We start from the raw sequence: 144,179 nt of genomic DNA on the forward strand, positions 1-144,179 counted from the left end.
GGAAAGTATAGATAATGTCAAGGCAAAGAAGAGAGGGGTTTTATTTCATTGATCAAATTCTTTAGAGTTTCCGATAGGATTTCAGCTGCAGTTTCCACTGCAGTTTCCATTCCTGATGGAAGAACAAACAAGAAATGGGCATTCCACGTGTGTGTGTGTATGTGTGTGTGTTTGTGTGTGACTGACAGTAGTCAGACATATAGGGAAAATAAGGTCTAATGACCTTAACAACAAATGTTTTATTCTGTTTATCACCTTGGGTCACACAGCTTCTGAGACTTTTTACTCTGGACCATGCAGGCTAAAGCCAGAGTGTCTGATCCCTCATGAGCTCCATTTCGTGTTCAAGCTTGTTCACTCTGAGAAAGAATAAGAGAGAGCCTTGGAACCACAAATTTATATTTATCATATTTAAAATATTAACATGGAAGAGTGTCCTTGTTATACTATAATTTGATTAAATAATTGCCAAGTAGTTGCTTTGACATGCAGATTTCCAAAATGTACTACTTTTGATAACAGAGTAAATTATCTGTAAATTTTCTGAATTAAATTATCTTAAACCCATCCTCTGCTGTCTGAGCTATGAGTAGATATATTTATAAATACTGTATTTAATTTTTGCTTAATAAAAATGTGAAAGTGAGCCACAATATCTCAGAGAGGGTCTCTTTAAATATTTGCAAGGCTGTATTAAGTAACATATTAAAGTACATGTATTACTGTGTATGTATACATTTTTCATTCCCAGACAAAGCCATGATTATTCAAGAGGTTTAAAATAACATGCACTAATTTATTATCACTGGTTATAAAGACTTTAGAAGGGTGCAGTGAACATTATGTTAGCATTGATGTGTCAATCTTTTAGTTGAAGAATGGAACGTCTGAATCCCAGAACAGCCTTAATTAACAGAAAATAATTAGCATCATTTCCCCAGCAGAGAATATGAGGGGTTTTTTTAACAGAATCCATTGATTGATAATTAAGGAGGAGTTAGTTGTAATAAAACTCCCAGTATTGCAATTTCTAATTGGCCTTTCAGGACATTTTACAGTTAAAGTTACTTTGTTCCAGGCATTTTCTGTCTTTTGAAGAGTTTTAATAAGAATCTTTCCTCTCCAAAGCCAAGGCTCTGCAGGTGACGAAGGAAAGGGATGCAGTGACATACAGGCGTGCATTAGTGTCAGGTGGGCAGAGCTGGGGCTGGAGAGCTGCTCATTTCCTTTTAAGCTTTTGTGGACACCATACTTTCCCCCTTCAGGGCTAAACTTGTTCATGGGACGAGTAGGATTTGCCTGTGGGTGTCTCTCTGCAGGAAACATTCTGAAGTCTGGAACCATCTCCTCCCTGCAAATGATGCACAAATCTCTGATCATCTCCTCTTTAAGCACTTAAAGCTTTTCCTGAAAACATAGGCTTGGTAAAACCTCCCACCCTACCACCTCCAATGCCTCTTTTTTGTTAATTTCCTAACTTTCTCTGTGTCTGCTCTTTTGTATGCAGGACACAAAGAGGAACAAATTTGATGTGAATATTGTAGAAAAATTGGAAAATATAGCAGAATAAAGAATAAAATAAAAGTACATTCTACTGAATATACTTTTAGATAACTACTACAATTTTGGAGTATTTCCTTCTGGTCATTTTTTTTTCTGTGCATTTTTCTACATAATTGAGTTCATCTGTTTTTTAATGGAACACGCATTTCTAAAAATTTAGTTTTTTAAATCCCCAAAACCTCCGAAGCTGTGCTAATTTTTTTTTTTTTTTTTTTACTGAACTGAAATAACTATTTGCTGCTCTGATTTGTTATTTGATGAGTCATTTGGTTGGGAGTAAGAATACTGCTTTCCTTTTATACAATATTTTTATATTTGTTTGTCTTCAATTGCAATGTGAGGATGAAATTAGCCCTCACTTTCAAAGTATAGAGTGTAATTCAGAAAAATAAATTAAGCAAATTTGATAAAGTGTAGAAAGAAGCATGATATTAGTTTCATAACAAAAATTAGTAGATGTTTGTTACTTGTTTGAACAAAAAAACAGCCATGTGATGTAACACAAAAAAAGAACAAGCCATGGATCATTTTATTGACTTGTGAAAAGAAAGAATTCTCCCATAGGAAGCAGCGCAAAAGAAAGAAAAAAGAAAAAAAAAGACTTTTGATAGTCTTTTTGAAGATATATCCATTCATAAACCTACCCATAGTTTACAACAAATGTTCAATTTAAAGAAAACAAGAAAAGAATAGGAATTTTAAAAATCAGAAGAAAAATGCACTAAACAAACAAATGTAATAAATATATTCACTTAACATATTTGGTTACATTTGCATTACATTCTCTATATATTAACAAACTTATAGAAAATGTTAAGTGAAAATTAGAAGATTTTTATATAATGGAGTAGATGAGTACAATAGATGCTCAATATTTTTATTTTGATTAGTTTTGAAAAGAAAATACAGTTCAACAGAATATTGATTAGAATAAATTTGAGGCACCAAATATCACTAAAACTTTTAAATATCCACTGAATTAAAGATTCATGCCTATTACTTGGGTCACATCCACTTACTTCTCTCAATCCCATCAGAGTATTGAGGTCTTTTTTCTTCTACATATGAACAAATAGTCGATTACATCTTCCGAAGTACACACAATGGAACAGGGAGACTTAGTTTGCTTTGGGGAAACATTTCTTGGGGGTGGCATTAGTAGTTGCCCTTTCGGGGCTATAGAGATATCTCAGTAATCTCCCTTTTCAGTATTAGCTTTGAGTTACACAACTTCCTGTTGAATCCACAGGATGAATTAATCACAAAAGTATCCCTATGTAATTGAATGAATTTACTGACCATCATTAAATATGAACCAATTGTATTTTAGCAAGGACATCTACCCCCAAATACCAGACCATTGTAGAGTCACTTCTATTGACATGTTATTGGGGTCTCAGCTAACTTGCTATCTTCATTATCTAGAGTTAAGAAAATTAAAGCTTGAGTGATGGCTTTGCCATTTAGATTTGGAGGAAGCAAATAATTTTAAATTAAGAAAAATAATTATACAGTTTCTTTATCTTAACGTTAGTATATATTAATATCTCATTTAAGGTATTCTTTAAAAATTACTTGTACAATGTGTGAGTATACACACACACACACACGCACACACATACATATGCACAGTACATTACAGAACACTATTCAAACAATGTTCTGTGTTGTAAGTACAAGCCAACCCAATGAGATTGGCCAAGTTAGAACATACAACTCACATATTAAGATTGATAAATTAGTATATTGTAACCTCTTTCAAGCCAGTGAGTGCTAGATCCTACTATCTTGAGTTCTGAATGACCTGAAACCGTGTTTTTATTCTCCTGTGGCTTCCTCTCTTTTTACCAGTTGTTTCAATTATGGCAGATATTTTGGACCCATAAGAGCTGACAAAATTTTGCATGTGACGATTCTTGACCTGCTGTACATTTTTAGGGTTAGTTTCCACAGTATTAGAAAACCCCAAATCACAGTGATTTACACAAGGCAGAACCTCATGTGAAATTCTGGAGGTGTGCCATCCAGGGCTGATATCGTGCTCTGTTTCACAGTATCTTCCGGGACCTGGACCCTGTTCATATCACCATCCTGTCATCCCTACGGTATGGTTTTCATCCTCCTGGACCAAGATGCTGGTGTCCCCATTCTAGGTAGCAGGATAGGTAACAGAATGAGGAATAAGAGGCAAACAATGCAGAGTTGACTTCTGAAAAGAAAGTGTACTCCCTGAAGCTACCAAAGACACCTCTGTTTATTTCCCATTAAACGAAACTTAGTCCCACAGCCTCATGAAGTTGCAAGGGAGACTGGGAAATATAACTCTTTATTCTAAGAGGCCCAGATAAAAGTCCAATATGGGGAAAAAGGAGAATGGTAAATGGGGCAACCAAATGTCAAGGAAACAAAGGAAAAACCTTGTCTTAGATCAAGTTCCTTCAGAAAGAGAGCTCAAGACAGGTGTCTGTGAGTATATCATTAGCATAGCGAATGCTCTCAGGAGAAAGAGAGAAGAGACAAGATAGGATGATGGGAAGGGATGGAGCTACAGAAGAATGTGGTCTTATTCCAGTCTGATCATGTAGGGAGTTCTGCAGCAAAAATTGATTAAAGTTCTGTCCCACCTAAGACTAGGAAAGGGGACTTTTGGAATTTTATCACAGTCACTCAATGGTCATGGGCCACTGCTTGTTTTTTCTCTCATTAATAACAAATGGATTAGCTTCCCCACATCTGGTGGTGCTCTAGGGCAGGGGAGGCAGGAAGATTGGGAGGCTGGGGTGCAGGCAGATGGAGATTCTTCTTTGTTCTTTGGAATTATAGTGTCTGATGTCAACAATTTAAGGTCACTTACTCAGTTACTTATTTGATAATATAATTTAGAAAAAAATCTATTTAGCATAGCATCTCCATACACCTACCTTAAGCGTGAACAAATGAACAATCTGCTATAAGAATTCCCCAAACTGCTTCTGGCAAGAAGATTCTGAAACAGTTGATGATCCCTTGGGAAAAATAAATATACTTGGGTATACGAATTGCTTGGTAACTTTTCTTCTTCTTCTTTTTTTTTTTTTGCTCCTTTGCCTTATCTTTGATGCCCACTTAAAAGGAAGAACTCAAACAGGTTATAACTGTTAGAATTTTTCCCCCTCAAAACAAAATGAAAGAATAATCCTCTTGTCCATAGGGCTATCAAAAACCAGTATGAACATTTGGTGCAATCAATCTATTACAAACCAATTTTATAGCTATATAATGAGATCTAATTGCTGCTTTATTAGTCTGGCTAATATTAAAAGTGTCAGTAATTGCTTTTCATTTAAGTTGGTTTTCCAATTTAAATTGCATGTCCAATACATTACCATTAACTTATGTACTTCTTTTATTTAATAGATCTTTTTTTCTCTTTCTAGTCCACACATAGGATTTCCTCTTCCTAACTAGTTGAAATGGAGAAAGGAGGATAAATGAGAATTTTATACAGTAAATGCTTATATTTCTGGGATGCTATAATAGATCTTTCATACTGTAAACCCCAGTGGGGTTTGGGTGGTAAGATGTCTATCTGGACCTTGATCCAACTGTAGGCAAAAGAAAATCTGAGCAAACGAATTGTTTTATCATGGAGTTTACAGAACGCTATTATTAACTGAAATAACTAGATTAGCCATGTCCAATTTCTTTCAATCATATTAATTAATAGATCAAGGTAATATTTAATGAGGTAACTCAGTGAATGACTATATGCCCCTCCCCCACCTTAATGTCTCCACATTCTTAAATTCTCTGCTCACTTCCTCCAAGAAGCTTTTTCAAATTCTTTACTTAAATAAGGGGTAGGTTTCATATAATCAATGCAGCAAAATTATAGATGGGTATGGATGGATGGATGGATGGATATATTTATTTATGTTTATATGTCTCAAGTACTAGGTTTTATACTCCCAAGGGTAAGCAGCAATCTTTCCTGTTTTATTCAACATTTTATCCCCCAATTATTCAGTGAATGAATTAATTGGGAAAAAAAGAATGGCTATGGATGATTTAAGAAGAACTAGAATGTATGAATAGTTAATTTCCCAGTTACAGCTGCTTAATTGTTATGTATCTTTGAGCTAGTCACTTCAGCTCTCTAGGAATCTGTTTGCTCACTTGTAAAATAAGGCAAGTAAACTAGATTATTTCCAAGGCCTGATATAATTTTAACATCTTCCTGAGATGCTGACCGCAAATACATGGTCAGACTCATGTACCTGTGAAAAATAGGTCAGATTCAAAACTAAATTTTACAGTCAATATTGATGTACCATTTACTGTGACTTGAATGTAGTGGACATTGAAAAAATGAGTGTTTGCATGCTATATTCCAGAAGCCTAGCACTGTGCCTGGTAATTTTAGGTACTCAGTAAATTTTCTTGAAGTAATTAATTAAAGCAGGGACTAAATTTATATGTGGAATGAAGACTTTTTACATTGGAAGTCCAGAGTATACTCAAATTGTAGCATAACTGTACCTCGAATAGTGGTGACTGAAACCAGTATGAGTGTTTAGAAGATCAATATTTTTCATTTGTTTCTTATTCTGGTCTTCTAAATGTCTTTATCATTGGGGAGAAAAAAGCCACAGAAAGGAATCAAGGAAAGTTAAAACCTAAAACCAGACATCCAAGATAATTAGATTTATTTTCTCTTAACTCCGTCATCAGCTGGGTGCTTGGAGTCTGTCAATGGGTAGAATGGAGGAAGAAAATGGAGATTTTCAAAAAGTTACTTGGCTTCCTGCAGGATTTTGAAAGCAACCACTTTGGGGCTTTTTCTTCTCTTTTTTCCCTGCCTGGTCTGGTCCTGTAACTCCATCCAACACGCTGTGATGCTAGTAATTTGTTAAATATCGTGCAGATCCCCAGCTCTGAGTGAGGCTTTATGTCTTGCACATGTTGGGTAGTAATTGGGGATTTGTCTTTTCCACGGGGAAATTTATCTGAGTAGTAAGGTTTGTGTCTCTTTTATGAAAGGATTGCTTTTTTTTCCCCTGGATTGGCTGTTGTGATCTTAGGTTGATTTTTCAAGGGATGACCAGTGCCGGCCCAGTGTGGCGATTATGATTTTGAATGCTGATTATTTATTGCCTTGGGCAATGGATGCCAGATACCCACCTCCTAGAAAGGAGCATTTCAGGGACCACTAAGAAAGTGAAGTGTTGACTTTTACATGCTCCCAACTGAAATAAATTAGTATTTTCTGTAATATTTATTAGAAAAAATTAAATATATATATAATTGTTTGTTTAATGGTTGTCTTTCTTGCTAGAATTTAAGTTCCCTGAAAAGGCTAAGGCTTGTTAAGAATGCCATATGTGTCCAGATACTTGGAGAAAGAAAGAATTCACATCCTCTTCTTGGTTCAAATTTAAGCCTTCTTGCCTTGGCTTTGGGAGGTTCTTAAAGAGGGAGGTCCTAACCCACATACCCCCCCAAAAGTAAAGCCAGAGGTAAAGGTTCATGTTAAAACTGATACCAGGGAGGTTTATCTGTAAAACGATACCAGGGAATAGAAGTAAAAGACAGGGCAAGAGTAGACTGGAGGAAGGAAGGAAAGCTAGTATAAGGATGCATCGCTGAATTGACCACTGCTGTGGATATCTGGTGCTCATTGCTGGGACCTTGTGAGGAGTAGGATAGAATGCATGTCACATTTGTCAGTCTAGGATCAAAAGGAAAAAGCATTCGTCACCTGCCATGCTCTGTTGGTAGAGAGTTGTCCCAAGTTTAAGTGCCCTGTAGTTGAGAATTGTGTATGTGCAAATGCCAAGTGAGTTCCAACAGGGGGTGTCCCAGAAGCACTGGCACAGGAGTGAGAGTCACATTGTCTGTATTAGAGATAAGCGCTGTCAGTGTGCATCTAGCAGAAGTTTGCACAGAACCCTTGACTCGTCATGAGTGGATGTAAAGGTGAGGCTGAGAGAATGTGAGGTAGTACAAAAGATCTGGTTTGATGACAATAGTTACTCTTTTCATGTAGATGAGTGTCATGCCCACATAGAGGCTGGACCACATACAGCCTCGAGACAACGAGTTCTTGTGTCTGTGTGGTGCACACTGGGTTAGCCTGCTTCTATTCCACAAGAATAACCAGCAAAGTATTAATTCAGTCCCATATCCCAGCTTGTTACGATGGTCTTGTCCATCAGCATGGGACTGGAATTTCCTAGTTCCATAACTTCTATGGATCCCAAAGAAGAGAGATGGTGTCCAACGATGTGCTGATTAATACTGAACAAACAGCTCTCCGGGGGGAAAAGCAGGCCTTGATTTTCAGTGCTGCCAATTTTCATAGTGTAAAGAATGTCACCATGGCCAGTTTCAAGAAACCAGTGGGAGGTCACTTACTGAAAATTTGGAAGAGACATGCATAGTCTGCTCTTGAGAGTTAATACTAGCCAATGCCTGTGCACCAATGAGGGTGCCAGAGATACGCAGTTAATTAGAGCAGGAGGCTCTATAGCAAAGTGGTTAAGATCATAGGGTTTAATACCTGAACACGGGTTTGAATTCTTACACTAATACTCGGGCAACTTCAACAAATTTCCTATCCTCTCCATGCCTCAACTGGGAATAACATAAAATCAAAAATTACTTCTGTAAAATGATTCTTATATAGAAAAGGGGCAAAGAAAACTTTGACTCAATTTATAGGAATATTAATAGTAAAGAATAATGCAATCAAGCTAAAATATAATTTTTCTATGGGTCACCTACCGAGGACCTGGATATTATTTTGTTCTGAGGAAATTTTGTAAGCATGTATAGATGTATCAGCAATATTTTTATCAAGAAAACAATAGAATAAGGAAAGGAAATAAAAGTTTATTTAATAATGAAACTATTTAGTGGCTACATTTGCATTTAAACAGTAGGAATACTAATTTTAGTATATATATATATTTATTTATCGTACTTTTACAAGAATACAGGTAATACTTTCTTCTACTGAGAGAAGGAAACTATTTTACTATATGAACTTGAATTGATAAAGTTATATTTTCTTTATAATCCCTTTCTCTATTGAGACTTTAATTTAGAATAGCCTCACAACACATAATTTGCCCTTAATTAGAGCAAATTGATGAGGTTTTATTATGTGATATGCCAAAAAAAATAGATGGTACATAGAGTCTATAGCCTTCTAACTGGGCAATCTTTTCCCAAATAATGATTCCAAAAATTATTTCAGCTCTAACAGCCTCATTCTCTCTGCCATACGAGCAGGCACCTTACAACTTGTATACCTGGCTACAATTCCTCTCCTCTCCAGGCTGAGAGTAAAAGATAAGAATTCAGTGTTTCCTACAGTCTAGCCCTAAACTGACATTTTGGCCCATTTCCCATGATGTGACCTGTCAAGTAATTCTCAAGATCATTACTTTCAGCTTTTGTGATTTTTTTTTTCTGTTTTAACATGATACTTTAAAAATAGGCTAGAGGAAATATACAGATTAACCAGAGAGAAAGAAAAATAAAGACTAAAGAAACAATAAAGATCATGACATTTTTTTATCCTCTAAATTTACTAGCTGAAGAGTTGTGAAGTATCTAGGGGGATCTAATATCTATAGGAACCAATTTCTTTTGATTGATCTTTTTTAAGACACAGGGCATGATACTCACTGGGGTACTAGGGTAAGGAAGGTAGGCATGTACAGTGACTGGGGTAAGGCCTGGGAGTCCAATTCCTGGCTTCCCTTGCCTCATTTGCTCCAAATGCAGGGAGAGAGTATGAGAAAATGAGTTTGCCATCAATTAAAAAAAAATCCCATTTTTCATCTGAAAATCAAATGCAAGCTTATTTAGTCCATTTACGTATTCAAAAATGAAGACTTAGCAAAGATCCAAACACACTGCTTAATTGAAAAAATAAAATTGCGTGTTGCTTTGAGTCAATCTTCAACGTGTGGTAGTGCCTTCAGATATTTTGGAAATGATGTGGATTTCAGTATGGTACCATATAAAGAAGTGAGCCAAAATATCCTTTACTGTAATCAGTAAATAAACCATCTGATATTTCAATTTTACCAATTTTTTTTTCAATTTTTAAGAGAAGTTAGGGTGACCTACTCCTCCCAGTATGCATTCAACATGGATGATTACACATCCTGGAAAAGCGATCCTAAACACGCCTAATTTTGAGGAAGTCTGAGAAGTTTAATGGGTGCACTTAAATGCTTAGAAATTCTTAAATAAAGTGAAAATAAGGTTACAAAGGCACTAATGGCCAGCCATTTGCATTTAAAAAATGGTGAAACTAACAGTATTATTTAAATTCATGGGAATGTAGATACTGAAATGGGGTTTTTAGGTTTCTAAGGGGAAAAGAGTTGCTTCTGTTACTGGGTGTGTGTGGGAGTGGACTGTGTCTGTAGCAGACAGTTGACATTCCCTTAGTCCCAGTTTCTGTTCCAGAGTAAAACCATATTGAGTAAGTTGACCCTCTTACCTTAAAGGTTACTATTGCTTAACACACTGCAGATTTTTAACCTGGGGCCACAGCATGAGCTGGAAGAAGGATTTCCAAACCTGTGCCCAACAGCACAATCAGCTCCATTATGTGACTTGTTTCATGTTACATCCGCACTTTATTGGGTCCTGCTTCTGACACATTTGTTTGAAAGGGATTTGTGTGTTTGCTGGCCGTTTCCCCCCTCCGAGGAGATGTATGTTTCTGGGAAATAGTTGTTGTTATTGTTGTCGTTTTCTTACTCTCTGAAACATGGATCAATTTGGGGAAGTTTATTTCCTGAGCACCAACATAGTTTTAAATTTGATTGCTGAAGGCCAATAAGTGTTTAGAATATTTAAAAATTCAGAGCCCTGCAGAGCGATTCCTTCTTTAGGAAAGGATGCGTAGCTTTGGGGGAAAGATTGGACTAGTGTAATCGACAAAGAGTTCTGTTCATAAGTTTATGCAAGTACGTGTAGCATTATATTAAGTTATCTATTTATACGTCCATTTCCTCCATCTGGCTATGAGCTCCTTGACAGCTGAATCCATTGATCATGCATCTTTGTATCCTCTGCACTCATCGGGGACATAGCGGGTGCTCAATAAATGTGACTGGACAAAAGAAATTTAAATTACTTGACCTTCCCTTAGAGCTCTCAGGAGTACAGCAGCACACATCTTCATGGAAGGTGTTTTATAAACTCCACGCCAATGTGCTATAGCAAGAATATTATCACTAAGCAAGGCTCCCTCTCATAAGCATCAGCAAGTGGTTGCCAAACCCTGGAGCGCATAAAGAGATGCAGAAGCTGAAGCCCACAGTGCTAGAAAATCAGGGTGTGTGGCCTTTCAGAGAATGCTACTATTTTCCTGCCAAGAACGTAAGCTAGGAGCAGATTGAGGCATCCCCTTGTCCACATCTAATGTAAGAGATGATCTTGGGTCACTGGGGTGCCTGGAACTTACTTGAGAAGTAACTTCATTTATTTACTCACTGAGTAAACACATATTAGGTACTGGGCATTGTACTGGTGTTGGGCTGTACTTCATAGACCTGCAAGGCCTGTGCTTGACCAGCTTCAAGGCCAAAGAAAGAGCTTGGAGTCAGTGACAGCGACATCAATTGTTTAATAGTTGGAGGAGCTTACACATCCGAAGCAAGATCCTGGAGTGACACCCTGCCCTGTGCGGTGGATGGTGGGGCAGGGCACACGGTGGCAGCCTTCGCTCCCAGCGGCAGGGGGAGGTTACCAGTTACAGGGGGAAATGATGTCGGGTTGGCTCATCGGTTACCAAGGAAGCCAGCAGAGGGATAGACCCCTCACCACCCCTTTGATAAGCGTAATGGAGAGTTCTGATCTAAAGCTAGAACAGTCATTAGCTGGGGCCTGGGGCAAGTGTGTGGGAAGGTCAGTCATGTGCGTAGGTAGGGTGTAGGTGAAGCAGGCCCTGATAGAGCAGGGGATGTACAGAGAGCAAGAGAACAGTCATCCTGAGTGGCCTGACCATACAGCTAGGTACTGGAGAAGACACAAAGAAAAATAAAGATGTGGCCCTTACCCTCAAGAGGTCACAGTTCAGGGCAAAACAGATGAACTCTTTGGTTGCAATGCTATGCAAATAAACATTAATTAATGTTTTCACCAACACAGGTTGGGCATGACGCATGATGTGCCTCAAGTTTGCATCAAGTCATAGACCATATGGCGTTATTTATGCTCTTTTATTCAGTGCCTAAGATGCACTTGGCACCGTAGGTGTAAAAATGAAGGTGTGGTATTTGCATTCAAGGACTCACAGTGCAGTGATATTGTCAGAGTAAAACACCCGAGTAAAGGTCTACAAAATACTGATGTGGAAAGTAGTTGGAGCAAAGACAGGGTCTGAAGAGAAGTGGACATTAGATTGATTTACTATGGGTCCTAAACAAGGGAAAAGTTTAATTTAGTTCCAGTGACGTTTCATGTGGACAGAGAAAAAGGTCTGATTCTTCCAGTCACTGGCTGCATGATTTTAGATAAGCTCCATCTCTCTGACTTTCACTTAAGCTAGAGGAGCTCTAAGGCAATTTGGAATTTGAATGATCGGCCAGAATACAGGTACACATCATAAAATAACTCTGGCAGCATACAGAACTGAATGAAATAAAATCCTAATCTGAGACTCAGGTCTTAGAGTGAAGCCCAGACTCAGAATCTCAGAGGACATTCACGATAATAATGAGCCACATTGAACTTTAAATCTAAAAAGACCTGTTAATTCAAGTGCATTATTGCCTACAATTTCCTGATGAGACTATTCAGGGGAAAACATATGAAATGTTAGGATACCAAGTTTTGCAATTTTCATTAGATGTGAATCAACATTTAGTCATTTCTATTAGAGGTTTTGGAAAGCAAGTGGATACTGATGTCTCTAACTTGTGTGGGAAATCCTATTTTCTAAACATGCGCCCTCGTATTTCCATTATAGGTGCAACCTGGTAAACTGCTAGCATCATGTAAATATTAACATAAAGGTAATGGATCAGATGAGAGAAGAAAGTTAGCAGTGCCAAACTTAGGGTGTTTTTCCTCCCTGAGAATTGTCTGTTCCACTCTTGTGTGCTTCATGTAGTTTTTAGTTTTTGGAATTTTCCCCCTTGCTTAGAGCAATGGATTAGGTGGATTATGTAACAGAAAAGAAGTTTGAGTGTTCTAACTAACCTCCATTTCCTGTGCCCCACACCCCAAATAAAAATGGTCCTGAGCTGCAGTGACTATCTTATATCACTGAAAAAAATATTTAATCTATTCTTCATCTATGTAGTTAAAGTTTATGCCTTTTCTACCCTTTCATCAGAAAATAAAAAAAATTAGTGGCTTTTTATTTTAGCAAGGTCTTTGAAAATGTCTCCCACATTTTCCTGGCCTAGCGATGCTCTCCTAGCCCAGTAACTCTGGGACCAGGACAAACCAGGGACTTGGAGGGTGGCTATGGGGGACCCGCTCTCCGTGAAGCCCAGCTTACTCACTTTCTTTCATTAGTTGCTTCAAAATTGTGCCAAGGATTAGGTAAGGTTAACTAATTTCCATTTCTCTCCTTCGTTAATATTTGGCCATCTCCAATTTATAAATATCATAGTTTATGATAGAATATTGGTAATATTCATCAATGTTTTGGGGCCTTTAAATGAAAATGATGGTGTTTGGTTACCCCTGTCCTATAGGCTGTGAAGTTGAGAGCATGAGTGTGAAAAATACTTAATACTTCACTCACACTGATCTGTGCCCTGATTGTCACCCTCCTCAACCTCCTACGCCCCACGTGCCTGATGAAAACCATTCACCTTGCAAGTTTCCGCTTGAGCATCTTTGCTTAATTTATCCCAACGATAAATTTTCCAATCCCCAACATGTGCACATACTAACAGCATAGAATTTTTAACACCTTTTCAGTCAAATCTGTTTATGCCTAATGCCTCAGCCCAGCGCATCTAATTCTGTGAACGGGACAAGGGTAGTAAACTATGTTTTCCTAAGAAGACAGAAAAAAAAAGACATAGAGAAAAGTCTGTTTTCTTTACTCAGAGCTGCAGTGTCTAACACACAACAGGCTAACTGAATGTAACAAGTGGAATTCAGCCTCAACGCCATGCATCAAAGATCCAGTAAATATTGTAATCTAGATGCTGCTTTTTTCCTTCTTTCTCTTTGCCATAGTAAATACGAGTAACAGAACCTTCTATAGGTGATAGAGAAATGATGCAATTTCTTTTTTTTTACTTAATTTTTTTTTTTTTTTTTTTGGCTGTGTTGGGTCTTCGTTGCTGCGTGCGGGCTTTCTCTAGTTGCGGTGAGCAGGGGCTACTCTTTGTTGCGGTGCGAGGGCTTCTCACTGCGGTGGCTTCTCTTGTTGCGGAGCACGGGCTCTAGGTGCTTGGGCTTCAGTAGTTGTGGCTTGCAGGTTCTAGAGCACAGGCTCAGTAGTTGTGGCGCACGGGCTTAGTTGCTCCGTGGCATGTGGGATCTTCCTGGACTAGGGATCGAACCCGTGTCCCCTGCATTGGCAGGAGGATTCTTAACCACTGCGCTACGAGGAAAGTCCCCTAAATGATGCAATTTCTAAGACCTCACAATAAATTAATGAGGTTGCATTTTAAACCATGGCAGGATACTCACCCAAATGAACATTATCTACTTCCAAGTAGGAACCTTGGAGAGTTAATTTACCTTTACTCAAAGCAGGTTTGGAACTTTGCAAAATTGCTTTTACAGTCCTTTTTGAATACCTCCTCATGACTAGTCTTTATTTTTTGAGGTTGAATTAGATTTTTGGACCTTGTCATAATTTGGGGAGAGCCAAGGTTGACAAAAGAAGTGAAAGCATAATCAGTGTATTGTCATTTTTGGCTATTTGGTGTACTATGCCTCAGGAGAATGGTGCTTTATACAATTGTAAATTACGTCCACTGGGGGAATAAGAAGAAGAATGCAGCAGTTGGCTTGCTTCCTCTCTTCTTGAGAATTCCATTTTGTGTTGTCTGCTATGCATTGACCTATGTCTACAGAGTTAATTAACAATTGTTTTTCAAGTTTTTTAAAAATTGGAACCAACACACACACACATGCACGCACGCACACACGCACACGCACACACATGGATACACACGCGCATACACGCTCATGCACACACATGTGCACACACACGTGCGTGCACACTCACACACATGCACACACACACGAAGACGTGCACACACACCCACAGCCTGCCCAGGTCTTACTCATCTAAGTCTGCTCTTCATAACCCCCAATGTGACATCTTGGAAAGAGCCCTGTTCTTGTAAGACATGGGCTGGACTCTAGAACCAGCCTTGCTATTTACTAGCTGTGAGACTTGAGCAAGTGCCTGAGCCTCCACTTACTTAAATGTGCAGATGTGGTACATATATACAATGGAATATTACTCAGCCATAAAACAGAATGAAATAATGCCATTTACAGCAACATGGATGGACCTAGAGATGATCATACTAAATGAAGAAAGTCAGAGAAAGACAAATACCATATGATATCACTTATAGGTGGAATCTAAAAAAATGTTACAAATGAACTTCTTTACAAAACAGGAATAGACTCACAGACCTAGAAAACAAACTTATGGTTACCAAAGGGGAAAGGGGGCAGGAGGGATAAATTAGGAGTTTGGGATTAACAGATACACACTACTATATATAAAATGCATAAACAACAAGGTCCTACTGTATAACAGGAACTATATTCAATATCTTGTAAAAACCTATAATGGAAAAGAATCTGAAAAAGAATATATATATATATATATATATATATATATATATATATATATATATGTATATGTATATATAAAACGGTCACTTTGCTGTACACCTGAAACTAATACAACATTGTAAATCAACTCTAAAAAAGTGTGCATCACTACACCCGGCCTGCACTCCTCAAAGACTGGCTGGAGGATCACATGAGAAAGTGAATGTGGAGACACCACATACCCTGCAGAGCCCTGTGAAGCCACATGACAACGTAAAAGAGACACTATACTGATACCTCTCCCTGCCACACCTGTCCATGAAGCCCCTCCTGGCCCCTCCCTACAATCACCTGACCCAGAGGGAAGGCAAACATTCCTTTTTGGCACCGACATTTTTACAAACTTTATTCTGACATAGTGTGTATAGCACTAGTTATTTTTGTTTGTTTGTTTATTTTGCTTCTTGGCTTTTGTGACAGAGAGTTTGAGCTCCTTGAGATTAAAGACCATGCTGGAATCATATAAGTATCCCTGCTCATATCTTGGCACAGAGCAAGAGCTCAGTAAATGAATTTTGTAAATACATATAGAAATTAATTACCAATTCCAAGGAAATATACCCATTATCCTTCGCTATCATCCTTGGTGACTTTAACATTTGTGGGAGAGATGCTAATTATCCCCCAGTGACCTTCCTCTCCTTTTTCCCTTTAGTAATAGAAACCTTTGGGGTTTGGCTAGGCAAACAGCCAATCACCTGTAGACTCAATTGAGTGCTAGATGTGACCATATTGTCAAGATATGGTCAGTGATGGGTGAGCAGAAGTGATATACCAACTTCCTTAAGAGGAATCAGCTTGCCCTTAACCTTCTTTCCCCCCTGGATATGATAATAATGAGCCAGCTTTGACCATGAGGTTGAAGGCTATATCCAGGTGCTGGAGCAACATGGCAGACTCCCTGGATCTCCAGATGATCTCATGAAGCATAGAAACCTACCTCCTTAGACTTCCTGCCTACACCTGGGCTGTTACGAGAGAAAAAAGAAACCTTGTATTTTATTGAACCCATGGTGTTTTGTGGTCCCTTTATTAGAGCAGCTTAAATTATACTGTCATAAGTACCCTTAGATCCTATAAGATCCATTTGTAGATGTCACCCAACACATTGGCCATCTGTTCTTTTGCGTCCTTGCTGCCATCAATCTTTTCAGAATTATACCTTAGATGTCTGTTGGCTTAGTCACCACTTATTCTTGTTCACACTGATAATTCAATTGCCTCTAAGATCTTATCTTCAGCATCCTACTATAACTGCAATTCTTTGACTGCATCTAGATATCGAATCCATTGACAAAGCTAAGTTCTCCCTATCAATTTTTTCTGATTCTCACTTCTTTACCTCAATAAGGTCTTGTGGTCATCTTTATTTTTTATTGAAGTACAGTTGATTTATAGTGTTATATTAGTTTCTAGTGTATAACATAGTGATTTGATATTTTTGTAGATTATACTCCATTTAAAGTTACTATAATATATTGGTGATATTCTCTGGGCTGTGCATTACATCCTTGTGTCTTATTTTATACTTAGTAGTTTGTACCTCTCAAACCCCTGCCCCTAACTTGCCCTTCACCACACCCCTCTCCTCACTGGTAACCACTAGTCTGTTCTCTGTATCTGTGAGTCTGTTTTGTTATATTCATTCATTTGTTTTATTTTTTAGATTCCCTGAGTCTGTGATATCCCCCTCCTCTTCTGCATTCTCCACTAGGGATGTGGGTCCTGACAGATCACCTCTCTTCATGAGACTCCGTGTGGACCTTGCTTTATAGATTTAGTTGTAGAAGAGCCATCCTGCTAGTCTTCAGGTTGATTTCAGTGAGAGTTATTCTGCATGTAGATGTAGTTTTGATGCACTCATGAGGGGAGGTGAGCTCAGAGTCCTCCTACTGCCCCATCTTGATCCCACCTTCCCCCACGTGCATCTTATTTTTTTTTTAACATCTTTATTGGAGTATAATTGCTTTACAGTGGTGTGTTAGTTTCTGCTGTATAACAAAGTGAGTCAGCTATACATATACATATATCCCCATATCCCCTCCCTCTTGTGTCTCCCTCCCACCCTCACTATCCCACCCCTCTAGGTGGTCAGAAAGCACCGAGCTGATCTCCCTGTGCTATGCAGCTGCTTCCCGCTAGCTATCTATTTTACATCCGGTAGTGTATATATGTCCATGCCACTCTCTCACTTTGTTCCAGCTTACCCTTTCCCCTCCCCGTGTCCTCAAGTCCATTCTCTACGTCTGCGTCTTTATTCCTGTCCTGCGCCTAGGTTCATCAGAACCATTTTCTTTTTTTTAGATTCCATATATATGTGTTAGCATACGGTATTTCTTTTTCTCTTTGACTCACTTCACTCTGTATGACAGACTCTAGGTCCATCCACCCCACTACAAATAACTCAATTTCGTTTCTTTTTATGGCTAATATTCCATTGTATATGTGTGCCACATCTTCTTTATCCATTCATCTGTCGATGGACACTTAGGTTGCTTCCATGTCCTGGCTATTGTAAATAGAGCTGCAATGAACATTGTGGTACATGACTCTTTTTGAATTATGGTTTTCTCAGGGTATGTGCCCAGTAGTGGGATTGTTGGGTTGTATGGTAGTTCTATTTTTAGTCTTTTAAGGAACCTCCATACTGTTCTCCATAATGGCTGTATCGATTTACATTCCCACCAACAGTGCAAGAGGGTTCCCTTTTCTCCACACCCTCTCCAGCATTTACTGTTTGTAGATTCCCCCACATGCATCTTTAAAATCACTTCCTTACAGGTATTGTCACCTGGCAAAGCTTAAATCCTGAAGAAACCCAGACCCCCATACTTACGCGGCTGGATATGGTTGGAGAACACGCAAGATCACAAGACTGAGCTTATGCTTTTCATCCCACTTTTCTTCTCTTTTCAACCCTCCAAATGCTACACCACAGTTCTTAGATAGAAACATTTCTTCAAAGTTCATTTAAAAAAAAAAAAGAAGAGGCCAAAAAGTCCCATATCTTTCCACCTTTGAAATGATCAAGACTGGCCCATGTCTGTACCGAAATGCAGCCTCTCTATTACTCTAAATAAGACGGGTCTGCATCCATCCAAGGCAGCCCCGCTCCTGTGCTGACAGTCCCACCCCATCGTACATTCTTAGAGCCTTCCCGTTATCAATTCCGCCCTCTCAACTGTATCTTATCCATCAACAAGTAACTTGCTATTTTATCTCCAACTTAAAAAATGTCTTTGTCTACATCTACCTCCAACTACCTCTCGTTTCTTTACTCCTCATTCACTACAAAACTTACTGAAAAAATTGTCTGTCACCACCATACACATTTCCTTACCTCACCTTTTCTTCTCAAGCCACTCAAATTAGGCCCCTTTCTCTACATCTCCACTGAGGCTGAGCTACTCAAGGTCACCAAAGGCATCTATGTTGCCAAACCAAGTAGCCTCTTCTCTCTTAATTTGACTCCCTCTCAGTAGCTTTCTAATCAGTTAACATTCCCTCCTTTTTAATGCCCTTTGGTTTCTTTGATTCTGTGATGCTACACTTTCCTGGTCTGGCTCCTACCTCACCGACTACTCCTTTTCTAGCTCTTTTGCTGCCCCTTCCTCCTATACCCACCCAAATACTAGAGTGTTCAGACTATAACCAGGGCATTCATTTTTCCAAATTCTTCGGTAATTTTGTATTTTCTTTCACTGCCCTATATCAGTGCCTAAAACGGTACTGCACACATAACAGGACCTCTATAAATATTTATAAAGTGAATGTGTACATTATCTGGCTTCTTAGAAAAAGTGACAGTAAGTAATGACCTCTCCTCTGCTCCATACATCTACTTTTGGAATGTCTCTGGACTTTTGTCTACTTATGGCTTTCTCATATGTTGGAGTCTAATAATTGCTCTGTGGATAGGATGATTCAACAACTGTCTTGATGTGAGCTTATATGATTGTACATAGAATAAAATAAACAATGAAACAACTGCCCATATGTGTATAGACAGAAACAATGAAGTGTTACATAGTTACTATCCGAATTTGATTCAACTAGACAACTAATATAGATAACTCAGTTTTTAAACTCATTTCCTCAGGCCCAGCTTTTATTTTATTTTTTTGTAACTTGGATTATGTAAGCAACAATTCCATTTATAAGGTCCTTCTAACAGAACTGTAAACCCTAGCTTCCATTTCACTATATCGTGTTCCACCCTCTCCATCCTTCAACATGGAGAAAGCACTTTGTTTGCAGAGTGCTTTGAGCTCAGGAATGAAAGATCTGGTAAGTCCATGGCATTATAAGTACAATGTGTTTAAAGTGGCCTAAGCTGTTTGCACAGGAAAATAACACATTCTAATCCATTTAAGGGCCTTTGTAAGTAGTCAGGTCTCCATCCCTTAATCTACCTCATTATGCCTAGGTAGTGAAACATATAGGGTTTTAGGTACCTACAATTACTGACTGATAAGGTACATTGACAACCAAAAGACAGGGTAGGCAATGATATTCTGAAGAAAGCATTTCCAGCCTATGATCACATGACACAGAGAGGGTTGGGTTGGGCTGGATGTATGATGAGATGGCACGTCTTCATGTACAATCTGGTCTAAGTTTGCCTAAATTGTACGTAAGACCAAGGCACCAGGGAAGTGTTGGCAATCACCATCCTCATTGAGTGTCAGGCATTAGTGATGTCCCAAGAAACTCAGGCCATAAAATTTGTTTTCCCAGGTGTTGATTACACACCCAGTAAGCTAATTTTTCTCAGGTTTAGAACCCCCAGATAACTGCCCTAAATATGTTATGTCCAAGGCTTCTCTAGGGTTTCTAGTATTCATCCTTATATGTTCTAACTAATTAAAAATTAAAGCACCACTGACACTGTCCTGCCATAAGAATTGTAGCTCACTGTCTGATGACTGGGCTAGGATGCTGGCTCTGCAGTGACAGTCCTACCTGGATGCATCCAGAGTACAGACATGAAATAAAACAAACTCAGCTCTGCACATCCACCAGTCTACTGGACCTTCCATCTACAGATATATGCTCTGATCCTCTTTATAAATTTTAGCCAGGTCAATGTTCTTTAGGAGAAGCAAGAAAACTTTGGATATGACAGCTCTGTTTTGGGTCAATAATATTACTTTCTTGAGAAGAAATCTATCAGGAACAATATGAGATTATTTACTGGTCATCTTGACCTTTTCCTTTATATTTTACTTTTGTACAATAATTTGTTACAATCCATTCATCATGAAGTCAGCATAGACCACTGGTTACTTTTTTAAGGAAATATTTTAAGGTATTCATTAAAACTTTATTTGGTAGTCATCAAGTATGGCCATCCAATATTTGTTAGCTGGTTGTTACCTCTCATACATTTCATGGAATGTAGTCAATATTTAATTGAATCCTAAAGTTAGGTTTAAAATTTCCTATGTCTTGTCATCTGGAGAAATAATGAATCACATTTTATTGCAAATAGACATTTATAAGCCCTTGTGAATTGTTGTTTCATTTATTTGGTATCTCTTATAGTTCAACATTCCTTTGAATTTTCTCCATATTCTCCAACTTTCAAGTGTTTTCGTATCAAATTGAGTACATAAATAAGATTGTAAACATATGAATACAGTTAATTATAGTGTGTTTGTCTATTGATTACCATGGGACTGGGAGTGCCACTTCTTGGGGGGTAAACAACATTTAGTCTGAGTTACTCTTTGTCTTGTGTATTTGAATGAAATACAATGTAACATGATTCAGACTTTATTAAATCAAGCTAACTTCCCTCCTCTGCATACATGCATATATGCACACACCCGTAGTAGTGTGCTAACACTTGAATGAGCAAATAAATGAAAATGTCCAGAACACTCTTAATAGCCAAGTTTTTCTTTTATATCTATAATGTGGAATGGTATTGTTATATTAAGCTATTACAGAGTTCCCTTGCAGCTTGTTTTTGTCTCCAATATTATTGCCACTTCAATTTATAGTGCATTTAGCATAACTGATTATATTATAAAAGAGAGATATACTTTTAAAGCTATTATCCCGTACTTAATTATCCTTTAATTAGGCTGGAAACCACTATAATATTATTAGTACAATTAAAAAGACATTAAATGAAATGTTTCAGATTTCTGCGTTTAAATACATAAAATATTTTGGATGGGGTTTTCCTGTTGTCTTTTTTGCATGCAGTGTGTTTTAGGGCACATATAGATTATGTAGAAGAATATTAGAAGTAGTTCATGTTTATTTTTTTTCCTTTTTTGGCTGTGCTGTGTGTCATGAGGGATCTTAGTGCCCCGACCAGGGATTGGACCCGTGCCCCCTGCAGTGGAAGCACAGCGTCTTAACCACTAGACCACCAGGGAAGTCCCTAGAAGTAGTTCATGTTTATATTTCGTTACTGCTCTAATTTCTTTGTAGCGGTGTCTTTTCCCTTTGTTGTATGCGTTATCTGATTGACATTTTTACAGATGGTGACAAAAGCCTAATGGCACCCATTAGATCAGAATTCTGTATCTAAAAGAAAAGGGAAGGATAGCAGAAGTATGATTGCTCCACCTAGCTTTTAATACCACCCCAAAATAATATTCTTATATTAAGGAAATTTTAAATAAACACAGATGTTTAGTAAGATGGATGTTGAACACAGAGCATGACATTTGTAAGCCACTGAACACTCACCATACAAGTTTTATGAAAATAGAAAAAGTTAAGATTGCATCACTTCTCTTTGAAAGTTTTCACGTTAAAAATTTATGTATCTCCAATGCTTCCTAGTTGTGTGTGTGTGTGTGTGTGTGTGTGTATTTAGAATTAAAACTTGACTTACTGTTAGTTATTGTAAATATTTCAAAAATTATGTAATGACCACTCTGATTAATGACACCTGTCCAAGAGAATTATTTATTGTATTTGAAAATTATTTTGAATCCTCTAAAGCTTTATAATTTTTTCAAAAGCCTTTAAGAACTCATAATTCTCTCTAAATTTAAAAGGGAGAATATATGATATAACTAAGGGGCTTACATGCTTTGATTAAAACATTTTCACCCACTTAAGGGGATGGGAAGAATGTTTTATGGATGATAAGTTAGATACATTTTTGGAAGGTTTTTGAAGTTAAAAAGTACATATTGTGTTTTATTCTTAGTGAATTTGAAAAACATCTGTAAATGCACACATTTCTGATGGTTGATGTGTAAATCGTAAATCTGCTATAAAATATAATTTGACATTATCTAGAACTGTTAAAGATATCTATATTACTATGACCCAGAAGAATTCCACTTCAAGATACACACACACACACACACACACACACAAACACATATATGTAACGTATAGCAATTTTTTCTTAAAAAATTGTATCCAAATCACCTAGGGATCTTGTTAAAATTAAAATTCTAATTCAATAGGTTTGGGGCGGAGTCTGAAATTCTAAGTTATGACTATCTCCTGGGTGATACCTATGAGGCAGGTTCATGGACCAACTTTGAGTAGCCAGGGCCAGAGCAGTGGTGCTCAAAGTGTATTTCTCAGACCAGCAGCATCAGTGTCACCTGAGGACTTATTAGAAATGTGAATACTTGGGCTGTACCCCAGACCTACTGAATCAGAGACTGTAGGTGGACCCAGAGATTTGTGTTTTAACACACTTTCCATGCAGTTCTGATACATGTTAAAGTAAATCAGGGTACATATAAAAGAATACATAACGGCATTGTTCATAAAAGCCCCAAACTGGAAAAAAAGATGATTAGATAAATACATCATGTAATTTATACAATGGAATACAGTCGGCCTTCTGTATCTGCAAGGTTTGCATCTGTGGATTCAACCAACTGCAGATTGGAAGTATTCAGAAAAAAAATCTAGAAAGTTCCTGAAAGTAAAATGAATTTGTTGTGTGCCGGCAACTATTTACAGAGCATTTACATTGTATTAGGCATTATAAGTAATCTAGAGGTGATTTAAAGTATATGAAAGGATGTGTGTAGATTAGATGCAAATACCATGACATTTTATATATGGGACTTGAGCATCTGTGGGTTTTGGTATCAGTGGGAGGTCCTGGAGCCGTACTACACAGCATACAAATAAACATACAACAATATGAGTGAATATTTGTGAACACTATTGAGCATAAGAAGGAAAATATAAAAAGGTACTTGTACTTGGTTCCGCCTACATAAAATTCAAAAGCAGTTACCATATTTTTTAGGGAGGCCTACATCAGTGGTAAAACTATAAAGGCAACAAGAAAGTGGTAACCATAAAAGTCAGGGTAAGGATCACCTCCAGCTAAAGTGAAAGGGTTGTGATGTAATGAGGGGGGATCCTGAAGGGCTGGCAGTGTAATGTCTTTTGACCTGAGTGGTGGTTATATTGGTAATTATATGAATAGTTACTTTGAAATCATTCATTCACTGTTAATTTATGTTTTATGTACTTTTAAAATTTGCAAAAATATAAGAGAACAATAAAGCACATTCCTATCAGATCTATTTTATAATAACGTTTTTCTTTGTTAATGACTGAAGAATTATTCTAGTGGGAATTACTCTGTTGTCCGCAAAAAGTTATTTCTAAAGTAAGTAGAAGTTCAGTCTCGTGTCTCATGGTATAGCATTGAGAAAGTGTATTTATGGATTGGAAAAATGTATATGTAGCATCTTACTACATAATATATATTGTTTGATAGTGATTGATTACAGACTGGGGGCAGTTTCGTTCCCCTGTATGATTATATGCTTGGCAAAATACACAGAGTAGAGGCACAATTTACGTACTCTCACGAGCACAGGCTATTTGCCTGCACTGCTTCTCTTTTGCAGGTGAGCTGCTCTCCCCTCCCGCGTGTGGTTCTGGCAGGACCGCCATTCACAGAGCCATCCTGCCCTTATCAAGGTAGTCATGTGATCCAGACCTGCCTGGCCAATCATGGGGCCCTATTTTTCTGTCCACAATAATAAATTTTAATGCAAGATTAGTTCTTCTGTTGGATGGGCTATAAGGATGCTGCAAGTAAAGAGTTTTTTCAATGTGTCAGGGGTAATGATTTTGGGGACCAATGCAAAATGAACACCTAATAGCCATTTTCTTTCCACTTGGAAGGAAGAGGCTTGATAATGCAGTTCACGGCAAAGGACGCAGAGTTAAATGCTGTTGGGAAAAGAAGTGTGGTTTCTTTTGTTTGTTTGTTTTGAGCCCTTGGATCAAACCATACTTCAATCCTCTGGATGAGCCAATAAATTATTGCTTTTTTTTAGTTTTCTGTTGTTGCTTGAGCTACTTTTGAGTTCAGGTCCTAGTGTTTACCATGTAAAGAATCTTGGTTAATTTATAAGCACAGTTTAAAATATTTTCATCATTCACAGTCTAAAATTGCTCTATTTCTTTGTGTGCTTTGGCCCTTTGATCAATTGTTTGGAATAATAGAATTAACTCATAATTACTTGTGCTAATGAAGGTCCTAAAATGTGAGGTAGTTACTTCATGGATAAATGGCCACCATAAAGCTTTGCCATGTATATTTGGTCACAGGGATTGCTTTGTCCATGCTAATATAGAATTGGAAAGAGATTAAATTTTAAAAAAAAGACTGCAGCAGAATCAAATGAGGTGATGTCCTGACAAAGTCTCTTTATCCTGCATTCCATAAACTTTGGAAGTTTTGACTTCTCAGTTTCACAGCCTCACTGAAAGGCTTATCCATGGCACAAGAAATGTGTGTACTGAGTCCATAAGTGAAACCTAAGTGAGGCTTCTAATGCCTCCATGGTTTCAGGCATGTTGTGAGGAAAGCTTCACCCAAAAGGGCTGTAAAGCAGGAATGGCACCTTGAGCCACCTGGGGAACTTTATAAGGCACAAATGCTTGGGTCTTAGCAAAAGAAATATTGATTTACTGGTCTGGGATAGGGCCAAGGTATCAGGATTTTAAAAATATCCCCAAGTAGTTCTATCATGTAGTCAAATTTGAGAGATGCTGCATAAAGGAAGCTTTGCACCTACTCAATTCCTTAGCAAAGTCCCAACTCATAGGTTTTGAAGGACTGGGATAGTTTATGTCAATAGAGAGAACGGAGGTGGTTTGTAGTGAAGCAGCCAGCCATGTCTTCTGGGAAGATTTGGGGGTTGTGCTCAGATTACACCCCCCCCCCCAACATTGGCCTTGTGCTACTTCTGGTGCCTCCCCTGAAGACTTGATCCTTGCAAGGTCCCCAGAGTACTCTTCAACTAGTCACAGGTAATCACTCCTGGACCTATGTTCATGTACAGCTTGCTTCTGAAATCACTCCCCATAGATTTCAGCTGCCTTCCTTCAGAGCTCCTAATGCCTCTTTACTCATTAAAACAACAACAACAAATAATGGAAACCAAGAGAAAGCTACAATGGGAATCTTAGCCAAAGATTCAGGGACCCCCACTGGGGAGACGTGGTTGGTTTGGAGTAAGCTTATCTGTAAAGATTTTAAAAACACTGTTTTACTGTCTTCCCTTCCCTCCATATGCAATATCTATTGCTTCAAACTCAGGTAAGTTCCACACATAACTCTGGTAAGCATATCTGGTATAACCATCTATTGGTAGGTTGGTGCCTAGGTAGATTTCAAAAGTTCCGTGGACCACCTCCTCCCCAGAAACAATAAGCAACACTTTAAATTGGTGGCTCTTGTTTGGGTAGAGAAGTAGATCTTTAAAAAGTTTAGATTATTAAAAGCACCCATGACTACTCTCCTATTAAAGAATCACTTTAATACACTAATAATATAAATACCACCAGAAGTGGTACTTTTTTACTTTTCTCAATAAAAAAGGTAAAACAGTACTCCTAGCTGTTATCATCAAGGCTTTATAACAAGAATTTCTAGCTAGATAAAACTAGAAATTTACTTTTTTTCCACTTTTTTTGATTGAAGTATAGTTGATTTATAATGTTGTGTTAATTTCTGCTATACAGCAAAGTGATTCAGTTATACATATATATACATTCGTTTTTTAATATGTTTTCCATTATGGTTTATTATAGGGTATTGAATATAGTTCCCTGTGCTATACAGTAGGACCTTGTTGTTTATCCATTCTATATATAACAGTTTGCATCCACTAACCCTGACCTCCCTCTCCAACCATCTCCCAACCCCCTCCCCTTGGCAACCACAAGTTGATTCTCTATGTCTATGAGTCTGTTTCTGTTTCGTAGATAAGTTAATTTGTGTCCTATTTTAGATTCCACATATAAGTGATATCATATGGTATTTGTCTTTCTCTTTCTGACTTAACTTCACTTAATATGATAATCTCTAGTTGCATCCATGTTGCTACAAATGGCATTGTTTCACTCTTTTTTGTGGCTGAGTAGTATTCCATTGTATATAGGTACCACATCTTCTTTATCCACTCATCTGTCGATGGACATTTAGGTTGTTTCTGGAAACAACTTGACTATTGTAATAGTGCTGTTATGAACATAGGGGTGCTTGTATCTTTTTGAATTATAGTTTTGTCCAGATATATGACCAGGAGTGGTATTGCTGGATCATATGTTAATTCTATTTTTAGTTTTCTGAGGAACCTCCATACTGTTTTTCATAGTGGCTGCACCAACTTACATTCCCACCAACAGTGTAGGAGAGTTCCCTTTTCTCCACACCCTCTCCAGCATTTGTTATTTGTAGACTTTTAAACGATGGCCATTCTGACTGGTGTGAGGTGGTACCTCATTGTAGTTTTGATTTGTATTTCTCTAATAATTAGCAATGTTGAGTGTCTTTTCATGTGCTTATTGGCCATCCGTATGTCTTCTTTTGAGAAATGTCTATTTAGGTCCTCTGCCCATTTTTCAGTTGGGTTGTTTTTTTCTTGTTGTTGAGCTGTATGAGCTGTTTATATATTTTGGAAATTAAGCCCTTGTCGGTTGCATAGTTTGCAGATATTTTCTCCCATTCTGTAGGTTGTATTTTCATTTTGTTTATGGTTTCCTTTGCTGTTCAAAAGCTTGTAAGTTTGATTAGGTCCCATTTATTTAGTTTCATTTTTTTAGAAATTTACTTTTAAAAAAAGATTCCTTTGGTTTAATCAATAATCATTAATTGGCACCAACCAATATCAACACACTCTTCTATGCTCCCCAGAAGACAGGGCTGTCTTGGTCTTTAGGAAACATGCAGTATTGTGAGAAAACTGTAAGTTTACTTCAGTTTAGCCATAATTCCTTCATTGTTTTGTTAGAACTCAAGTTTTTTAAGTTATAAAAAAGTATACTTTTAAAATAATCTAAATATAGCTATTATTACCACTTCCTCTACTCCCATTACCTAGAAACGGCCAGTATGAACAATGCTATGTGTGTCAGACAAGTACAAATACATACTGTAATTGTGTATAATTTTTAACTCATGCAACCATATAATTCCATCTGCTTTTCTCACTTAAAAATATATCTTGGATATTTTCCAGGTTAATAAAACTGCTATTAAAAGAGTATACAGTGTTATTTTCTGAAAGCATCAGGATCTCCTATAATGAGCTTCCTTTCTGTAAAATGGACATGGAAATAAGAGTCTTTGAATATCAAAGCGGGCTGCTTGCATTAAAGCAGGCCTTCTCTGTTTCTGTCACCTGCACCCATGGCCTCCCCATCTTTCAATGCACCCCAGAAGAGGACTGAGCCCTGCCCTTGTTCACCCTGTGCAGTCCTTTCAGAAGACATTTGCCAGACTCTGACGTTGCCTCGCATGTATGTTTGCTTCAAATACAGATTTCATTCAGAAACCAGCCTGTCAAGCGAGCTTGCACTGAATGTTTCCCATTGTGAGCAAAGAAAAGTAGATTTAGCACTAAAATATAACATCTGTGTCAATATGTGATGGTGTAGGTTTAAATCTGAGCACATTTGTTAGTTTTAATTCCAAGGCATCGCGCGCTTCAGTTATGGTTTCCTTGAGCCCTCAAAAGAGGGATCTTCCTGGGATCACCAAATCCCTTCTTAGAAGTCAGCTCAAGGCATCTGCTGGAAAAGACGTCTCTTGGGTAGAAGCTACCCAGAGCTTCCTTGCTTGGCTTGCTCAGTGAGTCTTTTCACACCAAAAACAGCACTGGGCTGAAGGCCTTTGAGAAAACAGTTAAAAGTGAGCTCTTACTATCTCCCATACCACAAATCCTTTCTCTGTGGCCCTATGCTTTATATTAAACAAACGTTTAAGGTGAGTTTTGTACCCCCTTGCTGCCCCCAGGTTGAAAAGATTCTTCCTAGTTTGAGCCAGGATACCAGGAATGTGGAAAAGCCAGTGCAGTTTTAATTGGATTAAACTCCCTGTGTCCCTCTACCCGCAGCCTCCTGACTGGCAACTTTCTTGACAGCTTAACTAATAAGATAAGATGCAACAAAGGGGACGTGGCATCCAAAAGGGCCTCCCGCCTTACCTGGGGGGAACACACCTGGGCCAGCTGCGAGTGGCGATGGAATAACAGGGAACTGACAACAGCCCTCACGCGGATACTGTCCCCAGTTCCCAGGCTTTGTGCATTTCTGAGATGAAACTCACACCTGAAATTTTAGCTGCTCAAAGTGATTGGATTCAACAGGCGGCTCCCTAGCTTGCGGTAGAAACGCCAGAGGGGGAGCAAAGCCACTTCCCTGGTCTTTCATTCCCTCGGCCAAGAAAAATCAGAATCTGTCCATCTGGCACATTTGCAAGGGGAAAAAGGGCGATACAAATTTTCCTTAATAAAATAATGCTGGCTGTTAAAGAGCAGCCTTGCCGATGTCTCTTGACGCCCTGCTCCCACGGGGCTGGTGGGCACGGGGCCAGGGTGCGGGCAAGTGCAATTGGAGACATTAGTTCCACCACCTTAGGTACGGTAGCAAAATAATATTTGATAAATGAAAGTAAATCCAAGCAGACACAATTTCCAAATAGTTTTTAGAAGTCCCTGTCACTTCCAGACTCTCTTCTGAAGCGGAACCCGTGGTGAGAGAATCCATTTTACCGCTTCTTCCATACAGAAGATTTCCGTGCGCCCTCAAAGAATTCAGTGTCTCCAGAAGGAGAGTGACAATCGCATTCTCATGAGAATCGGGGACTCTCTGTGAAAGCTCCTTTCAGGAAGTTCTTACCTGAAACCAGAGAGGGTGGATGCTTGCACCCTCATTTAAGAAGCCCTAAGAGAGATGGTGACCCCCGAAGTACTGCCCCACACAAACAGAAGAGGTAAGATCTCAGATACCTTTCACGGGAAGATACCCATGTCATAAGATTATTAGAGCTAAAGTTTAAACCCAAATGCCCCTGAGAGGGGTTGCTGCTCTTCAGAATACCCACCAGGGTGTATGGGGCTTCTATGTGATTCCATTCTAAGGGCAGGCTTTGATATACTGGACAAGATAAAGAGGTAGGAATACAAGGGAAGATGTAGTCTAGTGATCCAAAGATGAACTGGATTTCTATTTTTTTTTTTTAAACGGCTAACTTTTTATGTTATGTATATTTTACCACGATTTTTTTAATTAATTAATTTATTTATTTATGGCTGTGTTGGGTCTTCGTTTCTGTGCGAGAGCTTTTTCTAGTTGTGGCAAGTGGGGGCCACTCTTCATCGCAGCGCGCGGGCCTCTCACTATCGCGGCCTCTCTTGTTGCGGAGCACAGGCTCCAGACGCGCAGGCTCAGTAGTTGTGGCTCACGGGCCCAGTTGCTCCGCGGCATGTGGGATCTTCCCAGACCAGGGCTCGAACCCGTGTCCCCTGCATTGGCAGGCGGATTCTCAACCACTGCGCCACCAGGGAAGCCCCAGAACTGGATTTCTTGACTGTGTTTTTCACTTACATGTAATAGATCTGGTGATTTGGGGAAGTTTGAATCAAGAGTCCCAGTAAACAAAAGGTAGAGAAAGGGGAAGAAAACAAAGATATGCAAATAAAATTAAAACGCCCTGGGGGGGGGTCTAATTTGACATAATTAAGAGTAGCATAATATTCTGACTTTTCCATGGTTCAGGTTTACTGTACCCAATAATACTGAAGCCAATGACTGTTGTAGATGTGCTGGGAAACTTGATTGCGTTAGAGTCAGAAGTGGTAGAGTGGAAAGGTGTCAGGACATCTGTGTTCCAGGCCTAGTATAATAGTTATGTGACCCAAGTTTCATCAGTTAAAATAGGGTAAGTACCTGCTCTGTCACTGACACCATATTACAAACATCTGAATATTCCATCTAGGTCGATCCATCTAGAGAGCTTCAGTTTGCTCACAATACCTGCTTCTTATTGTGAGGACCAAATTTAATAATGTGGGAGAAGCAGTCAACCTTCCTCTCTCTCCCTCTCTCTCTCTCTTTCTTTTTTTTTTTTTTTTTTTTTTTAATTTATTTATTTATGGCTGTGTTGGGTCTCAGCTTCCGTGCGAGGGCTTTCTCCAGTTGTGGCAAGCGGGGGCCACCCCTCATCACGGTGCGCGGGCCCCCCACCACCGCGGCCCCTCCCGCCGCGGAGCACAGGCTCCAGACGCGCAGGCCCAACAGCCGTGGCTCACGGGCCCAGCCGCTCCGCGGCATGCGGGATCCTCCCAGACCAGGGCTCGAACCCGTGTCCCCTGCATCGGCAGGTGGACTCCCAACCACTGCGCCACCAGGGAAACCCTCTTTCTTTTTTTTCTTTCTTTTTGTTTTTGTTGATAAAGTCTCCAGTGTACCCCCTCTGTTCCTTAGTTTCCTCAGGTGTCACATGTGGATAATGGTAGTACCCAACCGTATAGAGTTGTTGTGAAGATTTAATAAAGAAATTCATTTTAATGTCTAAGGAAGGTGCATGGCATGTAGTAAACAGCAATCAGTACTCAATTTTTATTAGGTGCTAACACTGCAGCTATTCGGTGATGTCTAAACACATTGCGTCCTGGTAAGGACTGGGTCTGAGAATACAGGATTCTCTGCTGTCCCTTATTTTCTTGTTTGTCTTTAAGCAATAAGGAATTTGATCTTAAGATGAACTTCAACAGCAGAACACAGTAGGAAAAGCATAAATGAATGAGAAGGATCCCATTCCACTGAAGCACCTGGTGATACGGGTCATCCTGACACAAGTGATGGGCAGGAGGCAGTGGTCACCTTTTTCCCTTGGAAAACTTCTCCAACATAAGCCTCTGGACTGGTGTGCCAACATCTTAAGAAAACAAACCCAGACAGTTCTACCTTGGACTGCTGGAGGAGCTTATTGCCAACAACTACAAATCAGGGGAAAAAAATCCAAACAGAAAAAAACCAACCAAACAAACAAACAAAATGAAAACAGCCCGCATCCCCTGAAAAACAAACCTGAAACAAGATTTGTTTCCCCACAGCTCTAAAGTCTAGAAAGCCAGGCCTTAGTGGAAGGAAATGGAAGGGTCGTTTACAAACCTTTGAAAAATAAAATATGAAATGCTGGGATTCTGACTGATGGCAATTGATAGAAAGAAGAAAATGCTTAGAGTAGGTGTGAGTCTGTGAACCCATAGTGGGTGTGTGGATTGACTTCAGGGGTCTCTGACAGCTCTAAAATTATAAGCAAAATTTAGTTGGTGCATGCATGCATTTTTTGTAAAAAGGGTTTATAACTTTCATCTGATGTTCAAAGAGGTCTGAGACTTCAAAAGGGTAAGAGCCCTGGATTAGGGAACAGTACACTTAGGTTTATAAATAAGGATCATTATTGTTTTTATCTTCATGTTGCACAAGAAAGTTCCAAAAGTACCTGACAATAACTTGGCATCATGGCAAAGAGAGCTGTTGATTCTCATTTTCTTGAGCGCCAGCAGGAACTGCAGGTATGGGAGGGGCCTGGGTCCCTGGCTTCCATGAGGAGTTCAGTTTGCTTTTCTGGTTGACTGGGCATAGGAGCTTCTGGCTCTGTGCTAGACTCTGTGCAAATCATCCACCAGTGACCACAATTTTAGCCTGAAGGTGATCTGAGTTCTCAGAATGACTCCCACTTCCGTTGGAGCCCTCTCTAATACTTGCTGAGGAAGCCGTTGGCCTAACGTTTCCTTTCAATTCATGTCTCAGACTTTACCTTGAGACACTGTGACTATCCCCTTCCACTGGTCCCAAGGAGGATGGGGTGAGACTATGAATGACTCATCACAACCCATTTCCCTCCTGGAGACCTACTAAGAGCAAGTGAGAAAGGACGTATTTTATACAAAGTATCTTACGTTTGACGTAGTATGGATAATCTTCCTTAAAATTAATATCTGTCATTAATGAAGCTTATGTTGATGGTGGCAAGCATTATATAAGGCACTATACAGACATTTTTCCATTTAATCCCTATAACAACCCTATGTGATTGGTATAATTATCAGTTTTCAGAAAGTGAGTCAGGGCCCAGAGAGGTTCTGTAACTGGTCCAAGGTAACACAGGTAGAAAATAACAGAGTTGAAATGCATGCCACAGTCTGTATAACTTCAAAGCCCAAGATTTTAACCACTATTCTGCCATAATAAGTTATTTCTATTAGATTGTAAAGTAGAATTGTTTGGTTTTGAAAGGATCTTTTCTAAACAGCCTGCATGTTCCCCTGATTGAAGAAATGACTCCTCCTTCTGGACCTCTAAATTGTGAGTTACAAACCCAGTTACTGAAAGGTAGGAAACATGGGAATGAAGTAAGCTGAGTGGTACCTTGAAACTGGCTCTTTGTATCAGCTAGGATCACATTTAAAAATTAACAGAATAGATGAAAGACTGCATCTTAAATAACTAAGACTTTGATTTTCACACTTAACAAGAAGCTTATAGGTGGACAGTCCATGGCTGGTATAATTCAAATATGCCCTCAGAGACCAGCCTCGCCTCTTCCTGTTTCACCAGCCTTAGCCTGTGGCTTCTGTCCTCATGGTCATAAAATGATTGCTATGCTTCCAGCCATTGTGTTTATGTTCCAAGAAAGAAGGGCAAAAAGCAAACAGAGCACAGAGAGCATGCCAGCTAGGTCTGTCCCCAGACCCAGTCACATGGCCACATCCAGCCTGGGGAAACTGGGGAGGTGAGTATTGGTGCTGGGTGCATCACCATTCAAAACAACAAAGAGGCTCTGTTAGTGAGGAAGAAGTGGAGTATAGTTGCTGGCCTGGCAACTACGGAAGCAGCAACACTTTGCAAAGGGAAGCAGCCTCAAGGCAATTGAGCAGAAGCTCCTGTTTTCTACAGCTGCAAGTCAGGGCTGTCACATTGTTAGTTACATCACCTGGCACCACAAACCCTGGGATAAAGCCTACAGGGGACCTGCATATTTTATGGCCCGAGGTTGTGTGCCGTGTCAGATATAAAAGCCTCACTAAAGAAACTGGGCTCAGTGCAATTCAATTACAAAAGCATGGGCTTGAATTTAGAAGACCCAAGTTCAAGTCCCTCATCTGCCATGTGCTACCTATATGAACTCAGGCAAGTCATCAACCTTAAGTTCTTCATGTGAAAGCGAGGGTGATAATATTACCTCAGTCACGCGTTGCTGTGAGGTTTATATGAGATGATGCATGTAAAGAGCCTTATGGAAAGTTGAGCATAAATATTACCTGTGATGATGATGGTTTTCATTTGAATAGCACTCAACTTGGTCACTTTAATTTGCTTTGTTACAGAAGTCACTTCATCTTGATAAACTTACGTTTAAGCCCTCGCTCAGCACAAAGCCTTGGGCTGGGCACTGATGTTATAGAAAGTGTGATCTGCAGGCTTGCCGTGGACGTCCTTGGGGGTGCTCACATCTCACAGTCTGCTGTCCCTTCGGGATGTGCCGTCCCCATCTTCTTCTCCAGAATAATTCCTCTTTGGAACTCAGTATTCAACTCCAGAGCGTCTTCTGCAGGGTCCTCCCTCCCCAAGTCCTCCTGGGACCTTCTACGCCATTGGCTTCCATGAAACTGCACTGTCCGAGTTCATCTCCAGTGTTTCTTCTTTTTTGTTTGTTTTTTTTTTTCATTTTGTCTCTTTCATGGACTCCTTTCCTTCCACTAGTGCCTGGAGTGTAGAGATTTCCTGGCTTGGGCTGGGTCTCAGCCACGACTCTTCTTAGCTGATAAACCCCATGGGTTAATCTCAGGCACATTCATGATTTCTTCTACTTCAGGGCGCTGATGACTCACTAATCTGTACGCATGGGTCAGACCCGTGTCAAAGCTTCAGAACCGTGCATCCGATGGCTTGCTGAGCACATCTCCCATGGCTGTTCCAAACCACTGCAAATGCAAACTATTCAAAAGGGAACTCTTCCTCATCCTGTGGACTTGGTCCTACCTCTGTGGTCTCAATTTTATCTCCCTACTATTGTTACTGTGTCCAAACTTGCGATGGCCAATAAATCGGGAGACGAGGTGCTGGGGCAAGGACTAGCGACTTTATTCGGAAAGCTGGGAGTCCAAGAATATGGTGCGCTAATGTCCTAGAGAACCATCTTGCCTGAGTATGGATGCTGGTTTCTTTCATGGAACAAAGAGGAGGGGAGGGGAGGATGTAAAGTAAAAAGGCCGTAAGTTGAGGCAAATAATTCCTGGTTTCAGCCAGACTCTGGGAGGGGATGTGTTCATTTCTTTTTTTTTCCTGCAGCCGTTCATAGGTGGGCCTGGTCAGGATGTTTCCTGTAAGCTAAACAAAGGTGTTTTAGTTTTACGTTCAGGCCTGGGGAGGGGGTGGCAGGGTTCCTGAGACAGGCCATTATGTTTACTTTAAGCTCTAGGCAACATCCCTTTAGTGATTAACTTGGAGCAAAAGCCATAGAAGACAAAGGTTAAAGTAAGAGAAACAGATCTAATACGGAGTCAGATCTGTTCTTCCCTATTACTCTACCGTCTACGCAGTCATCTAAGCTAGGAACCACCTAGTCAGTCCTTGTCTTTTTCAATTTTTCTGCCACATCCAATCACGTGCTGTATGTTAGCTCTAACTTTTTTTTTCTCTTCTGTGCCGTAATGATCGCTATTGATTTAGAAGCTCCGGCTTCTAAATCAATATTTTAACAGTTTCCTATTTCACTGCCAATGTCATTCTGCTGATCGCAGCTGCCAAAATAAGGGTGACCCGACTAAAGTGAAATCGACCAAGTCCATCCTTCACTGAGAGCCCTTTGGCAGCCCCCTGTGATGTCCTCACGCTGACCATTTCCACCGCTCACTTTCTACTGCAGAAACTATACACTCAGGGCATCTGTGAGTTGCACAGGGCCTCCTCCTGTGTGGGACCTCTCTGTTTTGTCCTGTGTGCATGTTTATGACCCTCAGCTCACAGCACCTACATTCCTCAGTCTAGGGCTCAATCTACTAGGCTGTACTCAATATTCCCTACATATTTTTGTTGAATAGTTTAGATAGATTATTTTCCTCTTAAACAGTTAACATATTTGGTAGCATATTTAACACTCAGATGACTTCACTGAGGTCTAAGTTTATGAAGATGAGGTTTTTTTGTCCCTCATATTCTGTAAACTTGGTGTATAACATTCCAAGGGAGAGTCAGGTAAGGACATGACAATTAGAAGATTGATCAGAATTCCTGAGTATGTACCCGGCCTCCGTCTGGATTTTTTTTCTCCCACTGATGTAGCAGAACCCATTAATATCGAGGGCTTGAGTGGTTAACATTAGTCACTCTGCAAGACTGTGGGTAGGAAAAGTATACCCTTTGGTGTTCACCTTCCTAAAAGGCACAGACACCCTCACTACGCACATGATGACATCACCCCTTTGTGCTTGTGTAAATGGCCTAGATTAAGGAGATTAAGAAGGGAGTGGGTCAGAGGTAAAAGTGATTGAGGGGCAGTGGGGGGAGGCAGCAACCCCTCCCATCCTCTGAAAAGAGTCAGCACTCGTGTCTTTACATGTATTTAGGGCAGAGAAGCAGGTAGATTTCTGAAGCACAACCTCTGCTCTGGGCTCTGAGTTCAATTTTCAGCTGTGACTCTAGCAGAAGGAGAGTAAGGCTCGTAACCATGTGGGGCTCTTGCTTTTCAGTCAAAGAGGATGGAGGACCCTAAGGCCCTTCTCACCAGAGGACACAAAAAAGCCTATGAAATGCCTTTGCAGGTAGTGAGGGGGAAAATAATGCTACCTAAACTTCATGGTTAAGTGCATGACATATTAAACCACCCTCCTACGGGGCTGACATGCTAATGGATAGTTCCAGCTTTCATTTCAGGTTTTTAGACACCTACAGCGAAAGGATATGCATTCTATAGAGTATATAAGAATGTCAGGCTTACATATTACGTTTTCTAATTTTTGAAGAAGTTATCAGAATGTGTAGATATCTCTTTCCCTTAATAGAGATGTTCCTAGCCAGTTGTCAGTTCATTACTGCAGCCAATACAATCTGTTAAAAAATGCAAATCTATCCGTAGCATGTTCTGGTTTGAAACCCATCAGTATTTACAGGATGAGTTCCAAGCCTAACGTATAAAACCACTTACTTTCTTTTGTTTCTTTTTTAAGATTATATTCCTTTATAGGTTATTACAAGGTATCGAATATAATTCCCCGTGCTATGCAGTAAATCCTTGCTGCTTATCTAAAAACCATCTACTTTCTGGGCTCTAAGTATATATTTCTGTGCTTACTTCTCTCTCCCACCCAATTTTGTCTTCTGCATCACATACAAGTAATATATACACACATGCACAAAGGCACACACACAAACACATGCACATGGGCACAATCCTACACAAGAACACACATATATACACATGGGCAAACATAAGATACACACGGGCATGCGTATAAGACACATGGACACATACAAAAGGATGTGCACGCAAGCATGTACACAGGCACACTCATGGGTACACAACACACAAACGTGTATACACAGGGACACCAGAAATGCACACAGGTGCACACACGAGGACACATATGTATGCATACATGCAGGCCTGTATTCACATACAGGCACACATACAAGAACATACATGGGTGCAAACACAAACATTCATGGGACTACATAGAAGGCACACGCATGCAGGCATGGACATCTGAGGATACACACACCCTACACTCTAGCTCACACAGATTAATCCTTGTTCCTTCCTGTGTCTTACCCCCAGCAGTGGGTTAGTCTTTTATTCGGTTCATTAGCTAATCAGGCTTCTTGCTTTTCCCAATGGCACATGAATGCTACTCTCATTTTAGCTGATTTGCAAAAGCAACTGTATCTCGTCCTCACCAAGCACACAGAAACCTTCATCACAGATATTAGTCAGGAAGCATCATTTGAATTCGCCATTGTTCAGAAATACGTCTTTACAGAGCCTACACGTTCCCCTAGATCAGGGGTGTCCAAAAGAAATACAATGAGAGCCACAGACTTGAGGCATGTGTGTCATTTAAAATTTTCTAGCAGCCATATTGAAAACAAAACAGAAAGAAAACGAGTAAAATACATTTTAGTAACGTATTTTATTTAACCTATTACAAAATGCTGTCATTTCAACATGTAATCACTATAAAGTTATAAATGAGATTTTTTACGTGATTTTTTGTGTGTACGCTGGTCTTTGAAATTTAGTGTGTATTTTACACTTAGCATATCACAATCTGGACCAACTGCATTTCAAATGTCAATAATCACACGTGGCTGGTGACTTCTACATTGGACTGTGCAGCAGAGACTGTAAATCTTCTCTGGATCAGATGGACCAGTTGAGAGACAGGCAGTGATGGTGGGGAACCTTAGGGACTAACAGAGCTTCACCTCCAGCAGATCTTAATACAGAACCTAGGGCATGCCTTTTGCAAGCTTACATAATACCTTGTTTTTCCCTTTTTATTTTTCTTCTACTTAATTTTTTAAAGTTATTTTAATGTATTTTGCCTTCCCACGTTAAATGCCTTTTTATAAGCCATTTTAAGTTATTCTTTGTTTATTGTTGGTCTTATAATGAAACAAGTTTTAAAAAAATAGAAGACCGAGAAGATACTCATGCTCTTCCACAGTCCTGTAATTCTCCATGTTTGTCTCCCGGGAAGGCCATTCTGGGTCTCTTCTGCCCTCCTGCTGGCCAGGAGCTCCATGTTTTATGCACTCAAGGGCTTGCTGTACAGTCCATTCTGCAATAAAACTAAGGATAATACCACGGATGTACGCTTAAAAATCACTGTGCTATGCAAAATCAAGCAATGAAAACCACAGGACTTATAGGAAAAACAGGATTAGGGACACAACATTCCAAAACCTTGTTAAGTGACTCATTAACACAAAAAAGATAGAAACCTAAAGAAAACAGCCGCATTGTTTTACACATGCCAAGTGGCCAAGAAATACATAAAAACTACAACAAATATGGCACTTGACCTTGAAAAAGACCTGGAGTTTGCTTGTGGAAGTGGTGGTCTGGAGAGTTCAGCTTGTGAGTTAAGGTGAAGTGGAAAGAGACGGGCTATCTGGAGTCTGAGGGAAAGTTGTGACTCCAGAGGGTGATGTGTGTGGTTCAGGGCCCCCTCCGTGACCTGAGGGAGGGATGCTTGTTTAGATGTGTGTGTGTGTGTGTGTGTGTTTGGATATTTCTACACCACTCAGTTAATCTCAGTGCAGTTTTTTTGCACTCACCTAGTGTTTCTTGCAAACGAAATTGCACATAATCAGATACGAAGTTCACATTATGTGCAAATCATCCCCTAATATGACAATCGTTAGAACAAATTCACCTTTTTGAAAATAAGCATTATAGCATAACTGACTGTAGTTATTTCTATGATCCCCATATATGCATGTGTTTATTTATTATCTGGTCTAGACTGTGAATTCCTTGATGGTAAGAATCCTGTCTCATCTTTGTATCATCTGTCTCTCCCTGACACACAGGGAGTGTTCAATGGATCATTCAAATTTTGTTAATCTAAGTTATATTTGACTGCCTCGTATTACAGTTTGAATTCTTCTGGGGCAAATACCACACTGTCATGTACATCTTCAAGCCATCTTTCTGCGTGAAACTTGCTAATTTCGGAATGGAGTGCGTCGAAGCGTGTGCAGTGGGTATACTCACCACCCTCTGCCGTTCCCTTATCTCTGGGAGACTTAGCCCGTCCTAAGAAAATGTCAACGGCTCGTCAATGGATCCAGTGTCTTCACAGAGCAGACTAAGGGGAGCCGAAGCAGGCTAAGGGAACAATGGTCAACACTGTTCTTCCTAGTAGTTCTCTGGTCCCTCCCCCAGCATGGAAACACTTACGGGGCTGCTTTCCAGACCAGGACCAAGCCCTCAACGGCCCTGTAGAAATGCTTCTGCTCAGGATCGAGGTAATAAAACTAGTGAAAACAGCACTCTTTTCCCATTGGCTAGGCTGGAATCATTCCTCATGACACATGGGCGAGTGGAAATTCGAATAGAGAAATTAGAACATCAGGTCACTGACCCACACTGGAAACACCCACAAAGCCCAGGGTCCTTCCTACACAGGTAAATTGCATAGACAAGCAGTAAAAGAGATGAAAAACCCAGCTGAGTCCAGAAAAATCGCTTTATTTTGTTTGCATAATACCAAAATGTTTCTCCCTTTTTAATTTATGGTTTCGGAGTCTTACAGAGAATCTGAATATCCATGCGTGTGTCATTGCCCTCTACTGGATAAACTGGGTAATGTTGCTTCACTCCTGTCCCTGTATTATATCAAATAATAACTCATACTTGCCTAGCATTTGATCTTTTTATTTGTCAAAATGTTTTTACACGTAACATTTTAATTCATTCTGATAATAATGCTTTGAAATAATTAAGCTATTTTCACTCCCATTTTACAGATGAAAAAACTGAGGCAGAGAGGTAAATGTACTCATTGAACATAAACATTTCAGAGAAGCAAAATGCAAAGAACTGTGCTAGGCAGTTTACAAAGATGAATAAGATGGAATCTGCTCTCTGGGAGCTTATGATGCATTACAGATAAGATTCATACACAAAGAACTAAAAGGAAAATAAAATTTGTGATATATGAATAAATGAAACAAGGAGGTATTGGTTGCCCACTCTGTGCCAGGTGCTCGTATATGTTACTTTAGTTTTTCCTCTTAATGACCTTTTTGGTATGTATTAATATTATGTGTCCTGTTTTACAAAACAGGACAGAATTGAGGTTGTGCGCACATAAGTCATTTGTCTGATGCCCACAGCAAAAAATACCAAGGGAAATAAGGAGAGAGAATTTGCCACTGGTGCAAAGCGAGCAAGGCTTCATGAAGGTGGTGGCATTCGATCTGGGGCTTGAACGATGGGCAGAAGAATGCAGATGTTCAAGGGAAGCTGCGCTCACAATGCGAGCAAACTGTGGGGCTCACTCGAGGACAACAGGTCCTGCAGACAGAGTGGAACTTGGGCTACAAAAATAGGAGCTAGTCCTGATGCAGAATGTGTATCCAAAGGGAGTCTGCCAGGGACAAGTGGGAAAGCCAGGGTCCTGGCTTCAGCTCCGCGCTGGCAGGAGGTGGCGGTGCCCTCCTGCATGAGCGCTGAGGCTGTGGTGATGGGGCCACCGCTTCTGCTGCTTATGGATGTGGTCACAGGTCAGTGGGAGGCTGGTGTGGGAAGCACAAGCAGACCATGCAGGGTGCGCTCCTGGGAATCAGGAAGGAGTGTCACATTGCCAGGGAAAATCGGAAAATCATTCACTTTCATATTAGAAGTTTCTGAACTGTGGCACCTCCTCTTTCTTTAACAACCTGGACCAACAGCCTAAAAAGCGGCATGTCAAAAAATCAAATTGAAGACACTGGAGCCAATGAAACAGGGCTCTTTTTGTCCTTTGACCGTTATGACAAGCCTCACTGAATAAAAGACGTGGGTGATTTTTGCCTAGAGTTTTCCTTTTATGCCTGACAATTTCGCAAGCCCTCCAGAGTAAACCCTCACCATCCTCCGTGTATTCTGTTTCTGGTGGCCTCCCAGAGAGTCCCAGGGACAGAATAAATGATAGGAGCTGCAGAGAGTTATCAGAGCTTACAAGGCCAGGGCCCTGCTGCCAGAGGACGAGAAGGGTGAGGCCGGGCATTTGAAAGACACAGGAGAAGCAGAAAAGCTATGACAGATTACAGAAAAGGGTCTAATCCTTTGTTTGCTAAAGGAAGCACTGGGTTAGAAATTTTTTTCCTCTGCAACTTTTCTGTTGTAACTCCTCCAAGCCCCTGAGAAAGTAAAGTAAGCAAGCAAGAAAGACGAGAGAGACAGAGAGAGAGATACGTACATATGACAGACAGAGGCAGAGAGAGATAAACAAAGATAGCATATAGACAAAAATGGAGTAATCATGACACTACTGTAACTTTTCCTAAAGCAATGGCCTCTTCCACTGTCTCAGTCTTTTTTTTCTTTTTTTTATTGAAGTATAGTTGATTTACAATGTGTTCATTTCTGCTGTACAGCAAAGTGACTTGGTTACACATATATGTGTGTGTGTGTGTGTGTGTGTATATATATGTATATATATACACATTCTTTTTTATATTCTTTTCCATTATGCTGTATCCCAGGACATTGAATATAGTTCCCTGTGCTACACAATAGGACCTTGTTGTCCATCTATTCTATATGTAGTAGTTTGCATCTACTAATCTCAAATTCCAAGTACATCCCTCCCCCACCTCCCTTCCCCCTTGGCAACCACAAGTCTGTTCTCTATGTCCATGGGTATGTTTCTGTTTCGTAGAGAGGTTCATTTGTGTCATATTTTAGATTCCACATATAAGTGATATCATATGGTGTTTGTCTTTCTCTTTCTGACTTACTTCACTTAATACGATCATCTCTAGGTCCACCCATGTTGCTGCAAATGGCATTATTTCATTCTTTTCTATGGCTGAATAATATTCCATTGTATATATGAACCACATCTTCTTTATCCATTCCTTCATCAATGGACATTTAGGTTGTTTCCATGTCTTTGCTATTGTAAATAGTGCTGCTATGAACATAGGGGTGCGTGTATCTTTTTTTTTAAATTTTATTTACTTAATTTTATTTTTTAAATTAATTTTTATTGGATTATAGTTGATTTACAATGTTGTGTTAGTTTCTGCTGTACAGCAAAGTGAATCAGTTATACATTTACATATATCCACTATTTTTTAGATTCTGTTCCCATATAGGTCATTACAGAGTATTGAGTAGAGTTCCCTGTGCTATCGCAGCAAGATCTTTTTTGACCCACCTCCTAGAGTAATGGAAATAAAAATAAACAAGTGGGACCTAATTAAACTTAAAAGCTTTTGCACAACAAAGGAAATCATAAACAAAACGAAAAGATAACCCAAGAATGGAGGAAAAATTTGCAAACAAAGCGACTGACAAGGGATTAATCTCCAAAATATACAAATAGCCCATGCAGTACAATATCAAAAAAAAAAAAAACCCAGTCAAAAAATAGGCAGAAGATCTAAATAGACATTTCTCCAAAGAAGACATACAGATGGCCAAGAGGCACATGAAAAGATGTTCAGCATCACTAATTATTAGAGAAATGTAAATCAAAACTACAATGAGGTATCACCTCACACTGGTCAGAATGGCCATCATCAAAAAGTCTACAAACAATAAATGCTAGAGAGGGTGTGGAGAAAAGGGAACCCTCCTATACTGTTGGTGGGAATGTAAATTGGTACGGCCCCTATGGAGAACAGTATGGAGGTTCCTTAAAAAACTAAAGCTAGAACTACCATATGATCCAGCAATCCTACTCTTGGGCATATATCTGGAGAAAACCATAATTCGAGAAGAGTCATGTACCTGAATGTTCATAGCAGCACTATTTACAGTAGCCAGGACATGGAAGCAACCTAAATGTCCATTGATGAAGGAATGGATAAAGAAGATGTGATATAAATATACAATGGAATATTACTCAACCATAAAAAAAGAACAGAATAATGCCATTTGCAGTGACATGGATGGACCTAGAGATTGCCATACTGAGTGAAGTAAGTCAGACAGAGAAAGACAAGTATCCTATGATATTGCTTATATGTAGAATCTAAAAAAAAATGGTACAAATGAACCTATTTACAAAACAGAAATAGAGTTACAAGTGTAAAAAACAAACTTATGGTTACCAAGAGGGGAAAAGGGAGAGGAGAGGGATAAATTGGGAGACTGGGATTGACAAATACACACTATTCTATGTAAAATAGATAACTAATAAGAACTTGCATGTATTTCTTTGAATTATAGTTTTGTCTGGATATATGCCCAGGAGTGGGATTGCTGGATCATATGGTAATTCTATTTTTAGTTTTCTGAGGAACCTCCATTCTGTTTTCCATAGTGGCTGCACCAACTTACATTCCGACCAACGGTGTAGAAGGAAGGGTTCCCCCACTCACTCAGTCTTGACCGTCAGTTAACACACCGGGCTAAGACAGTACATTCAGTTCTTTATTCCATGCATATTTATTGAACACACTTTCCACTTCTCCATTTATTTATTCTATTCTAAGAATCTATTGCATACAAACTGTCCTAGGAGTGGGGAAAACACAGGTAGATAAACAACCCCTTTTCCCTTAACCAGTCCAGAGCCTTCGTCTCTCTGCCTGCTGCACGTGTGAGATGTCTGACAAAAGGATTGCATTGCTTGGGTGTTGCCTCATCTTCAGGAGGGCTGGGACCTGGGAGCACTAGTGCAGCCACTCTACTGGAATGACCAGGGCAACTGACAACCGCAAGCCAGAGGATATTTTGTGACTCTTTGTCCTTCTTGTTAAAATCTATCCAAAGCTTTGAGTTTGGGAGAAGGGAACACGCCACTGACATCAAAAACTACAGCGTAGTCCCAATTCTTGTCTCTCTGGCTGAGCAATAAACTTTTCTCATCTTCAGCCCACCACCACCGTCCCCATCACTGCTGCCTTTATTGATAGCCAGACCCATAGAGGGAATGCTGCTAAAATGAGTTTCGTTTCTTGTTCAGTATTGACATGCCGAGCTTCCTCTCTCCATCCTGCCTGAGACGTGTTTTGGAAGAGATGAGGCTTGAGCGAGTTGTCGACGTTGAATTGGGAGGTAGCTGAGAGCTGCACTGTGGCCTCGTATCATCAGGAAAGGCAAACTGAAGTGGATGGGGCTGTGTTTATCCTTTAAAGTAGAAAAATAAACTAAGAGTAGCAGTCCTTTCCTGTTGGTGCCCTTCACCAACAGTTTTGTCTTGCTTTCACAGAAGTGGTTCTCATCCTTCACATCATGGAAGATGTCTAAGCAGGATAAAGTTCCGGGGAGGTCACAAAATGGGATATTTTCCTGTGGTTTGAGCATTTATCCAAAAAATGTGGATGGAGGAGAGTTGGGCAGTGATATAGAGCTAAAGCCAGCACTTCCAGAATTTGGGTGGGGGGTTCTTTTAAAAATCTACTGAAATTTACCAGGATTTCTTCTATCACCAAGCTCTATACACAGACTGACTTCAAAATTGGCTATTCAATTAGTGCTTCCCAGATTTTGGATTTCAAGCATTTTTTAAAAGAAAAAAAAAGTCAAAACAATACATGAGGAACTGACACAGAGTACCAATTCTGAGTTTACTTTTCTAGGAAAAAATAAAAGAGTTCACAAAATAGAGACATCTACTATCCACTGGCACCTGGTCATTTCCTGATGGACATTTAATATCTAAAAAGGAGGAAGGAAACAACTTCATAGAAATGGATAGTCCCTTCAATTTAATCAATTTAGGTTTAGAAAAACTCGCAGCTTTGGCTTTGTGTTTTTCATTTTGCGGAGGAACCAGAGATGGATCACGATAGGCCAGCTCTAGACCAGCCTGCAGTAACCCCTGGCCTGACATACGAGTTCCAGTAATCTGGAAGGAGGCTGTCCAGTGCTGGGAACAAGTCCACACAGGCCTTCCTGGATAGAACTGTGGCTCTAGGACAGGTAGAATCTTCGATAAGTTACTCTGAACCTCAGATTCCTCATCTGTAAAATGGGATGCTGCGATTTGCCTTGGGAACAATTCTTCCTGTTCAATCAGTCCGTGGGCTGAAGCACTAAGCAGAGGGCCTCGTCATAGGCCCACAATGAGATTAATTCCCTTATTTTCCTCCTTTTTTTTTTTTTTTTAACAAAAAGACCTGAACCTCTTTCTATCCCTTAGGACACATGAAAGAACACCTTGAACTTAGGAGGTACCCAATAAAAGTTTGCTGAATTGAATTTGTATGTCTCACAATGTAGCATTTGTTACAAATTGCCTTATTAGTAATTGCCCCCTGTCTTATCTTCCTTTCAAATTCTATGCACCTTTTGGATTAAGGATGGTTCTGTCCATTTTACTACTATCACCCTCCTGCCATAGAGTCCGGGACAGTGCAGGTTACATCCTAAAGGCTCTGTAAGTACTTGAGAATCAGTCACTGATTAAAACAGATGGGCTGCTCTTTTCTCTGGGTGCACTGAAAATCCCCAAGTAGTGTGTGTGTGTGTGTGTGTGTGTGCGCGTGCGTGTGTGTGTGCGCATGCACGCACATGTACTCATTCTCATGGGTCTTTTATTTCTAGAAATCTCAGTCCACCTTGGAACTCCAGCGATAATTCTGAGTTTACAGACATTCAGCAAGGATGATCAGATTGCACTTTTGGAAAAATCTATTTCAAGTTTGATAGCTTATGTGCCAAGGGCAAGGGTTCTTTCTTTTGCTACTAATAACTCAACAGCGGTGGCAGGCAGCAGCACTGCTTATGGGTTTGGTTTCTTCATTCTTCACCGGTGAAGCACTATTACCTTGTATAGGCGACTACATTTTACTTACTTAGTGGTGATCTGATTACCGTGATCTTAAGCATTTTAACCTTGTGCTATCCAGGCCCACAGAGAGTTGGATGAAATGAGAAGAGCCTGTGGAAATACATATCTAATCTTATATTGCAGTTGTATTGGTAATTGCAACTTAACCAGCTTTCCTGTTAGTTCTGGAGGGAAGTGAAATTACACGCAATAATATGATGTTTGGAGAAATGGATATGATGCATAACACAAGAGCCTTCCTTGATGAAATAGCTTGTACTAAGTACATATATGGAAGTCTAATAAATAAGTTTTTTATTAAGGATAATTTGTTCAATAGTCAGTAACAAAGTAACTGGGAAGGACCACACAGGAGGAGTGTGCTTTGTCCCTACTTCCTTCTGAATTAAAATGGTGTCTTTCCTTTAGTGTGTCTTTGGTAGAACCAATCATGTCGATACTAGGAAATTCTCAAGGAATGATTCCATGGTACTGGCAATCTGAACTTGGTTACTAAGATCAGTATTTTCTTTTTTATCATCTTGAATACCGTAGTTTGATCAAGAGATTTTGAACAAACAACTCCAGTGATTTATAGCGCTGGTGTTGAATGATGTGAGTCCCATCAGGTTTTGGAAAGTGTCCTCTGTGACCCACAGAAGAGTAATCAAGCTTTCTGTCATCCAGTTTGTTGCTCTGTGATATTTACTGTGTGTCTGTTGTGGCTGGTTCAGCATTATTCAACTCAAAGTCTTAGTCCTAGTGCCAGTTCTTACTCAGCAGATGAGACAATGAAAATGCGAGTATGAAAGTGAAAAAAATATATAAATGGAAGCACCAGAATAAATCTGATGAATTCCTATTAACCTCTCACTCAGCTCACAATATTGGGACCAAAGGACCTTTTAGAGGGAAGAGGACAGTTTTCCTTCATAAACATGCCGTGAAGCAGTCTAATTTGCTACTAACAATTTGTTATGCAGTTTTCATCTTTGAATTTATCTAAACCCTTCCTGCACCTATTTTTACCTTCAGCTCATATAAATAACTGGAATAATGAATTCCACATGTTACTTTATTTGCAGTTAAAGAACTTCCTTTCAAACTTCAAGAATGTTCCTCTAAATTTGCTCTCATGGGGTTGGGGAAAAAAGATATCTCTAATCATTATCTCCTCTTAATTTCTGTCACTGTCAGATTGGAGCTTCATCATCTTCAAAGTCTGCTTGCCATTGAAAACAACAATAACAACAATATTTTGTAGAAACTTTGCCTTAAAAGACAGTGTTATCTAAATGTTCAACTCAGCTATCACTTATGGAGTTGAAGCTGGTGGCCAGGGAAGAAGATGCAAAGTAGCATAAAATAGAGCTCCAGTTTTCCAGGCGTTCTCAGTTGAGTTAGAGAGACAGAGTATGAACTGGTATTATAACACAAATACAGTTGAGTTTTGTAAGAGGTTATGGATGGCAACACAGGTGTGGAAGAAATGCTCTTGAGAGACGGGAATCTGTTAAGAGCGGTAAAATTGAGGAGACACTTGAGTTTTAAAGGGAGGGGAAACCTTGTCTAAAAGATAACTGGTGAAAATCAATAAATACAGGGATTAAGAACATGGGGTTTGCAGTCAAAGAGAGCTGAATTTGACTTATACTTCTGCTGCTTCATAGATGTGTAACCTTGGGCAAATTGCTTTATGTTTTAAAACCAAGGTTTCCTCTGAAATAAAATGAAGCTAATGCTGCTGTTCTCTTCCTTCTAGTGTTACTGTGAGGTTCACCTCATTCATTGTGTTTAAAGCCTTTAGCATCATGCCTCATGAACTGTGAGCGTTTATGTGATGACCACCATCACCATCATTACCAAGGATATAATCATCCAGGTGGAGACCCAAGTTCTGGCTTCATTCTAAGTCTTCAGAAAAGCATCCGGTTATTCTTTCCTCTTTCATGGTCCCCTCCAGCTCTGCACCATAACTTCTTGCCAGACCCCATTTCTAAATTCATGAAGTTTCCCTTGAGACTTTCCCATCCCCAACTACAGGTCAGTCTGAGTGAGATTTCAAACATTTTTGCAGTAGATATTCTGCCTTGTCTTTCCCGCTTATGCGTCCATCTTAGTCCATGTCTGTTTCATCAGAGTTGTTGACATTGATGTAGGAGGCGCTTGAAGAAGGACAACAGTAATAAGTCATGGGTATAGATACGGAAAGGCTGGCCAGATGCTGATCATCATAGCCTTACACTTCACCCTTTCTGTATTAGGAACCATTTATTGACTGAAGAATTAAAGATTTATGTCCAATCCTTTTGTATATTACGTGCTTTACAACTGTCTTGGTGGTTTCTTAGACTGAAAGGTATTAATTGTTCTAGGAGAACGAAATAAAAATGTACAAAATAACTAGCTGCAGATACAAAATCAAAGGCACTGACTGGTAAGGCCTTGGGAGGATAAGTTAAGAGGTAAAGTAAAAGAGACTTGAATTCAGAGCCAAGAAACTGGAGTTCAAGTGTGGCTCCGCCTCTAATTAGCTGTGAAAACAGATCAAGTTCACTTTGCATTTTAGGACATTGGAGTGTCATGTCTATACTTCAGGAGTTAGAGTAGATGGTGTCTAAGATTCTTTCCATTTTTATCATTCTATGTGCATATAAGTTCATAATTCCTCCCTAAACACTCTAAACATTGAATATTACGGAATTGTGGTTGAGGACAAATTCCTAGCATGCATCTTGGAATTGATATCTATGATTTATATATAGTGTTACAATACATTATAATAAATATTAATAAATTTATTATTTATTTATAAATTTAATATTTATTATTATAAATATTAATATATATTTTTGTATTGTATCTATGTATCACTTGATAGTTTTTACATTTTTACATATGTTATTTCATAATCGAAACAACACTTTGAGACGTGTTATGCAGGAATTGTTTTCTATTTTTCAAACAAAGACACTAAAGTGAAGAAAGTTAGATGATTCATCCCAAGCCACACTGCTAACAACACACCACAGAGATGGAACTGAATTCAGTACCCTTTCCCCCAATCCACACAATGGCTCAGATTTAAATAGGGAAGATAACTTTTTTTATGGGTGTTAAGTAAGCTTAACAACTGTAAAACCAAACCTTTACCCCAAGCATCACCTCAATGAACCATAGTATCTAATGATGTTAAAGCGGAAGCTATGGCAATCCACAGCTCTCAGGGAGATGGGAATCACTGTTCAGGCTGCTGCTTTGTAAGAACAAAATGAAAAGATCTAATACTTGTATATAACTTTATACTTTCCAAGTACACTCAAGTGTATTACTGTAGAGAGATTTTAAAAGAGAAATTAAGCAAAATATTATGGGTGGGAAACTGAAGCTTAGGAAGATGCCATCAGATACAGAAAACAATAGGGTCAGAGCAGATCACTTTTCTGACCCCTAAACCCCAGCCTCCCTCCGCTATTTGGGGTGACCCACTGTCCCAGTTTGCCTGAACCTGACGGATTTCCCAGGGCATGAAAATTTGTGTTAAAACTGTAAAACTTGCAGGCAAACTAGGATAAGTTGGTCACTCTACCACCGCATTGCCTAAGTTCTGACACATACTGTCGAAATTCCGATTTTACCAACAGGCAATCAATGGTTAAGTTAACAGGTCTCTGGGATGGTTAAGTGACCCATCTTGTTATCAAGCTGAAACAGGAATAATAATGATAATTGTGTAACCAAGATCTTGATTATGATACTAATCAAAACATTTGCCATAACAATGTCAATTATCATTAAACAGCATTTCCTTACTTACAGTATGGAACCAAGCCAACAATATAATAAGCCACCCACGATGGAGCGAGGGGATGTTGTTGCCTTTGTTCTGGAAAAGGACCACATAAAATAAACTCTATAGAATTATTTATAAACTGATGCAACAATTTGGTTATTTTTTTTAATGGTTAGATCCTTTAAGTGCACTTCTGTTAATCCCCAAACAGAAAAGTGTCTTTCATCCAGAACAGGAATTGATTATAAAATGTCATCATTTGAAGAAATGGTACTCTTTCCAGTCATAAATAGAAAACAACTGCCTACCATTCTTACTATTGTTACTTCTTTTATGGTACTCTAAAGAGTGACCAAATTCTTTAAAACTACATTCAGATTGAGGATGTATTTTTGTTATAGTAGTCTCCCAACTCCTATGTCATTGGTGAATTTATTCCAGTACTGAGCCCTTTTTATCTCTGTCAACTTAGATTAAGTCGAATTAGTTCTCATTTCAATATTGACAAAGATTTTGTTTGACAGCGAGAGTGACCTCTGGTTTCCTCCCAAGGACATCTTATCTATAGAATGAATCATAAACTCTCTGTGAGAGGAAGGCTGAGACATTGATGGTGTTTCTATTTAGACTGAGTCAGGGAACACAAGGAAAAAGTCTTAAAATCATGGCACAGGACAAACACGTTAGACAGAAGGAAGGACCACCTGGTTGAATGTTTGGGGAATTCTGGAATTTAATTCTGGAATTTATTTCTAATTTAATTCAAGGAATCTCCTTAAGTGGAAACTTTGAAGGAAATGTATAAAACTAGGTTGATTTGAGAGTAGTTCTTTTGGGGTGTCTTTTTTCTTTTTTTTTTTGGCCATGCCATGCGACAACATGTGGGATCTTCCCAGATCAGGGATCGAACCTGTGCCTCCTGCAGTGGAAACGAGGAGCCCTAACCACTGGACCACCAAGGAATTCCCAATTTGAGAGTAGTTCTGTCCCCTGTTGTAATGAATAGTAAAGTTTGTTTGGAAGGCGAGCAGCGAAGTGGAGATAAAATATGGGAAGAGGAGAGAGTGGCCACATTTGTAAAGTTATGATGTCATGAGTCAATTTCTGTTTGGAATTGAGACTCCTAAAGCTGAAAGGCATCTCCAATCCAGCTTCTTTCAGTCAGGCTGCTGAATTTCTTAGCTTTTGTATCTTTTATATGAAATCATTTTTCTTCTGAGTCCTTCAAACAATACAATACGTAGGTGAAAAGAACCATAGGTATTACCTAGCTGAATGTCTTTATTTTACAAATGAGGATTCTTAGGCTCAGAGATATTAAATGATTTGCCCAAAACTATGCAACTGGGAGTTTACAGAGTAGCCCAGAATACAGGCTTGTTGCCTCCTTTTTCCGTACCTTTTCTCTGGTCTCATTGGCGACATTTAAGAGGTGTTTTCCCCTATTTGGTAGTGTAAGTTCATACAAAGGATCATGACAGGTTGGTGAACTAAAGAGATGCTATATCATCTGTGGCCTCACTTCTCCTGTTCTACATTGGAGTCCCGGGCAGTGTTCAACTCGACGGCCCCGCATCTCTAAGTCCGCCAAGTTCTTGATGCCTCCACCGAAGTTCACGTCATTTCATCTGAGCTCATGAGGGGACCACTTTGTTCTGCAGGGTGGTTCAGGAATAAGATGTGTACTCCAAAATAAGAAGCAAATTGTATGGATACAAATACAAAGTGTGACTATAACATAATAAAATTGATTTCTAAAAGAGATATTCCAGAAGGTAGAGGTTTAAATAATAGCATCCTCTGTATCCAGTCTCATGAAATTTGGCACTTTTTTTTTTTTTTTTTGAGTTCCATTTTGGAAGGAGTCTTCAGTTTCAGTTTTTTAGGCACACGGGGCTGTTTAAGAATTACAGTGGCGCCTAAATTGTAACAAAGAAAATTGTTAGCCAGAGGATTACCCACTTTTTTGCAAATTTCTGCCTTGTTCATCTCTATCCTGTCATATAATACGAGCAGTATATTTTTGTCTAATTTAATCAAATTGAATGTACTAGACCATAAGAGTTGACTCCAGACAGCTCCTCATAGAGAGTACAGTGGAAGATATTTGAAGGAATGTCCATAGGCTCTGAGAACATTTGCAGAGAGGAATGACAAATCTGTTTGGAATAATAGGGGTGCATTATTGGGATGCATGTATCAACTTCAGAGGGGTGCCTTTGGAGGGTGGCATTTTCTGATGTGAAGGTACTGATGTATTTGCTGAAACCTCCAACTGTAGTTGCTATGCAGGATAATTTACCATTTGTTTGCATTTAAATGTGACAGGTTTTTAAAGAGTTAGAAAACATGTTAACTTATCAATCTCCCCAGGCTCATTGGGACAGTTCTAGCAGTGACTGCAAATGTAAGGTTTTATGAGATTTTCTTGTTTTCAGTTGATTAGAACAATTCAAAGAAAGTCAGACTTTGATCTAAAATCAGTAAGCACAGGCTGTCTAGTTGGCCAAATATTTGTACTTTGAGATGGAGTAATATTCAGTTACTGCATCTGGATCCAGATATTCATAATGGCTGGGATAGGTGTATTTGATTAAAATAAAACTCATAGGGGCTTCCCTGATGGCACAGTGGTTAAGAATCTACCTGCCAATGCAGGGGACACAGGTTCGATCCCTGACCCCGGGAAGATCCCACATGCCACAGAGCAACTAAGCCCGTGCGCCACAACTACTGAGTCTGCGCTCTAGAGCCCATGCTCTGCAACTAGAGAAGCCACGGCAATGAGAAGCCCGCGCACCGCAACGAAGAGTAGCCCCGCTCGCCGCAACTAGAGAAAGCCTGTGTGCAGCAACGAAGACCCAACACAGCCAGAAATAAAAACAAATAAATAAATAAATTTATTAAAAAAAAAAAAACTCAGACAAATGAACTATTCCTTAATTAATAGTTAGTTAATAGGCAGAAATCATCCAACCTCTAGATTTAGATCTAGTATTTTTCAAAGGGTGTATGTAGGTACTTGGGGAAAGCTAGCTCTGCAAGATGTGTGGCATCCCTGACCACACACTAAAAACTGGAAAAACTCAGACAAAAGTGTGACAAACAAAAATGTTCCACACATTTCCAAATGCTCCTTGGGGACAGGAGAAGAAGTACTGCCTGTGGTTGAAAACGTCTGATTAAATAAAAAATAATATAAAAGGTGAAAAAAATAAAGCAGAATTTATTATAAGTTGGGTGGCCTGGAGTAAATGACTTATCCCTGGGCTTCAGTTTCTTCATCTGTGTCATGAGAATAATAACAAGGAACCTTGTAAGATTATTGCTAATGTGATCAAAATTAATGAATGCAATAATGCATATCAAGTTCCTAGTGAATCACCTCATGAATAGTAGGCAAACAGTATATAATTAATTAACTTCTATTGCTTCTTTCTCTTTCTAATTTAACATTTCCCTTTCACAGGAAAGGCTGGACAACCAGAGCTGTTGCAGTAGATGTGTCTAGACATGATACAAAAGGCCTCAGAAAGTTGGTTTGGGCATGTAACTCTTCCAGAAATGAAGTATAGTCTCTAGAATAGATTTTAGAATCTCACTTGGTTTCAACTTATGTGCGTAGTTCACTTACATGAACATTTCATTTTCACTTCAATAATCAGTTTGTTGTGTTGCCCAGCAAATTCGTTTCCTATGAACAGGTTTTATCTGTTAACAAACTAGCTCATGACCAGCAGTAACCTCCAAGGAGTGGATGTAAGTCTCAGCTTTTATCATTTCAGACAATGGCTTTTTGTGATATTAAAAAAAAAAAAAAATCACATTGAGTAGGTTACCAGTCATTTTCTTGAAATTTTGGCTTCTGGAAAACCAACAGCCTTTGGTAGGCATCCTCTCCAATTCTCATCTATGTTTGTTACTTCGAAGTATTGTATATGCTGGATTTGCTTCAATTCTGCGTGTGTTTCTAAAGCACAGTATATTGGAAATCCTGGAAGCATTTTTTCAGTGTTTTTTAACCTGTTGTAACCATTTAACCTGAAAGAGTTTCCTAGAGAATCCAAAGTATATATAATCCCAGTGTCTGAGCTCTTCATTTTTCTTCAAATGCAACTCCATAAAAAAAGTCAAAATGGAATTCTGCACCTCACACAGGTTTCAGTGAGTGTCTCCTTAGAAATGAAAAGCGTTCCAGAGAAGAGAATATTTGCCACAAGACTCATTTCCAAGATTTAGTAAACACTTATTGAAAACCCACTAGTGCTAGGCCAAGGCCGGGGAGACCAAGATGCATAGCACAGAGAGCCTAAGGATGTAGATTAACAGTAGTAATAACAATGACTGCAATAATAATGTTTATTGATTCAAATGTTTCAAGCAGTGTTCTGAGCACATGAAAAGTATGGACAAATGTAACTTGCACAATAATTCTGTGAGGGAGTTTTGTTATTGTTTTGTTATTGTTTCTACCTTACAAGGAGAAATTTGAGGCCCCAGGAAAGTTAAGCAACACATTTTATGTCCGGTCATACAACGAGTGAATGGTGGAGCCAGGATTTGAACACATGCAACCTGGCTCAAGACTTTAGCCCAGGGAAGAGCAGGATTCACTGACTAGAAAACCAGAGGGAAGGCTTCGCGGAAGAGCTGTCTTTGATGTTATGTCTCAAGGGATGAATGGATGATCTCCAGGCAGGTGAGACAGGGGATGGGATGCTTGGCAGACGGAACAGAATCTGAAGAGGCTTAAAAGCTTTTTTAACGCTAAGCATGCTGTGGCGCACTCAAACTGGATAATTGCACAAAGGTTTATACAGGGGCTTATTTAACAGCCTGGGTGGAGTTTAAGGGGTGTGCCAGACCCCAGAGCTAGTCACAGTGGGAAGTCATTAACATCCCAAGGCCTAAAAAGGCAAAGGATGAGGTGGGGGAGAGAGACTGCCCAGGACCACGTAGAGTAGCTACATGGAAACAGGAGCAGGACAGGGACTGTTGGTAGAGAGGTGCAGCCAACCCACTGCAACCTAGCATGAGGGGAGCAGGGAATACATCTCAAATTCACCCTTTTCTCACTCTCTAAGCTCGTACCTATGCTACCCATTGGCTGAAAACAGCTAGAAGCCATAGGGCAAATGAACCCATGGATGCTGCTAATAAGGGGCCGCCAGCCTGTATCCCTGGATACAGAGCAGGATGGGAATAGTGAGCAGTGCATCTGGAGGGGCAAATGGACCATCCTCAGAACCCAAAACCAATATATAATATATTCTGAGTTGGGGCATATTTTTGAATGGTTTTAGACATACTAAACTTTTGAATAATTTCCAAAGGTCATGTGTGCTGACTGACAGTGGAATACCTATCCCTTTTCCTAGAGAAAAAAGATCATAAACCCATAGGTATGTTTCATGGGAATCTGTTCCCAGATGTTTCTGAAACCTAATGCCACACAAATACAGTAGTAACTTAATACCAGCTCACATCGAACAGGTTCAAAAGTAACTTTTCTCAATTGCCCCTAACTTAATTAATATTTTCATAATTAGCCAGGAGACTTCCTGAGTGAAGATGAGATTCTTGGCTACTTTTAGCTATTAGTGAATTATCTGAGCACAGAAACAGCCTTACGTTTCTTTCAGACAGAAAAATAAAATAAGGTACTTTCATCTGCTTCTAATTCAAAAGTAGACAGAGTAAATTTGATTCAACATTATAAAAAAAAATCACCTTTTGTCTGAGATCATGCATGGAAAAATTCAACCCCAAAGGACAGAATTTTGGAACCTAATATGCAAGCAAAAAAGTGGGCTGAGTGAAAAGGAAGGAAGAATATTCTAGTTGAAATCTGTAAATAATATGAGCTTACCTATTAAAGTTCACTTTTGCAAACAATCTTAGAAGAGGATTATACTGCTACCACCAAGGAAGATGGAAGTTCTACCCCTATAGAGAAGCTGAGTAGGGTTTGGATAATTTGACTATTGAATAATTATAATAGCTAACGTTTGTATTTGTCCAGACACTGTAATAAGCATGCTTATTTAATCCTCTGTCTGCAAGGTAACTTTTATTATTAGCCTCATTTTACATATAAGGAAACTAAGGTTTATGGAGATTACATGACCTTTCCAAGGTTCTATATCCAATAAATGACTTTGTTGAGGCACAAACTCAGGTCTTTTTGACTCTAAAGGCTTGTGTGACAAGAAGGAGAGTAAGTTGTGAAGTAACCCTACAATAAGCGTACCGGTCCCTAATGATTTACATGCACTGATTAGAATGTCTAGTGAACTTGAAAATATAGCTGATGACTTATCACCTCTGTGGGTGGATATAGTGTCTTTCTTCACTTTGTTTCTGAACGCCTTGCATTTCCTGATCAGAGCTCAGAACCACGGCTAGACTTTAGGGCTATTAAGAAGATACCAAAATTAGGGCAAAACACAGAACATTTTTTAGGAAGAATATATGAGCAGCCATGATTAGCTCAAGGCTGACCTTGACCTCTGCTGTGTTTTGGAGAGAGATGCCTCAGGAACTTTGTACAGTAGGACTTGGCTTGTCCTGTAGGCTAAGAACATCAAAGGTTAGGGCTATTCCCCGGTATACCTGTTCTTAAAAAATGGCAATTTGTCAACCGATACAGGTGATCTGTCAAACAATACAGGTGAAAATATGTATTAAACTTAGTAGATTTAGGATCAGTCAATTAACACAGGTAAAATATACACTACATCTATCAGATTTTCAGACTAAATCATTTCTTGAGATTCGTGTATTTACTTTTGTTCATGTTGTCTAAAGCTAGGAATCTCATATATCTGCTGTTTTGAGATTAGGTAAATAAGGCTTGGGCATATAAAAAGCCCTCGAAATATGAATAGTTATTAAGTAATTGACTGCATGAGGTAAATATCCTCATGTTCACTTAATCCATATTTTTACGGTAATTGAACTTGATTAGCCTCCCAATCAGTTTTTATATTTATGTATTGAAAAACACTTATCAATACAGAAAAGATTTCTGTAAAGTGACATGTTAAGTCTGTCACATGTTAAGTCCTCTTCTTTGCTTCGAGATATATATGATTGCTATTGGTAATGGCACATAGAGGTAAGACAGCACTCTGAGGCAGCGGGGCTGTGGTACGTGGTTATTTACTCCTCTCGTGTGTTGAAAGGGTCTGGAGGGGCCAAGGGACAAGCTACAAAAGCTCTAACCTCACCAGCAACGCTGGTAGAGAGAGAAAGAGCATCTTTTCTCTCCCATTCCTAGCAGGTCATGTTCATAGCATCTTCCTAGGTACCTGCACTGAGGCAGACCCCTCTCTGCCTCTCTGCAGAGTGTGAGGCAATTTGGAATGCAAGGGAATCATTTGACTCTGACGTTGGGCCTGCTGCTTTGCCTTGGTGCTTCTTTATCATACTACTGGAATTCTCACCTTAGGGAATTTGCAAAAGCAGAGGCATTATCTCCAGAAGAACCCTCACTAAAATGCACGTTAAGTTACCAGGGAGGGAAAGATGGATCAGTGGTCTGTAAGGAAATATGAACTGTGCTTTTCAGGGTCATGAACGGTGCCTCGATGCCTGGATCTTGAGAGCAGGGCAGAGTCTTTGCCTGGGGGCTTGAAGCTCTCTTGATGGAGGCAAGAAGAATCTGTTTAGGGAGCTGAGGCTGGGATAGGATGAAGTCTCAGACCAAGGAACAAGGAGAGTGGCTGGGGTATGGGGGCTTGCCATGGCAGGATTAGAAAATAAAAAGGAGACAAATTCATAAAAGACCCAGGGATGTAACCAGACATGAGGACGATCCCAAAAGAACAGCTGACCCTCTTTTCCTGTTTTCCCAGTTTACTTATTTATTTAATTATTTGGAGTATAGTTGATGTACAATGTCATATTAGTTTCAGGTGTACAGCACAGTGATTCAGTTTTATATACATATATATATATATATACACACACATATGTTTTTTTTTGCAGATTCTTTTCCCTTATAAGTTATTACAAAATACTGAGTATACTTCCCTGTGCTCTCAGTTTACTTTTGATCAGCCCTGTCTGTAAGGGCATGGCCTCTAGTAATTTATGACTACAAGTGTGTTTCTTTATTCAATGTTTTTCTGTAGAAGGAGGTTGAGGTTAAGAGATAAGAACTCAAGTGCTGTTTTGATCGTTAACTTTGGGGCTTTGAGTTTGATCTCTCTCTCTCTCTGCCTGAGCCTTTTAAAATTAAGGTTACATCTGCTCTACCTCACTAGTGCAATGTCAAAAAATGCGAAGTGCCTTTGAAAAGTATAAAATGTTAGATCGGTGTAAGGATAGGTATGAGAAAAAAATTCTTCTTCAGAATCTCTTAATAGCATTTACTTAGGACTATTTGATCACTATACATATATGTCTATTTTTATACAGATGCACATATTGTCTGCATATATACACATATTTGAATACAGACCAACACATGCACTGAGTTTCCACTTTCTCCTCATTTTATAAATCACCTACCAATTGATAGGGAGAAAAACCGAAAAACATTACATAAGGGGTAGAGTAACAGTACATAGAAAAGTGTAAAGATAATGTATGAAGATAAACTGGACAATAAAAGCATTTCTAAAAATAAGGAACTGAAGCTTAATGGCCTTATAAGGTATTGGCTTTTGAGGTTTTAAAGCAGAGCACTTAGGAGAGTTTCTTTTTATCACTTAACTGCCTAAAGAAGGTCTACATACATAATAATTTGACCACTCTATAGATACCTTTTCTGTAGATTATAGACCCTTTTGTTAAGTCAGTAGAAAAACTGCTTCGCCAACAAAATATGAGTAACCACTTCCATTTCCCCACTGTAATCTGTTCCTTACTTCAGGGTCAGTGTATTATCAAATGTAGAATCAATGGTTCCCTTCGATGTAATTAAAGGGGTAGTGATTCAGCCCAGCTCATCCTAATCTTAGCCTGTCAGCTCTCGGGGCCCTGTACCTGTGTGTTATGAGCAATTTAGAAAACTTCCCTCAGAAATGAGACACTCATGTAAAATAGCGTGTGTGCAAGGAGTTTTTGTTTAAAAAGCTAAGGCAATTACAACTATGAGTATGGATATTTTGAGACTTAATTGAAATTAGAAATAGTTTGCTACAAATTTGGTATCTGAAGTTGTGCAAATAATAATATGCTTCTAGAGATGAAGCATTCAAATAAGAAAGCAAGTATCTAAGGAATGATGAGACTGATGAAGTAACAAGATAGGAGTTAAAAAAAGAAGTAGTAACTTTGCAATAGCTGACACCCCTGTAGTGCAGAACCTAAGGCTAGGTGTGTATTTATGTGTACTTGTGTTGATAGAACTCTCTGAAGCAAAGCTCTTTTGGGGACCTGGGACCCTCCATGAAATAGCACTATGACCTGGGTAATGGGATTGTCCCTTTAACTGGTTAAGCTTATTCAACTTAAATATAATATAGATTGATGAGATATGATTATGACACCATCTTTAAGACTGATTCGCTATAAGTATGCATTGGTTAGCTATGCATACATATACGGTCAGTTGTGAGTACGGGTGAGTTACTCCTGTCTGTGCAGCTCTGCTTTGAATGCCAGGCAACTCTTCATAGGTGTCAGCACTCCAGCCAGCTGGCCCAATACACAGAGAGGATCTAATGCCAACAGGACCCTTACCCGCGTGCTAATACTACACAGCTGACACCTGCCAATGAAAGTGTTGTTCCTCCCCTGGTGGAAAAGAAAAAATTCAGTTCTTCAGGACACATAAGATTTCAGAGAAACTCTACATCCTTCTATGCCCTCCACAGGGACACTTTCCTGCTCAGAAGAGCAAGTGACAGTAATTTCCAATTCCTTTTCACGGCAGCAATCCCTCCCCATTCTGCCCTAGTGGATCTTGGGAGCTACAAAGTGACACTAAAGCGACTGTGTTTTCTTCACTTACCTTGTATAACTTTGTGTAAACACATGGTTATAAAGAGGAAAAAAATCTGCTTGTAAATATATCCCTGAACTATAAGGTACTTGTTTAGCATACTCTGCTAAAGTATATTTATCAATTTGTTACACTGTAGAACTTGAACAATTGCTTTAGGAAATTAAAGCTGGCATTCTGCCATACTATCACTATTCAGTGGTATCTTGCTCCAATGGTTAGGAAGTTTTGTGGTATGTTGTAGCTGGGTTTTGGCATAAGAAGACTTAGGTTCCACTATATATTCTTTCAAAATTTTATTTATTTATTTATTTATTTTTATATTGGCGTATAGTTGATTAACGATGTAGTGTTAGTTTCAGGTATACAGCAAAGTGATTCAGTTATACATAAACATGTATCTATTCTTTTTCGAATTCTTTCCCCTTTTAGGTTATTACAGAGTAATGAGCTGAGTTCCCTGTGCTATACAGTAGGTTGGTTATCTATTTTAAATATAGCAGTTTATTTACTTATTGGGCAAGTCATTTAACCTAAATTGGACTGTAGACTCATCAGGGATGTGGAAGTGATAACAATACCTATATCATGAGTTCTCTTAGGAATCCAGGAGGTACTAGTGAATTTACTTTGATAGTTCTGAAGCCCTTCCAAGCAGCAAAAGTCATTCTCAAATGTCCTCACATATGCCCTTGCCATATCCCTTAAATGTGTAATGTCAATCCAGTTTTGCACATTACTGAAGTTTTCATACATCACGAAATAAAAATGTTTGTAGCTCCCGTGTTACTAATCAGAGATTGTCTAGAACCATTCAGTTCTTTTAACTTCAATTTTAACAACCTTTTTTAAAAGAAAAAACATTAAATATTGTGTTCCATGAGCAAACTATAAATGTCTTTGATGGTTCCATCTCAAGATATCCCACTGGCAGCAAATAATGAGTCTTCAGTAAATATGTTCCAAGGAAATTCTGGGAAGAGAATAACCAGAGTATATGGTCCTGACCCTCATCCCCTCTTATCTTCCTCTGCAGCAGAAGACATCCACCAGGGGAGGCAGGCTGGTAGACCCAGCAGAAGTTTTACATTTTAGTTCTAAGGAAAGAGCAGGTCCAGGATTTAGTTCTATGGGGAAAGGAGCCAGGTTACCAGTTGTAGAGAGGAAGTCATGTTTGTCCTTGAGGACAGACTAGATGTCCAGAATTCTGTACCTGCCAGAGTGGTCAGCTGACGCGATTCCCTTTGGCAAATATTGCATGGGCCAAATTTCTATCATACTAGGAAGGCTCTCCCAGTCCAGTTGACCCTGGAGGGTATGGGGGACAATTATGAGGGTGGACTGAGTAGCTCCAAGCCCCTGAAATTAGGAGAGGGCTGCCACATGTTCCTAGGAGGTCCAGGAGCAGAAATCCTCTGCAGAGGGTGAACTGTTTGTCAACTTGTTCTCTGATGGTCGGTAAGGACGGACACACCATTCTTTCCCTATTTTCTGGTTTTCCATTGTTCAGAAGACCTTGTAATTTAACTGGACGCCCAAGGTTTTTATACCATAATGGGGCAAAGACAAGTTACAACTCAAGGGCTCTGGCGATCTGAGAAGGGAAGACCTAGCTAATTGTCTGAAATAGACTGCCCCCACTGAAGTAGAGACAATGAAAATGTCAATTGAGATATTTCGTCAAAAAACAAGAGAGCTCTCAAGTGAGTAAAATTAGAACACAAAAAGGGACTTCAGTTTTGAATTTAGGAAACATGGTCCAGGACTTTAAAAATCCAAAAGATGAGTTGAAAAAGAAAACAGATGCTGTTGAAAACAGAAATGGTGAGTGGAAGGTCAACAGAATGAGCAGATTGGCTGAGCTGACTTAGTCTCAGGCAGAATTAATAAAAGACATACATCCAGGATATTGCTGAATCTAAGGGTAAAAAGATCATATCATAAGCTCTCACTCAAAAAAGAAAATTCACTTACAAAGAGAAAGGGATCAGACTAGCATCAGACTTCTCCTCTACAATTCTGGAACGATCATGACAAGCAGCAGCTACTTAGAACAGAAAGAGAGGAATGCAAACAAGGTGCTATTTATCTAAGGAAAAAATTCACAAACATATTTTAAATAATCAAAATGGATTCATAACAGCAGCGTAAAAATGAAGAAAAGCGAAATTATTGACAAGCACCAAATGATGCAATACATAAGTTAACATAAATGGTTAACGTCAAAACAAATTTATAATATATTTGCTAAATAATGATTTTTGAAAGAGAAGAGGCATTCTGTTATGGGAGAAAATAAAGCTAACAGCCTGGAACTAAAGTTTGTCTCAACAGAATCCAAGAGTTCGGAGTAAAGATGGGACACAGAAAAATGACTTTGAAAATTATATTTCATTTTGCTGAGCTGCATCGAAATGAGAAAGGGTTGGAAGACTACCTCTCATATTCAAATCTAATCAATCTAATAATAGAGGAATAAAGGCTTAACATAATAGGAATGAGAAAATAATAACTATTCACATTAAAAAGCATAGTGGAACTTCAAATTATTAAGTGGGACAAAGGGAATGAATAGGAAGTTAAGGCAGAAAAATATTAAGAAAAGGAAAACAGGAAATGATAACAAACCACAGAATACAAGAAATATAACACTGAAGGAATAAATTATTCATTTAGTTATTTCACTAAATGTGAATGGGATGAAATCCTCTTCTCCTGTACAAGATTCAGGAAGGGTGGTCAAGTAATATGGACATAAATATTTTGTTGAATGAATAAATTTATACGTGTAATTTCCTAGGTTTATCTCCCCAGATTAATTAATATGTCTACCATGCTATACAACCCCTTTTGTGAGTAGAGCTAAATATTCTCTCGAGAGTCATCTCAATAACAGGGGATCCCTGTGTCTGCCCTCTGTGGTGGACCTTGCTCTCCATGGATGAGACTGTGGGCTGTGGGATGCAGGGATCACATGGATTGTGGAGTCAGGGAGCCCTTGATCCCAATTCTGTCTCTGCTTTACGCTTGCTATGTGGTTTTAGAAGAGGGACTTTACCTTAGTGAGAATCAGTCTCCTTACCTAGTGATGAAAATGTTGATTTTGGACAGTGGTTGTAAGGACTATATTTGTTAATGTATTTAGAATTTTTGGAAATTTCTGGCACATAACAGGCACTCTGTGAACATCAGCTCTTTTATTTTGTCCTCTTTTTCTGTGTTCTAGGCTTACCTAATACATCTTCCCAAACACAATTCACAGAGTGGAGTAAATCATGTCATCTAGGCTTAGCATAGCCAGGAAGAATATGGAAAGACGGAGGATCACAGAGACTCCAGAAGTCTTCCCACACCTTGGGTTGTTGTGGCTTGGGTGATGCAAGGCATAGCAGAAAGTGCACCTGTCTAAACAGTGATTTCATGCCAAATTGAATGTGTCCAAAGGCAGAATTTCCCATTCCGCAGTATCTATGCAAACTTCCTTTAAAGTTCACCTGAATATTTTCTGTTTGGTAGTCAACTGGGTTTCATTTTTAAGCATAGCTTTGACGATAACTTATATCTCATAGTTATGGTATTCCTTAGATGCCATTACTTGTTAAGATCACTGAATAACTGAAGTTTATCCCTCTCCTCCCTTTCCTTTGAGGTGTCTTTTAAAATTGTCATTTTGATTAATCTTTAAAAAATCCTGTTTTGGAATTTCAGATTAGTTTATTTCAACAAATATTTAGTGGATGTTTCTTTCGCATTGGACCCTATTAAAAGGAGGATTTCAAAAGCAGACCTTGACTCTTTATAAAACTCAGAGTATAATGGGAACATAAGCAAGTAAATAAACCAGTTCATTATAGAAGGTGCAAATATGTGTAGAGAGAGACCCGGGTTGCTAGGGGAACATGAATAAAAGCCTTTAGCTCAGACCTGGAGAGTTAGAGAGCAGGTGATCTGTGAGCCTTGTCTAAAGAAGGCTTAGAATCAGGAAGACAAAGTGAGTGGAGTGGAGCAGAGAGACAGGAGGGGTAAAGAAGCGGGGCGAAGGCAAGGCAGGCATTGCCAGCAACGGAGGAGTGGAATAAAAGGCCAGGGGTTGTGGCTCTGTAGAGTAGCTGTGAATGTTGATGAACAAGGAATTCTTACTAGAACCTCATGGCATTGACTCTCCCAAAGGCCTCAGCTCCCAGGTTCCTTGACTCTTTAACCAGAAGAGTCTGTGATTCTGACTCCATCTGACAAAGTACCTGAAATTTTGCTTTTGGGGGACATGTTCCCCTGAAGAGAGAATATTAGAATCTCTGAAACGGGTAGAAGCACGTGCACCTTTGAAAGCATCATGTTTTTTATTCTCCCCACTGAGAATCACTACAGTCAATGGACTTCTCAAGGACTCATGCCCCTCCATCTTCAAAAGCAATCGCTGAATAGATGCATCTCCCCCAGTTGTATAGAGATTGTCTTCTTAGGAGTCCATAGACTCTACCTCCATTCTCCTGGGTCCATTCTCTTGGCCACCTTCCAGTTCATAAAACCTCCACTCTGCTAGCACCCTATACTTTCCCCCATTTGGTTAAAAATCTTTACTGTCCAGGGCTTACTTATCAACTCCTGTAGGTTTACACTCTTGTTTTCCTTTGCCACATGTTGCCTGGCCTGAATCCCTACACTCCCAAGTCATGTGCAAACTCATTCATGGTCACAATAACAGATTTTAGGTTCTTAGATCAACTTCCTGGACTAGAGTAGCAAAATAGTTATTCAATTAGAATACTCAGGGGCCCTAAAAAATCTCTCCTCCTTATTTTGAGGTGTCAAAGTTGGTTCATTTAAAAGTAAATTTTAAAAAGTTGGGGGAGGGGAGAAAAGAAAAGTGGATTTTGTTATACTGGTAATATTATCAAAATTATATATGCTTTTATGCAGCTACTGTCATTTTTGTGCACAGAAAGTTTTCATTAAAATGTGTGTGCGTGTGTGTGCACACACACACACACACACTCCCCAAAGCAAAAAAGCAAATAAACTCTTCTAATATAAGGCAACATTCAAAGTACAGAAACATCATGTGGGCTTTACAAACCATGCATGGATTATTTTTAAGAAGAAAAAAAGTGGGCTTTTTAAAGTTAACAATTATAACTTAATATATATATAAATCTAATTATGTAATTCTTACAGCATCCGTCTCTTTGTGGGAGGAACACACAATTTCTCTTTCTCTTATGTATTTCAGCAACTGTTCATATGCTCTGAAGCATCAGATGTCGTTATCAAATACATTTTTCATAAGACTGGAGTCAATTTCATCATAGTTGGGAAAAATAGTTTTGTTGTTGTTTTGGTAGGGCCTGTCCCCCAGTTATTTCTTTCATCCCTTTAATGTGACTCTAGTTAAGTCTGCAAGGCTAAACCATTAGTGGTCTCTCCTGCAAAGTTCTAGAAGCAGGGTTGGTAAGCGCTTTTATTTTTCCATTGGGCTGTGTTGTTGTGATTTAATAAAATGGGAGATTTGTTCCTTTATTCATCCTGGCGACAGAGAACAGTCAGGGGTACGGAAATTCCAACTCCAAGGGCCCTGTTTCTTCTTTCATAAGCTTCTATTTTTCCTGATTTCTCATCTTCCAGCATCCACATTTATTTCCCTCTGAAAACCCCATTGTTTACTTTACAAACCATGATCAGTCGGTAAAATCTTCAGCTTGATGGCAGACCAAGCTGCCCCTGAATGAGCAGGGCAGCTCCCCGCAAACCCACGAGGTGGAGGTGGCTATTACAGGGGACAGTTTTCATAGGACTCACAAGAGATTTTATAACTTTATAGATTGGCATGAGATCTGTAAAGCAATACTGATTCTCAGATATTGGAATGAAGAACAAGGAGGTGCAGTGAGTAAGGTTAGATTGGAACCACTTTGATTGTAAGTCTTCTTAAACTCAGAGCCTCAGAACTCCCTCTTCACTTTGAGATTCACAGCAGTGGAGGTGAGGCTGATGGTGATTGCACTGATCGGTGATGAAACAAGATTTCAGGGGAGAATGCATCCTTATTAAAAGAAGGGATATTCTAGGAACTGGGGAAATTTTCAAAGGCCTCCTAGCTTGTCACATAAATAAATGAATGAATAAATAAATGAATAAGAAAAAATCCAGGTTGAAGGGCAATTCAGTCAAGCTACCCTAACATAGCCTGTATTTTTGTCTATTCTAATGTGTTTGCCCCGGAGCCAAAGAGCCAGCTGTGTTCTGCTGGGTGATGTATGAAGCAGAAAGAACACTGTCTAATCTTTATATCCAGTTGAGCCTGAAGTACCTTGAGATGGGGAGGGAGGTGGTACATCTCACTCCCACTCAAGAATTATTATTCATGCAAGAATCACTCATCAGCTATTCTGGTAGCCCTCCCTAATTCCATTAACCCCTCAACCACTAAGTGGTAAACAGGAGAGGCTTGTAATCTAATTAAAATCAATTGGTCACATGCCAATTAAGGAGGGGCTTTCTGAGTTTTGTTTTATTTGGAGGGGGTGACTGTGTTTTATTTATTTTTATATTTCATCTTTGGCAGTAGGAGGAATCTTCTAACTCTCTTCCCGGAAATTTCTTTCACTTTTAATTTATTTTGGAATAGTCACCTGCATTGGGGTTAAGTGCTTATGTAAATAAAGGAATGTCACAGACTATTTATTTAGTGATCTCCTTAGGTAGAAATTCTCACTGGAAGGCTTCTCGACCTGGGCAATTTAGCTTAGTCAACATCGCTTGGTTTTTATGGGATTCCTAGAAGTTTTTGTTGAGATGTTTTGCTTCCCCAATCACTTGACAAAACACCTACATAGAACCATTGAGCAATGATTTCAAAAATGAAATCAAGTGCACAAGAAATTGAACAGAGGGCTCCTTGCCTTTGACAAAGACCAAACTGAGAATAGGACATGGAATTATCTAGATCGTTATTAATCATTTTAATATTGCATTTACTTGACAGTGGAGTACCTTGAAATAGTGTCTACCAGGGGTCTCTGTAGCATTTGTAGAGTTAAAAAAGAGAATGCGGGCGCATCTATATAGTGAAATAAATTAAAATTCCAGCACAGTTGTTGCAGTGTACTCAGTCTGCTAAACCAATAAATAGGATTGCAGCATGTTTGAGCCAGTTGTGATGCAAGGTATTAAAGATTGCTTAAAATACTTAATAGGTGCTAAAAAGTCTGTAAATTTCATAGCCATCTGTAGATAAGAACTTGTGGGAACTCAGATGTTAAAAGTGATACATGGGTTTTAAAACTATGCTGCTACTTTCCAGCTCACCAGCCACCAGGAACATGGCATGCCCGAGCCACGCCATCCACTGCCAGGAGGCGAATGGCAAGAAGGAAGAGTGGGCCACCTCCCACTTTTGTTAGGGATGCCACACACCACTTACTGCTTCTGGGGAGTAGAAATGACAGATTCTTCAAGAGAAGTTGCTGTTCCAAATAGAATATGTTTGCTGCATTAGGAAATAAAATGATACTCTTGACTAAGAGCATGAATTCTGGAGCCAGACAGACTTGGCTTATATCCCAGTTCCATCCCTGTGTGACCTTGGACCAGTAGCTTAACCTCTCTGTTCCCCATTTTCATTATCTATAAAATCACGATAGTAGTAGCACATATCTCATACAGTTATCATGTGGATTAAATGAGTTAATATTTATAAGGAGCTTAGAACAGAGCTTCACACATAGTAGTGCTGTTTTTTAAACTTTTTACTTTGGAATAAGTAATGGCCTCAAGATCTGGACATATATTATTTTTGTTGTCATTGTTGCTGATTTTTAAATAAATGTTTTGAATTATTAAACATTAAATAAATGTTTCGATATACCTTTAGCTCAAGTCCCACCTCATTCGTAAAGGGGCCAATCCATCCCTCACTGATCTCCTGTATCTGTACTGGGAAGCGAATGAATATTTGCTGATACAACATGCTTGGAGCTGGATGTCTGTTATTATTTATCTATTTCACAATAAACCTGCAAAGTGGGTATGATTAGTTCCATTTGACAGTTGAGGAAACTGTGGAAAACCTAACTTCACCTCTTCTCTTAGTCTTAGTTTGAGCATCTACAAAATGGGGACAGCAATACTTCCTTCCCAGGACATCCGACTAAAGTGACCCATAAACCATCAAATCATATGACTTTACAGTTCTGAGAAGGAAATATCACTGCTTTATATGACGAATGAGTCTAGCTTTCTGGAGTATCAAGTAAGCCAAAACAGTCACTATTTATGGAAGGTGCCTATAATAACTAGTTATTTGGCCTTTCTGGCCCCCAGCTGGTCAGAGTAGGTCAGGGTGTAGTTACTTGCCAAGGGCTGCCATGGCATTCCTCTCAGGCAGCTCCCTCCTCCAGATGCAGCTCTGCAGTGATCCTAAGAGTAGCCCACAAAGGACTTCTGCCCTCAGGCAAAAAAAAGTTGGGTTGGGGAGGAGTAGGGTGGTAACCATGAATTCTGTCCATCAAATATTTCCAGTCCTTCTCTGTACTGTATGGTGGGATTAGTACTTGTATCCTTGAGGTTATGTGTGGCATGTGATTGCTTTGGACTGTGAAAATGATAGTTGCCACAACCCAGGAAGGTCATAGAGATGAGAAAGAAAGAAATCTTGTTGGAGGCCACTCACCATTGGGTGTTTTTTATGACAGCGTAACCTAATCTATCCTGACTGATACTAGTGGGAAATGAGTTCTTCAATGAGGGGTACTTGGAAGTTCTATAACATTAAAGTAGCTACTTTTGAGATTGGTCAGTTCAAATTGGGGAAGTGGTTGAGGATAGGGAAAAAGAAAAGAGAGAAGGTAGAAAATAAAATGTTCCATGACAACCAGCCAGGTTTGTCGTGGCCGGTCTAGCTGGAGACAGGTTCCTGGTTCTTTGACAAGCAATTGCCTCTGATACACAGCTGCATGCTTTTCCTGTAGAAGCCGCGTACTCTCTTGATCTCCACACACACACACACACACACACACATACATACACACACACACTTTCTGTTAATATCAGAGTAATTCATTTGGAAAAATAAAGGCCATGTGGCAGGCAAAGAGAACAGAACAATGAAAAACATTGATAAATCATTTCAATCTGGTCACAGCAAAAGAGAGACATGGAAAAGAATTGCTTCAAATCACTGTTGCCAAGAGGTCAACCTCAAGTGGTTACAGAACACTTAAGAGTGTTGAAGATTGTTTAAGATGTCCATAAATTGGGATGCTTGTTACCTCCCATTTTCTGTAGTGTATCAGACGTAGCCAAACTTTTAAATATACAAATGAATTGTTAAAAAGAGAGAAAGAAAGACAATGAAGAGAGAGAAAGAGAAGGGAAGGAGGGTGGAAGGAAAGAAAAGGAGGAAGGGAGGGAGGGAGGGGAGAAAATCCCCTTGGTGTCAGAAATGAAAAGGGAAGTTAAAGCCAAAACACAGATCTCTTGACCTGATACCATCAGTGCCAAGAGGGATATCAGATATCAGGGCTCTAAGGAATTTAGCTTGAAAGCCCAAATAAGGTCAAGCGATGTGGCCTCAGGCCTGTGTGAAGAGAATTTACATAAAGCCAGAACCCTTGAGTGATAGAACTAGAAAGATTCTCCCCATCAGCACAGGGGAGTGACCTAGCTGAGTTTCTCTGCCCTGGGCTATGAGTGGACAAAAAGTCTCCCAGGAGAAATTGAAAAACTAGGCTTTGCCTGCACAAACTGGGGGTGTGGTCTATAATTTTCGCTACATGAAAGCAACAGGACTTTCTTTCCTCAAGGGTATAAATTAATGTAAAACTGATGTTGGACCAGTGAAATTCCTGGAGTGCCAGCAAGAAACAAATGTGAACTTCTCTGTAGCAACACTTCCACAATTTCCAGCTATTAAGGTTAAAAAAACCGATTAAGGTGACCTTGCAATAAAAATTATAAACCACATGAGGGAATGATGGATCCTAAGACACTGAGATAGTGGAAAAATCCAAAAGTGACTTTTATTTTTTATGAATTTATTTATTTATTTATTTATATTTTTGGCTGCATTGGGTCTTCGTGCGGGCTTTCTCTAGTTGCAGCGAGCGGGGGCTACTCCTCATTGTGGTGCGTGGGCTTCTCATTGCGGTGGCTTCTCTTGTTGCGGAGCATGGGCTCCAGGCCTGTGGGCTTCAGTAGTTGTGGCACGCGGGCTCTAGAGCGCAGGCTCAGTAGTTGTGGCGCATGGGCTTAGTTGCTCCACGGCATGTGGGATCTTCCCGGACTAGGGCTCGAACCCGTGTCCCCTGCATTGGCAGACAGATTCTTAACCACTGCGCCACCAGGGAAGCCCCAAAAGTGACTTTAAATAAGGATGTTTTAAATAACTAAAAGAGCATGGAAGCCACAGGGAGGAAATTAAAAACTCATTATGAACCAGAATAAGCATATTTGAGAAAAATCCAAATAGAACTTCTAGAAACAAAAAATAGTCATTGAAGTTTTATGAAACCTAATTTGATGTGTTAAACATCTGGATTAGACTTAGCTAAAGCATTAATGAACAGAAAAACATAACTAAGGCAATTATTCCAAATGCAGCCTGGAAAGAAAAAGATACGACCAACGATGTAGAAGCTGAGACCTAAAAAGAGAAGATTCAGAGGAGAAGAAGCAGAGAAAAAAGGTAGTGGTGATCCTAGGATATTTAACTGAATCAGTGATGACTGAATATTGACTAAATTAGATGACGACATGAACCTTCAGACTCAAGAAGCACAATGAGTACCAAGCAGGATAAAGAAAAGTAAATCCACCTATTACTCATCTTGGGAAAACCACAAAACACCAAATATGAAGTGATGAATAGAACCTACAAAGGAACAACATGTATATGGAAAGTAGATGTCTCACCAGCAAAACAACAGCAAGGAGACAGTGGGAAGAATAGCTTCATAGAACTGAGTGAAAAAAAGAAGCAGCTTAGAAATTCACTTAGGCAAAGACTGGGAGGTTCCCATCCACGGAATGAGGCTGAATGAGATATTTTAAATTAGGTAGAAGGATATTAAACCCCGAAAGAGAGAGTGAGATGCAAGACATGATGAGGAGCAGGAAATTGTGAGCCAGACAGAATCTTGCCTGGGATGTGAGGCTGGTGGATGGACAGGGCACTGGGTACGGGGGGAATCTGGGTCGGCCTCCATCTCTCAGAGGACAGGGTTTGAGCAGGGAGAGCATTGGGACCTCAGCTGTCCCCAGAGGACATCCTTCTTCAATTTTCCAAAGGAGGTTTAATTTTGAAAGGTCAAATTTTAAGCCTTGATATGCAATAAACACCAGAATGATCGTTTGCTGGAGGTCTCCATGCTCAGGCTCCTGACTTCCCTTGGAGCCAACCTGGTATGGGAGAAGGACACCATGTCACATGGAGTCCTGGACCAGTAAGACTTTGGATAACAAAGAAAACAGTCCTTAAAACCGCATGCGTCCCATCTTGGCTCTTCACCATTTCTGGCCAGTCTCAGGCACCAGTAACTTCTGGAACTTGGGTTGTTGGTCTTTCACCTGTCTGGTTTGGGTCACGCACTTACCCACACCTCGCTCCTGACCTTGCCTCACTCCCATTCCTGGTTTCACTCTCCTCCTACTTACCTGCCTCACCCCCACTTTCTCCAGCCCATTATTTCATTAATCTAACTAGAATTTATTGAGCACTTGCTATGTACCACCTGCTGCCAACATGGCTTAGACCAAGGGTTGGCAAACTATAGCCCAGAGGCCAAGTTCATTCTGGGTGCCTCCTTTTGTATATAAAGTTTTATTGGAATACAGTAATGCCCATTCATTTACATATTGTCTGTGGCTGTTTTTGCACTAGAGACCATATGGGCCACAAAGCCAAAAATTTTTACTGTCTGGCCCTCTACAGAAACAGTTTGTGACCTCTGGCTTAGAGGGTCAAAGATATTATGCCTGGCTTAGTTTCCTGATCTGAATAATGAGGACATAAATGTCCCCCTTGTGCAACATACAATATTCTTCTGTGTACAGAAAAGTGATATTTTAAAATAGGAAGTAACAGTATCTATCATTTACTGAGAGCTCCTTGTGACTCAGGTGTTTAGCTAAGCCCTTTTTATGGATCATCTCATTGAATCCTCACAAGATAGCTGCCATCATGGTTCCATGTGACAAATGAAAAAATTGGGGCATCAAGAACTTAATTGACATGGCTGGAGTGACAGGCCAGCAGCACAAAGCCTGGCTCTCCGCTGGGGAAGAGCCATTCTCAGCTCCCTTATCTGTATGGTGAGGACCCAGAAATCTCTCAGCAGGGTTGGAGTACGGACAGAATGCAAAAGCCAGTGTGAAGAGCTGGCCGAGCACAGAGCCGTGACACCGTAATACTAGACTGCTTTAGAATAGTCATCTTTAAGGATTATTTCACCGGAGCTACCCCACATATTATTTAAATGTATTTGAACAACTGTTCACTCTGAATGTATTGATTCTTTATGAGAGCTTAGGTGTCCAGCCATATAAAAGGAGTCTTAGAAATTTTATGTGAATGGTGTCAAATCATGTACTAACGCTGGAAGTGTCTGAATGTCACAAATTCAGCTACTTAACTCACCCTGTCCTGTGTGTCTAACAAAGTACTGAAGGCTACACACTTTTGCTAGAATGCTCAATATTAAATGCTCCACTTTACATGTTATACACATCTTAAAATGGCATATGCTGGGAGAGATACTTGGGGGAAGGGAAGGGCACGGGGAGGTAAATATCCACCCTAAACGATGATGAATCACTCTCTGCTTAAATGCTGTTGCGTTAATTCAAGTGACATTTTGACAATAGCATGCTGTCAGTCCAATGGTTTGACCTATACAACAACCTCTAATTATTACTAATTAAATAATTAATTATTCATAGGAGCACGTTCCATTAGCATAGCAGAGAGGTGTTGGAATATGAGTTATATGCGGTTTATGAATCTTCAGAAAATAGATTCTTTAATAAATTAATAAAGGGGCTCTGGGGTTTCATTAAAAGGTGGCTGGAGGGTGTGCTTGCCTGTTTCCAAGGAGACCACAGGTGGTTCGTTGCTTTTTTTTTTTAAGTTAAACTTGTTTGGGCTAGATGATTTTTTTTTTTTTCACCCTTTTCTCCCTGCTCTGTCCTCAGGCAGAGAACGGAACATTTTAATGAAACCCCTGTTGTCTTCATATCACTTTGATCCCCTTGTGTTCTCTCCAGTCTACACATTGGCCAGTCGGATGAAGGGCTTCAGATGTTCCCCCCAGTATTAAAAACTGTGGCCTGCCCTCCATGAATAAACAACATTGCGGTGGAGACCAGCGAAGAGAAAGGCAGAGCAAACAAAGGGATGAAGGAAAATGCATAAATTCAAATGACATGGGCCTCATTTACCCACTTAATTACACTGACTCCTGACTCTGTTAGCCACTGTGATTATTTTTCCAGTTAAGCCTGATTTAAAGAACTTAGAGGAAAAGAGGCTCATCCATTTTTTTCCCCTCAACAATCTCTTGGCCACATGGAGTTCCACAACTTCGTTATCTCACCATAATAATGATCATGGTAATATTAATATCTTCCAGCACTGTTCACTAAATAGTGATAAAAATAGTAATATTAATGTTTTCTAACATCCATTTTTGATGCTCTGGGGCGCATTATAAATTCTGTCTTTGTTTAAGCAGTAGGGAACCCACAAAATATCATTACAGTTATCATTAGAACTGAAGGGCACAGTCCGGAATCTGAAGCCTAAGTAGGGCTATGTCAGCAAGCATTCCAGGGCCATGGAGAGAACAAAAAATGAATAAAATAGAATTTTTTATACTGTTTCAACACTTGACCTATTTTGGAAGAGATAACTTTTTTCTTCTTTAATATATATACCTGCTGATTTATTCTCACAAAAGATAGAGGAACTTGTTTCTCTGAAAACAGCCACCACCATCCGTTCAAAGTCACTAGAACCCATTTATTTTTCTCCCACTGTTTTCCCTTTCCTCTACAGACAGGAGGGGAATTGGATCCCCACCCAGCAACAATGGTCAGCTTTCTATATGGTCCGGGAGCCACACCTCTCCGTACCCGGGTGGCACTTAGTCCAGGTGAGGGACGGCAGACACAACAGGAACCCCTCCCAGGACTGAGCTGATGAGAATCACACAGGAAATGCTGAGTACATCTTCATTACTTGCGGAGCTTGCTGAGGGGAAACAAAGATTTCCCTGGAAACCTGTAAAGAAAATACTCTTTAGCAGTGGGCTGAATTTTCTGACATTTCCTTGTCACCTTCTCCATATGAAGAACCAGCTTCGAATTTTACAGTGGCCCTACCACTCTGCTGATGGCTGTCAGCCACTAGGAGACTGGAAATCCCTCTGCACCCCTGGGGGGTGGTGTTAGCTGACCCTTCCTTAGTCCCACACTGTGTGACTTTCCTCTTCGTTTCCAGGTCCCTGCTTTGATGGGTTTTTTTTTTCTTTTGTTTTCATTTATTAATTTATTTCTCACCTTTTAAATTCTCTTCTTTCTCTTCCCAGCTCCTCCAAAACATACACTCTTTTCTCCTGCTCCCTCCTCTCCTTCACTCTCCCATCATTTTTCTGCCTGCTTGTTTTTCTGAAGCTGTCTGCTAAGTGGGCAGTTGTATTTTTTTTTTTTTTAATTTGGCAAAATATATAGATGGCACTATTAGTTTATAGTGTCTGGACTGGAACATACAATCAAGAGAGGTAAAATAATATCAAGCCATTGAAGTTAATTACTAACACAAACGGATGTTTACTAATACTTATGATAGGAACACGAATCATTTTAGGAAAATATTATCAACCCCATAGGCATCCAGCGCTCCACCCCCCTTTCTCAAAAATGAACTCAAGGAAGATTAAAGCCCTAATTAAACACATACTTTATTTCTGTATTTAGTTTTCACAAACGACATCCTTTTAATATAAATCTGACATTCTGGCATCACTCACATGCCCAGAAGAGTCAGATAATCAACAACAGTTTATAATAACACTGCACCAGAATAATTAATAAAGTCTGAAGTTCAGTGAAAAGTGTTTCTCCAATAACACAATGAGGAGGTATTCGTTTCCACATATGATATTTAGAAGGTTCGAAGCTCTGAAAATTAGAGAAAGAAATTGTGTTTGAGGGTTTGCCATAACTTTGCCCACTATCCAATTTGGTTTCCTATTTATCTTAACTCTTGTTCTTCTTCTGTTTTTCCTGTTCCACATGATGAGATTTGCTCCTCAAATTTGCTGGCTTTCAAAAGTACAAAGATCCTGTACCAAATTCAAGCCATGTTAAGGTCAAGAGAAAAATGGCAGTGTTCTACCTAATGATTATTTGCATTCTTAAATATAGATAATTGCCCATTAGCTCCAGCTTTGTAAACAGAAGGGAATAAGTGATCTCTTGAAATTCTTCCTAGGCTTCTCCGAGTCCACATTAACTTACCAGCCTTATGGCAATGTCTGTGCAAGCCCACTGAATTACTGCATTTCTAGAAAATCAAAGCAAGATATCAGTAAATTTAATTTGTTCATACAAAGGGTTGAAAACATGAAGTGAGCTTTTAGAGACACTGTCTTTACTTATCTAAGCTATCAATAGTTACTAATATTAATTAGGATTTATCATTATAGTCTTTCCATCCATTAAACCTTTACCAAGTGCTGTGAGGAAGCCTACATTCTGAATTTATTTGTGGACTTAGAAAACGAAAATGGAAACAGAAATGAAAGCCTGCTGTCATTTAGAATGCTTGATTCAGAAGCATGTTTGAAACCTACATAGTATCTTAAGATTGGCCTTGACATCTAGTCACCAATCTGCTCCTTAAAGCTGATTTATTTTGCTGCTCTCAAGGCTGCAAATTCTGTATATGCTGTCTTCTGACTCCTATGGAGCTGCAAGCAGAGAGTTGATGGGAAGCAAAACCCCAACGTTCAGATTTTCCCTCCTGCATGGTGTAAATGGGGTTGAATCATGGACCTTCTTCAACTCCTTCCCCCACCCCTCCCCCCTTCCTTTTTCCTATTTCCTTCCCACAGATACACATGCTCACTGCTCCAGTAGAATGAGACAATCTGGATGGCGTGGTCTCTTATTGTGCTTCTAGAATGTCCACGTTTAACATATTGTTGTACACATAGCAATACATTTTTGTTGTTGAATAAGTGGGTCAAATCAAGCCTATGGAACAATGCGGCACAAGTACCTGTGGGTACAACAGAGGTCGTTAAGAAAACATCACCCTTGCCAAGGACAGAGGCAGCCAAAATTTTAAATCAAAAGCATTTTATTTCGGACTCCAGCATACTCATTTTTGCATTCTGTTCTTCTTTGTGATTACTCCCTCACCCGCTCCCAGCTTCTAGGTTTTCTGGGTTTATAACTGGAACCTCTCCTACCATCACCCTTCATTCACCTCTCCCTGTCATGACCACGGCCCACTTTCCCTAAGATGACCTGACTTTTTGTTCCGTGCAATCATACACGTTCTAGATCACATCCCCCCAGGAGCCTTCTCCAAGGCATTGACCTCTCTGGAAAAGATTATGTGCTACTCTTGTAATGAATCTTATTAATAATAGTTTACATTTATATACTATCTACCTCTTTCTATGGTACTAATAACTAATAAGTGTTAATGCACTGTCTTTCTCAGAGGTATTTGTCTTTTAATAGGAAGTCATAACTTCATGAAAATTAATTGCATAATAGTGGTGTTTCGTATGTAGTGGGTGAAATATTTTTTTTAACCAAGGAGCTTCCAGTGTCTCTCAAATTTTGGCACTCATTGGTCTTCTCCTGATCCCTTTGTTAGTGGCATTTAGTATTTTTCAGATACCCATATGGTCAGATCATCATTTCTCGAGAGTAGAAAATCCTTGGACTAGATCCCAAAGAGGATTTTTTATTGCTTTGTTAGCTTCCTGTTACTATCATGAGAATTATCACAAATTAATAGCCTAAAATGCCATAAATTTATTATCTTACAGTTATATACATCAGAAGTTCAACATGGTTGTTACTGGGCTTAAACCAAAGTGTCAGCAGGTCTGCGTTCCTTTCTGCAAACTCTAGAGGAGAATCCATTCACTTGCATTTTTCAGCTGCTAGAGGCCACCCACCTTCCTTGGCTTATGGCCCCCTTCCTCTGTTTCAAAGCCAGCCATGCTGCATATCTATGACCTTTCCTCCATAGTTTCATCAGCCTCTTTAGACAGACAGAAAAGCTTCTCAGTTCTTTAAGGACTCATGGGATTATACTGGGCCAATCCAGATAATCTCCGGCATCTCATCTCAATGTCTGTATCCTTAATCACATTTGCATATGTGATTACCTTTTCCATGTAAAGTACCATATTCACAGGTTCTGGGGATTAGGACACTTTTGGGAACCATTGTTCTGCCTCCCATACTCATTATACTGATAAAATATTTCAGAAGGAGAATACCATCTTAAAAAGAAAGTTAGAAGATGGTAAGCAAAATGAATTGCTTTTCCTTTTTTAGTTTATTTATATCCTCTCTCTGGTGCGATGATATTCCATGGACTATTTCACTAGAGTCTGATTTTAAAGAATGCTTTGTGGCTCAGATCTTTTCCATTCCACGGATGTACATATTTCTAATGGATCATATATATGCACCCTCTCAACACACATACACACACACACACACACACACACACACACACACGCTCACACCCCTATGCAGCCTGAGAATCCTTCTCAGCCCAGCATTCCGGGCAGCCACTTCCCATGGGTCAAAGTGTCCTTGAAATGTATTTAGACTAAAGCAGAGTAGTGGAACCGTTGGCACTGTACAAGTCAGTGCTAGGACGTTAGCATGGTCGTAAGGTGCTCATAAGAGTAGGATCTCAGGCTCTCAGTAAAATATCGAAGAACTTGTTGATATCTTTTTGCTTTATCCCTTCCCTGTGGACCCCTCATTCTCATTATGTATACGATTGCCTTGCAGCCTAAATGTGGATGATCTAAAGATTTGACATCTTCTAAAGGTTTCTAGGTTCTAGGTTAATGATGAACCTGGCTCCAGCAGCTCTTGGTAATGTCTTTCTCCTTGGGGTCCTTCCTATGGTCACCTCTAGTCAAGGCTATTCTTGAGAACTGGGACAAATGGAGGACAAAATACACATTCTAAGCCCTCCCTAAATTTTTGGGAGGCAAAATCTCTACTTAGTAAAGAGTAAAAGCCAATGCAAAAGGATGGATCTTGGCCTGAATGTATCTTATGGTTTTGACCAGGTTACGACGAGGCTCAGTCAAAGACTTCCTCAGACTTGGTGACCTGCTAAGAAACCCCATTTTCTAACTGTTACATGATGAAACCTGGGAGGGCAAATTTATTGCTGACCTCAGGGCTAACCACATAGCAGAGAATTACTGGTCTATTGGAAGGTCTAACCTCTGAGTCATACTAAGCATCAAGCCCTATAAACAGGGGCTAATTCCTTGTATAGGATAATGCAGTGACTTGTAGACCAAGATAAGGAGGTGGAAGATTCACATGGTGTCTGTCAATGGACAGACTCTCTGAGAGATTGGGAGCCAGCCTCTGTATGAGGTGGTACTCCCAGGATGGCTTCTGGGCTTGTTCCACCTCTAGTGTATTTCAGTGAATTTATATCACTAATTTCTCTAACTCTTGCTCTGTCTCTGTGTCTTTGGGCACTTCCAATGCTAGTCTTAGCTGGATATGGGAAATTGAATTATGTGCAAGTATGAAAATGCAAATGAGAGTCATGGATATTTCTGGGCCTTTTGCTTCTGGCTCAGACCTACAAATGGGAAAAGATGGGGATGTAAGCAAACTGACTAGAATGTTCTGGTTTCCAATGCAGCTTCAGTCATGTTAGTACTGATGAATCAGTAAGTACTATATTACCTCATCCTATAGCTACTGCCTTTTCCTCTCAAATATTTCTAGCTTTGTTGAATCTCATTTGAAATATACCCTGAAAATATGATTCAAATGCTAAAACTTGCAAACCTATCACTGCCCATTTGAGGAGAGAGATTAGACTAAATCGACATCAGAGCAAGTTCTCTCCCGCTACTTTATCCTCATGGGGCATCTCCTTATCATAAAAAAGATTTATAGTTATGCTTCTCTTCCTATTATATAATATATGAAACATGAATATGATGTTTAAATCATATATAACATGAATTTACAAACCATGTATACCCATAAGCATGTACATGTATAAGGCACAGAATATGTATGTGTATTTAAAATCTGTCACACACCCATCCAGCACATGTATGCATGTACACACATCCATGATGCAAGCACATGCACACATGTAAAATGGCACGTAACATGCATGTGTATAATGTGTATATGGATGCATTATAAGGCATGTGCACATGGTATGCAATGTATGCCTATATGTAGCATGTTTATGTGAGTATGTGAGCATATAACATATATAACATAAAGAATATTTATACCATAGCGTATAATATCTACCTATATAGCACATATATCTAGAACATATAAGATAGGTACCTATACTATATGTTTTATTATATGTAAATATGTAATACATAAAGCAGAGGATATGTTTCAGAACATATACCTGAAACACACAAACACAATAATTTATAAAATATATGTATAATACATGTATAAATATGCTCTTCTTTCTATCCTAAATTGAAGATTCATATATATATAAAATATGACTTTACATGTAATTTAAATATTTAATAAAATGCCCTTTTATAAAGGAGAAACAGAAAGCAGTGGTTAATAAAATAACATGTATTTCAATTTGGAAAATCTTGGGCATGAATATACTAGAAGTCATGATGATGAATTTGTTTTTTTTCTACCCACTTAAAATGGCTAACTCTGGATTAAGAGCTGTGAAAAAGATCAGAAGCCACTCCAGTCAAGCTGAACAGGAAAGTGAAAGAACAGAGGTGGACTAGACTAAAAACTAGCATTAAGCTACATAATAACAGACTGGATTTGTTAGCACATGATAAGAGGAAGAGGAACATCACCCTAACTGATGTAAGAATAACATGCCAAGCGCATCACCAGATCTTTGCATACATGAGAATCCAGTGGGATACGGTAAACATCGTAAAGTATGTAGGATAACTCTTCATTGTGTCAGACTGTCCACATATTGCAGGATATTTACAACCCTGGATCTCATCCACTGAGTTCCAATAACACACCCAATCTTTGGTGCAACCAAAATCACCCCTGCAAATTCCAAAGCACGCTCAGGGGTTGGATCTCTCTCAAGAGCCACTCCTATAGGGAATGGATTAAATACTGCTTTTATCCAGAACTTCACTCTCCAATTAGTGAACGTGAATGAGCACTATTGTCCTCTTTAAAACGTGTGTCTTTGAAATTCATAATTCTTTCCTGTCCACATTGAAAGCAATTTTATAAGTTTCCGTATGTCGAGGTTTCTTTAGCTTTCATCCATACGTGTAATAATATAGATGGGCCTGAAACATTTGGCTCATTTGGTCCACTCAGGGCAGTCTAAAAATCTATGAGCAGTACAACACGTTTGCCCTATCATCCGTGAGATGGCTTGAGCAATAATACTGCAGCCACACTCGTATATATATGAATTTTTAAAAGCAGCCTCAATAATTAACATTCTTGTAGTATTCAGTCTCATTACTAATGCGGTTCACCATGGCCTGGTAAACATTTGTACATGAGGAAATTACATTAAAAATATATGAAGGGATTAAGGGGAAAAATTAACCAAAGCATAATCCATAATCTCAAGGATGTCAGGAAGGACCAATCTTTTAGCCTTGCTTGGTGATTTTGGGGTGAAAGTCAGAGAATAATGGTGTATGAGTAAAAGACCTTTTCTTAAGGACTCATTTGCTCTCTCTAAAGATCATGGACCAGATGTTACCAAAACCTCCAGAAATGGGGTTTGGGATGACCGTCCTGATGCAAAGCATCCTTACAATAACTCTGGCTAAATGACAGAAAGAGTGACTAAAAATTCGTGACTGGCATTTCTGTATCCGCCCTGGGGGACAAGTTACATTTAAATGCCTCAAGGTCATAGAGAAGCTACAGGTATGATTTGCATTTTGTTCCGAACAAAATCTTAAGTACTCACAGTGTCATATGCCAAAAGAAGAAAACGGGGTCAGCACCACTGCTCATGGATTATCTTCCGTGACAATGGATGGGGAGATGCTTGTTCTCTATTTGACAGTGATTCTTTCACAATAACGGCAAGCATTTATCCAGCACTTAGGACATGCCAGACAATCTTCTAGGTACTTCACCTATGCGAACCCGTCACCTCTGCGAACCTGTTTAATCTTCACAACAATCTTCTGTGGTACTATTATTATTTCCAAGTTTTATATAAGGAACCGAAGTACAGGGAGGCTGTGTAACTTGCCCAAGGTCACACATTAATGAATGATAGAGCTAATCTGAATCTACGTAGCCTGGTTCCAGAGTGGTCTCTTTGAACCCATATGCCCTGCTGACTCTTTAACTCGTTCTTTCCTCTCCTTGAAATGCATCTGCTGTGTTTTAAGAATTAAAGAGAAAAAACCTGGTGATTGGCCAATCCGGTTTTGATGCCTGACTGTAAAAAAATAACTGTAAGACTTGACAAGGATCTATCCCTAACTTTCTCAATAAGCTTGATATATTTTTTCTTTTTAAGATCATCTGATTGCCCATCCTATGAAATGCCTACTTTGCATAAGGGCAGAGAAACTCATTCCAATGCTTTCCAGGAAAACTAAGGCTAACTGGGTAATATCTTTGTGCTAAAGGCTACAGAAAATATATTCTTCTGGTCACCAGATCAGCAATTCTGTTTGCATCAAGTATCATCCTACCTATTGTTCTGGCTCCCAAAGATATTGGAAACCTCAAGCCCAGCTCCCTACCTCCATCTTCTCTTTTTGTGCCCCATGCACCCACCCCCTTCCCCCTTGACCAGCATTCACTTGCGGGCAGATTTCAGAAGAGATTTTCCAAAATGGCGGGGCGAGTTTGACACTCTGGGCCTTTCCTCGCTCCACCCAGCTTCCCCCTCCTCCTCCTCCTGCTTCCCTCCTGATAGAACACAACGCACCCCTCATCTCTTTATTGTGTGCTCTCCCCTTTCATTACTGCTGAAGGCTCTGAATGGGCCTCTTGTGTGAAAGGGGAGACAGTGGTCCTCATTTAATGCGATTATTTACAATAGGAAAGAGGGCTTTAAAAAGAGAAAGCAGGAGCGACAGTTCTAGTGAGAGGCCTGACTGTGGAGCCATTCTTCTCTTAGGACTCTGGCACCCTCCACACCTTTTCCTGGCCTGTGGCCGAGCTCTCCTCCGCTGGAGAGGGCCCTTGAGCTGGGTTACAGTTTCCGTCTGACACCGCAGCGGCGGGCTCAGTGATGGGACTTGTTTCCGCAGTGAGTGCGCTGGTACATGAACAGCTCTGTCTTCTTTGATCAAGGGAGACCAGGGCATCCTGTCCCATGGCTAGTGTTTTCAGATGATTAGTCTTTTCCTGGGCACACCCTCCTGGAGAACAGAACACTAGCTCTAGAGGAGTTGCTGAGCCCAGCTGCCTTGGCAGAGGGTGATAGAAGTGGAAGATGAGGTAGCCTAGACTCAAGACGTGCCTTGGACCAGGCTGAACTCTTGTGAGAATTGGGAAACCCTGGCCCCTCTGGGCCAGTGGATTAGGAGAAGTTGCCTTCTCTCACTGGACCTAGACCCCCAGTCCCACGGTGGGGCTCACACTGCACAGATGCAAGACTTCTTGGGGCAGCTTGAGTAGATAATGACACCTCCATCAACCATCTGTCTCCAGCCGACCTTCACGGCAGTGTGATGCGTGGGCAGGGAGCAGGACATCCACAACCAGACTGCAGTGGGAGTTTGGATCTTGGGTTTACCATTTGTTAGTCTTGCGGCTCTGTTGTCTTGGGCAGGACATTTTGTTTTTCATTAGTCTATTTTTTAAATTATTTTATTTTATTTTTCAGTGGAGTATAGTTGATTTACGATGTTGTGTTAGTTTCAGGTGTATAGCAAAGTGATTTAGTTATAGAATATATATATTCTTCTTCAGATTCTTTTCCATTATAGTTTATCACTAGATATTGAATATAGTTCCCTGTGCTATACAGTAGGTCCCTGTTTTTAAATCTATTTTATATATGGTAGTGTGTATCTGTTAATCCCAAACTCCTAATTTATCCCTCCCTCCCTTGGGCAAGACCTTTAAATGCTCCATGTCTTGGTTTTCTTATCTGTGAAATTGTATGGCAATAGTAGCATCTAATCAGAGGTCATTCTTAAGATGAGGTGAGAAAATTCATAGAAAGCATGTAAAACAGTCCCCAGTGCAAAGAAAGTTCTCCCTAAATGTTGCCTGTTACTATGTATGAATAGCAGAGTGCTAAGGTACCCTAGACCTTAGCAAAAACGGGACATGCCTAGCATGGTCTCTAGGATTGCTAGCCTCGTGCCTTCTGTAGACTGTTCTTTGACCCTAAGAATTCTCCCCATTGTTGAGTAAACAACTATAATGATAATAATGCCTGACTTTTATTGTGCATTTATCATATTTCAGGTCCTGGGTTTAGTACTTTGTGTATATGATATCATTTAGTCATCCCAACATCTTTCTAAAATCGGTTCCTCTTTTAACCCCATTTTTTAGATGAAGAGCCTTATACTCACAGAAGCTAAGCAACTTGTCCAAAGTCTAAAAGACAGCTAGAATTCAGGCGGCACTGGGGAAAACCCCTTACTCCAAGACCCCGCTACTGTCTCCACTACTGAAATCTGCTTCAATCTGAAAAATTCATTGCTCGATCTTTTTTTTTTTCCCTCTTTTCATGTCCTAAAATCACATATATTTTCCTGTCCCTGCTCCTTCCTGGAAGCAGAGCTCATGACATTATGAGACTTGAAAGGCTGAACAAGCTGTTTTGTACAATCGCCTTATTTACAAGTGAAATGGAAGTGGTAAACTTACAAATAAAAACATCCTGCCCACAAGGGCATGAGTTAAAAATAAAGCATAACGTATTGCCCACCCCCCGACATGGGGCAAGTGAGTGGAGGACAAAGGGATCAATCACATCCACTCAAAAGCCAGCCAGGCTGGTGAAGATGGGGTGGGTTCTGGGGGTTGTTCCTGTGTTCTCAGAATCAAAGTGTTACAGCCCCAATCAGTTTTGTCTGTTTTGAAGTCTGGTTCTGTCCTGTGTACTGGCTAGTTTTGCATTCATTATTATTATTATTATTTTTAATGTAGATGCCTTTGCTAATAGGCTAATTTTTTTCCTCATTCCTTTCCTGGACTATTGTTTCATTTGTCTCCTCATTTTATTTATTCAATTTTCTTCAAATTGCACCGTTTGTTACTTGGCCTCAGGGAACACTGGCTATTAAAACTACACTAATAATTTTAATTGACTTAAAATGATGTCAGAACAGCACAGCTGCTAAGAAATACAGGGCCTCCAAATAGGTGCTGCAGCAGGAAGAAGGCATTAAACAAAGCAAGGTGCCAAAGGCTCTGAACCCCCAAATTCAGTAGAGTGTTACCATAGAAGAGATATTCTCATCAGAAAGCCCATGCAGCCCCATTAGAATGCAACTTCTACTCCAGCACACAGTATAGCAGAAACTTTAAGTTTCCAGAACAAATCCCTGGGGGCAGGGGCAGGCCACGAGGTGTTATTATTCACTGTATAAAAGTTCTCGTCATTGAATAGGCCATCAGCATATTTAAAATTTGATTAAAAGAACTGTTCATATACAATTACTCAAGCATGTATCTTTGTCATAGCATGAGAAGCATCATCTGTACCTCTGATCAACCCTATTCTAATGTCAGATCTCACAAATAGCTTTTAAACAGAAAAAAAAAAGCAAAGGTGGTTGGATGGCATCTATTTCAGAAAAGCAGCTGAAACATAGGTATCTGAGAAGTAAGGGAAAAGATAATTGCCTTTCAAATGATATTGGGTGGGTGTCATAGCCTCAGTTTTCTCTTTTAAAATATGAGAGCACTAATGCCTGCTTCAGCTAGCTGTGTGCATAGAAAGAGATGATGCCTGAGAAATCACTTTGACAGTCACAACAAGACATGAAATAGTTGTGAGGATTTCCAAGGCTTTGGGGAAAGCCCCATAATGATTTAGTGTCAGCTCCCGGAAAGTGGAGTCCAGTGGAGTCATCACAACACGCAGGAGATTGTAGCCACAAGATGATGGCAGCCATTTACTCTGCCTGAAGATCGGGCCAGAGGAAAGTATAGTCACACAACATATTAGAAATCTTAGAGATTATTAAATCTAACTCCTTTATTTCACAGTAGAAAAAAAAACTGGGATCCAGAGAAAAGTAGTTACTTGCTGAAGGTCACCATTAAATTATAGACAGGGGCAATACTAGAACTCACATCTCTCGGTGATTCATCATGTGGTTTTCCCCTGCAATATCACTCTCACATTTAGAAATAGTGTAACAGTCCCACTCCCCAGCACTACCCACCCCCAAATTAATTTTAGTCAGGACTTACTATCTGACCTCCTTTGGAAGGAGTTGTACATCCATGTGCAGAGCCATGTGAATGAAGTATTAATTATTTCATTCAAAATACTAGCGTAATTGCATATTAGTCCAGTAAATAAAAGGTACCTAATCAAAAGTTATCATGTGCTTCCCAGTAGATATCTGATATCAGAGAACTGCCATTCCTTGGGATTTAGGTTTTAGTCCTGACTGCTACTGTCTTCCAGTCTTAGCCATGGTGGAAAAGACCCCCCTTCTCCTTTCTAATACTCTGTAGTACATATAGTGTACCTCTATTGGATCGTATATTATCTCCACCAGGACAGCAGCTAGAGTTATCAATTATTATGTCTCCAGGAATCAACACCATGCCTGTATACCTAATAGGTATCAAATAAAAATTTGAGGAACAAAAGAAAAATAAATGAATGAACAGACTCAGGAGCTCTAGCCTACTGAGCTGGGATTGAGGTGGGATAGAAGCCTTGGGAAGGTCATGGTCAGACAGAGATCTGGATCAGACTAAATCACTGGCTAGGCTGGGCTGAGGCTGGGGGATTGATCACACATGGCAGAATGGCAAGAAGGACTGGGGAGGCACAATGAAGCATCAGCAAATACAGACATTGAGAAAAGTCTTCTCCTGAAGGATGAGTACAAGAGATTTCATTGGCTATTCTCCCTACTTTCAATGTGTGTGAAATTTGCCCTAATAAAACACTTGAAAAAGAGTTTATGTGTTTTTTTTTTTTGAGCAACTAGGCTTACAAAAAGAGTTTTAGAGCTGGAACAGCAAAATCTGCTGAATTGGGGGGTTGGATCAATGCTGTGGCAGCACCAGGGAGAGCTCCCAACAGCTGTTGGTGCTTCTCTAGAAGCTGGCCACGGGGACGCAGTGGTATCTGGAGGGGCCGCTGAGGTCTCCCCCGTAGGCTCTTGTGCCTGTGAACGCAGTCTTCATTGGCGCTCAGAGGCTCAGCCTTGTTAGGTCAGTTCTGCTCCTCCATTCCAGGACTTCAGACTCATCTTTCATCCCCTCGAGCTTTGTAACCATCAGTATGACAGCCATAGAAACTCTGGGCAAGCTAGGGGCTCAAGAGTGAAGTTTGGTTTCTCCTGAATTGGTCTTTCCTGCAGGACCTTCTTCATTAGAGTCTTCCCCACTGGGGCCCTTCCCAACATCTCAAGAACTGAGCTCTTGGTTAGAGCCTTGATAAGAGCTGACTGCCGCTCCGCGACTTTGGGAAGGTGACTCTACCTCTGGGATCTCCATCTCATTATTTTAAAAATAAAGCATTTGGGGCTTCCCTGGTGGCGCAGTGGTTGAGAATCTGCCTGCTAATGCAGGGGACACGGGTTCGAGCCCTGGTCTGGGAAGATCCCACATGCCGCGGAGCAGCTGGGCCCGTGAGCCACAATTGCTGAGCCTGCGCGTCTGGAGCCTGTGCCCCGCGACGGGAGGGGCCGCGATAGAGAAAGGCCCGCGCACCGCGATGAAGAGCGGTCCCCGCACCGCGATGAAGAGTGGCCCCCGCTTGCCGCAACTGGAGAAAGCCCTCGCACGAACCGAAGACCCAACACAGCCAAAAATAAATAAATAAATAAATAAATAAGAAAATCCTTTAAAAAAAAAAAAAAATAAAGCATTTGAACCTGATCCGACGTTTCAAAGGCAGACACAGCTAATCAATCTTACTATTCTTCATTGCTGAGCACAGATTTGATTTGAAAAAAAATCTCAATGCAGTGTGACAGTTGGTAATATCTGGCAACTCCATCATATAATTTCTGAATTTCTTTTAAATGAACATGGTAAAATACTAACTGCCCAAGTTCTGGCTTCTTATATTTTTCAGATTGGCCTCTGGTCCAAGATCAAGTGACTAAAATTAGACAATCTTCTCAGTATAAGAACTGATAACACCATGGTTTCTTACATCCAAAATTGAATCCATGACATACGGTTTCTCAAAATTATCTACCTGTTCGTATGTTCAGTAAATGAATATGACATAACTCCTCTGTGCGTTATATTCTCCCATTTGCTAGATACATAAAAAGCTGAATTAGACAAACGCCTTGTCCCTTGGGAGTTTTCAATCTATCAGAGGAAATGAAGGAAGTTATATGAATACTTAGAATATGAGGCAGGATGTGATAAATGAAAAAATTGAAGCACAGATTAAATGTTTAGGAGTTTAGGGGAAAAATATTTCTCATGGGTGTCAGCATGAAAAAAATGGACACGAAGAAATCTATTAGAAGCTCTTCTGGTTTGGCTGAGATCTGGCTTTCGCAAATGATGACCAAGAGTCCACCATTAGTCAAGGAGAGTGATTTGATGGTCTACAGCAAGCTTGGATATGTACTACTGACTTTCCTCCTGTTTCCCATAAACTAAAAGGGTCAAAGCTATGTGAATGACCTATTGTGCAAGGTTACTCGCTACAGCTTGAATTTTATGGGCGTTGGCATTAGATTACAAAGGAAGCCATAACAATGAGATGCAGTGAAATGTGGTACATTTGTCTTGGCCTCTAATAGACACGCACTGTTGGAAGGGGTGGGCCTTTGGAAGCGGGGTGGGGGGGGCAGTGACTGAGTATTTGTGCTCTTTCTGGAAATGAAAGGATTAGTGCCAGATTCAGTCTGATACTTTCGTAGCACACATGAAAACTTCTATCACTATAGTATTCAATAAACTTGACCCTAGCTTCATCCCTTCAGTGAAGACACATACATGCAGAGAAAGGAGATGTATTTCTTAATCAGCCACTTACAACTCGTAACAAATCTTGAACCAGAAAGCACAGTCCTTGATTTTCCAAGCTACCACAAAGTCATGATTTCTACCATTAAATAGTTTCCATTAACTTTCCATGCAGCCGCCATCCCCCGCCCACCATCGCCCACAGCTGACCCAAATCTTTCAAACGTTGCAGAAAACCTTGGCCTATGATTATTGATCAATCCACTTTGTAAAATACCTGGTAATCTTCACAAGCGTCACAAGCAATGTGCCAGAGCTAAGTCTGTTGTTTTGACTTGCACTGTCTTAACCGCCTAGAAAGTTTCAGTTACAAGGGTGTTTCAAAGGGGCCCCAGCAGAGCGCTATTAACAGGGTGATGGATGGTTGTGCTGAGCTGAAGGTCGCTTAGGTGCAGTTTCAAATTGCTCTCTGTGTGCAGTGAACAAAGTCAGACTTAACTCTCTAGCAGACTGCTTCTGTTTTCATTTTCTTTAAAAAAAAAAGTGGAAAAGCGCCATGTTAGCAATGTTTTTGAAAGTATTATGTATATAATTGCTCAAAATGTAATATCAATCTGTTCCCTTTAAAGTAAAACTTTTCTTGCCAATAACATCTCCATATATTGGAGATGGATATCACACTCAATTTTTATATGCCTATGAAAGACATTCGCCCAAAATAGACACAAAAATATAATTCCATAAATGCAGAGGTATCTAAATAGATACAAAAAGAGAAGAGCATTTACAATTATAAAAGTACATGGATAGATAGCATCTTTTGTCAGAGATAATGAAGAATTCTATATAATGCACCTGGTGCCTGCTTTCTGCACCTGCAACCCACAGACTGAGCCAGAAAAATGCAAATGAACACAAGGAGGAGTAATGGGTGTGGCAGAAAAAGAGTGTAAAAAATGCCTGATTTCATGCCTGCCCTCTAAGTAACTCTAGTTTCAATTTCTTTTCTTAACATATTTGACAATGCTGACATTTCTAGAAAAGCACATATAATTGGGCCTGAACTAATAAAATTAGTGTGTATAAAAGGAAGAGGCCAGTGTATTCTTAGCCTCTTGACATTTTCTAACACAGTCCCCATTCCCTATTGCTTTCTTCTTTTCACTTTGTTGCAATTTAATTTTATCCAATTCAATAAGTATTTACTGAGTGTGTATTATGTGCCATCACTGGACTTGACAATAATATTCTAGAAATTTATAAGATAATGTCCATGCCTCCAAAAAAACTCATAGCTGGGTGAAGAGACAGCATTTACCTTACTGTACTATACTTAATAACATAAGACCTAATCCAGAAAAGGTTGGAAAATGGGAGGTGGGGATGGTGTTTAGGGTAAGTATTTCCAAATGAGCATATATATGAAACAGGGGTTCAGGGGTGAAAGGTACTTAGCTGGAGGAATAAGGGAGGAAAAAAGAATTCCAGAAAGGTGCAAAGTAGGGATAGAGCTAAGTTTCTAAGAGAAGTATATGTAATCCACTGAGGCTGTAATGTAGATTTTAAGGCAACAGTCATCAAATAATGAACAGGGAGACAAATATGGGATCCAAAATATGAATAGGAAAAATAATTTTAAAAAAGATAGTGAATGCTACCTTTCCTGTCATCTCTCTTTAAGACCTCCATCTTTAGTTTTCTAAAGACTATATTGGATTAGATAAAGAAAAAGACAGAAAAATATTTTGTTTCATTTTGTATTGTTTTGTCTTGGGTACGGTAACAGAAACAAAGAAAGCCACAGGCCATTAGAGAGCCCCTTGCAAAGTGTGACAGCAATAGGTGTCCACAAACCAACATATTAGAGCTGTAAAGGTAAGAGGCCAGACTCTTCCTTCTAGATTACATCTCATATGGATAGTCATAGGTCAAATTGACAGTTGAATGAATTACACATAAGTCTCACATCATTTTTAAGGATATTTAGATCATTTCTAATTATAACCAATTAAGAAAACTTGGGCATGGTCCATCTTTATTCATCTATTCAAATATGTGCTGAGCATCACACTGTGTCAGACGCTGTTCTCAGATCGGGGGATGTGAACATGAATAAGACAGGTAAGGTGCCTGCTCTGATGGATCTGATAGTCAGATGGTAGGAGACTGATACCTAAAACTAAACAGACAGATGAACAAGGTTGTATCAGATGGTGGTGACATGATAATGAGTGAGTGGAACACAGTAGTGATCAGTTAAAGAGGGTGGTCAAGGTATGTCCTCTCTGAAGAGATGTTTGCACAGAAACTTGAACCAAGTGAAGGAACGAGATGTACAAAGATCTGGGAGCCAAGTTTACCAGGAATAGGCAGTAGAAGTTGACAAGGCTATAATGTGGGAATGATTGCTTCGATTGTTGGGAGAAATACAAGAAAGTCATCATGGCTAGAGCAAAAGGAGCATGGGAAAGAGTGGGAGGGAAGAGGTCAGATAAGTTGGAATGAAGCAAACCGTATAGGCTTCGCGGGCCATGGTAAGAAATGTGAATTTTATTCTCAGTACAATGGCACCGTTGGTTAGTTTTGAGTGGAGAGGTGACATGATATCTTTTGTATGTTCCCTTTGTGATCAATATGTGTGGCCACATCGACATGCATAGAATCCACACCCATCATTTGGGATCTACAGACTGTATTTAGCATGTTCAGGATAGAAACAATGCTTCTGTGAGAGTCTCCAATGATGACTACTATCACTTCCTTTTCTTTTAATTCTACTATCAATTTCCTTTCTTTCAATGATGACTACTATCAATTCCTTTTCACATGCTGTTCCATGTCAAGGGAGTGAGCCCTATTTTCCCTCCCCTTGAAATTAGGCTGCACTTAGTCACTTGCTTGACCAATATAGTGTGGCAGAAGTAACGATCTGGGACTTCAGAAGCTAGGTCCTTAGATTCCTTAGTTTTCACCTGGATTTCTTGGAATATTCCCAGCCACCACACAGTGTGAAAGCTAAGCTACATGGAGGAATCATGTGTAGGGCACCCCAGGTGACAGATCCAGGTGACCTCCCAGCCAACAGCTAACTCAACTGCCAGGCATGAGAGATTCATCCCAGATTTCCAGTCTAGTCCAGACTTGAGATGACTGTAGTCCCAGTCACAACATATGATTGTAATTTCATGAGAATCCCCAAGCAAAAACCTCCCACGTGAGCACACTCAATTTATAAAACTGTAGGAGATAACCAATTGTCGTTTTTAAGCCACTAAGTTTGGGATGTTTTACAATGCAGCATTAGTTGAGCAAAACAGTCTCTTTTGCCAAAACTTTCACTCTCTATTCCAACCATTCTGTTGATGCCAAATCTGGTCCATTAAGTATCACTGGTCCCTCACTCTCTGTTTTGTTTTGGTGTTTTTGCTTTGCTTTTTCCTAAATTTCAGATTTGTTTCTTATTTATTGTTTTGTTTTTGTTTTCATTTTGCAAAACAGAAGCAGGTGCAGTTCCCTCACATACACTTGGCTCAAATTCAAGAATACATCAGCCATACAGTTCTGGATGTTCCGGAGCTGAGCTCAATGATCTCTCCTAAGAGCCTGATCAAGCATTATCTTCCACGGCTCTTTCTGCTAATGTTTCCCCTCTTGTTCTTTTTGCAGTTTCAGGCATCTTTATTCCAGTATTTTATTGTTATTGTTAATCGAGCAAATGAGTTTCATCTTATCAGCAGGCAATTCAGCTGGTGACTGCTTTCTTAGGTCAATGTGATTCTGTAGATATGTATATTACTTCCAGGTTAGTTAGATATTCATGACTATAAAACATAGGACAGTTCATTGATTAATTGGTCATCAAAGAGTGAGAGCTCTTCCTCTTAACATGCCAAGATGACCCAAGTCTGATTAACTCATTTGTTATGCACATATTAACTTTAGCAGTAGTGTATACCTAATATTAGCACATTACTTACTGCTTAAGTATCTGGTAACAAAAACTGTGGTTTTTAAAATCTTACTCTGTGAACAAGTCAATGAGTTTATAGATAAGCATGGCTATGAATGTAGCTCTTTCCACATATATAAACACGAATAAAGGCAGGATTATGTAGAACAGAACAAAAATAAAATAAGACTCTTGACTTCATATAACATTAAGATTTTTTTAGAGAAAGGGGGGACAAATACAGTTGATATCCTGTGGAACCTTCCTGCCCATCAATTCTGGGAGGAAAAAGGCTGAAGCCAATCTTAAACTATGGAAACCATTTTGACTTGGAGTTTCAATGACTTAGTTTAAGTAAACAATTAGCGCCAGTAGTCTGTTGGCTCAGCAATGAATATGGAAGTCAGTCCTAATAAATTATTTTCTATGATCTTTCTAATCTTACACAAAGTAACTCTTCATTGTCTAACTAGGTTTTTTTAAAAAGGCTCTAAATAGCTATCAATTAACTTTCTATTTCCTGTTATAAAATGTGAACATTATGATAGACTTGAGTCAGCCACGGACTCAAGGGGGAAAATCACTCCTTTACATGGGGCATAAATGTAGCCTTTATATATTACTAATCATAACTACAATGGGACTAATCATATTCTGATACCAAGTTAAAATGAGGAATTAGAAGCGTTCTTTTCATTTTAAGTCTTTGGAAATCTGGATACAACCCAGACATTACCCAGAGTATGTCCTCTGAAGGCTTGGTTTTAGCAGAACGGATTCTGTGGAAGGGGCTTTCTGTGCTTGATTGCACCCTGGTGTTGTTTAACATGTTGCTCTTGGAAATATTGAAGTTTCTTTTGAATAATTTTTCCGAATGATGAAAAACAGCTGAAATTAATGAACGTTGTGAATTTAAATAGCATCACACCATTAGTCACAAATATCTCAATAGTAAAGAAGCATATAACCATTAACATTTAAAATGATCAACAAGCTGCTCAAGCTACATTTTGTTTACTGGACAAATTTATCAATTTGAGGTCAGCTTCTATTATGTGCCTTGTCGATCCATTTCATTTGGCTGCAAGATACTCCAACATATTTTGTTTTGAATAACTGCTACTTTTTACAAAGTGATCTGTTTGGGAAGGAGGTGGCCAGAGGGAGAAGTGAGAAATGGAATTAACCTAATTACAGTATAATATTTTTCTTTTTAGTAATTTATATAGGATGTCTTGAAATGTCTCTTTTTGTAAGTATAATGTCTCTAAATGTAAGGAAAATGTAGGCTTTTCCTTTATCAGGATAAAGTAAATGAGAATGCTAATTGATTTCAAGTGAAATTATTTGGGTTAATTCTCATTTTTTGATGTTTGAAGGAACAGTATTCCTATTCACATGTAAAATGGTACAAATCTGATATTGGTTAAGATTATTTTGGTCAAACCATCTAAGTTTTATGAACAAGTTTTATGGGTCTCAGGGGCCTTCACAGGAAACACAGAGACTAATGTCTTCCTGAGGCTTTGACCCATGGGAGTTGCTCTGTCTGCAATTCCCTTCCTGCATTTGACACATCCATACTCCACTGTCAGCATCAGCTCAGAAGTTACTTCCTCCATGAAGCCTTTCCTGATACGTGGAGATTTTCTACTACTGGGATCCCGGAGTCCTTGTAACATATCTCTAATTTTGTGCTCATCTAATATGATTTACATGTCTTTCTCCAACGCCATCTCCTTCTCTGACCAAAAAAGAATAAAATTTTGACTATGTCTTCCCCCGTGTGGAGATCAGATCTTATTCTTCATTATAATACATGGATTTAGCACCTAGTATCTGGCCTGTGTAGACAAAAATACTGGCGGGTAAAAAGCCAAATGGCTGCTCTTAAATGGAAGCCATTTCAGAAGAAGCAGGGTTCTCTTCCAAACATTACAGTTATGCTGAGAAATTATTGAAGTTTCTTAGCTTTCAAACGAATCATTGATTTGGTTTTCTTATCTGCAGTGGTTAACTTTGGTCCACAAGATTAAGAGGTTTGAGTGCCCCATGAGAGAGGCATGAGAGTTTCCTAAAATGATAAGAATCATTCTTCCCTAAAGTTGAGGAAACAGAACAGACCCAAACAGGTAACAGTACTTCTAGTTCTTTGATTACAGATGCATATAATCTTACAAAATTATTTAAAATATGGAATGTTTTACCTAGTGTGTTGCAGGTTGACTGAGATGCTTGTTTAAAATGCAGAATCTGATTTATCAGGTCTTGGGTGAATCTCAGCTACCTGCATTTTAAACAACTGTTCAGCTAATTCTGATGCCTATAGACTTGGGCTTTGAAGAGACACTGCCAAAGATGCTGAACTCACTTCCTTTGGAAGCAGTTTTCACATATGTTTCTATGGAAGTTTGTGTGATTTTCTTTCCTCTCCTCCACTTAGAATATAACATCATCAGGACAAATGCCTGGCCTTTTATTATACTTTCCTATTAACTCCATTGCACTGAATTCGGTGCTCTGCCCTCATGGTACATCAGGACAGGCATGGAAGAGACCTCATGTCTGCTCTCAGTTTATAGGAGGCTGGGAAAAGGGGCGAAATCTCAGGTGGCTACTGGGCCATAGAAGGCTTCACTTTTCTCAAGTGCTGTGTGAATATTTCTAGTTTTTAGTATCTGCTCATACCTACAGGGCACATAAAAGCAAGTCCTTGGGAGTCAACAGACATTTGTGCCTGTCTTCCCCAGATGCCCCTACCTCAGTCAGCTCCTGGGGCTGTTGAACCCATATCAATCCATGGGCATCTGACCATCACTGCCCTGCTTACAGGCTGTCCGTGGCTCTACCTGCCTCTAGGAATGAGTCTACATCCTGAACCAGACTTACAGACTCCTCATAAGCTGCCTCCTCTCTTCCTTTCCAGCCACATCTATATCACCTACCTCAGACGCATGACTCTCTAGCTGATGGGACTTCTCGGAGTTTCCCTAATAATAGGTTCTTTCATAGTTTCCGACTACATGTCACCTCCCGCCTAGAAGGCTGTCACAACTTTGACTTTCTGTGAATGCCTACTCAGTCTTCAGTTATCACCTCCAATGGGAAGCCGAGAGTGACAAAGCCAACTAGCCTTATATGTTTAATTTCTCTATTGGCATTTAATTTCATTTCATTGTTTTAACATTTAATCATTTAACAACCCTATGGGGCAGTTTCCCATTTTACAGTTGAGAAAGCAGAGGTACTGGGAGGTGAGGTAACTTGCCCCAATTCACACAACTAGTAACTGGAAGAGTTAGGATTCAAACTGATATATCCCGTCTCTAGCTCCATGCTCTTAGCCTTACACCTTGACTAGCTGGCCTTTTACCTGTGCGCCTTCTTCACTAGAACACAGGAGCCATGTCTTAGTTTTCCCAGGATTCTACTTTCCGAGCAAACTGCCTCGTCCACAGTAGATGTTCAATGAACATGTAATTGGATAAGTCTGTCACTGGATCGTATGCCTTTGCCTTGCCAAGGATTACAGGAACAGCGGAAGCCACGGAAAAGACCAAATCGAACCAACCAGAGCCCATTAAGACCAACCAATTATAAACTATAGGGGCTACCTAGAGACTTTGATTTCTACATTAACAGAAAAGTTACTAATAAAATGCAACATTGATTGATTTGCATCTGATTTCTAGAGACAGAGCTGTGAGTCAGGGGTGATTTAATCTTTCAGCCTCCTGTAGCTATTTCTGGATTTCTTTGCGGTGAGGGACATTAGATTCACCTCATGTGGTGTGGGGCAGTGATGGGCTCAGTGATCAAAGTACCGATGGCGTTTTGTGCTCAGAGGCCTCTGACTATCTCTCCTTCCTGTCAGTGTTCCCAGATAACACAGGCCAGCTCAACTGGAGAACAATTGGGTCTTCTGAACTTTCAGCCTAATCTCAAAAGTGTCTTGTTAGTTGTTCCAGTGCCTGACAAATTTCAACCTTCCCCATGCACCAGCTCTTATGCTTTCGGGTCAGATAGACCTAGGTTTAAATGGCAGATTTACTGTTTACCACAGATGACTTTGGATAATACACCTGGCTGCTCTAAGCCATGGTTTCCTCCTCTCTAAAATGGGATTAATAAGAGTATTCACCTAATAGTGTCATTATGAGGATAATGTATATCAAGCATTACTGTATAAGGTCACATATCTAATTAAGCTGGATCCAGAAAACAAATTCAGGTCGTCTGATCCCAGAGTTGGAATTCATAGCCATTAGCTTCTCAACAATATTCTCAACACACTCAGTTATCTCCCTACCCATTCAATCTCTGTCCTTTCACTGCTGAAATTCATGAAAATAGAGTCTATCCTCACTGCTTTACATCGTGAACCATTTTTTCCTCTCACCATCTGATGGACTCTGCCTTCTGTCACCGCCACTCCATAGCCATTATGCTGTAGGTGGTGAATCATGACAGTTGATTATGTTGATCAGGAACTACTCTGTGAATACGCAATGTTCAGACTTCATTTAAATTCATTTCTTGCTCATCTAACAGTGCTGAGTGGTTTGGGGTTAGCAAGGTGGCTCCGCTCCATGCATTCATCTAGAAACCCAAGCTGATGGGGGCTTTCTTTGATCACTCAGGGCTTCCACTGGGGGTATCTTCCTTTGGTCAGCCAAGAGAAAAGAGCAGGGTGGAGCCAGGGAGGGGTTCTGTGGACCAGTGGTGCATCACCTTCACTCCACATTCCATTGCTAGAACATCTAGAATAATCATGAGGCCAGAGAGGAGAGGACAATTTGAACTTTGCTGAGCAGCCAGAAACTCTTTGCCACACCCATTGAAGGGAGTCAAGACTATTATTAACTTTAAATTTCTCCAACATCAGGGCAGTGTACCTTTCCAATCCTTTCTTGAACCATTTCTGTACTTTCCCACCATACTGGCTCTATCAGACTGTCCATTCTATCTAAATGCTCAAGATCACTTTCTTTCACGCCAAAACCCTTGATGGCAAAGTACAGTATTACCTCTTTCACTAAGCCTTTTCTCATCTTCCCCTCTCAGAAGGAGAAGGACAAGGTAGACAGCAAGCTTTTTCTACTTTAGATCATCTAAGGTCAAATCATAGAAGGTTAGCACAGGAAGAGGTCCCCAGCAATGCTTAGCCCAAAGTTTTCTTTGTATGAAAGAAGCTAAGACCTAGAGAGAGAAAGGGATTGCCTAGGGACAAGCCATGAGTAGAAACCAAGTCTGTTAGATTCCATTCCTGTCTCTATCCTCATGTTATCTCCTGGTGGTATTGGGCCAGCCCTATGGGGTAGTTTTATTCATATATATTTTTCAAACTTTTCCCAATTAACCCCCAAAGTATATTAAAAACAATGAACTGTTAGGACTTTTAAAATAATGCCAATAAAAATCTTCTTTATATAGACTGACAGATTAAAAACATTTTTCCCAGTTCTGCTTCATGATCTTGTAAATTTTGAAAATCTCTTAGTTTTTCCTAACGATGCCTCAAATTTCAGTGAGAATGAATCAATCTCTATCTGTCTATCTATATATATCTTAGCTCTTGGCAATTAAGTCTCATGATAATTGTTTTTGTGCATTAGTCATAATCACTTTTTAAGCAGCAAAGCCTATTACTGTTACAGAGTGAGTTTCAGATGCCCTGCAGTTTGATTAATTTTGGGTAATGCAGCTGTGTGGGGTAAGAAGATTTTACAACGCCTGTAAAATGTTGCCTCATGACATGTTCAGCAGTGAATCTGTGGCACCGTAGAGCAATTTCAGTGCTTTTCATTAAATACCCGATACCATTTACATTGTACAGTTTTTAAGCGAGAACCATCCTCCGAGATCAGGAGGGTCTGTTAATTGCAAGGCATTTGGGAATCCTGGAGGAGGTAGAAGGGTCTAGATGTTTTTCTGGGAACAAATGTAAAAACAACAAGCCAACAAACAGAAAACACTACATACGAAGGAATTGTATTCGATCCATGTTGCTTTTAGCGGGTTCTCTCATCTTCCCACAACAAAAGATGAGATCTGACTTGCAGCAAATAGTGTGCCCAAAAACACAGTTTCCCATGAAAACAAATCAAGAAGAGAACAAGAAAACCATAGTGAATGGTATACATTTCTTCTTGTTATTTGAAATCATCTCTCTTAGCTTCAGCTACCTTTGGTATTATTATTGTTATTACAGGTAAGAGAGCAGATATAATAATTAAATCCATCATTGATTCATTCAAACAAGTCATACATACTTATTTAGCCCTGGTACATGCCAGGCAAATGGATAGAAGCTCAAGATAAAAGATGGCTGTGAGAAAATAGGATGAATTTTTTTAAATGGTTTCTGCCCCCCGAGAGATCGCAGTGTTAACAGTTTGAAGCTCTGACTTCTCACCCAAAGCTGAGGCCCACCTGATCATTTTTCACTTGGATGTTATAACACCTCCTTAAACTCAACCCATTCAAATCTAAATTCATCATTCTTGTCTAAATCAGTTTTCATCCTTGACTAAAGAAAACTACTGTATCTTATAACAGCAAAGCACCACGCAAGTGTTCGCTTTTCACTAGAATTTTTCCCTACAGTGATAATTACCGATCTAAGACACACAAATAATAAGATTTTGGATCCATCATCCTTGCAGTCCCCAAGTTCAGTCAAGTAGCACAGCCTTAGCTCATCTTTTCTGGAAGGCTGTCCTCACCTCTCAAGGTCTTGCTACCTTCAGACTGTCTCCCCTTCTAATCCACTCACTATTTGTCACTGTGTTATCCCTGTTTCTCAAGCACTGTGGTGTCATCCCAACTAGGTCACACACCCTTGGAATTCACAGCCTGCATGTTAAGCCTCTTTTCTCACCTGTGACGATGACTGGGCCTAAGTGTGGATCTGAAACACAAGTTCAAACCCAGGCCCTCATGCTAACCAACTCTGCAACCCAGTAAAATCCAAACAGCTTTCAAACTGGAGTTTCTTCTTCTGTGATGTGAATAAGAGAATAAGGCCCAACTCACAGAGTTGTATTGAGAACTAAAGAGAAAGTAGACTCTACTCAAAAGTATTTTATAAATCTAGAGCCCACACAAATGTAAATTCTTAGTATTATTTGCCATAGTTTCAGCTCAGCACAATAAATATTAGGAGATTAATTGATTCATTGATGTTAAGTGAGTCTCCTAAGTGTACTAAGATCATGGAACATTTAGTACCAATTGTTTGCTTATACATTTTGAGGATAAACCTACAAAACCAGTCCTTTTGCTTTCCAAACAGTATGTTCCCTGGGCAGAAACATAAGATCCACACCATCCTTAATCCCAATGTACCTCTCCTCATGTGTTCCGCAGCAGGAAAACTTGTCCACCACATCTGTCTTCTCTCTCTCAGTGCATCTTCTCTCTCCAGACACTGGACTCTGTCAGTAAAATAAGCTGCCCGTCAAGGAAAAGAGCAAAGTGATAGGATAAGGAGCCAAGACCTCAACATGAATGCCAAGGATCACTCTTTCCAATCATATTATTCGTGTTGTATTTGTAAAGACATGAGAGAGACAATATTGAACATCAAAGAATGACAGAGCCTTATATAAAGCTACTTTTAAAAATAGATGATGGTGATGGTCATGGAGGAGGTGTTTACTGTGGCGTCTAGATGGGAGAAGATTTTTATTTCTGACAAGGGTTTGCCCTGAGCTTCTCATAACATAGAAGAGGCAGATAGGTCACCCATAAATGTTTGGCTTACTCCAAAGGCCAACCTGATCCACAGGTGCAGATAGTTTTAATTTGGCCATTGCTGGTCAACTTAACTTTTTTTTTTTTTTTTCTTAAAGACGAGGCAATAAACTAAGGTTTTTATTGTGAATGTTGAGCAATTCTCATGATTGGAGTGTTCTTCAAGACTCACCTAACTGAATGGTTTCAAAACCTTAGCTGATGCACTTCTTTTTTCAAGTTCTGAAGGTCCCAGCCAAAGTGTTTACATTTATTGTGAGTAATTTTTATTTAATCTTTTTAAGAAGTAGACCAGTCTTGTAACATAGTGATTTAGCTTTATTAAAGATAATTAAAAGGGATAAGCCTCCTTCTGCCCAAATGATCTATGTAAACCAATAAAAGTCACTTTGGAGCTGGATAATTATCTGGATAATTATCTCAACCCTTTTAACTCTGCTGTTCCGGGCTTAGAGTAGGCGTTCCATGGAAACTTGTTGATTGATTTGCTTTTGACTATGAAGACTTGACCCAATAATTCTTTTTTTTTTTCCCCATGTTTAAATAGAAGTCTGCTTTTACTTTTAATTATCGTATATTTGACAAAAGTTTTATATATTTAAGGTATACAATTTGATGATTTGATATACATACACATTGTGAAATAATCACTACAATCAAGCTAATTAACATGTTAATCACCTCAGATAGTTGCTATTTGTGTGTGTGTGTGTGTGCGCGCGTGTGTGTGTGTGTGTGTGTGTGTGTGTGTGTGTGTGTGTGTGTGTGAGATCTACCCTCTTAGGCAATTTCAAGTATACAAAAAAGTACTCTTCACTATAGTCAGATTGTTGTACGTTGGATCTCTAGAACTTAATCATTTTGTAAAACTGACACTTTGTATCCCTTGACCAATATTTCTCCCTCACCCCCTCCCCCCAGATCCTGGTAACCACCCTTCCACACTCTGCTTCTATGAGTCTATTTTAGAATCCTACATATGTCAGATCATGCAATATTTATATTTCTGTGTCTGGCTTATTTCACTTAGCGTAATGCTCTCCAGGTTCATTCACGTTGTTGTAAATGGCAGGATTTATTTCTTTTTTTAAGGCTGAATACTATTCCATTCTCTCTATATATATAATCTAACCCCAAAATTCTAATAATTCAGAAAGTCAGATGCCTTGATCACTCAAGACAAATATACTTTTTTACTTTTGCTTATGTTAGAATCATAAAAAACCCTGTAGAGAGTAAAAATTTCTCTAGTTTACCAAGCCCAAAATGATGTATAAAGACACCATACTGGCTTTGGTAATAATTTCTGTTGTCTTATATGCCAGTGGATCAAAAGTTCTCTCTTGTATCTATTCCCAAACCAGACTTAATAATCTTAAGTTGGTATATTCTCGGGTTGATACATATAAATTCTGACTTTTTCCCCATTGAAAAATATAAAGAGAAATGAGTTTTCAACTTTCACTTACGTGCTAGAGACAGTAACCTAGAAGTTCATGATGACTCCTAATGCTTTGGTTCTTAAGGATGTAAAGAAGAGATGGTATCTACTTTGAATTAAATTTGAGATGTAAGGTTAGGAGCTCTCTCCCTATTTCTAATGGTACGTGAGGTGAATCCCTTAGAGTATTCAGTCTGTACATTAGACTTTAACTCCCTTCAAAGATGGTAGCAACTGATGTGAAAATTTAGTTTCCACAAAAAAAAACTTGTTAGGAATAATCGTATCTTATTTTTCAATGGAATTTTTGAGGCATCATTTATATACAATAAGGCTCACGGGTTTTAATTGTTCAACTTGATGAGTATTGACAATTGATATACAACATTTTCATTCGCCTAGGAAGTTCCCTGTGTCCTTTTCAGGCAATTCTTAACATTTCAGGGACAAGCATATTTTAATTTCTATTACCACAGGGTATTTTGCCTGCTCCTGTACTCCATATAAATGGAATCCTACAGTATGGATACTTTACTTCTGCATTAAAATTTACAAAGCACCTTTACTTTCACTCCTTCCATTAGATCCTTGGAGTGAGATAAAGGTCCCAAGGTAAAAATTTTTATAGATGGGACACTAAAGCTCAGACTCGCTTAATGTCACCCAGTAAAAGGCTTTCAAGGCAGAATTGAAGCTCGGTGTTCTGATTTTGGGTTCGGGACTCCTGTTGAATTCTAGTGGAATCTGGAAAGATATTTGGACTTGTCTTCATCATAGCAACAGCAGTGATAATAAAAATAAGTACCTGAGTCTGAATGCCAGCATTGCCATTCTTGATATGTGTGATTTTCAGTGAGTTATTTGATTCATTTCAGACTCAGTTACTTTATAAAGTAAGGATGGTAATAGCCTCATTCCTGGATCTGACACTCTGGTTTGTACTCCAAGACTCATATTTCTTCATGATTTCTGTTGGAGGTCCTATAAACCTCAATACCAACAGGCAGAGTCAAAAACTAACTGTTGGGCTGTTACAACACTTGGTTTAAGTCTTTCTGATCACATTTTATTTCCATTTTTCTCTCTCTGCTAAATCATGAGCTCCTTGAAAATGGGGTCCAGTTCTTCCTCACCACCATTTCTCAAGTGCTTAGCACACCATCTGGCCCAGAAGTGATGCACGCTCTGAACTTGTTACAAGTAGCCAGAAATAAAGACAGGCAAAGCTCCTTTGGAGAAAAAATTGGCCGCCAACTTTTATATCACCACTCAGACTTGTCTGAGTGGGTCTTACTAGATCTGAAAAGAGGGTATGAAAAATATGATGAGATTATTTCCATGGTCATGCTAAAAATGTTAAATCATACCATAAATCTCCAAGTCATCAAACCAATGTAGGAGAAGAGAGCCCACCTACCTGTTACAGTTAGATGCCTGTACGGGCTAGGGAAGGACCACTTTGCCTAGTGCCCCCCTCCTCATCTGGCCACCTTCTAATTCCCTAGTGCTGCCTTGTGCCAGCTACCTATACCTAACTGCAGTGCTGGGGTGGTATTAAGGGAAACAATAATGTCTGCTAACGCTGTCAACACCTTGGCAGTATCTGCCTTTCTTCAATTACTTTTGTTTACAAATTACTCCTAATTTTGTTCTTAAAAGCTAGTTAAGAACAAATGCTGCTAGGATTGATGGGAAGCTAACTGCATGATTAAGTAATTACGTTTTTAAAGCTTGCCTTACACTAGGACTAATGATATGTCACCCAGTAGCAGAAATTCCAGATAATGAATGCGAAATGTTTCTATGTACTTAGTTGCTTTTAAATCTCCCTTCACGCCAGAGCTGGTGCTATGCATGGGGTAGTGGGAGGAAGAAAAGGAGTGACAGCTCGGCCTCCCCAGCCTTTGTGTAGAAACACACACTCCCACCCAGGGCTCTTTTCTGTCCTCACGATGCTTTATTTTTTGTAAAGCTGACGCTTTATTTCCGTGAAGGGCTGATTGTTCGGTTGGTTCACTGATGAAAATGCTACATCGTTTTGTTGAATAAAGAGCCGAATGAAGTTAGCTAGCAGGGGACTGTCCTTTCCCTGCAGGGCCCAGATTGAGAGTGGATCTTTTGAGTATATAATAGAACAGAATTCAAGTCAGAGCTGAAGGGGCTCTGCCTCGCCTCCTCCAACTGGGGACTTTCACGGGTGAGGATTGGTGGAGTGAGTGTTGGGTGAGCAGGGTCCAAGGGATGGAAGGAAGGAGAAATGAGGTCCCTTCGTCTTTACACTTGGGGATTCTTGGTCATTCTTAGGGGTTCATGGCTTCTGGACTCCCGACAAGCATCAGTTCTCTTCTTTGGGCTGCAATCCTGCAGTTAAAGTCAGAACTCATTTTGTGGTGAGGGGTAACGTTTCCTCAATGAATACATAGGTTCTCCAATAGTCCAGCCATTTTCTTTTCTAGATAAGGACAGTGGTAAAAAATGTTATATGTGTATGTGTGTATAATATATCAATGTTTTAATCTATTTTGTATATAATTGTGTCAACTATATATGCATATGCATTCATATATAATTTATATTTACGCGTTATTTAATATATGTCTTTATATAGTGATATAGAACAATGCATATAAAAAGCATAGCACAGTAAACATTCAATCTGTTGCTATACTTATATGTATAATATAATTATAGTAACAAGTTACTATAATGCATGTCTATATATCACTCATAAACACATTGGTGTAAAATAGCTATCTATGTACACTGTACCCATATAGACACATATGTACATATTGCATATCTACACACATATTCTCAAAAATATATAATTCAACAACAATGTTAGAAAATGCTTCAGTTAATGGGGGTGCTCTAGTGTGATAAGTTGTCATCCATTGGCTCACACTGAAAGGTGAGCAAAAATCAGTCCTAGCTTTAAATCTAGATTCATATTGGCCAGTTACTTCACCTTCTTAACATCTTTCTCAGACTCCTTTACTTTAAAATGTGAATTATAGATACCAACCTTGAGGGGTTGCTGTGAGGAGTAAATGAGTTTATATATGGAATTCATCCAACGGTCTTGCACGTAGTAGGTACTCACTAACTGTTCATTTTGTTTCCCAAAGAACTGCAATTTCTTTTCCTCAAACACTGAGTAATAGTGACCCCTAAGAGAAGCGACAAGCTATGCAATTTTCCCTACTGGTGAGATTCAAAATAGTTATCTCTTACTGCTGAGTAATAATGACTGTAATAGACTGAGAAGATTTCTGTTTAAATAAGTGGATGATTTTTTAGCTGACTCTGGAAATGTAAATGGACCCTAATGAACGAATGCCTTAATCATTCTTCCTGTTTCTTCTTTATAGACGCATTATTTCCTGACTAAGGTTGAATGCATTCAGGGTACATACGCTTGGATATGAATACACATATGCATATACATTTTCAAGGTACCAGCTTTAAGGGAGAAGAACTAAGGATATTTGTTAACTCGGGCTGTACAGTCTCTTCAAGGACTTTTATTTGCACCAGAATTAAGTCTATATTCCTTAGTCTGATATTCAAGGCCTTCTGAACTGACCTCAACTATGTCTAATGAGATATTCCAATTTCCCTGAGCAACTAGTCCTCTCTCTTCTGAATTTCCAGAGGACTCATTCCCTGTGCTAATCATTTGACATTTTATGGCTTTATTTAAAATTTTTTGTTACCTTACTTCTCAGAGCAAGGAAACTAGCTATTGAATTTAGCTGATAATATACTGGGCATATACTCTAAGAAAACCATAATTCAAAAAGACACATGCACCCCAATGTTCATTGCAGCACTATTTACAATAGCCAGGACATGGAAGCAACCTAAATGCCCATCGACAGAGAAATGGATAAAGAAGATGTGGTACATATATACAATGGAATATTACTCAGCCATAAAAAGGAATGAAATTGGGTCATTTGTAGAGACGTGGATGGACCTAGAGATTGTCATACAGAGTGAAGTAAGTCAGAAAGAGAAAAACAAATATCGTATATTAACGCATGTATGTGGAACCTAGAAAAATGGTACAGATGAACCAGTTTGCAAGGCAAAAATAGAGGCACAGATGTAGAGAACAAACGTATGGATACCAAGGGGGGAAAGCAGGGGGGGGTGGTGGTGGTGGTGGGATGAATTGGGAGATTGGGGTTGACATGTATACACTAATATGTATAAAATAGATAACTAGTAAGAAACTGCTGTATTAAAAAATAAAATAAAATAAAATTCAAAAAAAAAGAACATGCAGAATCTAGCAGAGAACATAAATATATATATATATATATTTATTTATTTATTTATTTATTTATTTATTACTTAAAAACAGATATAATTTTTTCAGGATATATTTTTTTATCTGGCTTATGATGGAAAAATTTAAATGTATGGCACAATATTAAAAAATTAAAATGACCTATGATTTCATCACAGAGAGATAACCCTTAATAGCACCATGAGATATATTGGTTAACATCCATCCAAGATTTTTCCATGTTTAAAAAACAATAGATCAGGCTTAGTTTATTTATTGAAATTGAGGGTCGTGTTATGTATATATATATCATATTCTGGATTATCATTAATATTGTGTTCATGCTTTTATAATTTTGTGAAATATTGTTTGGAAACATTTTTAATAACTATATAATAACCTTTAGGAAAGAGTACAATAGTTAATTTATCTCATCTATTTGTTTTTATCACACTTTTATTCCTTTTACCTATAATGATGAGCTAAATCTCTTTAAATCCAAACCTTTGTTTTCAACTCTGATTCTACCCTGAGAATAGATTTTCTCCAAGTTGAATGTAAAGTTCTGAGATTCTTGACACATATAAACAAATTGTTTTCCAAAATACTTCTAACTATTTACACTGCTTCCAGCAATATTGAGTACCTCTGTCATGGCCACCTCAAAATTTTGGAGAGCATTGTTTGTTAAAAACATTTTTCACAGCATAACTCATTATAAATTTCATCTTTCCATTTATTATTAATGTAGAGTATTTTGAAATTATGAGCTTTTCCAGTCAGGAAAAGAAATCTGAGTTAGCCTAAATTGGTTTATTTAAAATTAGCTTTATTTTTATTTGTCAATTATACCTCAATAAAGCTGGAAAAATAAATAGATAAGTAGATAGGTATGTAAAAATTAGCTACTCCCACCCCCCATCTGGTACTTGGACTTTTTTTTCTTTATTCCAGGAAAGTCAAAGTTTTCCTAAAATATATCTATTTTCTTCAACATGATCAGTGATTTCACTGTGCAGTTTCTAACTCTGGGGAGGTTGATTATTATTCAAGGATATTTAAAAGTAGTCTGTGGTCTCCTTTTGCTGGATGTCTTAGAGTACCCTCACTGTCCTTCCTGCCTCTGTCCCATCTAATTCTGGATGCACATCTTAGGATAGTAGATATGACTGTTCATGACCTTTCACTCCTGGCCACTGCAGGCTAGGCATCATAGTCTCTCAAAGGGGGATCACAACAAAGGTCCTGATGGGGTTGAAAACAGAGGACGCTGAGCACCTGAATCAGTGGGATCAAATCCAGGCTAAGTTATTGATGATACAACCCTATTCTCTGTTGTAAGAGAATTTGGGGGATGGGGGCAAATGTGGAGGGGAGCGATTGTGGACTTCTTAACATTTTACTGTATCTTACCTGTTTAGCTGAGTCACTTTGTTTTATAGGTTTGGGTATGAGTTGGTGACTAAGATTTCTCAATTCATCCTACCCATGCTGTAGTTGGGGTTAATTCTTACATAAAACTGGTACGATGAAAAATTTGTGACTTCACCTATTCTTCTGTTTTCACGGGTGGATGAAAATGAATCAGGTACATATTTCTAATCACCATCACGCCCTGGGTCTATTTTAAGAAAATAACTTTTGTATTAAGAAAAACTTTGATATTTGAAGAATAACATCTCAATGGCAATCATATTTCTCAATCCAAAGTGTTGTTCCTCACAAGCAATAAATGAAATGGCCATTCTTCATAGTATAAATACCCTACTTCACTATTTGCTTTTTTTTTTTTTAATTAAAAAGTACAAAGCAGAAATGATGGTTTGTTGATGTTTAATGGATTGGTAAAAAATAATTTTTGAGTTGCAATTTTGCTTTCAATTTCTAACACATTAACACCTAATTTCACTTTCATGTCCCAGGAACAATTACTACTGGGCAGGTTACTTAAGGTAGAAAATTACTTAAGGAGTCAGTTATAGTGATGCAATTTGAAATCCCTTAACCCACCTCCACCTCCCTTGTGTATTTTCTCTCCTAGCCTGTAAGGCCACAGGGAAGGAAGATGCAAGGATTAGTTTTCATTCATGTTCCAGAATGCTCAGAGCTCCTCAAAGATAGTTACTTACATTGTAGAATTCCATGGGGGCACTCCAAACAATGAAAAGTCTGCCTATCTATCTGTCTATCTATCTTTCTATCATCTACCAGTTTATTAATCTATCATCTCTACCTATTCCACTTATTTGTATTTCTAACCTGTTTTCCCATGTCTGCATTATTTTCAGTCTACATTAGAGATAGTGTTTGAAATGTAAATAACCCTAGGAAAAGATACAGGTCGACAAAGTTTTGCTAAGGAAATGACGTCTCTCAGATCCTTTTGGGGGAGACAGGTTTTCACGGGTGGACTCAAATCCCAGATGAGAGGCAGGTCAGAGGAAGAGAAAAGGACCAACTCACTCTGGTCTTTGTCAGTCTTCACCCAACTACCCCCACCACAGCTGAGTTAGAATATGTAAATGCCAAAAGAAAAAAATATGGCAAGTACGACCTCAGCTAAAATGAAGCTTACAAAGTGTTTGCCTTTCCTAACATCTGCATCAGCTCTACATACAAAGGGCAGTACCTTTGTGTTATTGAATAAACAGTTCTAATGCACCTTTTCCTCTCAGCCTTTCAAAGTTCAGATTGGGCTAGGGTCAAGGTGACCCTTGTTTGTTTGGGATCCACAATCATTTTCTTCTGGCTCAAAGAAAGGGCATTAGAAAAAAAGGCAGGAAAAGGTGTGTTCTTAGAACCAAGTGACTAGTTGGATGAGTCAAACTAATTCTTTTAAAATTGCTTAGCTTCAGGTGCCAGCATTTAAAAATAATGTTGAGGTAATAAAACAGGAACGTGTTTGAGCATCCTGGGCAATATCGATTCACGGTGTTATTATAGTGAAAATTATACCCATTTTCCAGGGCATTTATTCTTCATTTTCAGCCCTCTACTGCAGTGGTCCTCAACCACTATTGGAATCAGAATCACCCGGGGGAGCTTTTAAGGCATGTCAATCCTGTATCCCACGCCCAGGGCCAATTAAATCAGAAGTCCCCTCCCAGGGGCCAGGGCGGAAATGCTCAGGTGATTCTTCGGTGAAGCCAGGGTTGAAGATGATAGTTTTAATGGCACAAAATGCCAGTGGTTTTGTAGCTCTGATTAAATTGGGGTGGGGATGGTCAAGAAGGGAGTGGTTTTCCCGAGGCATGACTCCCAGCTAGCTCTGGCTCTTAGCACAAAGGACATCTTTGAACTGAAATCAAGTAAAGTTAGTGTGAGTCCCATGTCATTTCTCTGGCCATTATAAGTGACATTTCTGTGCCTGGTGTTTCAATCCCAAACATGTCACTGTTTTCATGTCATCACTCCATTCCATGCTGCAGAGATCACTCCTGTCAGCTCCCATTCATCTGGAAGGGTCAGGCCTACACTCACTACCTGAGGCTCTCCCCATGCTTCTGGCAAGCTCTGTCACACAGCGGCTGTCACCAGGCCCAGCACACATTGGCTTCAGTCTGCTGCTACTTCAAACCATGGTCAGTTGATTGTTAGGATTTCAACTCATCAACCAAACTGTCCGACACTAGAACTGGAAATCAATGGCAAAGTAAATCACTCAGGGGTAAGAGACAGTTAGACTTTTGGCCAAGTCACCCAGAGGTGATTTATAAGTCTTCTTGGCTCTGCCAAATCCCCTCCAAGGCATCAAGCATATAAACACAGGGCTGATGGAGAATCTTTCAGGTAGTCTTGCAGAAATGTTCAGAAAATCACTTGGTTGTTTACTTTCCCAGGTAGGTAGTAAAACTGGAACTTGGGAAAGAGTCCAAGGGTTGGAAGAGGAGCCATGCCTGGAGGCAGGTACACTGGCATCATTTTCCAAGTCTTATTTCCCTACACTGGGGATGGGAGGAATGGAGGGTATATAAGAAAGTAAGCAATGACTGTGCATTGTTTTTCTACTTAATCATCTGTATTTTCACGATGCCTATGGGAGGTGATATAAAGTGGAAATTAGGAAGGTAGTATGTATACTTACAGATGATAAGGGTACCATTTAATATCTTAACTGGAAATGACCTCATCTTGCATGGAAGTACCTGGGGAAGATTGGGACTCACTTTAAGAAAGATGCCAAGTGCTGCCTCTCACCATGTGCCCCCAAATCACCCATCTTAACAGCTTAGAGAAAGGTAGCAGCAGACTACTCACTCAACATCACTCTCAACTGAATCACTCAAAGGTAAGATAATCCTTGACCTCAAATCCCAGAGTTTAACAATATTCAGTTATCAATGAAGCAAGGATTGATAGTTCCAAAGGTTTACAGAATGTAGAAAATCACAATGGGAGTGACAGGAACACTTTATAGCATCTAAGATATTCAAAAATAAAAATTTTCTGTTGACTCTTTTGGTTTAATACTGTCAGAACTGCTGATCCAATAGGCAAATCCCATGAAGTCCACAGAATCTCCAGGGACATAGTAATAGATGTGTACTCCTGAGAGACTATCTTCAGTTCATATGGATTATCCATTCATCTGTCTAGTTCTTGGCAAGTCGATTAAGAAGGTAACATATTAACAAAGCAAAATGCACTTGGAATAGAAAGTTGGAAATTTTATTATATATTTCCTTACTAATTTCCATATGGGAAATCTTCTCTAAAATGACCACGAAAGTCAATGGGAATATGTGATCTTATATATAACATATTTTCTTAACTCAGTTTTCAGGAAAAACACACCTTGAATGTCATGATCTCAATAAGAATATATTTACCATGTCAAAGAGGTGAACCTAGTAAAAGCCTGGATTCAAAGAACATAGCAAGTAGTGAGGTGCTAGCAAGTGCTAAGGAAGTAGTGAGGTTTTCAAAGAATGGATCAATGTCTTATTGTTTAGCTTAATGATCACATACATTAAAATTCCCATTTTCCTAATGCTTGCTCCTTTCTCAACTAAGCAACCACTTTCGATGGCATTGTAGAGTCCGCACTTTCCAATGATTGTGCACAAAAAAATGATGACCCATTGTGACAAATATACCAATTCCATGTCCTTCTTTTGGGGAATATGTTAAATTGAAATTTTAAATATCCATAATAATAGAAAGCTAGAAATATAAAGGCTGGTTATTTAAACTTTATGAACACCAAGGCTCCACCACCCTCGGAGTATGCACACCTGGCACAACAGGGTTTCTTGGCACAGAGAGAGTTGACTCTTCCTGGCAGTTCTTCATGTTCTCTGGGCAGACAAAGACTCCTTACTTGTCACACAATGTTCAGAGACACTTGAAAAAGTTCCTAACCAAGGGCCAAGGAGCTCCAAGAGCAAATACCTGACTCTTGTCTACCACTGGAGTTTAAATGTATGTACATGCCAGCCCATCGTAAGGGGATCGGAGGTGGGGCGGGGTGCTTGATGGAATCCAGACTGAAGTGGTGTAATAGAAAATTATTAGAAATATCTTCACTCTTTTGCCGCAGGTGTCTGCAAGGTGGGTTAGACTCAGTAGCAGAGCCAGAAAGTGGCGACAGACAAGGGATTCAGGATATATACAGTAAGGGTCTATTTCTGACCCTCCTTTACCCAGCCCCTTCCCTAGGAAGGATATACCCTACTAAGACTGGGTAGTGGAACAGACTGAAAGAACTGATTACTAGGGACCCTGGCACTTCTGCTGTGGGTATCTCTTCTGAAAGAGCTGTGCACTGGAAGAGGGTATCTTTTCCCTTTTGCCCAAAGAAAAGGTGAGAACTAGAGACCTGAAGGCACCCAAAAGATGGTAAGGAGGTCCTTATAGTTCTAAGAGAGAGAGCAAGTGAGGGAAAGGAACAATGCTGACAAGCAAGTGAAGGAGCAGGAGAGTTCTAGTTTGGGCCCATCCCACTGGGGAAGCAGAAAAAGTGGGCATCTAAGCCTCCGAAGTCCATAGCAAGATGGCTTCAGGGAAGGCTTGCAACAGAGCTGCAGGGGGCACTGATGCTGTATGAGGCACCTCTCCTTCCCCTACCACTCCTTTCCCCTTCATTGCCTAGAGATTGAAGACAGGAGATGCCGGGGGAAGCTGCTGACATTCTGTTACTGGGTTGATGGAAATGTTGAACAGCACACCTGTGGACAGACCATGAAAGTAACCTTCCCTTGGAATTTAGGGGGACCTAGAGAACACTTGGCTTAAACTGTTGGCAAAGAGAACTTCTACAGACTTAGCAAAAACACCTACCATGTTTGATTAGCAGCTTATTTTCCAGTGTCCCTAAAATATACATAAAAATTTCTTGAGTAAATAATATGCAAGAGTGACGTCCCCAGATTAGACTCCCTAGACTGAGAACTACAGGTACCGTGCTTTTCGGGTCACTGTCCCTTCAGTCACCAGCCTGGCGCCACGCACACAAGGATGCTCAATAAAGGTTTGTGGAAGGAATGAATACATGAGTAGACTGGATGAATGAATGAGTAGCCCACCAACTTATATGCAGAGTTAAGATCCCTAAAGTTACAGATGAAAATATACAATGTTTAGCACACAACTTGTATGATATTATTCAGCATATGCATCACAGATCAAGGAATGCATTTGATTAATTTCAAAATTACACACGTGTTTATGAATGGCATTCCCAATAGTCACAGAGAATGTGTCCTGAGTGCTTTATTAAGGAGCAGTTCCTTGTCACCAGCCAGTGCTAACACAAGTAAGTGTATACAGGCTGTCTACATTACCTGGAATAGTCAGTGGCTTGTTGGGAGCCTGCAAAGGATGGAAAACCAGAAATCCTTCAATCACCTTCCTTCAGCATTCCAAATCAAGTACACAATGTTTTAAAAATTGTTTCTACCCTTCGGGCATATTGGCATAGAAATAAAAGCACTTAGTCTCTCCTTCCAGTTTTGTTTTACATTCTCAACAGTGAGATACTCACAACGTAGGCTCCCAATGGAGAGGAACTTGTGTGCACAGCACACACATCGGTGGTTAAAAGATGACTTTGTTGTAAGGGGTGTGGGGTGAGGGATGCAGCGGCTTGCAGTTGTTGGCTGCATTCTTTCCCAGATGTTCATCTCCCTATGTGTGCCAGGTCAGATACTCATTTGAGAAATTTAGAGAGAGGTCAGATGGCTGAGAGTCCAATATGGTAACCATGACCACATGTGACTACTGAGCACATGAAACATGGCTGATCTGAACAGAGATGTGCAGTAGGCTTGAAACACACACTGGATTTTTGAAGACTTAGTTTGAAAGGAAAGATATGTGTAAAATATTGATTATATGCTAAAATGATAATATTTCAGGTTAAACCAAATATATTATTAAAATGAACTTCACCTTTTTTTTTTAACATCTTTGAATGTGGCTTCAAGAAAATTTAATTACATATGTAACTCAAATTTTTGACTCACTGTATCTACACTGTGCTGATTTAGAGGGACCACCAGATCAGGAGCTACGCATTTTAGTTATGTATACGTACTTACTTAGTTTCTTATTGAACTTATATCATGTGCCAGGAATTGGGCAAGAGGTGGATTTAATGGTGAGCAAAGCAAGTATGTGGATCACATGTGGCCTCTGGTGCCTCCAGGTCTACTTTCTCTCTTTTTCTCTCCTGCTACTGCAGTAAGTTCATTCCTTGCCATCTTTGACCTGCATCCAGGTGTCTGGTGCTCATCTCCCACTCCAGCCAGCAGTGAAATCATGTCATCTTCTAGGGTCTAGCTCTGTCTTGACCTGGAGACAGACCCATAAAGGTACTTTGGGGGCTTCCCTGGTGGCTCAGTGGTTAAGAACCCACCTGCCAATGCAGGGGACACGGGTTCAAGCCCTGGTCCGGGAAGATCCCACATGCCGCCGAGCAACTAAGCCCGTACGCCACAACTACTGAGCCTGCGCTCTAGAGCCTGCGAGCCACAACTACTGAGCCCTCATGCCACAACTACTGAAGCCCATGTGCCTAGGGCCTGTGCTCCGCAACAAGAGAAGCCACCGTAATGAGAAGCCCACGCACCACAATGAAGAGTAGCCCCTGCTCGCCTCAACTAGAGAAAGCCCGCATGCAGCAACGAAGACCCAATGCAGCCAAAAATAAATAAATAAAATTAAAAAAAATTTTTTTAAAAAGCTACTTTGGACCCCTGATAGCACAGTTCTTTGTTTTTACTTCTAAGTTCAATCTTCATGGCGTCTACCAGGGAAATAGAGACATTTACCGAATAATCTCACAACTTCAAAATGTGAATGCAAACTGGGTTAAGTGCTATGAAGGAAAAGTAGAAGCATTAGAGTGAGTTTGAAGATAAACTCTAAGGGATGAATATGAGGGGACCAGGCTCATGGGAGTTGGGGTTGGGGAAAATGGGAGTAGAGAAGAAAACTCTGGGTAGAGGAATGAACATATTCAAAGGCTTGAGTTGAGAGAGAGCATGCTAACGTCCAAGAATGGAAAGGAAGCCATGGTGGACAGAGAGTGACAGAGGAGGGACTCCTGAAGGTGGTTGGCCAGACAGGTAAGGGTCTTCCAGGTCCTTACTACACAAAGTGTCATGTGCAGACCACCTGCATCGGCTCACCAGGGCACTTTGCAGCAATGCAGAATCTCGGCCGAGTCTGACACACAGAATCAGAATCAGCATTTTGAAAAGATCTCCAGGTGATTTGTACACACATTAAAGTTTGAGAGACATGGATCTAAAATTAATTAAAGATTTTTAGTTAATGCTTAGAGCAATGGAAAGTCATTGAGGGATTTTTGAGATTGGTGGAGTGGTCAAATTTATATATAAAATTTATATATTTTATATATATTTTTTTAAGGGATGCCCTGGAAGTAATGTGGAAGAACAGACTGGGTGGGCGGAGCAGAACTCCCAAGTGCAGGGGGGATATTGGGGCGATAAGGCAAGATAATGGTAGCATGGACCAGAGTGGGCGTGGTTTTCGTAGAGAGAGTGAGTGCAGTGGAGAGACGTTTAGATCGCATCGCTACTGGGCCTCCTTGGGGGCGAATGGATACAATGGATGAGAGAGATGCCCAGGGTGAGTGCCAGACTTCCAGCTTTATGAATGGAGACATTCTTCACCAAGTAAGAAATATGGAGTAGGTCAGATGGGGGGCTGCTTGTTTGGTAAACATAATGAGTTTGGTTTTGGGTATATTGAGTTTGGAGTGTGAAAATGTGAAGAAGAGGATCACCTTCTTTTACACAAGCACACACACACATTCTCTCTCTTTGTCTCTTTCCCTCTCTCTCTCTCTCTGTCTTTCGGCCTTGTTCCTTCTGTAGAGTTGCCGTGCTCCCTCTCAACTTGAATGTTTGTTTGAACACATTCTTCCCTCTGTCTGGAAGTTTTTTTTTTTTTGTCATTGTTTTATCTCCATTTCTGTCCATTCCCACAACTCTTATTCACCTGGATTACTTGTATGTGTGTGTATATGTGTGTAAAGACAAGTTCTGAGTTGGCAACATTATCTATATTTGACTTCGGGGAGAATGGAATAAATTACCCATGGAAAGATGGCAACGATGCAAGTCTTAGTCTGACTCAGCTGTGAACCAGGCACATGAACTTCTAAAAGTTCACTAATCTGAAAAAAAGAAGAGGGCTAATAACAAACGTCTTCCAATGCTATGATGGCGTGAAAATAGGTGTATATAAAAATGCTTTGAGAAATATGAAGAATATTAAATTGTGTTAATGTTTTGAGACATCTTGCCCAAATACAGTGTAAAAAGATTTAAAATCAAATTGCATATTATAGAGTCTCAGTTTTCTCAGTTATTGAAAGAAGAAGTTAGAAAAAATTAGCTCTACGATTCCTTCCAGCTCAGTCTAGATATAAGTATGAAATATTTTCTCAATTCTGCAAAAGCACAATTCTTTCCATTACCTTTGGTTGTATGGTATAGGGATTATCTAGCTTCCTGATCCTTTTGTAAAGATAGATGTTCAATATCTTATATTTTTCCTCCTCTTTAGTTGAAGTCCAGATTCAGGAAGTGGAATGATGATACTGCACATGCTGTTTAAAAGGAAATTATCAAACATTTATTGAGTTTCTGCTGTGTGCTAAGTACTGTGAGAGGCAAAAGATGAGGCATGCTTATAACTTAATTAGGGAAATAAAGCATTAATGTATAAAATGATGCTACCAGAATAAAATAACAATAAATATAAAATACAGAAATGTCTTGGGGCAAAACATGATTATTGCCCTGGTACTGGGAGCAGAGCTTTATCTCATGGTACACATACTAGGGGTGTTGAAATCAGAAAAGGGAGGCATCGTGGTCAACCAGAATAGTCTGGTTGAAAAAAGTAAGATGGTAAGAAGTGAGGAGAGTGTCTCCTGTGAAGGGAGTTGCGTATACAAGCCCAGAAATGGGAATGTATATGCATGTCTGCATGGTGTGAGAACAGAAGTCTAATTACAGAATCCATGTAGGGAAATAGTGAGGAATCAGGCTGAAAATCAACATCGCATATAAAATAGGGGCAGCATTAATACCAGGGTAAGCAGTTTGAATTAAGAGATATAAGGCAATTTCCTGTATTTGGAAAAAGGACTCTGAAACCTCAAGGTCTAAACTATAAAACTCAAACAAAAATGTAGCTTGAAAAAAATGATCCAAGCTCTTCTTTGCATTTATAGTATCGGCTTTCTCTTTTTCAACTGAACAGAGCAGATACTGTTCTTCATCTATGTTAAATGTGATGATATTAGTAAACTCAGAATACAATGAGTATGTAAGTGGGAGATAAACATATTATAGGACCCAGACACCTTCCAGTTGTTTGGATTAACGATTTCCTGCAATCACCAGGTGTAAGAGGCTAGAGACAAGGAAGAGTGGGAAGTGTGGATTATATCAGCTCTACTGTGGTTCTGTAAGCTTGCTTTTGTGGAGAGAAAGCCCTAGAGAATAAGCAGGGGTTTCCTTTTTTTTTTTTTTTAATTTATTTTATTTATTTTATTTTTGGCTGTGTTGGGTCTTCGTTGCTGTGCGCGGGCTTTCTCTAGTTGCGGAGAGCGGGGGCTACTCTTCACTGTGGTGCACAGGCTTCTCATTGCAGTGGCTTCTCTTGTTGTGGAGCACAGGCTCTAGGCGCACGGGCTTCAGTAGTTGTGGCACGTGGGCTCAGTAGTTGTGACTTGGACTCTAGAGCGCAGGCTCAGTAGTTGTGGTGCACGGGCTTAATTGCTCTGCGGCATGTGGGATCCTCCTGGACCAGGGCTCAAACCCGTGTCCCCTGCATTGGCAGGCGGACTCCCAACCCCTGTGCCACCAGGGAAGCCCCAGGGGGTTTCCTTTTAATGGAGAAATCTCTTGATGTGAAGGAGCATCTGACCTTTGACAAAGATCTCATACTTCTACAGTGTGATGTGCTGTTATCCTTCTGTGATACCAAGGGATGTAAAATAGCCTCTTTCTGTGCAAACAAACAAAAGTTGGCAGAAATCTTGTAGCAACAGTGTTCCATTTCTCCACATCTACCCCACCATCCCCTGTCATCATCATAAACCTATGACTGGAAGAAACCTATAGCAAAGTTTTCCTGTATTCACCTTCCCTAAAGCAAGCTACGCTTAGCCAAATAACTGACTAGTCTTAAGAACAAACAGACAGACCCTGTCTGGAGCCTCTATGATAATTTGTTTCCAGTGATTCATAATACTTGTAGCCTGGAAGGTTCTGTCAGTGCTTAGACTAAAATTCTTCTAAGCTATTTTACTTTTTACTTTTCTGTCTCATTTAGATACCACCTTCCTTTTTCCAGCTTGTGTGTAAAGCCACTGTCTCAGTCTCCACTTTACAATTCACACTGGGAATCATAGGACCAGTTCAATTCGATGTATATATAAGTAAACAAACTAGCTCTACACATGGTTCTGGGACCAAGAGGAAACCCCAAGATGTATCTTTCTCCAGGGATTTGCAGTTTAGTTGGAGAGGCAAGACACTTATGCTTGAGTTGATATTTGGAAGTCCCAGGCTGTCGGTCTTTTAGGCAAGAGAGAGAGCCTTAAGCCATGTGGTCTTCAAAAGATGAATGGCAGGCTGGAATGGTTGAGGAAGGCTTCATGGACGAGCAGTGCCTTGGAGAGTAAAGAATAGAATCTGGAATCTAAAAAAATGATACAAATAAACTTATTTATAAAACAGAAATAGACTCAGACATAGAAAACAAACTTACAGTTACCAAAGGGGAAAAGGCCGGGGGGTGAGGGGGAAGGGAGGGATCAATTAGGAGTTTGGGATGAACAGATACACACTACTATATATAAAATAAATAAACAATAAGGACCTACTGTATAGCACAGGGAACTATATTCAGTATCTTGTAATAACCTATAATGGAAAAGAATCTGAAAAAGACTATATATATATTTATATATAAAACTGAATCACTTTGCTGTTCACCTGAGACTAACACAACATCACAAATCAACAATACATCAATAAAAAATAAAAAAAGCTCTTTAAAAATAAAAAAAAATAAAGTTAGGCCTATAGTTTAATCTACAAAAATGTTTGTCAGGGTGTTGTTCATAATAAAGTATTAGCTTATATGTCCACTATTAAATAATCAAGTATATTTATTTTGATAAATTGTCATGATAGGATACTAAAAGTCATATTGAAGAACAGTATATATACCAATTATGTAAAATAAGACTTTGTAAAAATAAAAGCTGAAAATATATACTATGTAGGTAAGATGTTAATAGCAGCAATCTCTGGATAGTTGTTTTTTTGGTAGTAATTTATTGTATGTGATCTATATTAATTTTCTTAAAATAAAAAAAAAGAAGGAATAGAATCTGATTACGCCAAGAAGAGCAAATAAAGTGATCAAGGTGAGGGTCAAGGGATGGCAATGTAGTGACTGCTGACAGATAAAGTTCTGAAATGAACTTGCCTTTATTAGAACATTTCCATCCACCTGAAAGCAAACCTCCTCTCCTAGCTGCTTTGCTAAAGATGGCCAGACTGCCTCCTTAAGCTATACTCTCTTTCCAGTTAGAGCAAGCTCCACCTAGGATGAGATGAGAATGCATGTCCCTCCCCTCAGAGTGAGACCAGGTGCCAAAGAGACCAAAGTCAAAGAGGAGCTTTTCACCTTGACCCCCTTTGCTCCACCTCCCCATGCTTAGCACAAACACCACCCCCTCTGGGGACATCAAGAGTCCTCACATTTCCTGCATCTTACAGTCTTTCCAGTTTCTCCAAGCCTTTGATCTCTAACCTGTCCGTGACTATATCAATTTTAAGAAGAAGAAAAAAAATCGAAACCACAAAGATCCATTTTTTAAAATCCTGTCGTTCGGCTTGGTGCAAAAGTGAATGCTTTTCTCCTGCTGTGCTACTGTTTTACATTCTTTTCCCCTCTTCTACAAGAAGTGCCCATTGTAAATTACTGAGCGCATGCACGTACCCGTACACGCGCACACACACACACACACACACACATACCAAAATTTGGATTCTGCCCTTTCTAATTACAAATCACCACCTGTGGTAAAATTATTGAAAAACAGATGAGCTTTTCATTCCAGCAATAGCCTTAAAACAAGCAGCAGTTTCAACTGCCAGGGTGATGTATAGACAGCACAGAGGGCAGATGAGGGATTAATTAGGTCTGTCCTTGCGCATTGCCAGGGGAGCACTTCTGTAGAGGTGATTGAAAACTAGAAAGAGTGGCATTAGTCTTCATTGTTGGTTAAAGGCAACAAAAATAAAGATGCAATTGAGTTGACAAAGCTTCAAGGTATGTGGCTGAGTCATTTGGAGGCGTCAAAATGATCAAACTATAATTAATTAGCTAAAATGTTGTATTTAATCCCTCAACTTTAATGAAGAATTCTGTGTCCAAGAACAAATAGCAAAGAAGGGACCATCGGTTTCTGATATTTGTTAGGTTTGGGGGGTTAGTCATTGGGGGAGAACGTAAGTTTTTCCGAGGCTGTAATGATCAACATCCCCTGCTTTTAATCTTATTGTCATTTCCCGTTCTCTTATAGAACAGTGATGTTGTTCTCTGCATTTTTATGAGGGGAGCAACCCTCCCTGCAGTCTGGGAAGTCTTTTTAAGGATGTCTGGAAGACTGAGTATGGGGGTCTTTGGCTTTTGAACACTTGCAGATTTCTTGTCCAATTTTCTACCAAACAGTGGGTCTATTTTAGAGCATTAGGGAATGTAGCTTTGAGCCATAAAGTCACAAATGATTCCTAATTATAATCAGGAGACATTCATTGAATGCCTACTATGTGTGGGGTTTTGCTTCCTTATCTCAAAAAATACTTACACACAGGACAAGCACATGATGTAAAATATTGCCTAGAAAGATAATGATTTCTTTTTTTTTTTCCTGTTGGTCTATACATTTTTGGCCCACATTATTATTTTATAAATTGGTTTCTGAGCCCCGAGGGAACAGGACATGGGTCTGGGTTGTCCTCTTGGTTTGGGGCCTAACTTGAGCCCCTAATGGTTCCTTGATGAGGCTCGTGAGTCAACCAGCTCCAAGGGAAGGCAGAATTGAAATATACTCATATTTAGCATTTTAATGAATTGGCTATAAATTAGGAGATTTCCTTCCTACTATTATGTAGACTTTGTGTTTATTAGCTATAATTTAGTTCCGGGCAGCGATTTTTAAACCTGTAGAGTGATTTCTTTTCTTTCTTATAAGTTATTACCCAAAAGACTTAGGAAAAGCACTAACCTTTCATAAAATGAAATAAACAGAGTTGAGGACGGAACCATCAGTAATATTTGAAAAAGCCATTCTTCTTCACTTTTCCACCTGCCACATCATTAAAATATGCAGAAAACCCCTTAGAACAAGGATTGTTTCATTTCCTCTAATATGGATTTCGTACAAAAAGTGGCCTGTCTTTTTTGAAGGATCTATATTAAAACTGCTGTTTTAGTAAATTTTAAAATATATATCCCTATTTAAAAGGAAGGAATTATACTACATTGATAATTCTGCCTGGGACAAGTATTAACTCAAATATATTAATTAGTTCATGAAGCAGTTTAGATATTTTTTTCTCTATAAATATCTTCTCGCCTAGAGTAAGAATCAGAAAGGAGTCCCTTCTTTTCTCCCTCTCTTAACAAGTAAAATATAAAGTTATGAATTTGTATCTGAAACCTGGAAATTTTCTGTTGAAGAAGAGATATTGCCAGGAAAAGGTAGCTATTCGGTTCTTATTATTAAAGAAAGAAATGTTTCTCATTGAGAATGTTTCCAAAGAGTAGTCACCAGGAAGTTAAATACAGAGCCATCTTCCCCCTTCTATACTCTTCTTCCCATTCCTACACATTAACCTTGTTCCAGTGTTTAAGGTTTTTTAATCATGTGATCTGTCACAAAATTGTCTATTTACTTGTTCCTTTAATATTTGCACTTGAACGTTCACGTCCACGTAATAATTCTCTATCTTCAATATGAAGTCCCTTAGGGACAGGGACGGTGATCATAAAAATTGTCAACTGAAAAGTGTCACAAAGCAAGCACAAGTTATAACTAAGATGTGAATGCAGGGCAGCGTTTTGTGACCATTCCATATACCATGGACCCTCTTCAGTGGTTTCCTTTGCTCATGTGACAAAAACAAGCCCAGGGCCACAAGTGACCTCATGCATTTAATGGTAAAGGCTCCTTAAACAATGAATGCAATTAACATATCACCACATCCTTTAACAGGTTGACAGGTAATCATGAAGAGAATGCATACTTCTGAATATCACCCAACGTACCTTCATTCCACATCTGTGATCTGCCGAAATAATGCACTAGACACTAAGCTGTTATTTAAACAAATAACCATTGTTTTTAGTAACATCTTACACTTAAACACCACTTTATATTTTCCAAGTGCTTTCATAGACCATCACGTCTCATCCTCAAAGCATCTCTGTAAGACAATTGATTACTCATGTTTTACAGATCCCTCAGAAACATCCCACACAATTTCTCTAGCTGCTGTATCAACTAGAGGCACGTGGCTCCTCTTCTATCCACCTCTATTGAGAGGAAGTTTGGGAATAAACATCTTGCCTCATTGAAATCCCAAGTGCAACTTCCTTTTATAGTGGTGGTTAAAACTATCCTGGGAGGTGAAAAGTATTTTGTGAATTCTTAAGGTGTTTACAATGTATGTTTTGCTGCTCTTTTATTTTGAAGAATGAGTCTGTCTATGACTGTAACTTGTACATGACTGAAAATACCAATAGAGGCATCTCTTCTTTGCTCAGGCAGAACTCTAACCATCCTTTGGGGCTCAAAGGTGTGCCTTTGCTTCAAAAAGGGACCTTGAACCATTCTTTATCAGTTAGCAGCAAGATGCATACATATACTAGCACAGGTGGTGTTTGGAGTGGAGAGGAGGTTGGGAAATGGTTATTTCTAGATTCCTTACAGGAAACGAGGACAAGGCATTGGAGAGGGATGACTGATCAATTAGTTCCAAATTCCAGAAAACCTCCTACAGGAGAAAAGTCTTACTCTGAGACCAGCGTGTTGCTTTTTAGTTGATGCTGAAATGATGAACACACTGCATTCTCTTGTAAGGAATAACTAACTGGCAAATGAAAAGGAGGGAGGGAAACTTACAAGGATCTTTCAACAAATGAGTAGAAAATATCTTAATCTAGCCCATCTTTCTCATCACCTTCATCCCCCCTTTCTATCTTCCTGTTTCCAGTTACCTTTTCCCAGACCACTAGCACAGGCAAAGTGGGGGAGTCTAAAGGCATGAATTCCCCAATATATTATTTCTTAGTGACATCTGAGTCTTAAGAAAAATGTGAGATTTAGGACAACTGTGAGTGTGCTGTTTCAGTGCACAGCACACAAGCAGAAAAAGACATGTCAGTAACATGTTTCTGTAGCTGACATGTAACAACACACAACTGAAAAGGACTTGGGCAAACTGCCAAAGTGTCTGACAGTTACCTGGAAATCAAGGATCTTTGCAAGACATCAGTTACATATGGTCCAGAACAGAGCCTGCTTTGGGCAAGTGCAGAGTGCCAGGCAACCAGGCAGCTCTAAGTCCAGTTTAACCAGTTTCATACTCTTGCTCCGATGGTGTGGCTCTGCCTTTTATCTTCTTTCCCCCCCCCCCCCTGAGTTATGCAGTCTGTTGTGCAATAATTTTCTTTTCTTATTTGCAGCACATTTCTGTTATGATCTTGACATATTCACTCATATTAGCATTTAAGTGCCAGTCAAGAGAACACTGAATCTATCTATTGTCTCAGAGTTCTAGAAGTAGACGTCTTTGGTTGTGAGGCAAACATCCTTTTTGTCTCTGATTTCCTCCTCCCAGGCTCCAGCTCTGTTATGCTATGTCTCTGAGTTACTACTTCCTGTGGCAGTGCTGTTCCTTTGTGGCTGAATTGCTGATACACCCTTTTTTTCCTGGATTTTTCTTGGAAATTGCTGTATGATTTTTTTTTTTTTTAAATCAACAACTGAGCTGTATGTTGTTGCTGTGTGTTCTACCTGGAAAGCATCAAGATCAACAGACACAGAATCTCAAAAACTGTCAAATGAAAACAAACACCAATCCTCCAGTTCCTGTTTCCAAATCCCAAGGTACCGAGAAAGCCCAACATCTATATTGACAGCTCTCCACAGGGCTTAACGAGACAAGAGAGACAGCAATGGATAACTAGAAAGTTGGGTGAACACAACACAAACTGCAGCCCCTTTGCATTCTGGGAAAATGCCAACTACTTACCTTCTGTTGGTGTTTTCTTCCCAGTTGGTTTGAAGAGGGGGGTGGAGTCTCTAGATCACTGGTTCTCAGCCCAGCTGATTTTGTCACCCCAGGGAACATTTGACAATGTCTGGATGCATTTTGGTTGTCACAACTGGAATATGCTGTTGGTATCCGGTGAGTAGAGACCGAGGGTTTTGCTAAACATCCTAAGATGCACAGAATGGACCCTACAACAAAGAATTATCCTTCTCAGAATGTCAGTAGTGCCGAAGTGGAGAATCTCAGCTCCAGATCTATGGGTATGAAAATAAGAATTTAGGTAGTCAAGAGAGAACTTCATTTATCTTCCATAAGATCTTTTTCTTTTATCCATGCAATGTCAATTGATAAGTTATTGTAGTTAGCCATTTGGGTGCATATATCGGTATCTGGAGGAAATAGGAGAGGATGGGCTGGAGATGAACAAAAAAGCTGAGTCCAGAAAAGAGCTAAAACCATGAGTTATAAAGCCATCTCCACTGGCTCCAAAGCCACCCGCTCAAGCTGAATTTCCCCCCAGTAGTCTCTCATTAAAAAAAAAAAGAAATCCAGTTTTGAAAATATCGTGAGTTTCTTTGTCCTAACTAAAGGTTTTCTCAAGCATATATTTTTTAAATAGATCTTTACTGGAGTATAATTGCTTCACTATACTGTGTTAATTTCTGTTGCACAACAAAGTGAATCAGCCATATGCATACGCATGTCCCCATATCCCCTCCCTCTTGAGCCTCCCTCCCACCCTCCTTAACCCACCCCTCTAGGTCATCGCAAAGCACCGAGCTGATCTCCCTGTGCTATGCTGCTGCTTCCCACCAGCCAATTATTTTACGTTCGGTAGTGTATATATGTCGATGCTACTCTCACTTCGCCCCAGCTTCGCCCTCCCCCTGCATGTCCTCAAGTCCATTCTCTATATCTACCTCTTTATTACTGCCCTGCAACTAGGTTCATCAGTACCATTTTTTTTTTTAGATTCCATATATATATGCATTAGCATACAGTATTTGTTTTTCTCTTTCTGACTTACTTCACTCTGTATGACAGACTTTTTTTTTCACCCTATCAGTCTTCACAATACCTCACATTAAGTAGAATAAGCATCTTCACTTTATTCAGAAGTAAGGTTGTGATGATAGCTGTAGTTCACAGTTCGTAGTTCACTTTTTCTGATTATATAGCTCTGAAAAAAAGATAAGTTCAATTTTCAGGAACCCTGAATAAGTGAGTGAATAAGCGATACCAACTCTATAAAGGTTCTGGGGTGGAGGTGGGGCTGGTGGTGAAAGAGGTTAATTATTAATAAAATGTCTACTATTCATTAGGTATCTACCATGTATAGGCACTGTGCTGGGTTCTTTATTTATGTCCTTCAATCCATACTGTACTTGGAGGTAGATATTATCTCCCTTCGTCATGGGTGAGAGATCCAGGGCTCAGGAAGGGAAAGGAAGTCCCCTGCAGAAGGACACACAGCTGGAAGGAGCCGAGACCGATTTCAGATCTTGCTTTGGTGACCTCCAAGCCTGTGTGTGGGTCCCACATCAGAGATCTCAGATGTGCCTTGGCTGGGGCTCAGGGAGGGGGCGACCCTGGCCCAATCGGGGAGTAAAAAGTTGTTTGCATATTAGAGCTCAGAGCTCTCACTATCACAGAGATAGTAGGGGCTTCGGAGCTCTTATTCCTAATCCCTTCATATTACAGATGAGGAAATAAGGTCCAGAGAGCAAATATGATGAGTATTTACACCCCACCCCCAGAGCCTTTGTCTTCCTACGTGTGCCATGACGGGTGCCCGGAAGCATCTCTGCCTATCCACACCGGAGCAGAAACACTCAGCCAGCATCTTTGGCTGATGTCCCTGCTTTACATTTCAGGCAAGTGGAGCCTTTTCTCTGGAATTCCCTCGCTCTCTGCGAAGACAAAGCCTGGGTTTATTTCCCTTTAGGACACAGTGGGAAGCAGTCAGTTTTGTACAAGCAGCACAGACTTTGCGGCCTTGTCTTTTTCCTTCCTTCTTCTCAACCTGGCTGCGTAAAACTAAGTGCTCAATCATAATACCAGTGGGTTAGGATTAATTGTGATGTTTATTTTGGTACATTTGCCTGAGGACCCGATGTGTGTTTTTACAAATCTAGCAAACAATTTTACCTAGAATACCAGACACTCTTCAGATCCCATTAGCCACGGTTGGATTTGAACCACTGACCTCGAGGTGAGAGGCCACTCACCACATTACGGATGCCCCAGGCCATGGAGTTCACTCGCTGGCTGTTTGTTTAATGTAACTGCCAACAGCAAGATCAGCAGTGGGAATTCTCCCCAGTCCATAGATCCTAAGGTCTCAGAAATTCAGCCTTTGAGAGCTCTTCTTTTTGCCTTGGAGTTTGGACCTATTAACTAGCAACGTTGCTAGAGAAACTGCAGAGGGATAAAGGATGGCATACATCCCACACTGTTCTCCTGGAGAAGGAGTAGGCTATCAGGTTGTAACCATCTGATTTCCTGTCAGGCTGGCGGATGGTTCAAGTCACCAATGCACAGGTTAAAGGAAATGTTCGAGGACATTAATGATTTGCTGGTACCAAGAGATGCAATGAACAGTTTAAATATACTGCCCTTCGATGGGAGGAAATGTATTTCTATGAAGGGACCAGCATTGTGCTATGCTTGTTGGAATTTTTGCTTGTGCACAGGAATTTCGCTCCGGGTCTATGTCTGTCACTGAAATTGACAACTGCCTATGGCTCTGCACAATTGAAACGTAGATCTTAAATTTCACATCATTATCCAAATAAAATATATCTGCCAAGGGGGACTGGTATTACACAGTTAAAGAACTGTGATACCAGTTGTCTGATTAACAGATTGAGAGGAATGGAAGAATTTCTCACCTACTTTCCAGAGTGATGCTGGCTGGAGAGCTCCTGTTAACTGGACTAATTGATCAGGCTCCCTGTGCTAGGTACAGAGATGCCCAGCATCATGACTGGATGGAGGAGGTAGGGTTTCCTGGGATAGAAAATATCTGTAATGCAGGGAAGAAGGGATGGGGATCAAACCAGACGTTTATGAATCCTGTCTTCTAAAAGGGAAAGATGGGAAACCATTAGCCCCTGAGTACCTGGCCGCTTGCTCTTGGGCCTCAGATGTACTGAGCTGTACTCTGAAGGAAGATGTACTGAGCCATACTCTGAAGGAAGACGTACTGAGCCGTACTCAGAAGGAAGACGTACTGAGCTGTACTCAGAAGGAAGACGTACTGAGCCGTACTCAGAAGGAAGACGTACTGAGCCGTACTCAGAAGGAAGATGTACTGAGCCGTACTCAGAAGGAAGATGCACACGTGAACTTCCTCTTCTCAAAGCCTTTTCATAAGATCCAACACCCTGATAATCCTGACTTTGCAGTATTCATGAAAAACGTCATGGAATACTAAAAATGCATGTCTAATGTAATAAAACAAAAAAAAATCATTGGAGGGTGTGGTTTACTCTAAAAGGTATGTTAGCCGTCATTAACATGTGTGTTGTCTCTACTGTTTGCTCTGTGTTAATTGGGTCTCTTGTTTTCTGACTTAGTGCTCAATTCTAAACTCTGATGGGCAGGTTAGTATCCAAAAGTCACATGAGCGTAACTCGTAGGTTTAGATCACAGTGAGTTCGAGAATCTCAGATGTGTTTAGTTTTTCAGCTGGAAATAACCTTAGTGATCAATATTGGTGCAGTTTTCTTATTGTTCCAGATGAGAAAATTGGAGTCCAGGTGTTGAAATGACTTACCACCTAATGAGCTAATGACATTTATAATGAGCTGGCAACGACTGTTTTAATAGTTATCACCATGGCATCCAAGATTCATTCTGCCCTAGTGTAGCCTTGCAGAGAGTTTTCAGAAGTATCATCTCATGAGAATTTTCATCAGTTTATAATCCCTTCTTATACTTACTGGTGTATTTATGACATGTCATTCAAAATAAGCCAATATCATTCTTACAATCGTGGTTAATGTCTCACTTTCCACTTTCTTTTTACTGGTGTACCACGGTTTAGATCTTGGTCTTGTGCACAGTAATGTGTTCCGATGGTTAAAAATGTTAGACTGCAAATTCCAATCTGGCTTTTTTGGTAAATTACTGTGAGACCAGAAGCAACTCATTCCATCTTCCTTTGCTACTGCTTCTCGACAAGAAGTGGAATTTTTTAGGTACTACTCTGAGTTGTGCTGAGTAGAAATGAGCAAACACTCCTTCCACCATGACTTTCAAGAAAAAGGCAAACCGGAATAAAGAATATTGCAGCTCAAACTAGCCCTTCTAGTCTCAATCTCCTAATAGGAAAAAAAAAAATGAAAAGAACAATACCACTGTCTCAGGTTAATTGTCAGGATTAGATGAGAAATATATAAAGCAAAAGCACTTGGCATTTTGACTGACACCTAAGATACTTTAGTATCATTCCTGCCTTAGCAATCACTTCTACTTTTTCTGGATTTCAAGGTGCAGTTGACCCTTGAATAACTCTGGGGTAGGGGTGCTGAACTCCCATGAAGTTGAAAATCCACGTATAACTCTACAGTCAGCCTTCCTCAGTATCCATGGTTTTGCATCCATGGATTCAACCAACCACGGATCATGTAGTACTGTAATGGTATTGAGTGAAAAAAATCCACAGCTAAGTGGTCCCATGCAGTTCAGTGCAGTTCAAACCCATGTTATACAAGGGTCAACTGAAATGCATTATCAATACCTTTATAGAAGACACTTTTCATAGTCTATCTTGTGTTGCAATTAGGGGTTAATCCCTTAAGATCCTAAACAGATTGTAAATTCTTGGGGAATCTAGAATTCCATCCTGTATACATTTGTTTCCTTACAGAATCAATCATGATGCTTTATTCATATACATGTTCAGGACAATCTCTCTCTACTTACCAATGAACAGAAAGATAGATTCAAGCTAATTGAATAATAGTCCTTCTAGGTAACAATATTACAGATGAAAAATTAACTGAATGGTTCTATTTTGGATTACATTAACTGCAACATTGTGTATTAGTATCAAAAAATGGATGAGGCATTTTTCTCCACACCATACCTCATAGGCCATAGGGTAGATAAGGGTTTAGCAAATTATGGCCCATGGGCAGGCTGCCATCTGTTTGTTTTTTTTTATTGGAGTAAAATTGCTTTACAATGTTGTGTTAGTTTCTGTTGTTTGATGAAGTGAATCAGCTATAGGTATAACTATATCCCCTCCCTCTTGGACCTCCCTCACCCCCTTCCTCCACCCCCCCCCCCCCATCTCGGTCATCACAGAGCACTGAGCTGGGCTCCCTGTGCTATACAGCAGGTTCCCACTAGCTACCTATTTTACTATCTATTTTACACATGGTATCTATTTTACACATGGTAGTGTATTTATGTCAAACCGAATCTCCCAATTCATCCCATCCTCCCCTTCCCCCCGTGTCTGTTCTCTACGTCTATGGTATCTATTTTACACATGGTAGTGTATTTATGTCAAACCGAATCTCCCAATTCATCCCATCCTCCCCTTCCCCCCGTGTCTGTTCTCTACGTCTATGTCTCTATTCCTGCCCTACAAATAGGTTTATCTGTACCATTTTCCTAGCTTCCACTTATATGCGTTAATATGCGATATTCGTTTTTCTCTTTCTGGCTTACTTCACTCTGTATGACAGACTCTAGGTCCATCCACAGCTCTACAAATGACCCAATTTCGTTCCTTTTTATGGCTGAGTAATATTCCATTGTATATATGTACCACATCTTCTTTATCCATTCATCTATTGTTGGACACTTAGGTTGTTTCCATGTCCTGGCTATTGTAAATAGTGCTGCAATGAACATTGGGGTACATTTGTCCTTTTGAATTACGGTTTTCTCAGGGTATATGCGATATACCAGTAGTGGGATTGCTGGGTCATATGGTAGTTCTATTTTTAGTTTTTTAAGGAACCTCCATAGTGTTCTCTACAGTGGCTGTATCAGTTTACATTCCCACCAACAGTGCAAAAGGGTTCCCTTTTCTCCACACCCTCTCCAGCATTTATTGTTTGTAGATTTTTTGAAGTTTTATTAGAACACAACCACATCCATTTGTTTACATATTATCTGTGGCTTCTTTTGCACTACAAGGGCAGAGGTGAGTAGTTCACACAGACATCATATGGCCTACAAAACCTAAACTATTTACGACCTGGTCCTTTACTGAAAAGCTTTGCTACCCCCGGTATGGACTAGATTAGACTACATAGACCATGCTATACTATCGTAGAGTTTCTTGCTGCCAAGAGGAAAAGAACTTATCAAAACAAAAGTGAAGTCATACTTTAGCTTTCTATTTTCTTGTGGCTCATTCAAATGAGGTAAGGTTAATGTTTATCAATTTGTTCTTTAAAGGTGACTGTAGAGTAAAATTATATATACATACATATATTGAAATTTATTGTTAGACATTCCAGTGTTTTTTTATGGCCAGCAAAGCTGTAAGGTAGAAGGAACAGGCATATCCAATCCCCTTATGTATGTGTTTATATGTATGGCCCTTTCCACCAACTATTCCACAATTATATTACACCAACGTGTCCATATGTACGTGCTGAAATCAGATGGAACTGGAAGTTTGAATTGCTTTCACCTGCCAGGATTCCATAAGACAGTCTTGGATTCCAAGAGCCACAACCCAGTTCCTGATATTCACAAGGCTCCGTGGAAGGGGTTTGTTCAATAGGGCCAATAAAACAGATTTTGTACACAAGTATAGCCTTTGTTTCCTCTGAAAACTCACTGAGTGTCATTTTTATTGTTGCTCTCACCTTGGGGATTGTGTATTTCCCTGGAGAATATTGGAAGGGTGGAGGCTACAAAGAGATAAGAGAAAACAGAGAAGGTGAGACAAGAGAGAGAAATCTAATCCCTGGGGTATTTTATTTACTTTGCTTTTTAAAAAAAATGTTCCCCTGGTCTCTACTGAGATTCATCAGTACTTTTTGAAATCATAAAGTGTGTTACCCTGTTTGGGACCCAAAGAATTTTATAGTACATACAGCTTCCCTGTGGGTCTTAGATTTAGTCTGATCCGTATTCATCATTCCTCTGAAGAACAAACAAAAACACAGTCCCACTGGAAAGACAGAGAATCTCAAGCATGAACTGGACTCCTTTTGTTCTTTTCCTCTTTCCTTCCCTTGAATCCATAACCCAGCTTTGTCAAAGTTAAATAACCAGTAAGCCACATGAAACAATAAAGCATCAGCCATTTGAAACTTCCATAGGGAAAGGAAAGTAGTAGGATTGAGAACAATATCAAAGTATTTTCCGGAGAACCTTAAAGATATTTTTGTTAAAGACATGCCAACAGGATGGAAGAGAAAGAACGGGCAAGGATGAACAAGAAAAACAAGCATACAGATCAAGGATTTGACGTAGTTATAGATTTACCAATTGAATATCAAATTTGGCAATACAATCATGTACATTTCCTTTGAAGGTTATTAAAAGTCAGAGAAAGAAAGAGAGAGAGAGACCTGACAAGGTACAAAGAGCGAAGAATTTGGCAACATACTTATTTGCCCTGCCAACAAATTAATTGAAACATGGAGGGAAGAGGATTCCAGAAAGACTAATTCCTTTTCCCTGATTGCGTCTGAACAGGAGTCATTTTCCTAGTTCACTCACCTTGAATTGGAGACTGTAAGACAGCTTGCATCATCCCCTATGCCTCCCCCATCCCTTAGCACCCACCAACAGTTGTGTGAGAGACTGAACTGAACAGGCCTGTAATGATTCAAGAACTCATTTTGGTCCATCACCTTTTTTTTCAGAATCCTTAGTTTACCATTTGATTTTCTAAGACATCCCAGGGAAATTGCCTATCCTTCCTTAATTGACTAATTTATGATTTTAATGAGCTGGATTTGCTCAAGGATTTAGTTTTAATTTTGACAATCTTCCATTACCGATGCTATATATATCCTTCCTCTCTTTTCTGATGTGGAACCAGAAGCCCCGTGAGAAATATATCTAGTGCTTTCAAGACAAGAGAAAGATGTTGTAGCTGGGATCCTCATATCCCTCACAGCATAGACTAAACATTCCAACGTGGTCCAGAAACACAATCAGAATGCTAGGGTTGAAAGGAAACTAACTTCGTATAATTCAATTTATCAACCCAGTTCTTATCATACCTTTGTTCACACATTCTAGGAAAGGTTCACACATTCTGTCAAGATTAACTACCATGAGTATAACTTGGAATGATAGAAGGTGCACTGGATGGGGACTCAGATGATCTGGGATCAAATCCTAACTCTGCCACTTAAAGTTATGGGATGGTTGGCATCACTTGAAATTTCTGAGCTTGAATTTCCTAATCTATAGATGGAGATAACAATACCTTTCCTATATATTGCATGGATGGTATGAAGAAACGAGTATAGAGGCAGTTTGTAAACTCCAGCTGAGATGCTATGTGAAAGCAAGGACTTCCATCTTATACAGCACCGGAGCACCGGCATGGCATATTGAACAAGGGAGTGGGCAAAGGGAGACAGGGTTAGAGGTGGTGTCATGACTTTCATACAGGATTCCATCCATAAACACAGGCTGCTCTCTTGTTCAGACAGAAACTGTCTTTTGTGCAACTTAATTGGAAGTGAGTGTAAGAGGGGAAGAGGGTCAGAAAAATTATAAAATTAAGTTCCATAATGTCTTACCTGATGATTCCAACCTGGATGTACCAAAAAATTCTGTTTTATTTTGCACCCCTTGGAAAAATAACTAGATCCTTCTCAATCTTATCTTCGAACAATTTATCTTAGCTCCTACCTGACTTATTTTAAATATATTTAAGTATAGGGTTTACATTCGGCAAGGGTGTCCACAGTATGTAAAATTGCAGCATCTCCCACACAGGAGAAAGACTAAGAATATAGTCAATGACACGGTCATGTAAAACTAAGGTGAATTCAGAGATTATGACACAGTTTTCACAAAACTTTTCTTTAGAAAATTTTTCGAGAAATGCCAATTGGCTTTACACATAACCAATCAAAACATAAAAAATATGAAGGTTGGTGATAAAACTGAAAGAAGAATATTCAAGAACTGGCATGAACAGGGACATAAAATACATACGCACATTGCACAACTAACTAAAAGCAGCTTTTGTTATCAGAACAATTGGGCCTCTGAGTCCTTTATTTATCCCAAAATAAATGCCAGATAAGAGAAGCACTCTGTCTTATTCGTAGCCCTGATCTGTTCTGCAAACATTTAAATGAACTACTACCTTCTAGGACTCTGACCGGTCTGGCTTGATAATAAAGCTAACATCCAATGTTGAACTTTAAGGCAACTGTGAGGTTGACCCCACCATAGCAACAGGACGCCTGCTTCCCAGGAAAAAGTCTGAAGGATAGGCAGTTCGAATTTTGGATACATGATCAAACCACCAAGGCACTTGAAATCAGCTAGGTACATTTATGGTTCCCTTTGTTCTGGAAGATTTGGAAATGTTTGATCAATACAGAACACTAAAACAAAGAGAACCCCAAGCACTCTGGGACAACTAAACTCACAAAGACTCTTCAACGGCAATATCTTCTAAAGGGAGACACCACTGCCGCATCCACGTAATCTTGGCCTTTATTACGTCTTGAGTCTGTCACCACCAATCTAATTTCATTCTACTGCTTGTTTTAAGACACAATTTACAAACCCGTGAATCTAGTGGGGGGAATGCCCAGCTCACAGGTGTGAGAAGGGAGTATTTCTTTAGTGAGTTTCAAATCAGGTGCTCCTAAAATTACAATTGCGTAGACTCTCCCTCATCTCCAGTCAAGTAGCAAAGTGACAGTAATCTGATCGCAATGCTTTGTCTCAACTGAGTTTGATTTTGAATTTGGACCCTGATAAGCCATAGGTAACAGCAAGCCCCTTAAATTAAAAAATGAGTCCAAATATTTTTTAAGCACATGCAAATTCACAAAGGTGCTCAGAAGGCTCTATGTAATGGTTAGCTGAGAATTCTGTTTGCCTTGCATCTCTTAATTGTATGAAGCTGGCTTCAAGTACCATGGCATCAGTACAATGACCAACGAGGTCTAATCTCCAGCAAAATCAACACATGCAATAAGGCATAGGAGTTCCATCAAGCAATGGGCAAAGTCATTTTCCTGGGAATGGACACACTCAAAAAAAATGAATACCACGTGGTATGAGTTTAATTTACGCTGTATCAGGAAGCAACAGGGTAATAACAGGCTTCTTACCATAGTCTGAGCTCCCATTCATCGCCTTTCATGGGGACTTTTCTCTCATTAAGTTGCATCACCCTGAGAAGTAGGGATTTTTATTCCCATTTTAAAGATGAGGAAACAGTAGGTTAGAGAGGTTAGAGAACATGTTCGAGCTTATCCAGCTTGTGGATGGTTAAGTTAGGGATCAAAATACAGAATAAAAGGATCAAATGTTCAGTGACCACTTTCATAGAAACCAGCTTTCCTGAGAAGAAGATTAAAATTTCCTCCCATCTTCCTTTACCTTCATTTCGTTTCAGTTTTTCACTTTTCGCTCTCATTCACATGAGTGTTCTGAATGCCAACTCTCTGTCTTTCCCTGTGCTGTGCTGGAGATTGAGAAGCCCAAGAAGAAAAAGAATACAGTCTTTGCTCCCCAAGGATTTCTTTTGGGGGGAATTCAAACATAGGAACTATTGGTAATATACAGAAGTCTGCTTATCCTCTGAAATCACAAACCAAATTCTTCCATATACCAAGAAAATAAAGTAAATTGCCTAACTATTGGGGGCATAAGAAGGACATTTCTCCTTACTCTCTCCAGAGTTCAGGGGATGGCTTGACCATCAAGTACCTAGAGCTTGAAAGAGCACAGACATAGCCACATGGAGATGAACCAGAGAGGAGATTTCTTCATTATTTCCTGGCATAGGTGACCTCAAAAATTAACGTGACAGGCAGACCCTGGAGCCCAGCTCCCACTAGTAGTAAGTTAGTAGCCCATAAAGCTCTTCCATATGATAATTCCATAGAGATATCATCAGAGAGGATTGCCTTAGATGAATAAAGACACATACTCTTAGTTTTATCAAAAAAATTCTATACTTATCAAAGGTAGAAGTAAAAGAGGAAACAAGTTATTTTCTGAGTCTTTGACATTGGACATCTCCAGCATTCTCTAGGAACATTTTGGTTGTGGTTTCTGGCATGTGTACTATCAAACCCTTAATTAATTTTCATTCCCTATATGGTTCAGGCAGGGGGCGGGGGAAAAAACTTTTGAAGAGGAGGATAGATGTTAGCATTACCAAGGCACCTCGGGTAACTTTAAGCTCTGTAAGGGCAGAACTATGCTGCTTTTGTTTTATCACTTCATCCTCAAAATAGAGCACAGTCCCAGACTCAAGCAAGCCACATAATATACACTGGTTACATGAAGAAGCAATTTAATCTAATGTGATGATATTATTCCAATTTGTCATAGTAAAAACAACCCATTAATACACTGTTGTACTTTTAACGTCAGAAATTCTTTCAGGCAGATGAGAAACTGATAATGTTTATAGTTGAAAAAATAAAAGTGTCATTAATAAATCAATTGATGCTGGAATCAATTCCCTATGAAACTCTTCCATTTCTATACATAATGTAAATATTTATCATAATCCAACATGAAATAAACCCCTTAACATTTTTTTTCATTTCTTTGAAGAATTGAACCCAGACTTGACTTTGTGTATTAATTAAAAGTGAGTTTTCACGTCGGTTTATGTCAAAACCATTGCACCAGAAAATAGCTCTAACCTTGTCCCTCAGCGATTAATGCCACTAGGATTATTGTTTATTTTGATTAGAATGGATTTGTTATTAGAAACAATATTTTCTCTCATACCAATTGCATGCAACCACTCCCTTTGAGAGACAAAGTAAGTTGCTGTCAGGAAGACCCACGAGTTCCTATTTTCCTGCCTTTTCACCTCGTGATCATGGTAAACATTTTATTCATTTGTCCATTTCCACTATTGTATGTCTACTTTTACCATTTTCTAGCTGTTACTGCTGACAGTTCCTTTCTCCGGTTTGGGCTGCTGTAGTCCCTTGAAGCCTTTCTTCTTCTGGCTTCACATTAAACTGGCTTTCTTCCTTCAGATGCAACTTTATGTCAACCAGAACAATCAACCAAAGACTTCCGAAAGCTTGCGCTTACTCACCGAAACCTAATAGCTTGCTCATGCTACCTGCCAACATTCTTAAAAACACACCACACACCCATGGCCATCAACCCACAGAAGCATTTTCACTGATGGATGAAATCCTATAACATGGAAGCATCTTGAAAGCAAATGGCAATGAAACACTTTTCCGAACACTGGGAAGCTGGGTGGAGAAAGCAAGCAAGCCAGGGATTGGAATCCATTATGTGGCTGAGGCTTCTGTCTGGTCGATTTAAACAGATTGAAACCGAGGCGGTCGCACAGAACCGCCTCAGGTGAGGGCGCGCAGTGTTCCTGTGGGGTTATCACACCGGCCAGGCCTTGAAGGCAGAGCAAAGCCCTTCCACTGGGAAGTTCCTCCTAAGTGCTCGCACAGCATCCGCGGGATTATCCCTCCCCCCCACTCACACATCATCTGGCTTGAAACTTGCAGGCCCTCTGGCAAAGAAGAGAGAAACGTTCTATTCGAGCCCTCCTCCTTCGCCATCCTGTTTCCTAGCAGCCGCTGGCTGAGTCCTGCCCTTCTCCGCCAAGCACCAGGCTGGATTAGCTGCAAGCCAATAGCTGGGGGTCAGGATTAAGAGGCCAGCGTGCACTTTAATACAAGCTGCCTATAATTAATGGCATTATTAATAGCTTGACTGAAAAATTCATTAAAAAATCCATTAAAAATAAATACCCTTTTACAAAAGGCATTGCCTTGGGTAAGAAAAACAGAAAAAAAGATAAAGGAAAATTGATTGGTGGCTTTCAGTTCACAGAAAGACAGACCATAGTTCAAACTGATTAAAATTGAACATTTTTAGATTAAGCACCCTTGCCAAAATATTCTCTGTAGTTACCCAATATGGAAATATGATGGGCCACATATTTATATTTTTATGTATCAAGGGTTGGGATATAAGACACACAGGTAGCTGCTTGAAATAACTTTCTCCAAGTGAACATTCTTGACCTTCCATAGTAGAAAGTCCCTGAAATGCTGCGTAACTGTATCTGATTAACTCAGAGTCTCCAATGCGATGAATTTGTTCAGAGGCGGTATATCCCCCACAATCTCATGACATGTTTAGCGACCTGACTGTTTTTCTTTTCCTTTCTTCTCTCTCTCCCTCTCTATCTGCATTCATACCATGGCTCTCCTCTTCTGTATATCTGGCTCGGTAACTTGGAATTGATCTTATTGAGTTTTGCCTCAGCCCAAGTAAACAGTGTTGACGGTGATTGGAATGTCTGTGGTTCAGATGTTCGCTCAGAATAAAGTGGAGATGATGGAAAGGGGAAAGTCCAGTTGGGGAGGCAGCCTCACCCTGACTTCTCCTCTATAAAGATTTGTTTGTGTTGATACTAAAGCTGATCTTTTGGGTCAACTTTGCTCTGGGTCTAATCTGCTCATTGGTGTGAGATGAACATTGTCTTCCAAAGGTCCAGGCGACCATGCCCTCTCAGAAAAAGACCCCATTCATGAGAGTATTTGCTTGAAGAGAGCTTTTATTCACTTCACCTGTTATGTTGGGCCTATAGAGCACAAAGCCAAGTGGAGATTAGGCAATTATCTGGTTAATAGGATCAACAGAGACAAGAAGTTCATTCAATAGGCATTTCTGACTGCACACCACGCACAGCTTAGCCCTCCATGGGATGAGAGGAGCCGGGTGAGGAGGAAACATGAGGCTGCTTAGTTGTAACATGATAAAGGAAATGAGACATAAACACAGCCAGCAACTGACGTGCAATTTACAATTGCGTGGGATTCTATGCATTAAAGTCGGGAATATAACAAGCTAAAAATTATAGGAAGTGGTTAAGCCAGGGTAAATTTCTTGGAAAAGGCAAATCAATGTCTATCTATGTTCAGAGATCTCCAGTTCGCCACTTTTAAACCTAATCATTTCCGACAGTGTACGGCCTTTTGCCTTTTAAAATGCATTAAATCCCCTTTGTTGCTCCTGCACTAAGTTCCCCCAGTTTTTTTTACTGAAGATTATATTTAATTCCTGGAAATATTGAGAAACTTGTTTTTATCTGGGTTTCACAAAGTTACCCACAGATGTTATGTGAAAATTCTGGCACTATTTTTGGCTCTTTCCCCTCCCTAATCTCTACTTGGTATTGCAATACTTACAGAGGTCTTCAAAGTCATCTGTGCAGTGTAGCACATATTCACTGAGCAGTGAGCTTCTCGATAAAGATACTGATTTTTTTAAATGCCCTTGCTCTGTCGATTGCCACTTTTGTTGCTAGTAAACTGTGGTCCTAATTAGCAAGCTGTTGAATAACTTCCCAAGTAGGAAGTATTGGGCTGACCAGCATTTCTATTCTCTTCCATTTTCTTTCCATAACTAGACTCATGGGGTATTGTACGTAAAGTACAACATTTGCAATTCTGAGAGATCTGCACTTAAAAATGCATTCTTTAGGGTGAGGCTCTCTCTTGCTCACTACTCCTGGGAATCTTCAACTGATAGCTTTTCACCTCTATGCTAATGTGAAAACCTACACCACTGGTTGAAAATTTTAAAATTATGGCAGTTGGCTATTTTGTTCATGTACACCAAACATATTTAACTAATATATTTTTGAAATGTCTACTGATGGAATCAAATGATTATTTTGAGACACGTTGGAGACAGGCTGTACTGGACAATATAAACAGAAGGATGAGAAGGGAAGGGAGGGCCCAGGAGGAGAGAGGAATGAAACAGGATGGAAAGTGAAAGGCACGTAGGGGGATTATATCACTGTCCAGCTCCGTCACTTAGCACCTGGCAGGTCCTTCATCAGGTCGATTTGGGGTAATAGGAAACATTGGTTTGGGAAAGGAAGGTCTTGGCACTTAGGAAAATAAGGTCTAGAAAAGGCTGACGAGGTTATTAGTTCTATTTTTTTTTTTTTTTCAAATTCTGTAATTACAGATGTCTGGATTTGCTAGGATGGTTACCAAATTTCAAGCATTTGGTGGCAAACCTTTATTAAAGAGGAATCAAATTACAGATGTAGGATGGAAGAAATGTACCCGAGGTGTGGAAAAAAAAAGTAGCAAAGATTAGGAAATGCAAGAAGAATTTTCAATAACACAACCATCAAGCCCTCCCATCTTCACCAAGAACAAACAGAAGCTAGTATGAGGGATTCAGACAGATCTCAGTTCAGATTCTATCATTCATTCATTCAGCATTCCTTACAGCAGGGTAAAGTCTTTGAGGATGGAGTGTAAGAGTGATAATAATGATAAGACTTTCTCTAAAGTTATCCATATCTAAGGTCATTGGATGGTAGCAAATACACTTAGAACTCTAAGCTGCATCCGACAGTCAGATGGCAGCCAATGTCGAAGGCATGCTAAGAATCCAGCCAAGTACTGAGAATCATTGTTTTAAGTCTGGTGTTGATGGGGGTTGCCATCATTCTAAAATACTGTTTTCTGAACTTAGTATAATAGATTGAATGAGTTTGAAGGGTGTTAATTCTAAAACCTACTCAGTTGCATTTAAAAAAAAAGCAAAACTAAACAAAATGTTTTTAAAACAAAAATGTTTCATGCACAACGTGATAATTCTAATGCTCTCCTGTGTGACACACTCTCACGGAATAATATGGGGAAATAGCTAAAACTCCTTCCCCGCAGAAAAGTATATTAGAATGCAAATAAGTGAGAGTGCCTTCTCGTTAAGAATTTTTTGGAAAATTCTTTGTGACCAAAAGTTGTTCGGAAATTCTTTGTAAAACAAACAAAACACAAAGCCCTCCTACGTGTACACAGGGACTTTGCCACGTTCACCACTGTATTCACGGTGTTTGGCATAAAGTGCCGGCTCAATAGATATTTACTGAATATATGAATAAACAGTGCAGTGCAGTAGGACACCATGGCTGGTAAGCACTTCTCTGTGACCTATCAGAGCGCCTAGCTAGCAAAAAGCATTCAATTTCTTAATACAAATGGATGAACGAGCACTTGTTATAGGCAAGATAAATGATCGTATGTGGTTTGTGAATCACCAAATCTGAATTATGTATTAAAATAAGGGAATCTGGAGGATGACACCAGCAGTCTGACATGAAATGTGGGATCATTGGAAGATAAAGTGGCTCTTTGCGTGGCACCATTCCATGAGAAAGTCTCTGATTCTCAGACAGTGAATCATATATTTTTCCATATTTGTCATCCCCTTCAAGGTTTGCACTGGGTGTGTGTTGGGGGATGGGTATCTTCAGGAGAAAGTACCATGGTAAGGATTTTCTCATGCAGAGACTACACCCGCAGGGTATTGCCTACGTTGCGCAAGGTGAGGGGTCTTGGCTAAGCCACTCTCCCCTAACTATATTCCCCTATGTTAATTCCTGGAATTCACATGGACTTGCTTTACTGTTTTCAATCTTCTATTTTCATATTTTGGAATATCATGTATGCAGTTTTCCTTCTCCGCACAACTGTTATCAGACGTTGATCCTTTAGTGTGAATTAATATCTAGTACTGAAATGAAAGCTTTTGGAACTGGAAGGAGAAAAGAGAAAGTTGAGAGGGAGAGAGAAAGGATATGGACACAAGAAACCTGAGAGGAACACCATCGAAGGAAGGAAAAGTGCAGGATGGAGCAGCGAAAAGGCAGAACTCTGAGGATCCACACGTCCCTTCCAGTAGCAGGAAAGTAAAAGACTCTTCGGCACATTGAAGAAACTAACCCGACTCCTCAACTCCAGGCATTCTTCAGTCTACTACTCTGAGTTTCTCTTTCTGACACCGAAATTAGTCCAAGTAAATATCTCATCCCTTCTTCAGTAGCTTGTGCTGAAAATTTCAGAGTGCCCTTCTGGGCACAGAGTCCTGGGCCCTTCACGATACCTCAACTCAAGGAGACCAGGCTGGAGGAAAGCAGGGGAAGGCTCTACCTGAAGCTGGGACTAGTTTCCCCTCCTGGTTGTCTCACCTCCAGGATAGGGTTTCTAAGGGACTGTTTACAACACAATTCTTTTTCTCACTGACTTCTATCATCTTAAGCCAGAGCAGCAAGTCAGTCCTGGCTATCAGCTGCACAATCACATGTACCTGGGCAATCTCTAGTGCTGAGTAGGCTTGGAGTAATTAAACCTGCACTGGGAATCCAGAGAGCTAATAGAAGAGAGAGAACTCTTGGCACCTTCCTAGGTCTTGGATTTAATAGGGGATATATCCAAAAGAGAAAAAACAAACTAACAATAAAATGGCAGTATGTGGTGACTACCAATGAACAAAGCAAACACTGAGTGTGGTGAGAGGGGGCAAGTAGGAGTGGGGCTTGGAGGTTTGGGTCCCAGACCTGTTTTATTTTGATGGGTACACTTAAATGGATGCAATACAAATACATTTTTCTGAGAGTCGGGAAAATATTGCACATTTCAAAAGAGAACACATTTTACTTCTATCTAGGTCAAAATGTACTTCAAGAAGCTCTCAGGGGGCTATCCATATGTCTCTATAAGTTCAGAATTTGGTTATTTATTTATTTATTTTTGGCTGTGCCACGCGTCATGCGGGATCTTAGTTCCCTGACCAGGGATCGAATCTGTGCCCCCTGCAGTGGAAACGAGGAGCCCTAACCACTGGACCTCCAGGGAAGTCTGCAGAATTTGGTTATTTAAGATTTTGCTTAAAGTAGTTTTGGCTAGGACTAGGATATGGAAATCTCTGTTTTCAGAATTCTGTTGCAATAGGATGTGACAGGTAATCACACAGAGGTGGGAGAATCTGACTACTGAACTTAAGGTTTAGTCAACCATGTCTTTTTTTTAACTTCTTTTTATTGAAGTATAGTTGATTTACAATATTGTGTTAGTTTCAGGTATACAGCAAAGTGATTCATTTATATCTATATCTATATATATAGGTAGATATAGATATATAGATATAGGTAGATATATACACACACAACATATATATATTTTTCAGATTCTTTTCCTTTGTAGGTTATTACAAGATATGGACTATAGCTCCCTGTGCTATACAGTAAATCCTTGTTGTTTATCTATTTTATATGTAGTGGCGTGTATCTGTTAATCCCATACTCCTAATTTATCCCTCACCCCCTCTTTCCCCTTAGTCAGCCATGTCTTCATGTGGAGCTGGGGATGAGGAAGGATGGAACACGATTTTAAAAGTCTGTGGAGTCTGATCTTTCCAATCATTGGTAAGGCACCAATGTTAGACACCTTTGTGAATGAAAATAATTCAGTACACATGAAACAAAAGTGAGCTTTCTTTTTTTTCACAAATTGGGAGAATCAAGGCACATATTTATTGAGGACTCCCAGAAAACGAACAAAAGACACATGCCCAATGACTTGGCAAGAGCTCTTAAGGAAACAAGAAAGAGCACCATCTCAACTTAAACATGCTGGGAAAGGGGAGGAGACCAAGAATGTTGACTTTCAAGTGAAATCAAGCCAGAGAACTTCAGAAACATGAATTAAATAAACACTTGCTTGAAGGAAGCTGATCTGAAGGGAGCATATGTTTTCTAATTATTTCAAAAGCGGTCATGAAGTTGCTTTTGGAGAATATAGAGGACTACTACTTCTCAAAGTGTGAACTTTCCAGCTGGTGGTCCTAAGAAGATGGTCATGAGGCACAGGATGTCAAGACTGGCTCACAGAGTGAATAGATCTGCTAGGCTCTGTTTAGGCAGCATACCATTTAGCTGCCCGCTTTCCTCTCTGTAATTGACTCCGCTCCGCTCTGCACTTGTCAGGCAGACACATCAGTTCTGATAGCATGTGCCCTGCTCTGTATGCAAAAGATATCCATGAGTATTAACTAAGTTTGCAAGAGGAATTAGGAATCCGTAATAAATGCTTTAGCAAAGAGGCTTTGGGGACTAAAATTGTGTCTTCAGGCAAAATTCTCATAAACTAGACATCATCTTTGATTTACAGTTTATAGTATTTTCTTCACTGGATCCAATATCCCCAGCTTGAGGGCTCCTGCTCCATGTGGCATGATTGACTGCCCAAGGTGGGAGGGTAGTTCTATCCATTGAAGTTAAGTCAATGAAATTAGAAATTCAGGAAAGCACAAAACAAGTAGAACTTTAGATTTTTTTTTCCTTGGTTTGTATTTTTAGTAGCTACAAAAAAAAAAAAAAAAAAGAAAGAAAAGAAACTTTATCTACTACTCCACTCCCCCAGCAGGAAACCATTTCAAAAACCTGACTGCTATTTTAGAAAAGGTGACCCTACTCTCTCTTTGATATTAGGCACAAGATGAAGGCCATGATCGGGAAGGTGTGTTGTCCTACTTTTTACTGTGGACGTCAGAGATTCATTTACCCAGAGTTTTCAAACATGGAAAAGAGAGGCCTTGAGTAAAGATGAAGCTAGATCTTTCAGATCACTCAACTCTCTGTCAGATTTTAAGGGTAAACAAATTAGAGGAAGAAATGAGACATAGTTAAACAAACTTGATTTAACATCAGTTCTGCTCAAGGCACAGTGGTAGACACATTGGCAAACTGTGTGTACATGGTAATATACTGGCGTAGGGTGGAAAAAAGGTCATTATCTCATCAATCTCCAAAAGGGGATAACAATCATTAATTAATTAACACACGCAGAGGACAAGAAAGGAATCGTAAGTTTTACAAAAAATTTTACCTTTTCTTTGAGCCACATATATATTCAACATACAAGACCATCAGAATAATTACCTTAAAGACACAAGAATATTCTTCTACAGAGCCATATAAGTGGATGTATAAATAGTTGATATACATATTTGGAGCTATCAATTTGGCAAATGAGTGCATGGGCACATGTGATTTATAAGTTCCTTAGCGAGTGCTCGTTTATTCAAAGAGACACATAGATGGTCGAAAGCATCTCTGAACATATTTTACCCAATATTTTACACTGATAATTTTAATGATATTGCTATTAAGCGATTTATAAGCTACTCATAGTTTATGAGTAGCTTCCAAATTAATGACCTCCTTGTCCTTCTTTTCTGCACTTCAAAAGTTATTTATAATTGGCTAGAAACCATGGGAAGGTACCTGGCTATTTCCACAAAATGTTCTTGTGTATGTGTGTTATATGAAAAAAAAAAAAAAAAAGAAAAGGTAATGAATGTGCTGAAAAATTATTCTGTAAAATTAAAAGTTCTTCCAAGAAACCAATAAATGGCAGGAGGAGATATCCTTGGGAACTTTGAGGTGTATGCTCCAATAGCCTGCATTAATGCAGACAGGCAGAACAAAATAGTTCCATAAGGAAATTGTATAAGCCACCCATCCCTCCGAACCAAAAGCTGAAAAAAATTTTTATGGTACTTTGCACCAGGTTTTGAAAGGACTTATGTGACTTTAGAATATATATTGGTTCCAGATTATCAGCTCTGTTTCTGGATTTGAGTTTTCTCATCTCTTAAAAACTGTTCATGAATTC

Source organism: Balaenoptera acutorostrata, chromosome 10 (genome assembly GCF_949987535.1).
Source record: "Balaenoptera acutorostrata chromosome 10, mBalAcu1.1, whole genome shotgun sequence".
NCBI lineage: Eukaryota > Metazoa > Chordata > Mammalia > Artiodactyla > Balaenopteridae > Balaenoptera > Balaenoptera acutorostrata.